At 41.1% G+C, this 133,705-nt stretch overlaps 2 protein-coding genes across 11 annotated transcripts in view; both read left to right on the plus strand.

Moving 5' to 3' along the window:
- Positions 1-8,057: 8,057 nt before the first annotated feature.
- Positions 8,058-86,173, plus strand: fat1a (FAT atypical cadherin 1a). 9 transcript variants are annotated; one of them, XR_316730.3, is made up of 31 exons: positions 9,928-10,094; positions 11,558-14,848; positions 27,761-28,075; positions 41,067-41,128; positions 46,249-46,578; positions 47,444-47,660; positions 48,878-48,946; positions 49,525-49,664; positions 57,021-57,296; positions 57,495-57,705; positions 58,173-62,246; positions 62,840-63,036; positions 63,158-63,311; positions 64,683-64,916; positions 69,379-69,765; positions 70,646-70,860; positions 72,228-72,365; positions 72,564-72,707; positions 73,954-74,151; positions 74,758-75,348; positions 77,003-77,225; positions 77,315-77,446; positions 77,541-77,698; positions 78,398-78,866; positions 79,415-79,568; positions 79,752-79,862; positions 80,011-80,654; positions 81,381-81,518; positions 81,838-81,900; positions 83,395-83,430; positions 84,589-84,603. XR_316730.3 is itself a non-coding variant. In XM_005936761.3 (30 exons), exons 2-30 carry the CDS (start codon positions 11,587-11,589, stop codon positions 85,260-85,262), a joined length of 13,953 nt encoding a protein of 4,650 aa, XP_005936823.1. In that variant the 5' UTR covers positions 8,058-8,490; positions 11,558-11,586; the 3' UTR covers positions 85,263-86,173. The 9 variants fall into 9 exon arrangements, 7 of the variants coding, with proteins under 7 accessions (XP_005936823.1, XP_005936821.1, XP_005936822.1 ...); XR_316731.3 differs by lacking the exon at positions 84,589-84,603 and adding an exon at positions 82,921-82,980 and having other exon boundaries at positions 83,395-83,420; XM_005936761.3 differs by lacking the exons at positions 9,928-10,094; positions 81,838-81,900 and adding an exon at positions 8,058-8,490 and having other exon boundaries at positions 84,589-86,173.
- A 14,778-nt stretch (positions 86,174-100,951) lies between these two features.
- The window catches only part of mtnr1aa (melatonin receptor 1A a), a 40,010-nt gene continuing 7,256 nt past the window's right edge, over positions 100,952-133,705 (plus strand). Inside the window, exon 1 of one of the 2 annotated variants that reach the window (XM_005936766.2) lies at positions 100,952-101,501. In XM_005936766.2, the coding sequence (XP_005936828.1) occupies positions 101,318-101,501 (184 nt within the window). In that variant the 5' untranslated portion in view covers positions 100,952-101,317. Of the gene's footprint in view, positions 101,502-116,064; positions 116,876-133,705 lie in introns of those variants that run through there. The other variant, XM_042226462.1, reaches the window with a different exon arrangement.

Raw genomic sequence — 133,705 nt, forward strand, 5'->3', positions numbered from 1 at the left:
CACACACACACACACACACACACACAGAGGAACATATTGCCTTATTATAATAGCAGCACAGCTAGGGCTAACTCTCCGTACATATCCTAAGGGCAGAATATTTGCCACAGAAGCACTTTACAATTTTCCTCCTGTGAGTCAGTGAGGACAGGCAGAACTGATGTCAATCTCACACTGTCAGTTTCAAGCACATAATACACCGTGAGCATACATCTTTCATGTCCCCTGAATGTTTGTAATTCTGGGGAGCAGGAGAAGCGAGCATGAAATAGCATTTTGCCTCTGTGGAAATCAAAAACCAACCACAAGTTAATGTAAAAATAACTGAATAACTGTGATGGTTCGCTTAACCCTGCCCCACTTAGCTACTGCTGCCACACCTGTCTAATCCCCGATCTCGCATGCAGAATGATAACGGGAACAGATTTGCCCATGAAACATTTATCAAAAATGGCTGGTTGATTTCAGGCCAGCAGCGGGGAGAATTATTCTTTTTGGCGGGCAGATTCATGATGATTTGCTCTCTAACTCGTTCACTTCCTATCTGCATAAGCAGTGTTAAGCAGTAAGCTGAGTATCACCAGTAAGTCAAGTGAGGCGGCGGTCCCTCGTTTAGTGATGGCCACGAGCTGGAGGGCCCTTCTCTGAGTCTCTCCTTAACTCACTAACCGTACTTGGTCACTCACCAGGTGACTCCTTCAGCGCTGCTGTCTCATTAAAGTCTTGTTCAGCAGGCGTATATGCTCAATCCCAATTAGTTTCCAGCTAATCTACTTACAGCACGTCACCACATGTGCCACTGACTCACTGGCCTTCGTTGGGGAGAAAAACAGCTTTTAAAGTCTGATGAGACAAAGAGACTTGAAAGACATTCAAAGCTCTTCTTTGGATGCAGGCTGCCGTTTTTGTTCTGTTCTCTGTCAAAGATGATCCCACACTGCTTCAATAATCTTGAGGTTCAAGCTCTGGGGAGGCCAATCCACAACTGATTGTGTGTTTTTTCTATCCAAGTATGCTTTTACTCCATTGGCAGTGTGTTTGGAATTATTAATGAAGTTGTTGCCACACAGATACTTCCCAAATGGTTTTACACAGTGGATCAAAGTCTGACAGTACTGACAGTACTCTATATTTATGATTTGATTAATTCTGAAAAGATCCCCAACATCACACATGACAGACCCTCCACAGTGTTTTACAGATGGCTGTACAGACTCACTGTTGTACCTCTCTCTTGATTTAATCCGGACTTACTAATGACACTTTGGAACAAAAACTTTCAAATTTGGATTCATCACTCCACCGGACCTGTTGCTGCTGATTTTCAGTCCAGTTCTTGTGTAATTATGCATACCTCAGCCTTTTCCCCAGTTTCCCTTGCTTAAGAATAGTTTTTTGACAGCCAACCTTCCACTGAGACCATTTCTGATGAGGCTTGAACTGCCAGTTGATCAGGTCCAGTGTCAAGTCTGTGCTCTACAGGAGTCTTCATATTTCTTAACGACATGACTTTCAGATACTGTTTGCCACAGATCGTTTTTTAGGCCTGTCCCATTTCCTCAATGTTCTGGCTCTTCGACTCCACCCTCCCATTTCTGATGAGACTTCAGCTGATGGGCTAGATGCCTCGCTCAGGTCCTGTGTCTGGTCTTTGTGGATTATTGTCTTGTTTCTTAAAGAAAGCATGGAGAACTGTTGCTCAAGGCTGGTTGAATTTAATTACACTAAAGTCTGACTCTTTGGAAGGAAAATACAAATAAATGATAAGTGGATAAATACTATTGCATTATATTATATATAGGACAAACACTGGCTACTCCAATGTACCCTAGGAAGGTGATAATTGTTTGCTAGCTAGCTGTCTACTTTTTTTTTTCATTATAATTGTAGCTGTGTTTAACAAATGCTAACACTTGCTAAGGTAACAATAGATCTTGGGTGCCGACATCACCTTCCAAAATCCCAGCAGGAGCCCGAAAGGCTTCATTCCAAACCGCATGCCACATTCCGGGCATATTTTAGGTGGATGTACCATTCCTAAAATGTCTTTCCCAACTGAATAGTTTGAAAGTGTAAAAGTGACCCACAGTTTTGGGTTATATGCAACAAGGAACTGGTGATTCACAGATTTTAGCAACAAAACCTGTAATTACATGTTTAATTTGTACCCGCTGCGAAAAAGGATACGGTCTGAACATGGTGGGTTGCCTGTTTGCCACAGATGTGATTACTCAAAATAGTGTCTGCAGGCATAGACCAGGCACAGATTTTTGGCTCTGACTGTGCCAAGGCATACACACATTATTCCAGCACTTAGTCACACAAATGTTCTCTGTTTGGTACACAAGATGGGAGAAACAAGAACGGGAGAAACTTTGGTCGTTATATTGTTAAATATGGTCCTTTTATTTGCTCCCGGTAGTGATTTGACATCCCCCAAAACGTGGGATTATAAAGCAGCATGAGGACCTTAGAGCATTTCCTAAGCTGTGTAAATCTGAGACACGATATGGCTCTTATTAGATAAGCAAATGTGTATGTAAATACATAATACATGACTGCTGGTGTCTTGTGGTGCCTAAATGAGTGTAAGCAGTAAGCACTTAATGGTTTTGTTTTATTTGCAATTTTCTGTTTTATGAACACCAGCTTGTTCAAGAGAAAATGGGGGCTGAGTGACAGTAAAAGGCAGCATCATCCTCAGGGGTTCAAAGCACTCCCAATCCTCTGTATCACTGTCTGAAAGCCCTTAGCTACAAATGAACACATAACATTTGGTGTCTGTTGTTTTGAGTGGCTTGTTGACGTGTGAAACTGTCCTTGTGAAGCCGAATATTTCTGACTTGGGCATCTGCTTCTTGCTGATACATACAAACTCCCAACTTTTACAGCAATGAGAAATTATCTGGTCTCCCAGGGCAGGAGATGAGTAATGTGTGTTAACATAAAGCGGAGCCCCGCATCGTTTTAATGTGCAACAGCAACACGAAGACGGAGGTTTCTCTACCAATACGAGCCTCCATTACAAGGCCTTACTAATCCATCCATGCAAATCCATGTCCAAAATGCGCCTTTTGTGTATAATCCCGACACAATTTCTGTGGGATTAGGATTTAGCAAGGAAAGGGGGGCAAAAAAACTGACTGGTGGAATGCAGTACATCAAAAATATCAGTGAGTTGTGTTCAGTTTGTTTATCCCTCGCTGCTTTTACATGTTACACCACATCAAAGACCTGGCGCCTTGGAGGAGGACATCTGCTTCAGACGTATTTCGACCAACTTCTGTTTGTTACTGTGCGGCTTGTCTGTGTGATAAATAACGTGTGCGCCGCAGAACCCGAGTGGTGTCCTGCGTTTACAGATTATTTTACTGACTGTATCGCAAGAGTTTACCCTACTTCAGCCCCCGCTCCACCAATTCACCGCCTTGTTTAGTACCCTTCAAAGATTTTATCTTCAAAGCCATCTGTACTATAGTCGGTCAAAAAGCACACCCAAACTCGGCCTCTCTGGAGGAGAGGAGGTGAGGGGTTTTCAGTAAAAAAAAAAAAAAGATGTTTCTGTGCATCTAAATGCAGCTTTGTCTTCAATTCGTCACCAAACAGTTGATTGTTTTTTGTGATAGACTTAAAGTGACCATTTGATATGGCATTTGCACTTTTTCTTAGTTTTCTGTTATGAATAGCTTTCTTTAAAATCTGCTGTTACTGCAGCCGATTAGCTTAGCTTAGCTTAGCTTAGCATAAAGGTATGACTGTCTCTCAGCATCCAAATATATAGCCCCTTTAGTGAAAATTAGGTTTTTCTACTTTCCTGTGGTTTTCAAGCTGATGTTACTGATATTTACAGCTGGAGTTTGGAAGCAGACTGATAGTATGACAAAAATGTAAGAAAATATGTTTGAAAGCACTTTTATTCATTCTCTTGTGGTGAGTTGGTTAAGAATGTAAAGACTCCTAACCACCTGTAAAACCACAACAGCATTTTTGTTTTTTATACAAAAACCTAGAGCCTATTACTTAAGAAAGATGTAAAGATTCTTGCAAGCTAATTGATGTGTTTTCAGAAAGCCAGACTAGCTGTTAACATCTTTCTGAGGGGTATAATACAAACAGATTAATGGATTTGCTTTTTTGAGTATAAAGTTAGGATTAGCTTTTCATCCAGGCTAAATCATCACAGTGATTCATGCCAAATTTATAACCTAGGTCGGAGCAGGTTATGTTCAGAGTTTCCGTTTGAAGGTGGAATCACCACATTTTCACTAATTTCACGTATTATGCTTGTTTTACTGCATGGTACACTAAATCCTAAGATTAATTGTTTTCTGCAGTATTGTTCGCTTGTTTTATTCGCAAAAGTGTTGCATTTTACTCTAAAAGTTTTTGGTTGTTTATGGATTTTTTAACATTTTATTATCCTTTTCTCAAATTGTCTCCAGTTGGAGTTGGTGGCACTCGTAGGGATCATTTTGTGTGGAAAAAGAGTTGTGTGATGCTTTTTGTGAGTCTGCACAGAGGCTGAAACAGAAACCCCAGCAAAGCAGAAAAAATTTGATAACTACCAGCATGAAAAGTGTTACCTCTGACTTACCTCAGACAGTTTTCTCAAGCCAGCTAACGCAGTGAAAGCCCAGTTGTGCTCAATTTCATTCATAATATACTCCTCAGGTCTTTATGCTAAGCTACGCATGATGCTCATGGAAGATTTTCACTGTACATTTCTTCAATTACAAATAAAGATATATTATAACAAACTAACATTATTAAGATGTTTAGAATTGTTCTTCATTAAAATAACACATTGTTTTGATATGAAATACAGTTATTTTAAAACTCAGTCTGAATCATAGGAGTGGTTCATTGTGTTCTGTGAGGATTTATAGCAAATCAGTCACATCAGACAGAAGGCAAGACCATCCCAACCCAACCCAACCATCAGCATCGCTCTGGCTTTCAGCTATGTTCTCAGTGCAGATGTGGCAGATAGCCTGTTTACAATACACCTGGAATATGATCCACCTGGTGACAACTCAAGGAATGACCATCTTCTTTGGATTATGACCCAGTGGATAACAAAAAGCTGCAAAGTGCAACACAGTCTGAAGTTTATAAGCAGGAAAAGCCAGCCTGTTGATTTCCCCAAGGACACGGTACAGCTCTTCCTGGTAGCCATGCATGAGGAAAGAGGCACACTAATCTATTTCACACTTTCCATTTTATTTTTCACTTGCATGTTCTCCTGAAGCAACAACGCCAATAAATAATGCAGTAATGTTAACTCCCCAAACAGGTTGCCCCAGAAATAGCGCAGTGTATTCTTGTGTCATTTTAGGTTATTAAGGAAGCTTCTACAACCAGTGGGCTTTGCTGAGATAATCTCCTGCTTTGCTTGAGGCAGCAGAAGACTTTATTTTCAGACCAAAGCCGTTTGTCTCTCGCTTCAGGGGAAATGTCAATTGTTTATTATTACTATTTCCCCTCATATCTCATGTAGTACTTTTTAAACTCCTTACATCACCATGTAACACAGCAAAGCTTAATAGGGGAGTTACTGCTCTTTGTGCATTAATAATGCAGTCTCTTGTTGCACAGAGGGTCATCTTAAGTACACCGGCACCAGCTGTGGGAGGGTCAATGCCTTTACTGGAGAACACTCTGGCAGGATTGATATTGAATTATTCTAATCTGTTTTACAGTTAAGCTGCGCCTCAGGATCCAGATTCTACACCGATTGGGTGGCAAGAGAAACAGATACCTGGGTGCTCTATTGCTGCAGGCGCACTACAAATCATCTGTATCTCTTCCTGATCTCGATCCAGTTTCAAGTTGCAGGGAACCACAGCTTAGGACATTAGTCACAGGAAAAGAAGAAGTAACTCGCTCAGCAAGCTACAGTGCGCCTGCTCCTAGCTGCTCTCTGAGACACGGGGAGAATCTGCGGCAGATTAGTGTGGTTTTAAAAGGAAATGGAGCCTGCAGTGTGCTACTCTGGAGAAAATATGTGGAATTTGGTGAAATCTGTCATAGTGAGGCATTGAGACAGAAGACTGTGCCTTTCATGCCGGTAGGGCACAGGATGCAGAGGCGCGAGTCACTCATCAAGCTTTCATACTGTATGCAGAGTGGCAAAGAAAGAAAGAACAAAAGTGCAGCGTCATTCCTGAAATGCTTTGTGTACTTTAAAGCTAGTACTGTTTTTGGTGTATTTAAACAGATTAGCTTTATTAGGCCGTGTCATTTTTAAGTACTTAAAACTTGATACGTTCACTTTTTATATTTGTGTCATATTAAAATTCTGAAAGTTGTTATAAGCCTGAATTGGAACATAAATTGGATAAAAACGAGATGGATGAATGGATGCAAACATTCTAGGACACACTATTTATGACACAGGTTAGGATACTATACTATCTAATACAACATAAATTAGTCATAAATCATAATAATGTCCTATCGTTTGCATGAACAGGAAAATTAGCTAAAGAGGATAAAACCTTTATATAAAGAAACTGGTTCCTCAAGTGGTCTTGAGAGGAAGTGTGGAGTTTGGGATTTCAGCAGCCCATTCCTGCATGTGTCAAACATATAGTTAGCTAAGAATAAACAGCATACCTCTGCTATACAGAGCTTTCAGCTACAGAGATAACAACCCTTTAAAAAGAACTTCAATCTATAATCTGCTCAGTTTTAAAAGTTAATCCCTTACATTAGCCTACTCATGTGCTTACTTGTGTGGGCTGCGCATAATTTTGTGTGGCTGTTTTTTCAAACACTCGTATGTTTACATTTGCATTTGTCTCATTTTTTACTTCCCAAGGCTCCTAATACCTGAACAATCGGATCAACTTCCTTGAAGCACAGGTGCGCGTGTCCTCTGCTGCATACTATCTGTACCGTCCAGTTACCCATAACGCCTCACTCTGCTTATGTTTGCAAAGATGTTTGTGTGTCTGGAGAGGCACAATCCCCTCCCTGCATGCCTACTGACTTCCAGTTTATCTAAAAGTCTCTATGTGTTTGTTATTTTGTTAGGGTTAAGGGTTAGAGATCTCCACCAGTGCTAACACTGCATCTATAAGGTCTATAAGGCACGAATACCTGCCCCCAAGCAAGCCGGACTGCAAACAGTTTTGTGAGATCAAAGCAGAGGAACCAGGCCTGGACATCACCTGACCTGAATTCAATTAAAGCTTTACAGGCAGATGAGAGGGGAGGCTAAAAGAGCTGGGGCTGTTTCACAACATTGTTTCAGACAAAACCGATGGAGAGAGAGAGGAAAGACAAGCAGAAGGAAGTCAGATGACACTTGCTCTTTGGGGAAAAATCTCAATCTTTTTTCCTCCATTCTCTCTCTTTCTCTCTGTACACTGGCAGACACACACTAGGCCCATAGGTCTCATTCGTTTACTCAGCCTGTGGGCATATGCGACTTTAATGAGCCGGTGCTGAATGGACATTAGGCAGAGATTCTCATGCTGGACCGCTCTCTGCTCGGGCATTTTTTTTTTTGGCAGCCACTTCACAGCATGGTGTCGAGTTCAGTTGTTAACCACATGTTCAGAGACATTTGCCTCGTTTTAAACGCGTGTTCGCGAAGGTCACGAGAACACAATTAATAAACAGGACGAGCTGAGGAAGTGGACGCTCACACTGTGGACAGAATAAACACCGCAACGCTCCGCTGTGCATGCACTGAATAGGAGAGGAGTCCGTGACGTCAGAGCTGAAGGTGGCAAGGTCAGGTCCTGGGTGCCCTCGCGGAGAGCTGATGTCCTTACTGGAAAAACTCTCCAACAAATTCAGAGTGCATTTGTCGCAGAGGAAATGCTTCAAATGCTATGTTTGTTTGTTTTTTATTGTCAGGAACTGTGCTCGATCAGGAAATCTGCAGCAGACAATTTGAATTAAATCATTACGCTAAGTTGGATTTATGTGCGTAACAAATAACTGGATAAGCACAGAGCCCAAAACAAACAAACTGAGAATCACACAGACATCACTTTCACCGTCAGCTGTTGTTGGTGTGTGATCCCCCCACCCCACTCTCGTCTAGCTCGTACCGCTACTTTTCCGAAGGGGAGAGCAGCAGGCAAGAAAATCGCCAGTCATTTCTCTTCTCGTGCGCTCTTCTATAAGATTGCGATTTTTCCCGATATCACCTGAAGGCATCAGCAGCATGCCGGCACCTGAACCGTTGTGGAGTGGAGCAGCGAGGCAAACCATAGCCCATAGCTTTTTTCTTTTCTTTTCTCCTGCAATAAGCCACCATGTGTGATGCCTCCGAGCATATCGGAGCTGAAGGCAATAAAACTGTGAGAATAAGCTGAAGAGAAGAAAAGTAGCGGATTGCCATCAGCAGAAGCTCCCTCCCGCCTCATCTGAGAGATCCTCGCAAACGAGATTTAGAAAGAAAAAAAGGAAAAAAACAAACAGATTTATGTGAAGGGAAGTTTGGGAACGACAACCAGCGCTGGTTAAGCTGGTCTGGTGAGTAGTCTCGAATCGTATTTCAAGAGCATGGCACATGGTTTGATTTGATTTTTTTTTTCTTTCAAGCGACTCTTGAAACTTTGGACTGAACTCAAAGCACTTTTCTTTTAGTAAGCGCTTAAAAAGTGAGTATTTTGTCTGACTTGTGCCAAAAAAAGAACCAAACGCGCAATTACGCACGCTCACAATCGCGCGCATTGGGTAGTAGTAGTAAGTAGGTTGCATGTTGACAAGTTGTCAAGCTCCATGCAGCACAGGCTTTTTTTTTTCCTGCAGGCGCACCAGCTGGAGCTCTGCAGTCCGGGCAAGAGCAGTGAGACAGCGCCATCAATCGCATGGCAGCCACACTCCTCTGTGCGTAAAGTGCAGCTTTGGTCTGAGAGGAGCAACGTGTGTGATGATGAGAGGGGTGGTGGCGGCGGGGGTGGGGGTGATAGGATCAGCGCCTTCGTAGCCAGTGTACCAACACTATCAGTCACCCTGCTCTAATGCCCAAACACAGACCCCGGGATGCACTGCTGGCCACTTTATTTCCAGCCGTACCCGGGATATTAAAAAAACAATAACACTAGTGAGAGTAATGAGAAGATCATCTCAAGAACTGATGTTTAAAATGCAATAACATACGCGAGGATTATTATTATTATTTATTTATTTATATTTTTTGCATTTGCACGTTTTATTAGCTCATTTGTCCTGGGAATACCTGAACTGAGATTTCATTACCAAAATAAGGTTTGTCCACATTCTTACGCTGACAGCTGGATTATGATATAAAGGCTAAGTCAGATTCTACAGCAGAAAGTGAATATGAAACATTTGTTTGTTAATCATTAGCCAGAAGGCCATGCACAAAATAACCTGTAACCTAATAAGGCTTGGTCCTTTATAAGGATGTCTCCCACCTCAAAAAAAGAAAAAAAAAGGGGGGTGGGGGGCATTAATTTGTCTTGCTGTAAATAAAAGGAGAATACAGTAACGAGGGGGGGTGGGATCCATTAGGACTCACACCTCATGAGCCCAGTAGCCTTAATGCTTCCAAACAGCAATTTGGGATAAATTATATAATTATACTGGGATTTGATTTTCTACTCGTGTAGCCACAATCAGAACACCGTGGAAAGTGAACGTTTGGGGGTTGGAAAGTTTTGAATAATTTTAGCTGAAAGGAATAAGAATACTACAAAAAAAGGGGGGGCAGGTTACCTTGGGGCTGAAGTGGTAGCTGCTGAATGAAAATTAAAGCGATTCCGCGGAAAGGACCAGGGTTCAGCCTTTCTGGAAATATTTCATATGAGAATACAAGGCGAACCGCATTAAATCAAATCAAATCAAAAGGGTCGCGGGTTCAGAGCGGAAAAGGTCCTATCCTGCTGCCAGCCCGGTAAGTAGATCCGGACGTGCGCAGCGCGGAGAGATACCAGGCAAGTGGAGTGTGGGAGAGAAAGGAAAGGAAAGCAGTGAGGGAAAAGAGAGAGCTTGCCTGCTGGTGGCAGATGGGGTAACGGAGAGGAGAAAAGTCCACGTAATACCATGCCGAGATTTGGACTACATAAACTACATGCAAAACCCCCAAATCTCCGAATTTAATATTAAAAGAGGTACGTAAGTTGTTGTGTTTTTACTCAGTGGGCTTTTTTTGATGGTCAGCGATGTTTAAGCGTCTGCATCTCTGTAACGTGGAAAAAAAAGTTAGGTCTGCTATTGTGAGGTGCGAAAGAAAAGCAACCGCTGGCTACTTTGGGTGATTCTTTGGAGAACTTTTCGATACAGAGTGAATGTCGAACGTCGTTTTTGATGACGTACGCACACACTTTGTGCTGTTTTGTGTTGGGAATACGTATCTTTTTTCCTACTAACCCCCCAGCAAATCTCTGCTAAGTGCAGTCTGCCATCGTTTCGAAGTGAATGGCTGTAGTTGGGGGATGGGGTTAGACGTGAAATAGTCTCGAGGCACCTAACTCATTTTTTTGAAACATTTGAACTTTTTTTTTTTCAAAATGAAAAACGGCTCTCTGCCGAGAGCATTCAGAGAAACGGAATTTAAACAAATGGATACTCTTCTGTATCGTAAAGAAAACGGGAAAAAAAAGAGCCAGAATTTTAAGTTTTAGTTACAGTTTCTTTTTTTCTGCAGCAGTTGTCTGCAAGCAGATGGTTCTTTTGTGCCTGCGGGTTATAGTTTTAGATTAAAGGTGATTGGGGCTCAAACCCTGTCATTTATTAACCCCGCATAAAACATTAATAATTAAACTAGTGGGGCTGTTTTGTCACGCCAAAAGTAAATATATATATATATATATTTGTTTTTTTACAACGTGCGCACACATAGCAGCGTCTTGCTTTTTATTTGTCTTTGTGGACTCCCACACGGAGCCGGGGACGTTGTAAAGCAGTTGTAAACGAATGAACCCGTAATTTGAAAGCACTTTCTCAGTCATCTGGCCTTCGAGTTTAATTCTGATTGTACTTCGACGAGATTATACAGAGATTATTTTATTTACCACACACCTTTGCCATCATCATCTTTTTTTGCTGCATTTCTGCACGAGTGAAAGTCCAGCATCATTTTGTAGTTACGAGATTGTTCGTAGTGCTCGTGTAGTAATATGTTAATGAGTATAATCAGATTTCTATATGTCTAATGTACAACCCAAAAATGTAAATTATAGCACTGCAGTTTTCAAAGAAGCCCGAGCTTTTTTTCTTTTTTCTTTAGCTCATTATGAGGAGGTTTTGTGACATTTGCGTGTTCAGAATGGCACCCATGGCAGGCATCTGGCATTGTCACCTGACTGACTGATCTGCTTCATCTTATTTCCACATGAAACCTGTTTAGTCTTTGTCACACTTATCATCACTTGTCATGATATTTAAAGGAGTCTGGGGGGGAAAATTGTGCGATAAATAATGTGGTTTTCAGCATTATAGCAGTTTTCCAGCCTACTTAGATGAAGACTGATTGTTGAAAATAAAAATTTCCCCTTAAATGTTATTGTAGGATCCCAATGAAATGTTTCTGCATGATTATAGGTCTAAAATCCTTTTTTTCTCTCCCTCTCAGGGTGGTTCGGTGAAGATCACGGTACGATAATGGGGAAGCACTGGGTTCCACTGCTTGTGCTGCTCCAGCAGCTCCTCTGTGGCTGTGCAGGGAACCAAAGGATGGCGAGGGCCACCTCCATGCAGTTCACGCATTCTCTTTACAATGCCACCATATATGAGAACTCTGCTGCTAAGACTTACTTAGAAAGTCACACCAAAATGGGAATCTTTATCACAGACCCAGAGTGGGACATACGGTACAAAATCATCTCTGGAGACAATGAGAACCTATTCAAAGCAGAGGACTATCTGCTGGGAGATTTCAGTTTTTTGCGAATAAGGACCAAAGGAGGCAGCACTGCCATTCTGAACCGGGAGGTTAAAGACCACTACGTGCTGACTATTAAAGCTTCTGAGAGAAACACCAATTTGGAGTGTCGCACTCGAGTGAAGGTACAGGTACTGGACACCAACGACCTCAGGCCTCTCTTCTCACCCACGTCCTATAGCATTGCTCTGCCAGAGAACACGGCAATCCGCACAAGCGTGGCCAAAGTCACGGCAACTGATGCAGACATCGGTACAAATGGAGAATACTACTATAGTTTCCGGGAATGGACAGACATGTTTGCAGTACATCCAACCAGCGGTGTGGTGACACTGACGGGCAAACTAGATTACTCTGAGACGAAGCTGTACGAGTTGGAGATCCTTGCCGTGGACAGAGGGATGAAGCTGTACGGGAGCAGTGGTTTCAGTAGCATGGCCAGACTTACAGTCAGGGTGGAGCAGGCCAATGAGCACGCACCTGTAATTACTGCAGTAACCTTGGCCCCCTCTGATGCAGACCATGACCCCACTTATGCCATTGTGACAGTGGAGGACAAAGATCAAGGACCAAATGGAGAAATAGCATCACTGAGCATTGTGGCTGGTGACCCTCTTCAACAGTTCAAGGCTGCAAGAACCAACCCCGGGAGCAGGGAGTATAAAATAAAAGCAGTCAAAGATGTCGACTGGGATAGCCAACCTTTTGGATACAACCTCACTTTACAGGCAAAGGACAAAGGCAGCCCCCCTCAATTTTCATCAGCTAAATTGGTACATGTCACTTCTCCACAGTTCAAAGTGGGCCCTGCTGTATTTGAAAAGGCCATTTACAGAGTCAATCTGAGTGAATTCGCCCCCCTTCACACACCTGTCACTATGGTAACAGCTGTGCCAAAGTATCCACAACTAAAATATGCTTTTAGGCACAAATCTGACAAGAACAGATTCACCATCAATCCAGATACTGGCTTAATCAGCACCGCAGGGCCAATCAATGCTGATATTTCCTCACAATTTCAGTTGGATGTGATTACAAGTGACAAAAAAGCAACAACCAAAGTGATTGTTGATGTGATTGATGTAAATAACAATGCACCTGAATTCCAGCAGACATCTTACAAGGCCAGTGTTGATGAGAATGTACCCATAGGGACTAGTGTGGTGACTGTTAAAGCCACTGATCTAGACAAAGGGGAGAATGGCTATGTGACCTACAGCATTACCAATGTGAATCCTCAGCCGTTTGTCATTGACTACTTCTCTGGTGTCATCAGTACCTCGGAGGTCCTAGATTATGAGCTCATGCCCAGGATTTACAATCTTAAAGTCAGAGCATCAGACTGGGGATCCCCATTCCGGAGAGAGGTGGAAGCATCAGTCATTATAACGTTAAACAACCTGAATGACAATAAGCCTTTGTTTGAAAATGTGGACTGTGAAGTGACTGTGCCGAGAGATCACGGCGTGGGAGAGCAGATAACAACAGCATCTGCCATTGATGCTGATGAACTGCAGCTAGTACGGTACAATATTAAAGCTGGGAATGATCTTGACCTGTTTGAGCTGAACCCAAACTCTGGCATGCTTTCACTGAAGCACTCGCTGAGCGAGGGAGAGGCAGCTAAGGTCTCGTTTCATAGTTTACAAATCGTTGCATCTGATGGCGAACATGAGACTCAGCCAATGATTATGAACATAACTGTCATCACGGCGCGCAAGCCCGTCCAGTTAAAGTGCGTGGAAACCGGAGTTGCTACTATGCTGGCTGAAAAGCTGCTTCAGGGCAGCAAAATCCACACGCAGAATGAGCCGGATGACAACTTCATGGACTTTCACTCAGTCAACCGGTACACTCCTCAGTTCTCAGAGTCTTTTCCAAGTGTTATTGAAGTCAAAGAAGATCTCCCTGTCGGGGCCCGGATTGTCCATTTAAATGCCACAGACTCAGATAGTGGCTTTAATGGGAAGCTAGTGTATGTTATTTCAGGAGGAGATGCAGAAAGCCACTTCATAGTAGATATGGAAACTGGTTGGCTTTTGGTTTACTCTCCTCTTGACCGGGAAACAGCAGATCACTACACCCTCAACATTACAGTTTATGATCTCGGGATACCACAGAAATCCTCATCGCGTCTCTTGGATGTTAAAATCTTAGACACCAATGACAATAGCCCCCAGTTTTTGCAAGAATCTTATTCTGTTGAAATAACTGAGAGTACACCTGTTGGGACTGAAATCATCCAGGTGGATTCAACAGATAAGGATCGAGGTGACAATGGAATCGTCAAGTACTCAATTTTGGGAGGCACAGATCATTTTGCAATCAATGAAAATACCGGTGTGGTGACAGTGACAAAGCCACTGGATCGCGAGCTCCATCCATTTTATGTCTTGAAGATTGCGGCACGTGACCAGGCAGGAAATGAGCCTCAGCTGGTGTCCACAGTTCCCCTCAAAATCACCTTGGAAGATGTGAATGATAATCCACCCAAATTCTTCCCTCCTAATTACCGTGTAAAAGTGAGGGAGGACCTTCCAATCGGTACAGTAATCATGTGGCTGGAGGCTCATGACCCCGATATTGGGCCTTCCAGTCAGGTACGATACAGCCTTATTGATAATGGAGACGGGAATTTCGAAGTAGACAAACTCAGCGGTGCGCTGCGAATTGTTCAGAATCTAGATTATGAGACAAAACAGGTGTATAATCTTACTGCAAAAGCTAAAGACAAAGGGAAGCCCATATCTTTGTCATCAACCTGCTTTATCGAGGTGGACGTGGTGGACGTGAATGAGAATCTTTACAGGCCTATGTTCCGATCGTTTGTGGAAAAGGGATTTATAAAAGAGGATGCGGTCATTGGGACTTCAGTGATGAGTGTAACAGCTGAAGATGAAGACAGAGGCCGAGATGGAGAGATTCGATACTCCATCCGAGATGGGTCTGGCCTGGGGGTATTCTCCATTGATGAGGAAACTGGTGAGTCTCTTTATTCGCTAGATCTATGTGAAGCTTGTGTTGAAAGACCTGCATAAGGAAAGTATTATGCAGCTACAGTTTATTCAGTCATGTTCCACTGTGTGGAATAATGAGCTAAGGGAGTCTTCTAAGAGACGGGTGAAGTTCCCTTTTTCAGTCATTTTTCTTCTTTTGGAGATTTTATGGCAGGAACAGATGGACTAGCTCTCTCTTAGACCTGTGTGGACATTCAGAAGTAGGTGCTGGTGTACAAGGAACACACATGGATTCATAATAAAATGGGTTGCATTTGGAAAACGGTCAAATCTGTTTGACCCAAATCTAAAATGTTAAGCATATATATTTTCAGTATAGTACCAATGGCACGGATTTGCTTGTGGATTTCCTATCATGCTGCAGAAAATATGTTAATACACTCTCAGCCGCCCAGAATGAGTCCAACAGCTGACTCAAATTAGCACAAAATAAGCAGTCTGGGATTCTTGGAGTTCCTACCCCAAACATAGCAATCACCTGGGTTGGATGTTTGTGCCTGGCTTCTCTGCATTCCTTTTAAAAGTTAGTAACAACATTTTTGACTTGCTTAATGTGACTTAAATCCCCATTTGAAATTACATTTCTCTCTGCACTTTACATATTTAATGACTAAATGAGGCAGTGAAACGAATTGCATAATGCAGCGATTTTTCTTGGCACATGTAACCTCAAAAGTTTATAGGTTTCTTAAGAAAGCTGGAAACGTGATCTATCAGTCTGCTGCTGACTTTTACTGTTGAGAAAGAGGTTTATATTTTTAGGTTAATGTTTAGTAAGAATTAGATATATGTGAAGTATTCAGTGAGCTGACAGGAAGTCTCCACAGTGAACCTGTTGGGAAAAACCTTCTTCTGCCTCGTAAATTTAGCATGAGAAGATGAGCCGTTATGAAGGATGCAACCTTCAGGGCAGTTTGTCAGCTGCTGTGTTTGCGATTGTTTCTGAGGTAGTGGTTGGATGTCTCATTTTAATAAGATTTTTGCTTTATGAAGACAGATGCTGGGATATTTAAAGCTTGAACTAGTGACTGAGCACTTTCATGGATGCATGAAGGAGTTTTCATTGAGTTACTTTCTGTTTTGGTACTTCTATATTAAATGAATCTGGATGCATAGCATGGATTTTAAATGGGTTAATGCCTTACCAGCGTTTCACCAGAGTGTACGGTCTGTGAGAATATTTAACAAATATAGCAAGAAAAGTCATTCATGAGCATGCATACATTCTCTAATACCAATTACTTGGACATTTGTTTAGTGATTTCATGCTGTAAGAAAAAACATTGCACAATGATCAGGCCATCAGTCATTAGTACATCCAAATTACTCCTCTCCTATTGTAATAATGGTCATATAAAGGCAGTTTTGTGGGAATTTTGCAGGATCGTTTAAATGATTTGAACTTTTTTTAGGTGTAAAATGTCATCACTTTATCATTATTCAGTTCGACATATGCATTGAATTTCATCACATTTATTGTATGAATTTTCTGAATATAGCAAAAAAAGTTTTTGTGAAGTTAAGGTAACATCAACTTTTAACCACCAGCTTTTAATCATTTCAGTACATTGAATTTAAATCTAAAACTGTGCGTCCATGAGTTGAGTCATGTTCAGAAACTTCAGAGATCACAGTGACCATGACCTTTAACTGCTGGCATCTAATCTGTTCATTGCTGAGTCCAAGGCAGTTTTTGTGCCAAATCTGAAAGAAATCCCTCCATCCATCCCACCAATAAGGCCCTACACCTTAGTACTGTGATACTACTAATATTACTGTTGATGGCGCCGCATGCAGACCTGTGACTGGCGTCTACGTCTGCCTTTAAAATCCCATGTAGGGCACAGATTCTGGGAGCCTGGTTTGATCTTCTACTTAATCCCTGAGGCCTATATTAAGTGATTATCAGGAGGTGCAATGATAGGATTGTCCTGGGCTGGGTCCTGTTATTATGGATTACATCTGAGGTCAGTAGACAACTAAATAGAGCCAAGGTGGTAATGCCGCTCCTATGATTTCACTAGATGAAGGGTGTGGTGTGCTAAAGCTACCATATGCGTTTAAAATATTGTGCCTCCAAAAGGAAAATATAAGCACGGGTGCGTCCCCACTATATACTCTTCTGCAGCTGCATGTTGTGAATTTTAACCAGGCTGTTTTAAAATCGTTTAAAATTAGAAAACAAGTGAAAAAGTGGTGTGGGGAAAACTGCCAGGAGCCGCACACCTCTAGTTTTGAAATTTGTTTTTCTCAGTGGGAAGTAGTGAAGGCAGAAGTGTTTTTGCGTTTTACTTGATGCTTGTGTTGCTGAACTTGGGCATGTGTTTGTTAAGAGTACATCAATCACAGTCTTGATCTGCATTGCATTGTTTTGCTCGTTCCATCACCACATGTGTAAAACCCAATGATTTTTTCTTATAGTAACATCCACAGGAAGACTGTTATGTGGGTCACATAGTGTTGCTGTGTAAAGCATAGCACTCTGTAGTGGTTGAGCTAGTCGACAGTGAGTGACTCTTGAAGAGTAGGAGTATCAAACAAACCCAAACAAAGGATGTATTGAGACTTTGAGAGTGACATTCATAAACCATCCAAGGAACAAACAAATTATTTGTTTCAGGCACAGATAAAGTAAAAAAAAAAAAGCTGTCTATTGTTGCTGTTTATTGAACACCATCTTGTCCTCATTTACATCAACTCAAAGTAGGAGGAAACCTCCCATGCAAGCCACGTCGTCTTCTTCTATTATGGTTGCTTTCCGTTGGACTGAGGGAGTCCATGGCAACTGTTTGTCCAGACATTCTCTGTGTTATTAAAAGCTCTGTGGTCACTGGATGAGTGCCATCTTAATTTAAACATACCCTCATGAAGGCTCATTCCTGGGTCTTTTCCCATTCTGCACAACAAATCCATTGCTCATCAGTTTAACTGGAAACTTGGCTGATAGTGACGTGATTTTTAACTAGAAAGGACTAAGAGCAAAATAACTCAGCTTTAGGGCTGTGGGATATGACCAAAATCTCATATACATATAGACATTTATCGTCCTGACAACGGTATCACAAAAATTTTACATTTTCTGTAAATTCTGTGAATCTCGGGCAGCTTGACTTGCGTGAAGTATTTTCAGCTGTTGGAGTTTTCTTGAAAAAGGTGGCTAGCTACTGTTTTACATGTTGTGGCTCCAGAGGCCAGCTGGTATTACAATTTTGTGGCAAATGGCTCATGCAGTGACTTAGTTTTTTATGTATTTTACAGGTTTGTCTTTAAAAAGGCTTTGCAGTTAGTACTCTAAAAAGACTGAAAGCAATTTGAAGAGAGGCTGCCACTCCTGAGCTTTAATTCCTCAGCTGATAATATGGCTGTGGAGAAATCCACTGGGGAAGTGCGTGTGTGTCATAGGAATTTGTTAGGATTATACCTCTTCAAATTTCACACTCATCACAAATTGATGAGTTTCCAAATAAGCCTGTGCCTTTTATAGAGCAAACCTAGATGGCACTTCTGTCCTTAAGAAAGGCTAACAATCATTATAATCTTCATACAAGCAGCTGTAGAAACAGTTACATACTGTTGAGGTGAAAAGACATATAAATTCATATGAGGTCAACTTCCAGTCCTAGTTCAAACAGACTAGCAATAAAGCTATGCTTATCTTGATGAACCTGTGCAAGTCTCCACTCCTCCAAGCACACCTGACTCAACCTGACACACCTAGGCAAGGGTTTTTTTTTTTATTGCCAGTGAGTAATCGTCTTAATTTTCCTCTGTCTGCAACAATCGAAGAAGAAGGCAGTTTCAGAAAAGACAGAGGTAAATGAGTAATGAGCAATCTTCACAGGAGTCCTTTTCCAGCACCTTTAATGAACCACTGTGTAACTGAGTCTCATGCTGTGGGATTCAGTATTTATTGGTGAAAGTCTTTATGATGGTTTGAATTTAAGAGTTTGGAAGAAGTGACTAGCACAACTTTGGAATCTGCAGTCACTTCTGTGAGCGCTAAGTCGACATCTGTGACATTTGTGCTATTTTGAAAACTCAGGGTTATGGTAGGCGTTTTGACTTCTGATGACTTAGGCCCTGGAGGGTAAAGGTTACCAAACAGGGTGAATAAAGTAGCCTGAGACAATTGAATTGAGTTAGTCTAATACGGAGAAAATTGTAACCTTTCAGAATAGATCTACTGATTCTGGCATTGGGAGCGACAGGCTACCTGTGGAAAACAGGGGGTTTTAAAAACACCCCTGCATTTTCATAACTTTGCCATTGCCCGGCTTAATGATGACTGCTAGCTTAATTAATGTTTACATTTACTGAACTCTTACTCAGAGCCGGCTCCAGACTGATTGACAGAATGCCGAAGAAGTTGTTCTTGTGCCTGCTTTTTGTTAAAACGGAGGCAATGACTTTAGTTCAGCAAAGTTTTCTGTTTTTTAATAGCTTATGCAGCAGGGAGGGATTATGTACCAGGTCAAGTCTAAATAATTGAAAAGGAACATGCTTGCAACAGTCTAAGACGGCTATAGTTAAAGCTATACTAAGAACCCTATATAATAATCACTATTTATCTCCTGTAGATAGCCAGTGTCTTTAGTGGTAGTATGTATTTTGGGCCATGTATTTTGGGAATATAGATGGAAGATGGAAGTGAACATTTTGATAGGGTAATATATAGTTAATAATAACAAAAATTAAAATATTTTACTCCTTTCATTTAAAGTGGACTCTGTCACTGTATGCAGGCATGTAAGAGCTAAACTTTCTTTAAGCATAACGCCTTTTTTTGTGCATTGTCAATGTGTTAGTAAACCAAACCATAACCCAAAAGGAACTGTGATTGAAGAGTGTGTCTTTGGTGGCTTTGATGAAGATCTAGACAGGCCTTACCTTGAAAATCTACTCCAAGGAAGATGTGTCTCTGCTTGAAGTTAAATTGTGCAATGTACAAGTTAACCGAAGCAGTGTGTTGAGTCTACATGAGGCGCAGATGCTGATTGTATAATGTATGCATTGCCCTTTCTTGTTGGATAAAATATGCATTGCCCTTTCACTTGAAGCTGTTTGCAGCCTGTACTGTGAAAGGGTTCTTTGTGAAGGCAAATGAAACAGTTTGATGCATAATGACAAAGTCCTGTTCCATTAGCACAAAAAGTTGCCAGCGCTTCACTTCTTTTTCCATCATGATAAAATAAACAGGTCCTTAACCAGAATAAAAAGATCTACTCTTGTACGTGTTTATGCTCAGGATTTTGGCTTCTAGTTTAGTTTTAAAAGTGCAAACTGTTACCCTCTCACACCTTTAAAAAAAACAAACTTTTTAAAGCCTATATGTTTGAGATAAAAGTTAGACTGCTAAGTGGCACATGATCCCAAATAGTCTTTGCTTGAGTGCTGTTACTCTGGAGATGGGACCAAGAATGTGGAGCGGGACAAAGTTGATTGTAGGTTACTAAATGAAAAACACACTTTCCCTCGTTAAAAGTATGTTGTTCTCTCAGTCCATTAAATCTTTTTAAAGAAACCTTGAGCTGCCTTGCGCACAGGACATGCTTCATTGTGTGTTTATTCATGTCACGCTAAGACTCGTGAATTAGATCTTTACTTTAGACCTTTTGATGTATTTTAGTTTTCACATTTTGAGGCTTTGTCTTTAAATAGTGGCCCCCAGGGTACACTTGGAAGTCCAGCACAACACCAGTATTGCATTTGTTCAATTTAATAAAAAGTAATGGATTTCCTTGTATGGGTATAGCTACTTTAAAGTCACAGATGCTGAACACAACCACTGTTCCAAAGATCAGTGTAAAGCATAAAGGACTACGAAAACGAGCGATATTTTGAAGCCGTTTGCATCCTCCCTGCAGACACATGTGAACATTTTCAGCATCAGGCTTGCTGTGCTAAATTATTCAAATGCTCTTAGACTTTTTTAAGTTTTAGTAACTGTTTTAGGCCTTTATAGCCAATTTGATTCTACCTGACAAGACCGACCATTAGGGCTGCACGATTAATTGTTAGAAAATCGCGATCTCGATTCATACTTATGTGCGATCTCATTTCCAAATGACAACGATTTTTAAAAAAAAAGGGAAAAAAAGATGACGATTGTACCGCATTTTGATCCGGGACGTGATCTGCATGAAAACAAGCTCTCACTCTTCCTGCTCAACAAATGACAAGGGCGGAGCCTTATACCACGTGATACAGAAGCTGTGCCGTGTGATGCTAAAATTATCAGGGAAAAAACAACGGAGAGCACGTCAGGGATGACGAGAAAGTGACAGGAGAAAATCCGTCCCGGTCAACCACCCAAACATCAATAACGGGAACCTTATACAGCGCTTCCCTATACCCGTCGAACTCCCGCAGGCACAAAGAAATTACGGAGGCTATCACTTATCACCTGACCAAAGATATGGCTCCCATCAACACTGTGCAAAACGAGGGATTTAGGAAAATGATCAACACCCTAGACAAACGCTACACAGTGCTGTCCCGCAAATATTTTTCTATTATTACACTACCTGCTCTATACATGCAGTGTCAAACAGTGGAGACAGAATTTCAAGCAGTACAACATTTTGCGGCAACAACAAAATGTGAGACATTTGTTGTTTTTATGTTTATTTATTGTTTTTATGTTCAGTCTCAACTGTTACGAAGTTGATGTGCAGTTAATAAGCGCAATAAATATTTATACTGGAAAAGAAAATCGTGAGAGAATCGTGATCTCAATTCTAAGCAAGAAAATCGTGATTCTCATTTTATGCAAAATCGTGCAGCCCTACCGACCATTGATATACTTGAGTTTAGGGAATTGGGGCTTACAACAGGACTTTAACGTTCTCAATAAAGTTTGTAAGGTCATTTTTTGGTCTGACAATTTATTTGACTATTACATATAATTATAGTGCTGACTATCATTTTTGTATTGATTGCCAGCACAGAAATGAGAAGAAATATATAACTGTAGGAGCTGCAGGCGTGAATCATCAGTCATTCTTTGAGGTGTAGTTACCAACACACAGATGCAGCCTTGCGAAGGGCGGCTGTTAAAAGGTATATGGATAGGAGGATGTGCTCATGTTTCACTCTAACAGCTATCCAAATAGGGCAGGGAGCCTTGTAGGAAAGGAAATAAAGGCTTGGTTCATGCAGTATTAGTACATTGTCTCTCTCAGATTTCCCATTATCACTGCAGAGTTATTCCAAGCTAAAGATCCAGACATTTAGAACGAAATGCAAGGAGACAGTGGCATAACTTTGTTGTTGTTAAAACCATAAGAAGGCACTGATTTTTCTTTTTAGGTTAGGTTATGTAAAATGAAAATATGGTCTCTTGGGAAACTAGTTGCTGTGATAGCATATACAATGATAATCTGGGTAGAAATAGATAAATACACCTCCACAGATGTAGATGTAGAGCCTCGTGATGTATAGAAATGAATGGAGATGGTGTCATTGTTATCAGAGGAACAGGCAGATAGCTAGTAGGTATAGTAGCTGATCCTAAATAATACTGTGATATTGAATCAAGGAATATTGCTCTGAGGTCTTTTTGAAAGGCCTTTGAAATAACAATGTTCCCACTAACAATGAAAGCTTTATATCATCTGCTACATCCCAAAAGCTATCTCAGCTGGAATTAATAGACATTTTTTTAAATGGGAAGAGAAAAATCAATTCAGGTACATATTGCAGATATATAACAAAAGTATCAAAAGATTTTCCCCATCTTAAACATACAACTGAATGATTTTCATGTTTTCTTGATGATTTTTCTTTAGAAAATGTTTTCTTTTTTTCTATTTTTATGTCTAAAGAAGTTCTGAAGTCATACCATCTCCTATATAAAACCATATCCGTCTAACAAACTTCTCCTTAAGCCAGCTGTGGGCAGGAATTTTTCGATTTCTACAAGTAATTGCGCCTTCAGTGATGCATGAAGTAAAATGAATCAGTTCCTCAATAGGTTGTATTAGTTTGTCTGGTATGTTGAATGAGATAAAAAGCATATATGTTTTTTATGTGATGATGTGACACCCTGATAAGCTGTGAGACCTTTCGCAATTATGATGACTGAGAAAATCTTTGTGAGTCATGTCTGCTTATAACAATGTTATGTAAATGTATTTTATGTATTTTATGTGTGCAATTATTGGAAAGATTAGCATGTCAAAGTTTTAACCACAGTCGCTTATTTCTTATTGAATTTAACTATAAACTGCAAGAAAAGTTAGTATTATTATAGTATACACGATAAAATTGTGATAAAATAGTTTAAATGGCCTGTAAATGGCCTGCATTTGTATAGCGCTTTTCTAGTCCATAGGACCCCAAAGCGCTTTACACTACATTCAGTCATTCACCCATTCACACACACATTCACACACTGGCGATAGCAAGCTACATTGTAGCCACAGCTGCCCTGGGGCGCACTGACAGAGGCGAGGCTGCCGGACACAGGCGCCACCGGGCCCTCTGACCACCACCAGTTTAGTAGGTAATAGGTTACATCTTACTATGCAGTAATAATAGAATAGGTAGTTTTAGTAAACCACAACTATGAACTATAAGTCAAACTAAACTCTGACTTACAGAACTTTGACGTTTTTCATATTTCAGGCATTTTTAGCATTAAGGCTTAGCATCCTTAAAACAGATCTTGACTACAGATGTCTGGGAACTTTGGGATGATCTGATATCAAGAGAAAGCTTAGTTTGGGACTCTTTTATTACTCTAGACCCAACAAGGAGGTAGTGGAATTTGAAGCATTTTGCCAGGACTGTGGAAAGAGAAGGGATGGTGGGGGTAGGGGGCACTGTGAAAGTTTATGTAAGCTTGGGAGCTCAAGGCCTGAGAAGGCTGAGGAATGTGGGGTAGAGGTGAGACAAATTAATGTATCTAGTTCAAAGCAAACCCCGACTTTTCAGCTGCAGAATAAACGAGGAAGTGGTTCCTATTTGCTGTTCACAACAAACATTTCAGGTCGTTGATGGTCAAATGCAAACTACAAGAGTCAGGTCAAACATGTGCGAAGAAATCAGCAGTTTCCAACAGCTTTTCCAAAGCAGATTACTCCCCTCTTCATTCAGTGGCTAACTCTGTCTTTTCAGAGAATTCTTATTGAATAGATTCATCGGGTATCTGCACAGGATGTTGATTTAGCAGTGATTTCGATACACAAAATACCCGCTGGTCTCGATAGCTGAAAGTATTTTGGCTGTCTCAACACTCGACCACACTGCCACTGTGCTCAGATAGCTTTGAAGAACAAAGCCAGAGGGAAAAGAAAAGAGCAAGGGGAAAAAAAGCGGAAAGCAAATCTGGCAGAGGCTGTTGCACAGTCTGTTTTCTTTCTTGTGGCCCAAGGGCAGGTTTTACTTCTGCCTTACTGGGTATGTCAGGTATATGGAATGGGTGTGGCGACTAAATTCTTCAGATTCATTTTTCATGTGCTTTGTTTGAAGCTTTTCACCCAAGGCCATAGCAGAGAACTTTCTTTATCTGCTGTTTCAGAAATTAAAGGTCAAGCCTAGTCAGTTTTCTTTTTAAATAAATACGAAGAAAAACTGTTTACTGTTGCAGTAACTGTAAAAGTGTGGCCTCTAACCCTTGCAGGATCCTCTTTAAAGTTTGTTTATCTTCTAAATATGATGTTAGATTGTGTTTGCTGGTAACTACAAGGTGAAGATCTGGGAGCAAAATGTATGACCCGGGTGAAAGTGGAATTGCTCTGTTACTTTTTTGTCTGCCACTTGTATAGATAGGCAATCACCCATGGGCATCTCTTTGGCTCAAGTACAAAAGATGGCTCATACTTTCCCAATTGTCTGTTCTTTTCTCTGCTGCTTTGTCTTTTGATGTGCATGTGCATGTGCAAACATGACTACCTTTCCTCTGCCACACCTCCTCTCCTCACACCAACCTCTTTTTCATTTTACTCTTTAACATTTGCTTTGTAATGTTTTCCTTTCTATTACTGTCCTTAGCAGATGTCTAAAGCATGCATCCCACTATGCTTTGGCGTTTCTGCTCAGGATGCCTCACATAAGTGTTCGCATTTCTTATTTATGGCAAACATTTGCAATTTCCTGCATGTTTTCTTCAAGTAGCGGTGCATTGACATTTCTGAGCTTTAGTGCTCTTATAAATTAGTCATTCATGGTATTTTAATAAATTATGTACTAATTTATTATAATCATTTTACATCTGTTTTTAGGGTATTGTTTAATTTTTCAAAAAGTTTCCCTCCTCTGTGTTGTCAGCTTTAAGTCATTATATATGCTACAATGGGCTCATCTACTTTGCATTCTAGATTTGCTGCCCAAAGTTGTCTTTGCCTGGATTCTCAGCTTTGGGAGCTACCTATTTTCCCTTGCCTGAATACCCCTTCTTATTACAAGCCTTAAGCTGAGAGAGCTGTAATGATGACTAATGACAAGAGAGGATCCCAGAAGGAAAAGGCAGGGAAGCTAAAGTAAAGCGGGGCGTGAGAATAAATTAGCTGTACACCCCCAAACTCCCCGCCTATGGTAAATTTGAGAGTTTTTGTGACAAGTCATTTTGGGTATTATCTCTATTTGGAGGTATCTTATATTACCCAAGGTAAGAAATATGTCTGCTCTCAGTAACACTTACTTCACCAGCACATTGTGTGTGAAGAAAGGCAACAGCAGCACAGAGAGAGCCTATTTAAACTACTTCATAGCGCTGGATGATGTTTACTTTAAGTTATAATGTGTACATTGAAGGCTTTCAGTAGAAAGCAACATTAGTGTGGTGTTAGTGAGATGTGGGAGGGGATTAATGATCAAGGCTCTGGCCTCAACATCTTGATGGGCAACCGGCAACGACCAAACCGTTTCAACCTTTGAAATTTGCATTTATGATTATATGGAGGCTCCTTATCGGGACCACCAGGAAGTGTAGTCCAAAATGAGTAACCAACCTGATAATGATACAGCCATGATTCACTTTTATTAGCTTCATATAACTGAATCAGAGAAGAACGATAAATTCTCATTGACGTTATCAAGGTTATTGCAAATAATACAGAGACTTAAATAGCTGCTGGTATAAAGGTTTCCATTGTTTGAAAAACATTCTGGTATTCTTTTGCCCTTCAAATATGGTGCTTGTTGATAATAATGGGAGTTCACATGTGCAAGATATCCAGATAATTTACTGTTGCAACATTATTGGCAGGCAGTGATTCATTCCCTGTGCTCTTTGTTTTGGATTTACGGTTCTTAAGAATGTTTGATGTTGATGAAGGAACAGAAAGGTGAAAAAATATCACAATGTAGCCTCAGGATGCATTTACATTCAGGCACTGACCTGATTTGTGTGACTAACCAAAGTGTCTGCTATTAAATGGAATTCACAATGTTTGGAGTAAAGTGATTTGTTTGATTATAAGCGAGTAATCTAAAAAGATGCATTATGCTCACAAAGAACTGCATTACAAAAACCTAATGGTGAAAACTAATGGAAAATAAATTGAAAGCAAAAGCAGTAAGAAAATGGAAAAATTAGTTACACAATCATTATTTGTAAATGCGGTCATGTTGCACTCGAGAGTCCGGTCATATGTTGGTGTATTAAGCAGGTGTTGTCAAAGATGCATTTAGATCCAGTCTCTGAGGCCACTTTCGGAGGTGCTATTGGCCACGCATGGCCGCATTCTTCCAGGGGCATTATGTGTCCTGGGTCACACTTAGGACCACCTACTCACCTCCCTACCCTGATGTGCCCACCGCTGGCAAAAAAAAGTTGGATACCATTCATTGTATTAATTGCACAAGTCATTTTAAAGCACTTTTAAATGACTGTAGACTACCTGTGTGTTTTATTTTGTTCAGGTCGTGAGAATTATATGAACAGATTGAGTCGGTGTAGATTTAAATTTGAGGTTATTGTGGAAAACAGGTCAGTTCTGTTAGTCTGCTCAGCTATGTGGGCCTCTGGCATATGGGGTTGGCAAACAGAAATAATGTGGGCTACGTGTTTAATTGCGTATAATCCTAGGAAGTCAGATCTCACAAGGAGTTGACATATTTACAGCTAACTACTTGAGATAACCCAGGACATATGTTAATGCCAGGTGGAAACAGGGTCCATAATCTGTATTTCTTTTCACCAGTAAACTAACACTTAGTCACAAGCACATGTCCTCTCCCCCAAACTGAGACACCTGCCCATACTGAAAGGCTCACACAATAACTTATCCTTTGTTACGGTACATACTGAGAACTTGTGAAGTCAGATGGGGATGAAAAGCTCTGAAGTATATTCACTCATTTAAATGTTGCTGCTAGCATTTTCAGCAAGAACTTTCACACTGCCACTCTGTTTCAGGCATGTTAACATATTAAAACACATGAGGATTTATTGAGTCAAGCAGTTCATTGTTCAAAACATAAGAGCTGCACTGTTTATGAAACCAGTGTCACGAAACTAGCTACATAGCATATACACTGTTAGCGTTTTCACAGTGCAGAATCTGTCGATCTGCCATTCTTCAATTAACAGTTGTAAACATGGATAACTCATACGTGTCTCAAAGCTCTTTTGTGTTTGCTCAGCTGAAGGTTACAGCCTCCACATGGCAATGAAATGTAAACAGGAGAGCGCTGACTGTTGTAAATATGCCATCCTGACATGTGTCAGGGAGAGTCCTTTCAATCAGCCCTTACATTTGGCTGTTCAGGGGCAGCTGGTGTTTACGCTCCTGTTCTGTTCATCACCCCAAATCGCTTTCAGAGATCACTGAAAGCACCGACAGTAATGTGAGATTCAGGGTCATGTGTTGCATATAAAAATGTTCTGCAACATAATGAAGACTTACCAGTTTACGTCTTTTTATTTTTGCAGGTATTATCCGAACGCAGGAACTGCTGGATCGTGAGACAACATCGCACTACTGGTTAACAGTCTACGCGATGGATCGCGGTGTGGTGCCCCTCTCTGCTTTTGTGGAGGTCTACATTGAGGTGCAGGATGTCAACGACAACGCACCTCAAACCTCTGAGCCTGTCTACTACCCCTCTGTTATGGAGAACTCCGCTAAAGATGTGTCAATCATCCAGATCAACGCAGTCGATCCGGACGCCAAAGCCAGCGATAAACTCACCTACAAGATCACCAGCGGGAATCCCCAGGGTTTCTTTGCTATTAACACCAAGACAGGTAAGATTGCTTTTGCTGGGATAGAAATTCGAGCCACTACAGATTGCATTATTAGAGCAGGAGATCCCTGCTGTTGAGTCACGAGCTTATATTGTGTTTCAGAACAAATTATAACCCTGAATTACAGCTGCTAGCAGACTACTACAAGCGCATCAGCTCATAGGGTAAAAAATTTAGACAGCACCACTGTCTTACCTGGATTACAGTGAGATGATTTTCCTGTAAACGGTGGAGACCCTGAGTGATAAGTGATGAACAGGAAATAGCCTAAAACGCCACGTGCATTTTCCTCATCTAAACACGTCTGCTTTAAAGGCCAACTATAAATGTAGCAAACACAAAGTATTAACTTATCCTTTGATTTTGAGACATACTGTGGTGTACTGCCGACAAGGTGGCAAGCTTCTGTGAGGTGTCCTGTTTCCTTTCTTGTGAAAAGGAAGAGCAGTGTGAACACACTCACCCAGAACAGGAGTGGGTTGAGCCTACTGGGGTTTTTCCACTCTAACACTCTAAAGTGTGTACTCATATGGCACTCTGGAAATGGTGTGATGATTAATATTTCATTGGGCTCTTTTAAAGTTGCCCGAGCAGGCTATGTTTAGTTGAATAGCACAAAATATACTTGTAATAGGTGCAAAGTGAAGCTCATGTACAGACAGGGCTCTTCTCTAAATCTGCATTTTTATGGATATTAATCAGACTCTGAATTCAAACACTCAGAAAGTGCGATCTAGGTTTGTGTTAATATGTTGATGCTACCTTTAAAAAATGTCAAATTAATCAGCTGACATCAGTGTAAAGTTTTAGTAATGAGATGGTTACTTCTGGATGTCTTGGAGAAAATGCTTTTTCTTTCTTGCTTAGTCTGCACACAAGTGTGCTATTGATCATTGCATGCTAATGATCATTAGACTGAAAGAGGAACGGATAGGGCAGCAGTTGCTCCAGTTTGTCCTCACTGACGTGTGTGGTCTTGTTTCCCAAGGTAGCCACATCAACAAACTGGAGGTATTTTTGTTGGAAGTGGCAATGTGAGTTTTCTGACCAAATAAGGATTCATCATGTAGCGTGCCTCCCAAACAAGCCTCACAGCAATATGCCGGGCACTCCCCGCTGCACAGGAAGAGAATGAAAAAATAAATGATGCAACAAAAGGATAACTTACGAACATATGGTCAGTGTTTTGTCTGCATGCATGACAGAAATCAGCTTACACCCGCTGATAAAAAGTCTGGGACGGTGAAATAGAAGTGCTGGGAGGCTGAATATTTATCTTGCAACAAAGTCTAACACTGTTTTATAGTAGATTTTAGGCAGTAGAGAATTTTTTTTTTAAATCTGTTATGCCTTTGATATATTTTAACAAGGCAGCATGTTTTATTTATTTATTTCTTCCTCACTGAAGATGACCTTTTACTTTCCCCGAAATAATTTCTTGATTCAAGCTTCGATATATTTTGGTTTCTGGATTTGTATAAATGCTCATGGTAAAACTTGCAGTGCATCACTTATTTAGCAGTTGAAAAAAGTCTTCTTAGCCCACATATCTGAACTAAATATTTCCTGCTCCGAGGATTACAGCGTGTTTATGAAGCTTATGGCCAAGTCCACTGTGGACACAACGTTTTTTACAGTATAATTTGCAGTATCATTTTGTGGTTCGTTCTTGTGACTGTCAGAAGAGTTCCTGAAGAAGAAAAAAATGGTTACACTGAAGCAAAAGGATGAGACCCGTTCATGCATATCAAAGCATGTTAAAACTTTTATCAGTGGGACACCAGAGCTCTGTGCGTCAGGTTCAACACAGAGTGGTTTGGACACGGAAAACCTTGAATCACTGCTCTGTGTCTCTGATTTACTTGGTCCTCTCTGTATTTGAAGATGGCAGCACTCAGTGGAAGTGGCGCGGTAGGTGGGCAGTGAGAACATGAGAAAACAGGGAGCCCAGTATAGCTGAGTACTAGAGAGGAAAGCCGTTTTCCCACATGAATCGGATTTTTGTGACATTGTTCAGAGTTGCTTGTTCTCACATGTAGAAACAGGAGGCTGTCTGCATCAGGCGTGCTCTTGCTACTAGAAATCCTCCGTGGTTTAGGCTGAGGTGGCACCCGGTCAGAGTCTGCAAGAGGCAGGACACGTGATGCACACTCAGTTGCCATGAATTCTCCCGAGAATTACCTGCACTATTTATACATTTATACATTATCCAGACATTGCACTAGGGAGCTTGTGATGTGAGGTCCTTTCTTTGTCCGGTTTAACTGATTTGGACATTTGCATTCTCACTTGCAACTGCTCCAAGTAATGTCAGAAAAGCTCAGAGCTGCAGTGCATGTGTGAAAATGACTTGACTCATATAGAGTGCAATTTTAAGTGAAAGACTAGAATAACCGGGCATTCTTTGTAGAAAACCTGGAGCTGTTTTATTTATTTATGCCTGTGGTATTAAACAAAGATCCAAAATAGCCTGATATCGCTCTATATTATCAACTCAGTATGACATTCTAACCGCATATTACAGGTTTTTGAAAATGTTTAAATTTATGCATGCACGTCTCTGTAATTACATGTTCTAAACTTGCATTGGAAGCATAGGCCCTGTCTTGGCACATCTACAAAGCTCTACAAAGGGGAGGGAGAAAGGAAAAGACGTTAAGGCCTGTGTTTTTTGTGTGGGTTTCCAAACTTCATAGGCATGTGTTCCAAGCTAACTATCTAGCCTTCTATCATGGGCTAGGCCTTACGCTGCTTCCAAGCAGCCCTGTCGGATTCAAGCAAATATGATGGCCTCACTTGACGCCTTGTATGGCGTTGGTTGTCCTTTTTTCACACAGACCCACACTGGCTCAGCAAAGCTCAGGATGAAAGGCTTAGGTCTACTTTATTTCTGCCAAGTAAACAAGTCCTGCTGTTTTGGACAATCCCTGACTTTAGTTTGTCATTAAAGTGCAAGGCCAGCTCTTCTCTATAGCAGACAGTATTGCAGTCCCAACATCTGAAAGCTAAGAACTTAACCGCCTGACACAGGCTCACTTTTGAAAGGATTGAAAAAGAGAGAAAGCAGAAACGAGGCAGATCTGCATGGGGAGAAAATTGTGTCAGTCAGCTGGTTGTGAATTATGTCTTCTGTCTATGTCTAAATCAGTATGAGATCAGTGAATTTAAATAATGCTGTGCGGGTCTAAAATATTGAAAAGACGAACCAGCGCTCAGTTGTGTGGTGGCACAGATCTCATCCCTCCCACGGACATGACCACAGTTGTTCCAGGCTCTCCAGGCTTTATTTGGCAGCTAAGAAGAATTGAATTTCCAGGATGAAGACTGTGGGCTTGGAGTGCGCAGATCGCAGCAGAACGTGAGACACATACGTGTGCGCACACATGTTGTTTGTGTAGAATTCCACTTGGTTGTATTACACAGTCAAGCTGTTTATTACGTGGTTGTACATCTAGCATCGTGATAGTTTGTCTACGTATACTGCACTTGAGACAGCCAGCCCACTTGCTGTCTACTTTTATTTTCTCTGCTCAAAGGATTTGTCAGTACTGTGAGCTAGTTCATCAGAGGTTGTTGACACGAGTTGCCCACCTATTCTGTGGGAGAGTAAGCAGCGTTCATTACCTGGTGAATCACTCTCTCTCTTCTCTGAAATGCTGCTGCTGTGCTCTGACTTAGTGGACTTTGAACGAGGGTCTTATGCCAGAACATGCATTTGTTAGAAAAGGGCAGCCAAGCAGAACTTGTAGTCAGAACACACACTGCATGCTCATAAACACACACACAGGAAGATTTACATGTCTAAGCAGAGGAAAGAGTGCCGGAGTAAAGATTGCTATGATAGCCATCTTATCTTGCTGAATGCTCATTACTCCACTTCCTGTTGTACCCATGCAGCCTTTCTTTGTGTAGCCTTGGTACTTTCTAACACTTCCTTAATTGCCCTAGTGTTGTCATCGACATTTTAGAGTAGATTATTATCGGTGTGTGCTAACCGATAGAAAGGCTGCTATCTTGATATTTCTGGTTAATGTTGTAATTTCGATTAGTTAACACAAAGATTTTCTGACTGGGAGCCGAAAAATAAATGCGATTAAGAGGTGAGGGGTGTGTGGGACATAGGAGTTTTAGCCTCAAACTAAGTGTGTGAGTGCAGACGGGTGGGAAGAGAGTCCCGGAGAGCAGGACTCTCACATGCCTTTGGGAGGCCTGCTTGGTAGGCACAGGGAGTGTGACAGAGAGCTGAAGCCAGCAGCCAGAGATCACGCGCTGCAAAAAGCTGACCGCATGAAAGAGCGCGCTGGAGAAAAAGGCAGCTTGCAGGCAGCCCTTAAAAATCCTTCCACGGGGTGACCGACAGAAGCTTTGTGAGTTTTACTGCTCTTGTTGACCAAAGACTGCCTTTGAGTCATCAGCTACACTAAACAAGTTGAAACCTTTAAAGAAAGTACACTGGTGTAAAGAAATGAACGAGATTTATGACACATGAAAAACAGAGAGCTTTGTAGTGAAAATGAAGGGAAAAACTTTTAACCTTATGATTTTGTTTTTATAATCATTTGAAGTCAAAAAATTAATATATATGAGATTTATGGTCATCACGCTTAAACTTCAATCTATGATAATGGCATCTTATGCCTTGATTATACTCCGTTGCGGACACGGACAGCTGGAGACCCGCTGGCCAAGTAGCGATTCCTGTTGTAATTCTTTGAAGTCCGCTTGAAGTCTGCTGCCTGGGGCACATGCATAGTTGGTGCATTGTAATGTAAATTCTCCATGGACAAGTCTGCACAGTCACAAAAAACAGGCAGGCACATGAATGTACACATGAACCCCTGCACTCACCGTCTGATGATGAAATGCACATCACTTGGACCTGAGTGGACTCGTGGATGCAGAAAGTAGAATTGAGGCTTAACAAAATTTGCCACCAGACGGTGGAAGCAACAGCTGACTGACAGCTAATATAATATGGCTACCTATGCATGACTGTTTTTACCCTTCATCCCAGTTGTTAAACCCCAATGAAGAGCGATACGCCCAGGTGAATTCTCATTATTGAAATTGTATTGAACAGTTCCAGCCCTTTTCTTCTTCTGAAGCTAGAAGCTCATTGCTAACAACTGAAAGATATACTATAGGTGATGCTTTGGCAAGCTTGGATGCCATGGACCCAGGGGATGAACTTAAAGGTCAGGGAAACAGTCGCTGAGATTTGCTGCTGTGTATCACTCACTTTTTGTGCCACTCATGTCAACTTTCAATAACGCCTGGGATGAGAAGAGAAAACACACATGATGTTATCTATTGTACTTTTTATATTTTACATTTATATTTATTATTTATCTTGCACCAAGGGAGTGGCACTCCAATTTCGTTGTGCTCTGTACAATGACAATAAAGGCTATTCTATTCTATTCTATTCTATTCTATTCTATTCTATTCTATTCTATTCTATGGTTTACCAAAGGCCCAACCACTATCAGGGGAAGTGAGATAGGAAATGGTTACTTCCAACAACTTCCTGATTATTTCCTGCGATTTGAGGTCAAACAATTGTCACTGCTTTCAAAGGACAATATGAGAAACAAATCGTGAAAAAGGAGATTTTCCACCTAAAGTGTTTTGGTGAGCTAAGATTTAGATATTTAAAATAAATCCAATCTGGAACCTTTGTGGTATATCTCTGTTCTCACTGTGAAAGTCATTGTCTTTTTTTTTTTGCAAATAGTATCAAATGCCATAACCTTGGATTTTCAGAGAAAACAGATTTGAAAATGAAATTGGAAGAAAATTGACTTTGTATGGAAATTTTTGTGAAAGTAGAGCAGAAATGGATGGATGAAAACACCCGAAGAGAACTGCGATTGACTCGGTGCAAAGTGAATAAACAAACTAATGAATGCCAGATGAGCAACCCCATGACCTAAATGCAAGAAAAAAAAAACATGTCGCTGTACAATGAAGCACACTAACTATGACAACCACCCGTGTCATTAACACAGATCAGGTGATAGCTTTGATTTAATCTTTGAGTGATTTGGGTTTGCAGAAGGCAGCTGAGTAGATAAAATGCTATTCCTGACATTACAGTCGCACAGTCAGCTTAATGTGCAGTGTTTTGGTTTGTTGAGTTTGCTTCATTTATATCACATATTTCTTAAGTTAACTGTATAGATGTGGAAGTAAACTTGTAAAAAGCTTAGACATGTGTTACCTCGGGAAGCTCCTGTCCTGTCATAAGGTGATGTGATATAGGACTGCTTTACTTTCTCCCTACATGCCTTCACTATCTCAGCTGTGATGTTAAACTGTAACAGCATCATCTTCACTGTTGGTGTGTTATCAGTGTTTTTGTTCAGAAAAACTGAACCTGGGCAGGCTGAATCTGGCTATACTTTATATTCGAACATGTTCTGCTGAACACAGTGTGCGTGTGTCTGTTGTTTGGTCGTAAATGTGAATAAAATGGTCGAGCTGTTAAGTCCTGTACTGCTAGCATCACCTTTATCCTGCTGCCGTCCTCTTTCCTCCTGTGACCTGTGTTTTCTATGCCGAAAACAGTCTTAAGAATCTTTTCATGACAGTCACCTCAGATGCTTCCTTTACTTAAAAGCATTCCTCCAAAGGCAGGGAAAAAATATTTGCCGGTGAGGTTTACCTCAGCCAGTTTGCTTTACAGGTTAAGTAATTGTGATTGGTGGCTACCGGCCCGAGCGGTTACCTGTATGTGTTCTGCCTTGCAGATCTAATTCTTATTAGCCTGAACATTGATTATGTCTATACATTTCACAATTGACCTGTCTTAGTTTCTCTGTTGCATCCTTGACAAAAAATTGGAAACCTTAACCGCCAAATTTTACACAATATGTTTTCAGATTAGAACTACGCCCTGCTGCTAAAAGGTGCTGAGAAATCGCAATCCACACCCTCTTAATCAATTTGACTAAATTAAACAAAGCTCTTATGTTTGTGTCAGTGTGCTTTCATCAGCTTACGTGGCTTCTCTTGGTTGTATTTGTTAAATTCTGTCTGGTGAGGAGATTTGTTGAACTATAGCTGCTTTTAAGGAGCATGCCTCGAGAAGAGAATTTTCAAGATATCTTATTCGGCAGCATTTTCCAGACTTTTCTATTAAAAGTGAACAAGGAGTTCCTGTTTTGATGTAACCTTCCTTTATAAACTCACAGTCTGGTTTTGGTTTTTAGTATCAGTGTACCAGAGTTTTCTGTCATGGGCTGCATGGCAGACCGTGGGGATGAGGAAAATAGGACCTAAAATGCAGGACTCTTCACTGCAAACAGTGTGTTTATTTACAGTGCGAAAACAGACAATAAATCCACATGCTCTCCCTTCACTCCCATGTCGTGTCTTCTCTGAAAAGTCCGTGTCTTTGTGCTCTCGGCTCCCGTGTCTCAGCACTCCCCGTGCTGGCTGCTGTCTGGCGCTCCACACGTCTCCTGGGGAAACAACAGAAGCAGCCGTCAGGACACTTCACAACTGCGGGCATACACACACTAACTTAACTGAGCTGAAGACTAACGTGGAGTCTCACGCAATGATGCCACACCATTAAGTAGCTCCCTCCGCCGACGCTGATCTGCTGCAGGTGTGTGGCATCCTCCTCGGGCGTGGCCCGTCATCCACAGGCCTGACGGTGCCTGTAGCCTCCTGGTTACAGCCACAACCACGCACACACATACACACACACACACACCTCCCTATACATAGACACGTGGAACAAAACCCCAGACAGCGAAACAGTGCACACCCATACACCAAATAATAATAATTATGATAGTAATAATAATAACAACAACAACAGTCCACACTGCTCACGGACCCCGAGTCCTCCAGAGCTGGGTCTGTGACATTTACACTGTTTTTCTTTTTTAATAGTACTGATTGCCACATGAGTAGTGGAAACAGATGTGAAGTTTTAGGCTTAAATGACACACACTTAAATCTTAATGAAGTTGAGAATATTGATACGCTTGTCTGGGTTCTTACATAGAGTTTGTAGATAACCAATAATGCAGTCTCTGTTTGTTATTTTCTTCACAAGAGAAAAATTGTAAGCATTCAATTGAGGAAGCAGGCAGCTCGCAAGTTTTTTTTTCCATCTCTTCATATCCAGATATGAAAATTTTTTTTTTTTTTGGGGGGGGTGGGGGGGGTGGTAGGGGTAACAGATCAATCTTCTTAACAACTTCTCAACAACAACTTCTGGAGTGTATTTCTGTCACGCAAGAGAAACTAGTGCAACCCTAAATGAAAGAAAAACACGGTACACACACACCAACAGTGAGCTAAAATGAAATAAGTGAGCATAAATTAGGCAAAAAGCACACAATGTTTTGTTTTTAAAATTAGTTTTTTTCCCCTTTGCTTTGTTGGAAAGATGAGGGTCTCGTTAGGGAGGCAGCCACTGTGATGGTAAGGGAAACGCTAATGTGCTACATGCCTTATGTGCACAAACGAAATTAGTAATGGCAGCAGGGGCGTGCATGCCTCATTGGCACACTGTCAGTCAGACATCGACAAACAAAAGGAGACCAAAATCATAACAACAAAAAGTTTATTAATAGAACTTCTAGGCGTTTGTGACATGGCGGTGTCATATTACGCTCTTACCCTTTTTTATCCTTGGCTAGCTCTTTTTTTTCTCTTCTTTCGGCCAGAGCTCAGCGTCAGTTCATCAGCGATACTAAATGTCTCCAGCCACTGCAGACACCCAGCACATTCCTGATTGTCTGGAGTCACGGCTAAATGGATGTCACATAAATATGTGTGTCACTCTCAAGACTGCTAATCTCAACAGCAATTAACCACCCTAACAATGCCCTGGACTCCTTTACTCCCTTCAGGCCACCATTTTGGAGCAGTGGTTGTAGAGCTCAAGGCCATGGTTGAGAGTGCCACTGCTGCCTTTCTGTTGTTTTTCTACCCCTCTCAAAACAGCATGGCTATAATTACTGTCGGCCCAGCTCAGCCCACGCCTGAGGATGGCTTTTCTGTGTGTAAGTGTGTATGAGAGTGTGTGTGTGTTGTGACAAAGGCTGCGGGTTGAACGTGCAGACGTCGTTAGTCAGCTCTGGCTTACTAACTAATCATTTTACAGTTCTTTAACATTTAAGTAGTGACAGAGTGGAGGTTTGTGGAGGTGAGGCCTGCATACAGGGACCACTCCTGGCAAACAGGTTGAGATTTACTGAACATTCAAAGTTTTTAGGGGGAAAAAGTTAGAATTATTTTCTGCAAGTGATATCAGCAGCAGAGTATTAGAGTGGGCGGCAAGTCCCTCGGTCAGAGATCTGCCGGCACGCTGGCAGCATGTCAGACATAAATGGAACAGAAGCAAACAAAAGCTTTTTAAACCACAACACAACTTGCATCAAACAGCTTTTCTCGTCCGCACCAGATGCTACATATTTTTCACATTTAATGTTTGATTCCGCTCTCAGACCTCAGAAAGAGCGCTGGTTTCACGCTCCATCAAAATTCTAAAATACTTAGACCTTAAACATTTGAGAAAGACCTGAAGTTTTTGGCTTAACCCAAAGCTTCGAGTCTGTCCACTTCATCGATTTACCAGATTTGTCTGGTATTGTGACACGGGAAAGTGGTTTCTAAACTGGTCCAGTGAACCGTGGAAGGATGAACAATTAGCCATTTAGCTTCCCGGGCGGGGCTAGCATTGTTGTTGAGCTGTTTTCAAGCTGTGTGCTAGAACTAAGGAGGAGTAATACAATAGAAGAAGACAAAGTAAAAGAAACAATGCTGACTGTATGCACCAACGGCACTGTAGTTTGGTTTTTGTGCTTTGCTTTGCTCTTAAACCCTGCTTCGCCAGCTCCTCTGCATGGCTACACATTATCGACTTAAAGTTAGATATAGCTAGTCCACTGTGATCGATCAGGAAAACCAAACACCCTCACACACAGAAATCTGTTACATTTAAGACCAAGTATTGACAGCTCAGGAAACTCGAGATGAGCTTGTAGTTTAAACACTTTCATTAAGATGCATTGCCCTGAAACCGCCTTTGTATTGGAGAGCTGAATTCACTGATTACTCCATTAGCATTAAAAGTAAAGCATCTGCTTTGAGAGCAAATAGTTTCTTTAAAGTCATTTTACTGAAGAAAAAAATGTAAAAGCATCTTTTCAATGTGACAGTTTTCTGATTTGCCTTTTGTTGACACTAAATTGAATGACTTTGAATTTGTGGCTCACACTGAGGTCTGAAAAACACGAGCATTTAATCAATTAACTGAAAAAAAGATTGAATGTTAATAAAAATAATCATTAGGTAAAATCCTACGCACCAGAAAATCTTTGAAAAAGGGCACGAGGTCATACTAAATGATTAAGGGGATTTGTTTACTGTGTGAAAAGGCTTTTTCAATGCAACCTGCTACTGAATGTGTCACCCTGCAGTTTCAGCTTAGTTCAGAAAAGATTGACATTACAGATCATATAAGTTCTTTGTTTTATGTTGAGGTCGACAGAGTCTTTACCACGTGAACCATTTTAGCTCATTTTTTAAACAAAACTTCCATCCCCTCTTATTTTTTCAAAGCAGATTTGGCAGTGCTGCCGGAAAAAAAAGGAAGGGATTATAATAGAACAAAAATATGCACCATTTTTGAAAATGCGCTCGTACAAAAAAGGAAACCAGCAACGGTGCTAAATTTGTGTCATTAAGTTATCATCTCGTGTGCCCGCTGCTGCTGAGTCAATGTTTGTGAGACGGTAGCTCTGGACGGTCTCTACAAAGCAGGACAGAAACTCGGAGCGAGATTGGGATGAAGGCCAGGTCCTTGTTCTTTTCATTGTATTTGGTTTTGCTTTGTTTGTTGCGGCACCGACACATACGTTTACATCACAGGCTGGATTTTTTTGATACCTTGCTCTGGTTCGATCAGGCAGCTGATTTGCAGAGAAATTATAACTTACACATCCAGACGTAATGTGGTTAATGATGCCATCTGTATTCAGCGGTACAATACATACTTAGAGAGAATAGTTACCTAACTCAAGCACGCAGGGGAGCTTAAAAACATTACCATCCATCATCTCCGGCCTCGCCGAAGCACATGAATAATTAGTCAGCGTGGCCTGCTTTGATGATAATAATCTTACAGCATGCAAACCCATCTAACCCATGCTGATTCTGTGCTCTTTTGCAGAAGTCATGCAAGAGTAATCCCAGCAGCTCATATAAATTTACCAAACTTAATTTGTTTTGTCAGTGCTAGTGATGTCATATCTTACACTGGTGAGCAGAGGGGGGGGGGTTAAGAGAGGTGTTAATTTAGAGCCCTCATTCATATGTGCATGTTCAAGATTTTGCTTTAAAGTAAAATCTAAATTGGTTGCCCATTAATATGTATCCACATGAGGTAAGCAGAGCAAAATATGGGTTGCAGCTTGAGGAAAGGTGTTATTGCACTTACTTTTTTTCCCTGACCAGATATCAGTAGACGTATATCTCTACAGCTCACTGTGAAGATTAAATAAAGCCTAAGAAGAAGAGGATAAAAAGAGGGAGCAGGAGCAGCACTCACTTATATCCACGAATCGCAGAGCTAGGGAGGGCTATTTCAGGAGCTGTAAGTTGTGGCCTGCTATTCTTGTTGCAGGCATATGTGCCATTGATGGGTTTGGGTTTCGGAAATCCTTTGCTTTATGCTAATCAGGCGCAGTGTGGCAAGCAGGCAGCTATGGTGCGGTCGAAGTTGGCATGTCTACTCTATACTCAGTGTCCTTACAAAGTTGCAATTACATTGGGAGTGAGAACAGAATGCTGCCTATAATGTAGCAATACCCTTCCCCCCTTCTTCCTCTTCTCTTTGCTTCTCTTGTTTGTGAATTTGATTGAAAATTGGATTCGTCAGGAACTCAAGATTCCAGCTTGTTTTATTTTTACTTTTGTCAAAGCTCGGCGTAACAAGGTTTCCCTCGTGTGATTGATGTCACACATCATCAATCGTCCTACTTAAACTGAGTGATAGTGCTCGACAAAACTGTTGAAAGGCTTTAAATAGCAGTAGGATCTCACTTTTGCCTCTCGTATAAAAGTGCTCAGACCTGCGGGTGATGTCTTACTGGCTGTCTATTATTCAGCTTGTGGAAAAACTAAAAGTAGGGTGTCAAGCCTGTGCTGCTGTTGGGGTACTATTTTCAGGTCAATGTGATATTTCCCATACACAAGACAGTATACTGGGCTGTCTGGCAACAGGATAGGCCAGGAACAAGGAAGACCACAGGGAAAGCACTTATCCAGACGCAGTCTTTACTCACGGGTGACTGATGACATATCACCAGGGTTCAGAGTATGTCACCCAACAACGAGTGGCAGGATTGTTTTTTTCTTTGGTCAGTCAAACGTTTGCTTTGCTGAGAACTTTGGCGTGTTTATAATTTAAAAAGGAGACATTGAGACCAATCTGGCTGATTAGCATGCGGCACATTTTGGACACGGCTCTCCTCATGGTTATTGGTTAAGAATTGATATATATATATATATATATATATATAACTAAACACTTGCAATAACAGTAGTGATAATGATATTATCCTGACAGAATTTGAAGGGTTTTTTTTTGTCTTTTTCTGACAAATGAATTAAACTCAATATGTTATCATAACTCCAAACAATATGAAGTTACACTCAGATCACAATGAAAAGTCCGCCAGATCAACTGGTTAACTTTACTTACTTTACTTCTGCTGTCATCATTAAGTTCCAGTGTTGAGCGCCAACCAAATAATTGCAGGTGTTCGATTATTTATGTGCACACTGCCATGCTGCTTTTTAAATGTCACAGTTGTGGTCTTATCTTATCTATGGCATAATCTTTAATTTTGTATTTAAAAAAAGTGGCAAAATCTGAGCAATGCTTGTTTTCCCTTAATTTTATCGTTATGTCGTTTATGTATTTTTATGTATAATTAATGCTGTTTTTGCCGATTGTCTTTTCCAGGTTTGGTTACAACAACTTCCAGGAAACTCGACAGAGAGCAGCAGGACGAGCACATCCTCGAGGTGAGCACTGCATTTCAGCTCATTTTCAATTCTAAAGAAACCGTCTTTAATTCATGTGAAAATGAATGAGCAGCATGATAATTAGAAACCTTTAAGGTCAACGTGCTCCAGTTTAAAGAAAAAAAAAATCACACTAGAGAGCTGGGCATTTTCCCTTCTCTGTGGTTTGGCATTTGCAGTCAACTTTGGCTGCCTGCCACATGTTGCCAACAAAAACGATCTTCTTGGATATGCAAGAGAGCTCTTTCAGAATAATTTCTCCTTGTAGTGATTTCCGGACGGGGTAGGAGGGAGAGGTAGGAGGCGTGTGGGAGATCCTGGTGACTGTTGCTTTGTTCCTTCCCACTGTTCCATCTCGTGGATGGAGCGAGCTGGAACAGGAAGCTGCTGTCAGACCAACAGGCCGACGTCTAAACTTGCGGGTTTTAATTGAGCGCGGCTCCATGCGCTCCCTCCCTCGCGCTCTCTCACCACAGAGCCGAGGCTGATAATAGCTCTTTTAATTGTGTTTCCGGTGGTGGCGGGGAGCAGATCTGACGCCTTTTAATTATTGTTAGAAGTTACACAATTCAGTGAGCTCTGGGTGACATTTAATGTGCTGGTGTATCTGGTGCCTAAGCAGTGTCGTATTTCATACTCCGATTGTACACTACACTGCACTAATTGCATTACATGACTGAGAGTAAATGATAGGGATAAAAGTGGGGGAATAAGGGAGGACTGTATTCCTTTAGGGAGCTGGCGAGTGAACTGAATGTAAGAGAAAAAAAATGCTTTGTACTATATTTGTTGAATGTGGGTGGACTATATGTTATCAAGGTCGAAAACACACAACTCCTGCAGCCATCGTTTTCCGGTAAAAGCTAAATTGCTGCTTCCAACATTTGGGTTTTGGAATTAGGAAGTTCGAGAACCTGTCTGGTGCAAAAAACAAACAAACCCAGAGCCGTGTAACTATAGCAACTTAAGAAGTTTGTGCATGTTGGTTGCAGGTTATTATGAATTCAGCAGGAAGCTCTTTATTGGTGCAGCAGCACAAACCCTTAAACCCTACAATTTGGCATCCGGGCGCAAGCAGAGCAAATCAAATTGAAGTCCTAACTAGTGAAGTTTTTTTGTGCTAGCCTGTTGTAGGAGAAGAAACCAAACATGTGGGACCATGTGGAACATGTGGAGCAATTAGGGTGGGGGCTGTGTCAGCATTGTTTGCTCCAAATGCCAAGAAGAGTTGGAGGGAGCACAGGGGGCCTTCAGCTTTTATGATGAGATGGATGGGGGTTGGTTGTTGTCGTGTGCCTGTGTGTGAAAGAGAGACAGAGAGAGAGAGAGAACTAAAAGCAGAAAGGCAGTGGGGGAATTTGAGAAAAGGCAAAGCTGCTCTTGATAGATCTGAGTGTGGGCTCTAGCGGCAGGATCACAGGCCTTCATCCTAGGAAGGAGGGGGTGGGTAAATAGCAAAAGTGGGACATGCCAGGACATGCCGAGGATTTAGGCCTGGGACTGTAGAGAGCACATTATAATGTAAAAGCAGAGGTGAATGGACTGCTTGCATCAGTTGTTTGTGGCATGTTTAACAAAGTTGTCAAACATGCCACAAACAACTGATGCAAAAAAACTTGTCCTGATTAATCTGTAAATGTATTAAATGTCAATGAAAGAACAAAAACAAAATTCACATCATATATTTTCAAAATACATTATTTATAAATAACCAGCTATTGTGGTGTTAAAATAGGTAATTTAAAGCTTAAATCCATCTTAAAGCAACAATGTGTAACATTAGTTGAGCAGTGGCAGTCACTGGGGTTCCATCTTCAAGGTGGCAAACTTACTAATACAGGACACGTCAGTGGCTCATCTCAGCCAATTAGAACCGTAATCGTTTACATATGATCGCTTCACTTTTTGCCATTTACTCTCTTCAGGAAATTGAATCCAGGCCACAAACTGTCAAAATGGACTGACTTGGTCTATGATAAAAGTCACTAAGCTGTTTTCACATATGAGCTCCAGAAACCGTCGGGAGAATCAGCTCCAGACATTTTCTTAAGTTATGTTTTCTCAGATGTAGCACACAGCAGGAGATGGTTTTGTTCATTCCCATTCTCACTAATGGAACCATTTGGTTTTGGTGATGGTGGTGCCTGAGCAAAGAGTGCACAAAGCAGGTCAGATGACAGCCACTCACCAGCTGTGGATAGCTGGTACCTGCTTTATTCTCAAATCAGAGATCACACAAAATCCGAGAACACACAGCCTTGGGGGAAGAATAGGCAGATATGTAAAAAACTGTTTAATGTCAGATGTCTCCTCTCCTTTTTTGGCTCCATCTAAGCTAGAGCAGAGTTCTTTTCTATCCACCAACACAACTTGGAAAAGGAATAGCTGACCCGGTTGTAATAACCTTTAACTTAGCAGCCCGGCTCGCTTGCCCCTCGTGTGCTTTCTTGCACAGTGCTTACTCATGACTTTCTGCAAGATGGAGCTTGTTACACCAGATTCGTGCTGCAGCAGCTTGTGCCCCCTATAGCTGTAATCTGCTGAAGTCTGCTCTGAGTGTCTTTGGCAATTAGGTTTTCTCAGAAGATTGTATCACCCAAGTTACAAACTGTCAGAAGAGGCGTTAATGGGGTCGGGAGTGAGAATTTAAGGAAATGCTGATCTTTCTGCGATTTAAAGGATTTATTTAAATACTTCTAAGATGAAGACAATATACATCTTGTTTTCTACTTACTTTATTTTTATTTATGTAGCGCCAAAACGATGTGACCCTACTACAATACATAAAGAACCCCAAGAATCAAACAACCCTTTATGAGCGAGCATTTGGCAACAGTGGGGAGGAAGAACTTGCTTTTAACAGGAAGAAAGCTCCAGTAGCACCAGTCTCAGGGAGGGCAGATATCTGCTGCGATCGGTTGGGGGTGACGGGAGGAAGACAGGACAAAAGACACAGTAAAAGAGTGAGATTTAGAGAGAAGAGAGAACTTTAACTCATTGTGTACCGGTACATTGTCTTCTATGAATGCTTCAGTTTTTCAAGTTGCAGCTTCACAGCAGTGCTGGATTTGTGCTGTGAACAGACTGCCCCCGGTCTAACGTCTCAGTCTTTTGTCTGCTCGCCTAATTATCAGACAAAGGCTTTTCATGTAAATTTCCCAAAGAGATGCACATTGTGATGGATAGCTGGGTAGCTATAGCTATAGGGTAGCACTTCATTTGACTATTTGAAATGGCACTTAACATAAACAAAGCGCCTTGTTTATGTTTATCCATCACACTCTGGTATTCACGCTCTGTTATCTTGTCATCCACTTTCATAAATTCTGCTCATTTCAGTAGCACGGACAGCTGCAGACAGTGAGGGGAAAACAAAAACACATTTCTTTAGTAATTGAGTCTATGGTACCAAATGGTATGTCTCTGACCCTGGACTCCTGACTGCTCTTAGTAAAGTACTTAGCAGATGGTTTTAAATGACTGTGACATTTGTTCTGCCCTTCTACAGCGTTTTGCAGCTTGAAGACAGAAATGGTCATTTCTCCTCCAGTGCTCAGATGCAAAGCTCTCAAGCCCATTTTCTGGGACTTTCTAAAAATTGTGCTTGTTTAGGTCAGCCTGTTGCTGTTTGTTTTCGATTAAGCTCCTCAGACTGTGCGCATTAACGTCCAAAGTCATACTGATGTGTTAAGTCACGGCATAAGTGACAAAGCCTTAGTGTGCCACCAGTAACACTTGATGCAGGGACTTAAATTAGAGCCATTTTAATGATGTAGTTGTTCAACACTGACTTTTATACTGAATGCTTCTGGGGTTTAATAAAACCTCCTGCCTTTAGTTGAGAGCATTTAGACTTAATGTTTATTAGCAGTTCAGAATCTTTGTGTGCATACTTGACACACAGCAGCAGAGTCGGTGCGGCGGGTGCTACCAGACTGAATAGGTGCAGCTAATTAAAAATAATTTTTATCTCACAAGCCAATCTTACCATGATTACAAGGACACATATGAATTTTTTTATTTTATTTTTTTTAAGAAATCATGTTTATCTAAACCTAGTAACTCCACACAATAATTTCATTGCATCAAAAATGTTTCTCTGAAGTAATTTACGACCGGAGTGTTGGACTAACCCATCTCCAGCAATAGAAGAATGCCAAACAACTTGTTCCTGCTGGATAATTGGTTTCCTTTTTAGAATAGACTTTCTGACACCGAATCACAGGGGGGATTGGTTTTAAAAGAATAGTTTGGTTTCTTTGAAATGTGGTTGTATGGGGGTATGTATTGGTAGTCAGCAGATGGTTGTCACTACACCCACCCTAGTTTGGAGAAACAGACAGGAGTCCATGCACTCAGGCTGTACTGCTGTAGGCGAGGTTAGCAGAAACATATTTTAGCCACTTAGCCACAAATCAGTATGCATTTATCTTGTTTTTCACATTACTACTTTGCTGTCAACTGTCCTTTCCAGCTGGAAACTAAAGCGGCTGTAATCAGAGCCACCAGACTCAGCAGAACATGCGTATTTGTGATGCGCTGTGGTATGACTGAGGTATTTCAATACGCCACTTTGGGTCTAAAATAACCTTTTAAAGCACCGAAATCACAGAAAAACTCAAACATAACGGCTCAAAACAGGAGCAGACCAGCAACTGATTGTTTTGATTGTATTTGATCATAATAATATTTATTTTCTAGTGGTGAAAATTTGAAAACTATTTTTTAGGTCACTGCTGTTTGCTTCTCTAAACTGCAGGCTACTTTAGACGATTCACTGACTATAAGTACCTCATAAAAGTCCACCTCAAAGAAACCAAAGTATCCCTTTAGTTCTGCTTGCCAGTTCACTCACTAAAAAGGAAGTGGAAGAAAAGGATAATAAAGTGAAAAAGCATGCCTCTTTCTTTTTTCTTTGTTAATTATTTGGGGCTGCAGTATGATTGTTTTGTAACAGAGTGTCTTAATCTTTACAAATTCCCAGGATACTTACTGTTCTGTTATGGATGCTGATATAATTCACTGCCTTCAGTTTGGGCTGTTGTGACTTGAAGAGATAAGCTCTGTTGAGGGTGATTTAAAGTTCACCTCATCAAATTATACTTTTTCTTTCCTTTCAGGTAACCATCACCGACCACGGCGTTCCTCCAAAATCCACCACTGTTCGCATCATTGTGCAGGTCCTCGACGAGAATGACAACAGGCCGTTGTTCCTGGAGAAAATCTACAAGATCCAACTCCCTGAGCGGGAGAGGCCTGAGAATGAGAGAGCCATGAAGAGGTACCCGGTGTATCGGGTGATTGCGTCAGACCGTGATGACGGACCTAATGCTGAGATCTCATACAGCATCGAGGATGGAGATGAACATGGAAAATTCTTCATCGAGCCCAAGACGGGCCTGGTGTCGTCCAAGAAGTTCTCCTCTGCAGGAGAATACGACATACTTACAGTGAGTATCTATAATCACAGGCTACCTCTCCGTCCTCAGCTTCAGAGTCTCTCAGCGAGCACTGCGCTTTTACAACAGATGCTTGTTTGTTGCTTTATTGTTGTGCTCTCCTCATCCCCTCAAGTTTTATTTGTCTCCACGGTTCTTTAGTTGTTGTTTTGCGTCTTTGTGTTTAAAGCTGCAGTGTAGTATCTGTAAGAGACACTGAATGCTAATTGGTGCACACACTGCTGGATTTAACTCTTCTTAAAGAAAAAATAATTTATATATGCAATTTTTGGGAACTTGTTCCATACACTAGCAATAACAGTGAGAAGATATTCTTAGGATTTATGTTTTCTTTTCTTTTTTTTTGCTGTGATTCAACAGCTGTGTTTGTAAAGATCCAAATTCTTCAGCCACTGATGTGACATCGAACTATGGCTGTTGACAGTTTTATCAGTGTCAGAGCATTATGACAGTTGTTTTGTTGAAGAGTATCTTAAGATTTGGTTGAAAAAAAGTGTTATGTGTGTGAAAATGAATGCTGCCTGTCAATCTTCCGCCTGCAAGGTAAACAAAAAAACCCAAAACAGGATCTTCATGAACACTGTTAGCTGTAAACATTTCATTTGGTAGTGATACTAATTTTCTAATATGCAGACTCAGGTCTCCAAAAGTTGCTCACTGTAGCTTTATAGTACAAAACACAGAATCACCAAAGAAGTCCAGACACAAGGCGTTGCTTATCCTGATGCAGACATCTCAGTGAACTTTGAAGGGTTTCAGGGAGATGAACTCCTCTGGAGCTACACAGAAAGTAATTTGGAGAAAAACCATCACATAACAGTTTGTAACACAGACTTCGATTGTCTGCCTGTCTTAGATTAAAGCTGTCGACAATGGACGACCTCAGAAATCCTCCACTTGTCGTCTGCACATTGAGTGGATTCCCAAACCACAACTGCCAGCCGACGTAGCTTCCCTGGCTTTTGAGGAGTCCCCCTTCACCTTTTCTGTCATGGAAAGCGATCCTGTGGCACACATGGTGGGCGTCGTGGCCACTGAATCCTCCGATGTTCCCGTGTGGTTTGAAATCACAGGTAGGGTCTCCTTTACATTCATATTTCATGTTGAGTGCATGCATGCTGTATAAATGCTCAATTACTGCTTTATAGATAGAGAAACACTTTAGTACTAACACAGTGTATGTGTGTAGTGTGGCTGAGCGGATGATTAGAAACAGTAACTTTAAATAGAGATATTTTATAGTGCATTAAGGCTTTAAGTTGTTTCTTATATAAGATTGCATTTGATAACTCATTTGAGCAGCCAGCATTAATCCTTTCGTAGCGATGTTAGCTGTCTTACACACCCAAAATGCAAATAAATAAACTTTTTAAAAATCTTTCTCTATATTTTTCTCCATATTAAAGACACTTTTCCATTAAATGTACACCATATAAAGATGCAAACATCAGGTACATTATGACAGAGAATTCCGGTGTAAATGGTCAGTCATAATAGAGAATAATGCCCGATGTCCTCTTTGATTGCTACTTTGTCTTAGCAACGTAGCAGTGACTGACATTTTGGCTTTCAGCACAAGTTCTGTCTGCCCACTTTTTAACATATGGAAAATGATGTTAGTAGGCATGCAGAAATGAGCAAAACAAGCACATAAATCCCCCCGTTTGGACTGTAAATAATCTCAAACAAACAAGCAAAAAGAAAGGTGAATACAAATGTTTCAGCTGAAGATTAGAGACCTTATGTAAGCTCCGTGGCAGCTGTGGTTTCTTAATCAGCCTAAATATGCCTAAAAGGTGTTAGAGCCTGTATTTCTTTAAAGCAGTTTACTCGCCAGTGTGAAAACTTGAGGCCATTTTTCTCCGTTTTATTGCTCGTGCAGTTACAGCTCCCTGTCTTTGTAAAGCTGTTGGTTGAAATAACCGAATTGCATCATGAATCAGTCGGCCATAATCGATAAATATTGATACTCCTCCTAGCTTTTTTTGTGTGAGGCGGCTGACATGTAGTATATTTCCTTACAGTTTTAATTAGCAGCTGTGTTTTGAAGTGTTAAAACATGATTCATCTTTGTTTGCTTTTGTTTTTTGTATTGTAGGCACTGTGTGCATGAGAAGATTTAAAAAGGCTGTGTTTGGAAATGCCTGCCTCTTCTCCCTTCCTCCCAGCCTGTCTTTCCTCTAATCAATGTCTGACTGACACATCTCTTTTTCTTCTCTTCTTTCTCCGTGCTCTTTCACTGCTTTCCCTTTTTTCTCTGGAATGTTCTGTTTGGTTGGATATTTGCAAGACGGCATAGAGGATACTGAGATGTTTTACATCCTTCAGATGGCTTGTGACCACAACTGTACAGCAGAAGGTATCTGCTGAGATCTCCTAATAGGCTGTGCTATATTAAGAGATCATCCTGCATTGTCTGTTGGTGCTGCCCGTTGGCTGTGGTTGACTTGTGTTGTGTTATGGGACTGATGTTGTGCCACATTTTTCCACTAAAACCTGTGACCTGATTAAAAGTCTCACAGGGGTTAGGAAACCCTCCTCCTCATTCTGTGTGTGAATTAGAGCTTCAATTTGTAGCAAGGTTCACCATTACAGTTCAGAAGTCTTTTTATAAATGTCTGTCGTGTTGTTATCCAATCATCACTTTGCCTTTTTGTACCCATACTTTCAGTGTTTTGGTTAATTGCATGAAATGGCTATTATGTGGGGAATGTTTAGATAGAACAGGAAATCTGCATCGATAGCTAATGACATCAGCGTAAGCGTATCTGTTCATTATCTTCGACTCCGGCAGAGCAGAAAATTGATGTTTATGTGTCCATCTCTGTGCCCCCATCTAGTGTTTGTATAACCTTGCTACATGCACAGAACTAAGCAGTGATATGTCTCTAATCTTCAGTCTTTCCATGTTTGTGCAAAAAACATGTTCTTCCACAGGTGGTAATTATGACAGCCGCTTTGACGTGGGCAAGGCCAGCGGAACCTTGATTGTAGCGCGGCCCCTGGACGCAGAGCAGAAATCAAATTACAACCTGACAGTGGAAGCCACGGATGGAACACGAACTGTCAGCACCCAGGTAATTGAAACACTAATGAAGCGGTTGGAGGCTGATGAGGCAGTTGTCATGATTCTGTTTTCCTCATGGGAAATTGCACGAGTAAAGAGGAGGGTAATGAGTGAAGCGGGCGCTAAACTGTCTTGTTTGTTGGGATATGTTGATGTCCTCTCATTGCATTCAGCTGAGCAGGAAAAATGGCGTTTTGTATGTGTGAACCTCATTATATACCTAAATGACTTGAGACACAAAACCAATGAGACGATATGGGATGTGTTGTGGCGAAGCTGTGATGTTTTTCCGTTATATGGCGCTGCCTGTGTTTATGCATGAGGATTTTTTACTTTTTTGTTTATCAGATATGAAGACAGATGTTTCAACAACAGCAAGAACAAACATTTTAGTAAAGTGGGCTTTAGTCACTTAGCAAGAGTTGAATAAAGGGGATCGATACCCTTCTGGTAACTGCTTACTTAGGGTTTTATGTGGGAATATTATATTTGCTCAGTGAATTTTTAATTTTCTTTTGTTGGCAACTAGTAACTCTGTGACTCCCTTTAATACAGAGGTGAGTGTAGGTGAACTTTTAACCTTTTGAGGAGCAGCCAGATGTTTTTGTTGCTTCTTTGCTGCTGAAAAGCTTCTGCTAACCATATCCTGGTTGTAAATTTGTATTTCCTGGGGGTTATCTTTTTGGGTTATATATATATATATATATATATATATATATATCCCAAAAAGACAAAAAAAAACTTGAGAAAGAAAGTTTTTGTAATCCACTTTAAAGTCGTCATAGGGGTAGGCGGCATTCCTCTTCTTCCTCTGTTCTCCCCCTTCACAGTTGCGCACTGAGCACCAAGAATCTTCCATTGTCTCATTCCTGATGCGGAGCTGCTGTGATGATGGTGCTGTCTAGCCAAAGTCTTTTTTTTTGTCTTTATTTTTTTTCAAGTGTGCATTCTTGAGCCCGCTCAACTCCTCCCCTCTGCTGTGTCTCTCCCTGAACCTGTGGACCTTCTCTTTCTTTTTTCCGAGAGGAACAAATTGCCTCGGCCTTTTCTGAATGGAATGAATAACTAAATATGCAACAGATACAGTATGCTGCTCCCTGGCTGATACCAAAGCTGAGCTGCCATGATAAAAGCTTTTGAGCATGCAAGTTGTCTTTGTGCAGACGGTCATGCCTTGTCCATGAGATTTTGAACATTTTTACATGGTAGTTTGGGTCATGTGTGATGGCAGCATTCACGATATTTTGTCCTTTGTCCTCAAAGGGGAGCATCAGAGGACTGTAGCTGGAAAAGAATCTATTTGTTGTCACTCTGTATGAATAAAGCCTTTCATCATCTGGCTACTGTGCTCCACTGAGCCTTGGATGAAGCGCTTCTTTCACTGGCATTTTGCAGCTCATCCACGGAAGCAGCACGTCCTTTAGTTTAGTGCAAAACCTTAAAAAACACTCACAAAGTTGCTGTTTTCTGCATCCGCCTGCAAAGCACTTTCTTAAAAGCCCTGGCAACAGACACTTATTTAAAAGCCTCTCAGTGATATTGTATGCAGTGACATTTTAAGTCAATTAATCACATTCAAAGGTTAACCTATTCAAAAGGTCTAATTCTCAGTGTAGCCTGATTTTCAGCAGGACCTTCTGTACTTGCAGCCCTTTTACAAGTGTAGGGGATGAATTCATTTATGCTTTATATAGAAAACCCCAAAACCTCAGTTTTTGTATATAATTGTACGAATTCCAAGCATCTAGACTTTTGCTAATGCCATGACATTTTTTAAAAGCATATTGCATAAAAGTATATCAGAAAAATATTGTATTCATCAGCAGTGTTTTTAAGTCGTGCAGTAAAAACTGAACTCTTGGAATGGAAGTCCAGTATATAGTCTCATTTTAATGTGCCGTCCTTCACAAAATCTGAAAAATTTCATGTGCAGCTCGCAGAATATTGAGTGATGATGACTTTGAAGGATGCTCAGCTGTATGATTTATTCCATATTAGCCATCAGTTTCTTTATTTGAAACAGGTTAAAGGAGCATCACTTGTATATCAGAACACACATTTTCTCATTGGTTTTAAATGTGTTTATTTATGTAAATGCTATTGAAGCTGTGACTTCTTTGCTCCCTTGCAGATGAGTGTTGTGTATGATATTGTATACCCAGCTGGCCACTGTAGGTCAGCTGTTTTCTGTTGAGGGATAGGATTTACAGAATTTGTGCGCTCCATAAACCACATTTGTAGGTGGGTCAGCTGCTTTAGATATGCTGACAGGCAAACGGTGACTGAAAGAGGTATACAGACTGTCTGTAAAGAATATTGTTACCAGAGTTTGGCTATATACTAAAAATAGTTGGATCCATATATGTTTCCAGACTGATGCTTTTTAAAAAAAATGTGTATAGAGACATATTAAGTTACAGTGATATTATGAATATGAGAGTAAAGTGGAGACTCTCTTTTTTAATTTGAGAGATTGAACAAAAGTACTGCATTAACTGCCATTTTTTTGCACAGTTTATCAGGGATTTGTGTTTTTAGAAATGTAATTTCAAAGATGTGGGCTACTCGATTATGTAGGGTCAGAATTTGACCCTATGAATTTGGAAGCTGTTGCAGTAAAACATCAACATGTGGTTAAAGGAGCACTGCTTGAGCTGCAGAATCCAAGCAAATTTATCTTAGAGAGAGCAGAAACATTACAAATTGCTAAATCATCAGAATACGGTGGTAGAGTGGAGTTGGCTAAATCAAAAGATCCTGGACATTCATAAAGACAACAGTGGTGGATGATCGTAGGATACTTTTGCATGATAAAGAAAAATTCATTCACACTTCCACCAACAGCAGAACACACTCCATATGGTAGCTATGTTTTTATTTGAGTCCACGATAACGAGGTAGTGTAAGCTTAAGAATAGGCAGCAGCTGTACTTTCTGCCCATTCATTTATTTTTTCAAATGCAGCAAAGTGGTTTACTGGTTTAACCTGATCTCAATCTCATCAAACCAGATTTACTTGCTGAAAACTGAACTAAAGCAGGAATAGCAAAGAACAAACAATTCATTTGATATCTTAAAAAGCAGGGAAAATATCGAAAATTGAACCAACAGTCCAAAAATATAGATCACAGTGAAAACGAGCAATTATTTTTACTGAATGTTTCTCACACAAAAAGAAGAACAAAAAAAACCCCAAATCATTATAAACAAGACTTGTGTTTGCCTCCGTGTTTTTTTTTGTTTTGTTTTTTAATATTATTGCTATTAAAAAGAACCGCAGGTCCTTGGGATAGGATCAAGTTTTGACATGAGTTAATGAATGAATGCCGGTTGACTGTCCCGTATTATTGGGAATGTTGTAAAGGCCCTGAAGATTTGGAACACTGTGTGATCTGAGTGTTTTGGCTACCACCTTGTTTTGTCATGGCATTCACGCCATTTGCTCTGGCGTCAGGGGATAGTTCTCTTTCACTGTCAGCTCTACTCTTACTGGGAAGTGAATGGTTTTTGTAGCTGTTTTATATAATCGTGTTTGATTTTTAAAATAATGTGTCAGGCTACAGTGAAATGTATTAATTTACGCCTGAAGGCAGGTTTGCTTGCTTTTGATGGCGGCCTAGTAATGTAAATCCCCCGGCTAATCATCCCGATTGTACAATGTTGGGATTAAACAGTAATGAATTTGCTCACCTCTGTGCTCGCAACAGTGAAATCAGTCCAAGAAGACAGGATTTCAGCAGGAAAACGTGCAAATGAGTTGTTAATTGTTGAGTATGACAGTGTTTTCTTTGGGGATAATATGTTGCTTATTTCCAAAACAACTCCCACAGAATTTCACTGCAAATTAGATCTGCTCACATAAACATACACACACACACACACACACACACACACACACACACACACACACACACACACACACACACACACACAGCACCTTATGAAACCTCAAAAGTCGGACTTACCGGTATATATTCCTCAAATCAAAGTCATGTGGAAGCTGTGCTGCCAGACGTGCTGGCCTATTTTCTTTCTCCTAGGAATGTTTTTTTCCTTTTCTTTTTGTTCTCCATCTTTTTCTAGCCCCCTTTTGTCTTTCTTTCTGTTTTTCTCAGGTTTTTTTTTCCAGAAATCTTTATCTTTCTTGGCTATGCCTTCAGAGATGATGATAATTCTGTTTGGGTAGAATAAAGTGCAAACAGGAGTGCTGGACCTGTGTGGATAGTGGCCTCTGTTAATCCTGTTTTGGGAACATGTTTGAGTACTCGGTGCCAGCGGCCCCCCTTTGCCCAGAACCTGCCACCTGGCAGGGGGGCTTCCTCTCCTACGCATGGCACAGGAGGACAATGAGCACAATGAAAAGCTCCCCCGTGTCCTGTTCTGAATACCTCACAAAAAAGGTGTTTTGTAATTCAGGAGGCACTGTTTTAAATACGCTTTTGTTCTTGTACATCTTTTTTTTTTTTCAAATTAAAATGACATGCTGAAAATTGAAAATGATTTTTAATCCAGCCCACTGGGGACTCCAGTGGTAATATCAGTATGAGGGCCTCTGGTTTGTGGGAGGTCTTTGGAAAACAGTGGGCCAGTCTGTCGTTCTTTCCGTATGACCGTTGTAGATCTATGAAGGCGTCGCTGAAGTATCAGCTGATGTAGACGAGGGGTGCCGCATTCCAGCTCGGGCACCTCATAGCCAGGAGCTGCGCCAACAAGGCAGCCTCGGCATGCAGCCCAGTCCCCCCCACCCACCCACCCCATCTCCAGCTATATGGCATCCTCCTTTGGCCGTGCAGAAGTACCTCAAGCTGTTCTGCTCACAATCTGTTCCTGGTCTCCCGTTTCTTCTGTTATCTCAGTCCACATTACAAAGACTCTCTTTATGTCTCACTCGACTGTTGAGTTTATTTACTCATGCTTTTTTTTCTCATAGATTTTTTTTTACCTTAAGTATCAAAGCTCATTATTGTATCACAAACTTTTTTCACTCATTTTTTTTCAGTCACATCTTTTATTTGTATTTTTCCCCCCTTCCGCAACCTGGTTTCTAAATTTGACCATTTCCCTTAGCCGCCTTTAGATTTTCACTGTCACTTATCTTCTTTACCATCATCTTACTGTCACAGCACTTTTTCCTCTTTAGTATCTCCATCTATCACGCCTGTGTCTCAATCCCAATCGTGTTCCTTCTCAGCTTTCCCAGGGGAAGCCATATACAAAGACTACAGAGTTCCCTTGTACACCAGCGTTTCTGCTGCGGTCAGGCTGTATCGTGCTACGTTTGTGATGTTTGGGGGCAAAGTCCCTTTGAAGTGCTGTGGCGCTTTCTTGCAAAGGGAGAAGGAGAGGGAAGTTTGTGCGCATATAGGGGTGTGAATAGCTTTTTGTGGGCATTTTAAATGGTATAGATTTGTACACTGTGTATAGATGCAGATACCACTGACCAGATTCCATCCTTTCTCCTTCTCGACGGCGCTATCAGTTCTCGCCACCTTACTCACTCTTCACAAGGCGTGTTATCTGACGCTGGCCAGATTGAGACACATTGGGCAGCCTCTTTGTGTGCATGTACGTGTGGAAGTGTGCAACTTAGGAGCCTCTCCTGGTGTGTGTGCGTGAGTACGTGCAAGCGTTTGCGTCAGAGTATGTAAAAGGTGGATTAGAAGGCATCTGCAATCTTATTCTATATGATGTCTGTGTTTACATGAGAACACATGTTTACAGTGAGATAGTTTGTCATGTTGCTGAGCATGCAACATGCACCACAGGCCTAGATTGATACGTTTTTTTGAGATTTGATGTCGCATTAAAAAGGATTTTTATTTATTTTTTACCTTCTTTTTTATTAACAGTGTGATATGGATTGCCTATGACACATGACTTGTGGCAAGATTACTGCACTAACAAACAGCAAGCAGCCCAATGCTCCCCCTGCAAGATGACATCTGTGAGCCTCAGCAGCATTGCCAGCATCACAGCACAGAGCAGATTGTAAATGTTATCAGTCCTGTCAGGTTGAGTCTATATTTGTCTCTGATATAGGCTCACAGTGCTTAGCAAACAGTATTATGACAACAGACAACAGCGGGCAGTTGTTTTGACCAGAGATCTGACAAACCCCAGTCAGTTGTGAGCCGTTACCTGGTCAGAGCTTTTGTGATTTAAGCCCCCTTCAGTCTTCCTGCACCAAACAGGTCAGCATCGACTGCTTTCCTTACGGGACATCACCCCCTGGTGTCTGGTATGCAGGTGTCTAATCTGGGCTGATCCCTTTGTTCACCATGTTTGGCAACGGTAGAAGTCCCTCGCTGGTCTGGGAAACAGAGATCGCATTCCAGCAGCTCTCCATAATCCTCTGTCGGAAGTCCAGTAGACGAGTGGCTGGTGTTGATAAAACACGCTCCCAGTGGAATTTTACAGTTTGGGATGTTAGATTCTTTGTTGTTTGTGCGTGTGTTGGGGGAAAAGCACAGTAAACTACACTTTGTACATTATCCAAAGAAAGAAGCGTGCATGTGCAAAAATTAGTTTCATAAAGCGTAGCCTTTGAAAATATTAGGAGGGGTAGCAATATTAGCACAAAAGTAACACTCAGCATATCCTCAAAGTTATATTTGTTTCAGGCTTTCTAATACAGAAGCATAGTGGGATCACTAGACTTACTTCAGCACTCCCCGATCATTTGATTTCTCACACATGCACTCTCTCTTTCATGAACTGCTCATGTGTGTAGCTCAGAATTCATTTAGATTCATTGCGGTTATTCAGCATTGATTGACTGTTAGCAGTATCAAGTGGCCATTCAGATAAATTATTGCTTTTGCCATCGCATGGATCGATCGAGTCTGTGTCAACACACTACTGCTTATTTTTGCAGAGATCAGGAAAGTGATTTGAAAATAATATAGTGTATATGTGTGAATGTGTGCAGACCAAAGTGAGAGAAATGGTTAAAATAAAGATAAAAGTGTTACTTGCATATCTTTGGACCATAGTACTGAGCAGTGTTGAAGCATGCACCAGAGCTGTGATATCTAATTATTTACCAGAAGCTTTATTGTTTGGAAATCATTATTTGGTTCTAGACAATCAAATACATTTACAAGCACACAATCGTTTCACCACTGATCAGTTGGTTATTGAAATATAATTTTGAATATGTAAACTTATCCCTGACCCTTGTCATTTGGTTGCTTTAGAAATATCCTCTTGGTGCTTTTTATTGAGTAATGGCTCACAGTACTTTTTGACAAAACCTAAAAAGCCTTACATAACAGCCACTAAAATATTTTTGCATGTATCCTTTGTGATATGAATTAAGTCAAGTGTATAAATGTAACTTTGCATGCAATTTATTTTTCTCCTGTAGGTGCTTATCCGTGTCATTGACACCAACAACCACCGGCCGGAGTTTTCTGAGAATGTTTATGTCGTGAATGTCCCTGAAGACAAACCAGCGGGGAGTGAGGTCCTGCAGATCAGTGCTGTGGACAGGGACGAGAAGAACAAACTGACCTTTACTCTCCTGAGCAGCACTGATCCGTTCAGCCTGAGGAAGTTCCGACTAGACCCAGGAACCGGCACCCTGTATACCACCGAGCGACTGGATCATGAGACCATGCATCGTCACATCCTGACTGTCATGGTATGAATTGGTAGAAACAGACTGAACTTTGTTGAATTCCGAGAAGTTCTAGCATATTGTTTAACAGAGTTCATGTTCAAATTGATTTCACTGTTTTAAAGTTAAACATTCAAGAAATTAGTGTAAGGTTGAACACTAATCGCTGCTCTTTCTCCTCCCCTGTGTGTCCTTCTCTTTCATAAAAAATGACCTTTATAGGTTCGAGATCAGGACATTCCTGTTAAGAGGAACCTTGTGCGCGTTATTGTCAATGTGGACGACACCAATGACAATGCACCCTGGTTCATAGGCACACCATACTCCGGTCGAGTGTTTGAATCTGCTGCCGTAGGCACGGCGGTGCTCCAGGTTACAGCTCTTGACAAAGACAAGGGCTCTAATGCAGAGGTTGTCTACCACATTGAATCAGGTGAATGCACGCTAAGTTACAATGCTACTCTTTTTAACCCCCATTTTTTCCCCCTCATAGCAAAAATCTTTCATTGCAAAACATTGCAAATGAAATCATCTAATAAAAATGTATGAGTCATCAGTACAGCTGCCCTCTGGATATGAATGAAATACTCTGAGAATATTGAATATTTTGTTTAGGGGATCTTCAAATATGTGGGAGATGGGCACATCCCACTGAGAATCTCTCCTACAATAATCTGTTATGTGAAAACAAGAGACATGCTTCAGTTAGACTTTGAGTTTGTATATGTGCATATTTGAAGTAGCTGAGATGGGAATATGATGCATTGTTGCTCCTTCTGTTTTCAGCCAGTTTTATGACTTAGATTGATAAACTGCTAGTACAATCCAGTGCTCATTAAACACATCTTTCCAGTACAACATACAGAAAAATCTATTCTTCTTTTGTCTTTTCTCTCACAGGAAATGTTGCCAACTCATTTGCTATTGACCCTGTCCTCGGGACAATTACAGTAGCCAAAGAGCTTGATCGCAACAGCAAGACAACATTTGAACTCACTGTTAAGGCATCAGATAACGGAGTACCTCCGCTGTCAAATACAACCACCGTACACGTTCTGGTAACGGTTTCTGACAATGCAGTCCCCAGATTTACCGGAGAGGCGTTTTCTGCAGAAGTGAGCGAATCAGCCCTTCCTGGAAGTTTCGTGACCTCGGTCACAGCCGTCAGCCAGTCGTCTGTTTTCTATCAAATAAAAGGGGGCAACATCAACAATGCGTTTGATATAAATCCAAACTCGGGAGTGGTTGTAACACAAAAATCTTTAGATTATGAAACCATCGCTGAATACAAGCTTATCATACAGGGCACCAACATGGCTGGACTTGCCAGCAACACAACACTTACGATTCATCTAAAGGATGAAAACGACAACGCTCCAGTCTTTGACCAGAGGGAATTTCAGGGTGTAATCAGCGAGTCGGCCCTCATCAATAGTGTTGTACTGACCCGTGAAAACACACCTTTTGTCATTCATGCCACTGATGCCGATTCTGACCAGAATGCTATGCTCATCTATCAAATTGTTGAACCATTTGCACATAACTATTTCGCCATTGACTCGAGCACTGGAGCCATCCGAATTACATCACCTTTGGATTACGAACAGAGGAGTGTTTTCCGCTTCACAGTCCAGGTCCATGATCTAGGAATGCCACGGCTGTTTGCAGAGACCACAGCCAATGTGACCATTGAAGTAATTGATGTTAATGATTGCGCACCAGTTTTAAGCCAAGAGCAGTATGAGGCAACTGTTGTAGTGCCAACATACAAAGGGGTAGAAGTCATTCAAGTCAGTGCTACAGATGCAGACTCTGGGCCTAACTCCAAACTTCTCTTCTCCATCTCTGAGGGAAATATTGGTGATAAATTTAAAATGGATCCCATCACTGGAATAATCTCCATTCAGAATGTCACACAGCTTCGGAGCAGATATGAGTTAAAGGTCAGGGTTTCTGATGGTAGATTTGCCAGTGTTGCTGTAGTGAAGATCAGTGTACAGGAAAACAAGGAGAGCAAGCTGAAGTTCACCCGGGAATCTTACAAAGCCTACATCCGAGAAAATTCCTCTGAGAAGAAGACTCTAGCGGTCATTGCTGCTGTTGGGAATCAGGTGAATGAGCCTTTGTTCTATAAAATATTAAACCCTGACAGCAGATTTGAAATCAGCCGCACATCTGGAGTCGTTTCAACCACCGGAATCCCATTTGATCGTGAAGTACAGGACACATTTGATGTAGTTGTTGAGGTCACAAGAGAAGACAAATCTGAAGATAAGGCTCATGTTTTAGTAACTGTGACTGTGGAGGACGAAAATGACAACGCACCTATGTTCGTGAATCTTCCCTATCACGCCCTGGTTCAGATGGATGCAGAGGAAGGCCAGGTCATTCGGCAGGTGACGGCAGTGGATAAAGACTTCGGCCCGAATGCAAACATCCAGTATCAGCTGAAGGAGCAGCATGATCACTTTCAAATTAGCCCATCTGGTGAAATCTCACTTAAAAAGAAATTTGAGAAAGAAGCCCTTAACACAAACTTTGTTATTGTTGTTATGGCAAAGGACAGTGGACAACCAGCTCTGTCAGCAGAAATAGAAGTGCCAGTAAGAGTTGTGAACAAAGCAATGCCTGTGTTTGAGAAACCGTTTTACAGCATTGAAGTCCCTGAGAACATTCAGTTGCGCTCCCCTGTGCTTCACGTACAGGCCAACGATTCTGAAGGCCCTCGTATTGTGTACACCATCTCTGAGGGAGATCCTTTCAAACAGTTCTCAATTGATTTCAACACAGGCGTCATTCATGTGATTCAGCCTTTGGACTTTGAGATGCATCCTGCCTATAAATTAAATGTAAGAGCCACAGACTCTCTAACTGGAGCACACTCCGAGGTCTTTGTTGATATCATTCTGGAAGATGTCAATGACAACGCTCCTGTGTTCCTGTCAAAGACCTACTATGCCAATATTTCGGAGGCCTCTGTTATCGGCACATCTGTTTTGCAAGTTGATGCCAAAGATTCCGATACTGGTAATAACCAAGAAGTATTTTTTCAGTTGGTTGAGGAACGGGGGAAGAGTTCTGATTATTTTACCATTGACCGCAACACAGGAATCATTTCTACAGCTCAAGTTCTCGATCATGAAGAGATCCAGCAACACAAGCTGAGAGTGCGTGTGGTTGATGGAGGAGTTCCAGCACTTTCTAGTGACATCATCGTGACAATAGATGTTACTGATCTGAACGACAACGCTCCAGTTTTTACCGAGCATACTTACAGAACTACCATCAGCGAACTGGCGCCACGTGGGCACTTTGTCAGTCAAGTCCAAGCATCTGATCCTGACAGCTCAGACACAAATAAGTTGGAGTTTTCGATAATATCTGGAAATGAAGATCAGAACTTTGCCATTAACAAACACACCGGTGACATCACCATTTCCAACCACCGCAGGCCACATATGCAACCTCTTTACAATCTTAACGTATCGGTGTCGGATGGTGTATTCAGAAGCTCAGCCCTAGTCACCGTAAAAGTTATTGGTGCCAACTTCCACAGCCCCACCTTTTCTCAGGTGGACTATTTGGCAGAGCTTGTTGAGAATTCCCCTGTTGGTACCTTGGTAGCAGAGGCAAAGGCAACCGATGACGATGAAGGCATTTATGGGCAAATAACATATCAGATTATCAATGACTTTGCAAAGGACAAGTTTTCTATTAATGAAAATGGAGAGATTTTCACTTTGGAGAGCCTCGATCGTGAAAATACAGAAGAGAAGGTTATTCCTATTTCTCTCATGGCTAGAGATGGTGGTGCAAAAGTAGGCTTCAGTGTTGTCAATGTAATTCTTACTGATGCCAATGATAATGCCCCACAATTCAGGGCAGGTGAGTACAAAGCCACCATTGCATCAGACGTCCCAAGAGGAACCTCTGTGGTTAAAGTTGCTGCTTCAGACACGGATGAAGGAAGCAATGCTGACATCGAATATTCAATTGAGGCAGATGCTGAAAATGTTGAGGAAAACTTTGAAATCCACCCAACCTCTGGGATCATTGTAACCAAAGAAAGCCTCATTGGCCTTGAAAATGATATGTATGCGTTTTTTGTGAGGGCAAAGGATACCGGAAACCCACCCAAATATTCTGTTGTACAGGTTTACATCAGGATTGTTGCACCAGAGACGCCAATTCCCAAATTTGCCGAACCACATTATCGTTACACAATATCTGAAGACCTTCCTATTGGCACAGAGATAGATGTGATTCAGGCTGTGAGTGAGCAACCAGTTCTTTACAGCCTAGTAAAGGGCAACAATCCTGAGAGCAATGAAGGTGAAATGTTTGTTGTAGATCGAGATAGTGGAGCGCTGAAGCTTCAGAAGAACCTCGATCATGAGACAACCAAATGGTACCAGCTCACTCTGGTTGCCCAAACCAACTATGAAAATTATGAGATAGTTGCATCTGTAAATGTAAACATCCAGGTGAAGGATGTGAATGATAACACACCAGTCTTTGAGGCAAACCCTTATGAGGCTGTCGTTGTGGAAAACCTTCCAAGTGGGACCCAGGTTATCCAGGTCAAAGCCATCGACCAAGACTCTGGAACCAACGGCCGGATCATTTACAGCCTTGACCCCAAACAGAACTCGCCCGAGATCCCTGAGCTGTTTGCAGTCAATAGTGAGACTGGATGGGTCACCACCTTAAAAGAGCTTGACCGTGAAAAGACTGACAAATACAAAATTTCCATCTTAGCAACGGACCAAGGGGAGAAAGTCCAACTAATTACTGGAACCACAGTGGAGGTAACAGTTGGTGATGTGAATGACAACCCACCCCGCTTCACTGCGGAGATCTACAAAGGCACAGTCAGCGAAGACGACCCTCCTCCGAGTGGAGTGATCGCTATCCTCAGCACCACAGATGATGATTCTGAAGACATTAATAAACAAGTCGACTTCTTCATCACAGGTGGGCATTTATTATTTTGTGAAACTGATAATTAGTAAGCCAGGAGTTTACTCTCTACTCTTTTGTGTAGCAGTTTTTCATAAACAGAGCTTAGGGGGGGATTATGGATTCACGCCACTTAATATCATGATAATATCTCATCTTTGAGACATTACACAGTCCCGTTATCTGTTAGGAGTTATTGCTAATCTGCTCAAGCTCTAAACAAATATTTAGGTCATTATACTACAGAAATGTATAATTATCTGAATAGTGTTTTGAAATAGACTGGGCAAAAGTACTTCCTGTGGTGCTAATTAGAAACTGTGAATATGTATGTGAAGTCAAGAGGAATCAGAAACCAGCATGATAATTAGCCGATGTATATTTTCCTCTCCTTAGTTTGCAGATTGCTTGCCTACCAATAATAATATTTGGTGTAAAAATTGGAAATTATTCTGTGAAAGAGCAGAGAATATTCCGATTATGATTGCAGGAATAATTAACTGAGGACAAATCACGTAGCCTTGTTTCTTTTTAACAAGTTAGGTTGCTTTCTGCTTCTTGGTTGCTGTTCATGCTAAAGTGGAATATTTGTCTTTAACCCCAAACAGGAGGAGACCCACTAGGCCAATTTGCCATTGAACATATTCAGAATGAATGGAAGGTCTCTGTCAGGAAGCCCCTGGACCGTGAAGAAAAGGACAATTACCTCCTTAACATTACTGCCAGTGATGGCATCTTCACTGCCAAAGCTGTTGTAGAGGTCAAGGTGCTGGATGCCAATGACAACAGCCCAGTATGCGAAAAGGTAAAGTCCTCTTTGCTCTGGTTCTGCTCTTAATTTCAGTTTGCTGTCTTGTGAGTTTTCTTGGTTTTCACTTTGATTTCTTCCCCTCTTCCGTTTTCCTCCTCCTGTACCTGCCTTCCAGTCTGTGTACAGTGAAAGCGTCCCAGAGGACTCCCCTGCAGGCAGGCTTATTTTGCAGGTTTCTGCCACAGACGCTGACATCCGCTCAAACGCCCAAATCTCTTATGAGCTCCAGGGAGTTGGATCGGAATTGTTCATCATTGACTTTGTCACAGGTGTGTATCTGTGGGGTAAAAGACATTTGCTTAAATACTGCTCTGTGGGAAAAAAAGAGAGCGTTGATCGTGCGGTGTTCTAAACTTAGTGGAAAAGCATGTGCTCTGTTTATATTTTATGTGAGTAATTTGTCTCTTCTTTCTTTATGAGTCCATCTGTGTCCGCAGTCATTGAGTTAGATTGCTTTCCAGCTGTGTTGAATGCATTTATGATTATTATGGGAACAGTATGCAGGACACTCATGCTAAAGCCACTCATGAAACACGCTTAGCCCTCTGCTTGGAACAACACGATCTGAAAGACAGCTCAGCGTGACAGCAGTTTTATGTTTTACATGAGAGTTGTCGGGGAAAAAAGTTATTGTTTGTGTGTCTGCGTGTGCGAGTTTCAGTGGATGCAAATTACTGTATTGTCAGCGTTGGAAGAAGCAAGATGGTTTTCTTGTGCCCTGTTGTTATTTACTTATTCAAGAGCCAAGAACATTTCCCTGCAGGGCAACTGATAGACCCACAGTGGCACTAAAGTACACAGTTGCAATACTTAAGATTGAATTTATGGCCACTATACTTCTTTCCTGCAAATAATTTCTTCTGGGAGACCCTCTAAATCAGAGATTCACTCTGACTGCTGTGTTGAAAAAAGAAACCACAAAAGAGGAAAAAAGAAAAACCACAGTGCAGGTTAACCAAAGAAGTATGCAATCAAAACCACTTGGTTTGAACAGCTATACAGCACATCTGCTGTTTCACAGAATCCTTGAGTATTCTGCCTTAATATGCGGAGGCTGACACCAGAGCAGACAATAAGGCAACAATGTCATCCCGCTGTCTTTTGGCAGCCCTCAATTTCGAGTTTTCCAGCAGCAGGGCTACTGTTATGCAGCGGGAGTGTGATTTATTTATTTTTTTTCAGTGCAGACAAGTAGGATTATTGCTGATGAGACCCGCCAAGAGGCTCTGGAGTTTTCCAGAGCAGTTGTGGTAATGTTGGCTGCTTGGTATCCCAAGACATTTCCAGGCTGCTTTTAGCTGCCAACTCTGATGTTTTCCTTCATCACCCCGCTCCCTTCGCTATCCTCTTCGTCCTCTCTTGCTTCAATTACTTATTTATTCTCCTCTCTACGCGCTTGAAAGCCTTCAGTTGTTCGGATGGTTTTCACTTGGTTAGTAAACAGTAGACAAGAGGGTTACATTTCTTTAAAATGCCTCAGGTTTGTCCACTCATACATAAACTTAGCATTTTGATTGATTTTTTTCTCTTTTTTTCTTGTACACATTTGACTTTTATGTTGTTTTGACACCGACTCTTCCCCAAGAGCCCGTGTCTGCACTTTTGCATTTCTTCTCAAAACCTTCCTGTCTTACCTTCAGGGGAGCTGAAGACCTCGCAGCCCCTGGACCGAGAAGAGAAAGACGAGTACAGGTTTAAAGTGCGTGTGGTGGACGGAGGAGGGCGATACTGTGAATCTGACATTCATATTATTGTGGAAGACGTCAATGACAACCCACCGCAGTTCTCAACTGACCCCTACACCATCACCGTCTTTGAAAACACAGAGACGGGCACTTTTGTGGCAAAGCTGTCAGCGAACGATTTGGATACTGGTGAGTTTTATTCTCTGGCACATTCTAGGTAGAGGGCAGCTGTTATTTACAGTGAGGTGGAAAATCATAAGAACGATCTTGCGCAACTGTAAAATTGATGCAAGTCTTTATTGATACAGATGTGCAGCAATAAAGCACTAATTACCCATAGACAAATTTCATTTGAACACAGCAACTATCAGACACTGCTGCTGTAAGTGCCGAACTTTATTGCACATATGAAAGCCATAATTTGACAGATTTAACACTGAAACAGCAGGTCCTTAAGTTTAGACCGTGATTAGTTTGTCATTACACCACTTTGCTGGACCAAAGGATGACGTATAAAAACCCAGCAACTCATGAAGCTAATTTTAGCATCCTGTATTGGTTGATATTTTAAAACTAAAACCCCTGAAAAGGCTGTTTGATATGAAAAAAGTCCCAAGCCAAAAAAATTCACCATTTTCATTTCTACTGATCTATGAAGAAGACGCGGGTCATCACTTCCTGTCGCTTCACACTTGGAGAGATTAAAAAAAATAATAATAAAAAAAAAAGAAAAGAGAAGCAGCCTTTAAACTCCGAGTTGCTGAGTATCAGTCTTTTCACACTCCTTGCCTCACACACGTTCATGCAAGACTTCAGATCCTTCTATTCTTTCTCATACAGAATTAAGGGAAGAAGACATTATATTGAGAATGCGTTAAAAAAAAGCTTCATAACAAATCTCTCTGATTAAACCAGCCTATTGGACCAGAACTAATAAAATGTGTTTTAGGCAAACATTTAAGCTTCCAAAAATGCAATAATCTCAGGAAGCTGGTAAAATGTGCTTAAAATGCAATTAATGGCAACATATTGCATTGCTCACGATCACAATAAAAAAGCATATGCACATGTGATACGGGACTGTGCTTCTGAAATACCCTTTAATGGGTTGGAATAAGCAGTGCTGACTTGCTATGAACAGGTTATTATCTCACCATTGTGGAACAGCATTGCACTAAATGGCAAGAGGGAGGGATAACAAATGTGAATTTTCATGAATGATCAACCCCTCAAATTAAAAGCTCTATTACACTCTAATGAAATTCTTCTCTCTTCAAGTCGAATTCTCAAAAGAGATGATTGCAATTTTCCATTCGCCTGGTGCAAAGCCACGGGGCCACATATTTATCTCAGGCGTCTCCTCCTTTCAGCAAACATTGCCAATCACTAAGAGGCTCACACTCGGGTAGGCCGGAGAGCTTGAAGCGTGCAGTTTAAGTCTTTTTTTCTTTCTCAGGAAACTAGTGGACCTTCCGTTCCAGATTGCACCTTGGGTTTAATGAAGCAGAACACTCTAGCTTGAAAAACCATTTCAGCCTGTTAGCTGACAATCGACACGGTCTCTTTTTGTTTCCCTCCCCTTTTTTTGGTGGGGGGCCGGAGTGACAGCTTGACAGAATGAAAAGGATGCTAAAACTGACTCCCTCAAGGAGAAATGTTAAATGAAAGAAAAGAGAGGGGAAAAAAGCTGCCATTAAGACATTTTTCCCTGGAGGCTTTGCTGGCAAAAAATTTACTTTGCATTTGATACATCTGGGCTAAGGGTACTTGAAGGAAGGGTGGAGGAAAGAACAGTGCTCCCTGCAGTTTAGCCGGGAGCAATAATTATTTAGACATACACTGCATGAGCACAGAGAGGCATTTGATCAGTATTTCTCCTGCATATGGGTGTTTCACACATTTCTTTCCTCTCTGTGTGTCGGCCTAGTATATTTGATTTAGTTGCAAGCTTGAAGCACAGCTGGCAAATCCCAACCAGACACACAGGGTGTACAAAAAAAATAGGCTTCATAGCTGACCCAATTCACTCCAGCTTCAGTCAACTGTCTTTGTGGCCGACGCTTAAAATGCAAAGCCTAATGTAACCCTCTTCCCACGAGGAAAGAGTTGCTTTATCTTTTTATATTTTTCACTGAGTGGACTCATTCTTGGCATTTGCTGCTATGTGCCATGGCCTTCGTGATCGCTGTGCGATGTTTGATATTTACCCACATTGCCAAGCCACTATTCGACCCACTGTTACAATCTCTGAGAGGCCGCACTTATCAGTGTGGGATGATTATGAAGCAGACAAAGATTAAGACCCAGACTGATGCCCTTGATCTGTGATAAACTTTGGAATTTCTTCTCTGATTTTGCTTTGTCCTTTTATCACTCTACCTTGGTCAGAGTGTGTCTCTCTCTTTGCTCTCTGCATTGCCCCGTCAGTTGTTTCAGTGTGGGGGCATTTAATTATATTCTGCTTTGCCCACCTTGTTGCTGTGTAAGATTCAGACACGTTCTTCAAGTTTGTTACTAAAATCATTTAGAAAAATAAGAAAATTCCAGGGCAAAGCTAAGGAAACACACAAACACACACAAAGCAGCTCAAGTTGAGTCAGATGATTTGTATTTATTAAGCACATTTAAAAACAAGAGTTGACCCAAAGTGCTTTCTAGTCAAGACAGATGAATTTAACAGTCCCGTTGTATGTGAATACAAATAGATGAATACAAGATTTTAAAAAAGATAAATAAAACATGGCACATAAATGAATAAAAGCACATTAAAATGAAGCAAATAGACAAAATTAAGTGCAAATCACACTAAATGGTTGTCTTTCTGACTATATTAGTTCTGAATGTCTGGACCTGTTCAGCATGTGACAGCTGTGACGCTGAAAAATGGCAGGATTGCTCAGCAACCTTGATTTTATATAGGAATATAGCCAGAACACAGCTAGATGAGAACCAGAACTGAAATCCTTGTTGTAAAAGAAAATAAGTCGTGGTCATCAGCACAGAGCACAGATTGTAACATGTTGGCACATGTTTGCGTTTCTAAATTAGACACAAATTATTTGCAAGCCTTCACTAGCTTATCTGAGAGTGACTGCATTTGTTTGGAGACAGGTTGCTTACCTGTAAGATCAAATGTGGTCACCTGGAGCTGACCTCCTTCCAACTGGTTGCTGAACATGAAAAAAATCAGTGTAATCACCAGGCAAACACGGATTTCTTTCCGAGTTGCACAGAAGTCTATTTCGCTCTGACCCGACTGAGCCGTAAAACAGATTTATGTGGGTAAAAGTCAGCATTAATGATAACACAAGAAGCAAAATAAAGTCTGAAAATAGAAAGGTAGTGCATGTAATATAAGAAAGTTCACCCGTGATTTAATATACAAATTATATATTTGGTTTGGTTTGGCTTTGGTCAGTGAGCTATATCCAAGCTGCTGTGCAACACATAAACATGCACATCTGTTTAACTGGCCTCAGTAAACAAAACACAGAAAGCACAAACTTCTTGGTCTCTCTGTAAAACAGAGCGGTCATAATACTTCTTAGATATTTACTTTCAAATGCTTGAAATAGCACCAACAGCTCAAACCCCAATCGCGAGCTCCAGCTTTCTGACTCGAGTTAGCAACAATGAGGCCTGTTGCACAGCAGTCAGCCACAGCTGCCTGTTAGCACACCTGTGAACCTGCATGTGCTAACCATTTGAAAACAGGTTAGCAGTATAAAGAGCAAACTCCAACCGTACAGTTATTATGAAGGCTTAGTGACCACACCAGCTTTTTGCTCTGGGCTATAAACATGTTTGTTGGCTCACTTTTGGAGCCAGACTCATGAGACCATTCAAGGAACGTTTCAGTTTTTACCATTGAAGTGTTGCCTCTCTTTTCACCCTGCTTGTTGCTACTTGTTCACGAGGCCACTAATTAATAAGTTCCACTTCTGGTTTCATATGAAACATTTCTGCTGTGTGACCCACATAAACCCACGATCATAAACATCAGCGGATACAACAAGATAGCCAATAATAATTTAACACAGTTCACTTAACCACTGTAAAGCAATTGTCCTAAAGATGATCAGAGCAGATGAAGGTGATGAGAAATTATATAAGCAGGGTTCCCCTTGGCACTCGCTCCAGCATGGTAATGAGATCTACAGAGGATGGGGGCACTTACCTGATAAATGGGAATATAATAGCATATTCAAAATGGGGGCCACCTGCAGTAAAGCATTACGATTATTATTGTGATCCGTCTCTGTCTTGTTTCTGGGACCGTCTTGCTTGTGGGAGGACATGAGTTATGACTACTGCATGGATTAGAGATTCAGAGCTCCTGTTTATCAGAGGCTGTGTGAAAGATGGATGTTTTAGAAGGGCATAAGAACGTGACATTTAACTATTCAACAATCAATACGTCTATGTAGAAATCAATATGCTTGTTTATGTCCTCCATTTAAGAGTGTTTCTCTTTATGTGACCATCAGTTTTATGGTGCGTAGCATTTGGCTCATCAGCTCAGATGTGTGGAAGTGAAAGCAGCATGAGCTCAAAGGAGTTGTAACTGAGAAGTGTTGTATGATGACTAATAGGAGTGATTGCCATTGTAATGCAATTTTTAAAAAAAGCATCATCTTTTTTGTCACCCCAGGCCTGAATAGCGACATCCTCTACTCACTGGTTGAGTCAGCTGATGGATTTTTCTCAGTTGACGAGTCCACTGGTGTAATAACCCTGGAGCGTCCCTTGGACCGCGAAGTGCAGTCAGTATATGAGCTGAAGGCCCGTGCCAGTGACCAGGGCTCGCCGCGTCTGTCCTCGCTCTGCCAGGTGGTGATCTCCGTCCTGGACATCAACGACAATCCGCCGGTGTTTGAGCACCGTGAATACACAGCCACTATGTCTGAGGATGTGGCCGTGGGTACTCAGGCGCTCAGAGTGCACGCAGCCAGCCGAGACGCCGACGCCAACGGCGAGATCACTTACAGCATCATCAGCGGGAACGAGCATGGCATGTTCAGCGTGGACCCAAAGACTGGTATGTGGTAGTTTTTTTTTATATTTGTTTTTTGAATTCCTGCACCGCCGTTGTAGGCTTGAAAATGAAATCATCTTTGTTGCAACGTGACAGATGTTGTTGCATTTAACCCTTTAATTCAGTCCCAAACCCCTGGGCTGGTCCATGAGTCGTTTGGTACCGGGCTTCCAGAGTTGAGGCTCGGCTGTGAAATTTATGGTTTTTGGGGTTTTTATTGTTTTTAGCGTTAACTTGGTTTCCCTGGGTCTTTCCTGTGTGTTGTGAATAAATCTTCTGTTTACTGGTTTTATTTTGTTGTATTTATCCGTGACACCTTAAAGGCCGGTCCGTGAAAATATTGTTGGACATAAACCGGTCTGTGGTGCAAGAAAGGTTGGGGACCGCTGCTTTAATTGTCCTGGGATTGCAAGTTAAATAGATTTTGCATTTTCTTCCTAACCTTTGTAAATAATTTTGCTGTGGATTTAATATACAAAAAAACCCTTGGTTTGTTTCAAAATGGGCTGTGATTGGCTAGTTTCATTATTACAGTGAAACACCAAAGTAAGAAAATCCCTGGTTATGTTTTAACTCAGTGTAGCTGAACAGGATTTAGTTTTTGAATGCCAACTCAGTGCCAGTGATGGATGATGTTTTGACTTAAGGTGTATTTAAGCTGAAAATGTTTGCATGTGAAAGTATAAACCCACTTTAAAAAATGACAACATGCAACAAAAAAAAGAACTTACCTGCTAGATCCTCTCTACGTGTGCAATATTAAACATTAAAACACTGTGGTTGCTGCGAGACAAATATGTGTTTTGTAATATTTAGATGATAAACAAAAATACATTTCGGAGTCTTTTTAACAGCTAGATACATTTCTGGTTTTGTGCCTCAGGTGACGTCTTCGTGATTGAGCCGCTGGACTATGAGGCCTCTCATGAATACTACATTACAATAGAGGCTACAGATGGCGGTTCGCCACCGCTCAGCGACATGGCTACTGTGAACATCAACCTGACAGATGTCAACGACAACAGACCCGTCTTTAGCCAGGACGTCTATACGGCCGTCATCAGCGAGGACGCCGAGCTGGGAAAGACTGTGATGGCGGTAAGAGCGCACGCACTGTCTTTGGTATACAGCAGGTGCTCGTTGTGGGGAAACAACTGTAAAGGTACACACAGGGTGAGAGACATTTTTCATCTCTCGCTCTGGACTTTCCTGTCATCTTGTTCACCTTCTCACTCTGTTGCTCATTTTCTCCCTCGCAGCCTTTCTCTTCTCTGCCCATTACTCACTGAATACTATCATATATCTGCACCTGTGGCAAATCACCATCTGGTGGAACGGCTAAATTAGGACCAATGCTCTTCATGCTCACTGCATCCCTGTTCTCGTGCACTATCTGACACACATGCTCGGCAAGTTTAATTAAAAGCATTTGACTCATTAAGCCCCTATCCTAGATAAGCCATTTTCTGCCTTTTGCAAGTTAAATTCTCACTCCCATCGATTTCTGTCTACCTCTGCTGCTCACCCGTTCTTTCTCCCCTCATAAAAGATCTCTGCTTGTGGCCATTTATCTGTGTGTAATGTACCTGAATATAAATTATCCATCAGAGAATTTTAATGCCTGCCATTGTCTCATTCTTGTAAATCTTTACTGTCTGCTGATTTCCCCGGAGATGTGACGCTTGGTCGGTTTTAAGACTTAAGCATGTGTTGATCTTTTTGTGTGTGCGAGTGTAGCAGTGGTGTGAATGGAAGATGTGTAAGTTTGTATGCCCTAGTGTTACATCAGTGGAGACTACAGCTAGCTTCTGTTTTTTAGATTACACAGCACTCTCCCATTAAATATGCTAAAACATGAATGAAAATCACAGCAACTAATCGAATCATTTCAGTGATTTGCTTGAAAGCCCCTTATTTTAAATGTAAACAATGTAAACTCTTTAACAATAAATAAACTAATATAATGTTTACCAAACAGGTTAGCACACCGGTTAATTGTTCATTAGGAGTATCTAATCTTTAGATTTTATTCAAATATTGATAAAACCTGATCATTGGACACCTTTTTTCTACATGTAGACTTGGCCTTTCTGAACTCCCAGGCCAGCGATTGAAACAACTGCAATTGAGTGCAGAGGACACCGCTGATTGACATTTGACCCTGTAGTACATACATTCGAGTTTTATCTGATTATTCTCATCTGATTATTGCTGATCATTCTTTGAAAATGAGTTTTATTTCACCTCTTTCTGCCACTTTCAACCACTTCAAGACACTGTAGTGTTTGAGCACAGAAAGAAATGCAGATATAATTATCATGTTTTTTTAATGCAGCGGGTAATTGTTTAAAGCTGATTGAGAAACAAGGTTTTCAGAGGTCATGTTAGAATAACATGGACAAGCAGCCTCTTTTCAAGGGCTGTTGATTGATCGATTGTGGTGTTCATGTTTGATTGATTCAAAGGTGATGGCTGAGGATTTTGACGGACCTTCATACAACCACGTGCGGTACTCCATTGTGGCCGGTAACCAAGGCAGCCCATTCACCATTGATCCGGTCAGAGGGGAGCTTAAAGTTGCTCGCCAGCTGGACAGAGAGAAAGTAAGAGAAACCGCAGATACAATGCTGACTGTTCATACACAGTTTAATCCACCTAGGAACTAATTGCAGTCTATGCAGAATCCAATCAAAAGTCATGTCAGGTCTAATAAGGAAGCTTGTTTACCGATTTCTGCTTTATTGCATGCAAAAGCAGCTTCGTCTGTCTATGGTAATTCTCCCTCTCTTTCTTTCTCTCAGACATCGGGGTATACTCTAACAGTGGTAGCCTCAGACAACGGGGCACCCCCTCTTTCCAGCAGCGCCATGATCAACATTGACATCTCCGACATCAACGATAACCCTCCCCTTTTCTCCCAGGCCAACTACAGCCTCATCATCCAGGTGAGAGGGGGAAAGGGGTCAATGCGGATAACTGATTAGAGTTGGAAAGGAAGAAAAAGAGGAGGAGGAGGCATGGTGGGAGGGGAAGAGGGGTGCAGTGGACACAGAGAGAGGGATTAACAGGGAGTAATAATAGAAGACTGCACGACTAGAATGTCAAGAAGCAAGTTGGAGGATGGAGCAAGAACAGAGGTGAGGAGGGGGATAAAGAGGAGGGTGAGGGAATTGAAAGACACAGGCTGCATTTTAAGTATAAACTGGCAGATGGGGATGGAAGAAAGGGAGGAGTGATGGACAGTGGGAATATGGAAGATACTAAGCTAATAAAGCACGACTGACTGAACTGAGGGAGGTGCCTGTAATTCAGTTTTTGAGATTAAAAAGGAGAAGATTCAAAAGGCAGGGGAAAAGAAGACTCATTTCCAGTTTTTCTCTCTATTTAGAAGCCTAAAAAAGATAAATTTGGGAGATATCATGAAGAGGCAAAATATATATTCCAAACAGATCAAGCACTTCAGGATAGAACATTGTTTTGCCTTCTGACTGTCTTTATTTTACTTACACCGGAGCCTTGATCAAAGTATGCTACAAAATCCCACAAAAACAGAACAAGAAAAAAAAACCTAGTGTGCAGATACTGTACGAACCACAAAAAGATCCGTAGTTTTTTGCCTATTTTTTTCCCTCAAGAAGAAAAAGTCTAGTTTTCACTCAGGGCTTGAAAGAGTCAACAGAAAGACAGATTTGAAGCTCATTCAAGGACAGAAAACAAGAATTCTGCCTATAAAACTGTCATCTTCCTTTTTATTGTTACTCATGAGAAGCCTACCCGCAAGTTTGTGGACAGGCTCATAGACCGGGACGATTGCCAGATAAATAAAAATAGAGCTAAGCGTCTACAGCCTCAAATCTTTAGTTAAGCCCAGCAGTACTTGGAGCTAAACGCTAGCATGTATAGTGTAATGTTTAAAATGTTTATCGCCACAGCTGCGAAAGTTAGCTGGTGGCTTTGGAGCTGAGGTTGGTGGGAACTGTTTGGCTGTAAACCAAAAGCATTTTTCAGATACAAGTTTTGACTTTGTGAAGGCGGTCAGAAGGATTTATGGACGCCGAGTCAGCTTCAGTGTTGCAGCACAGTTGCGTTTTCTGAGCAAATATCTAACACGTTTGAAGTTAAACATCACAGCTTCGCCATAACCACGTCTTCTCAGCGCAGTGTTAAACACACCTCTGCTGCTTCCCACAGGAGAACCGTCCAACAGGCACGAGTGTTCTTCAGCTCACTGTAACCGATCGGGACGCTTCTCACAACGGGCCACCTTTCACGTTTGCCATCGTCGCTGGGAACGACGGCGACGTTTTCCACATCAATCAGCAGGGAGCTCTAGTGGCCATGGGGGTGCTGAATAGAAAACATAAAGAAAACTACCTACTGCAAGCACAGGTGAGTCGAGGAGTCCAAGGAGAAACCGGAGTTGAGAGGTTGTATCGATTTAACCATCGAGCCACAACAATCTGATCTATCTGTCTTCTCTCTTTTTCCTCTCTGTACCTTTACTGTCACGCTCCCACATTTTGCCAACTACTCAGTGTTCCACCCTGCATCTCCTTCCTTTAAAGCTTTTAAATGTATTCTAAATTCAGCTTTTATAGGGTGGTGTAAGGTGCATAAGGCAGCAGCATCAGAGTGCATCTCACAGGAGAATAGATTTTTTTTGATTTAGCTCGATCACGTGTCCCGTCAGAGGAAGGAACAGAGAAGAAATGTGTGGGCAGAAAGGACATGAAATGTGTGATGTCTTGTTACACACAAGATGCACACTCAGATGTGAGTCATCGTTGTTTTTCTCTCACAGAGCTGATGACCATCTCTGTGAAAGTGTGAATGCTAAAATGTATGATGTTGATGGCTTTAAAATGGGTTACACCTACAGTATGGAGATGCAGTGAGATCAGGGATGTGAGCAGCACAAGAGCTTGATTGCCCTCTGCTGTTGGAATAAAGATTAAACTCGGATGCTCTCTCTGTTTTTTTCTTTCTCATACTCAGGTGTCAGACAGTGGCAAGCCACAGCTCTTGTCCACCACCTTCATCAGCGTGCGTATAATTGAAGAAAGCGTCTACCCTCCCGCCGTTCTTCCTCTTGACATTTTTGTGTCGACCGCCGGCGATGAATACCCCGGAGGAGTCCTGGGCAAGATTCACGCCACCGACCAAGACATCTACGACACTCTCACCTACAGCCTCGCTCCTTCATCCTCCTCGGATGAGAGCAGCGGCTTGTTTTCTGTGTCGCCCTCCGACGGCAAAATTATCGCCCTAGGTCCTCTCGATGTGGGGCACTACCCTCTTAACGTGACGGTGACTGACGGACGCTTCACCACGCCGGCTGACGTCACCGTGCATGTCAGACAAGCAGCTCGTCAGGCCTTGGATAACTCCATCGATGTCCGCTTTGCGAATATTGCGCCCGAGGAGTTTATTGGGGACTACTGGCGCAACTTCCAGCGAGCGTTGAGAAACATTGCCGGAGTTAGGAGGAGCGAGGTTCAGTTAGTCAGCCTGCAGCCTTCTGAGCAAGGAGATCTGGATGTTCTGTTGACTCTAGAGAGAGCTGGCAGTCCCTATCAATCTCAGGAGGTAAGACTAGGAAGTAGTCTAACATATTTGCACCGATAACAGTTAATCTGTCATATATGCCCTCGGCTCGATAGATTTTTTTTCCATTGCAGCCATGTTGACACAGAATGGGAGGTAAACACAGGTGATACCATTAATGAGGTACAAGTGACAGGTAACACCTGTGTTTACATACTGTTTCATGTCAAAATGGTTACTCTAAAAAGGCGCTACTACTTGAAACCGAATCCAAATGATATTAAAAAAAGGGACTTCTAGATCGACACATTAGATCTTGATGAATGCAATGCTCAAGTTTAAACACTGTGTAAGTTACTGGGATCAAAAGGGCTGATTGAGCTTTCAAGAATGTTGTGCTACTTTTGAAAGACTGACTCAAGAATCCAGAAATTCAGTATTTCGTCAGGTCAAGTCCGTTGTACTCGAAGCTTTTGGGTTCTTCTTTTACAGTGAGAATTAATGATCAAACACGCCTTTCTTTCAAACAGCTCCTTGAGAAGTTTGAACTAACTGTGACTTGTTTTAAAAATGACTAACATGTATCCAATTTTTTTGCTAATTAATGTTGCCAGTTAGGCAGTTGATAGTCACAAGTTCAGCCCCGGCCTTTAACCCTTTAAAGCCGGTTGGAGCGGGCACGCTCCGTTTTGCGTAACTATGTTTAAATCCTGGTAGCTCTGCAACCGCGTAAGCTAGCGCAATAATTTTTTTTTGCATATGAAACCAGAGGAGTTGTACTTACATCTTATGCCATCAGCTTGTCCTAGGTCACAGTTTCCTTCCACATATAGCTTTGCAAAAACTGCATAAAAAGCACTTGCAGCAACAAAAACATAATATTCCAGAAACACGCTTTGCCGATCTGATCAGCTGTTCATAACACTTCCTACGTTGGAATAGACGTCAGCGCGAACCATCGCATGTCCGCTATGACCTGCCCGAAACCAGAAGTGACGTCATTTTTGCGAAAATGTAGTTTTTTACCTTCAGGGCCTATACAAGCATATACTGGTGTTTTTAAAGGTTATGTTTGACTTTATGACTTTATGTGTCGTTTCTGAGATGCTTAGGACTCATATTGCACTGCTGGAAATAGTTTATTTTGATGCATATGCTGTTTTCTTTGCAAATTTGCACTATAAGATTTATTTTCGTTTTTCCTGCAGTATATAAAAATTGGTGTATTTAAAAAAAGAAAACTATGAAGACACTCAAAATAAATTTCCTGTGGTGGGAAACTATTTTGTGCAACTTTTTTGTATTTACAGTTTTGAGGGATAAGCCTCTTAAATTTCTCTAACTAGAAATATATGTTAAAAAAACAAAAACATTTTCAATTTTTTTGTAGTTTATTGCACTTTTTTGCAATTTGTGTAATTACTATGCACTTAATGCAGACATATTATTAAAATCTGGGCTATAATGGTTGTATTGATGTATATCAACTTGAAATGCTCCCAAAAATGGCACTACAGCATGTGAAAATATAATATAAGCTCTGGCGGACTTGGTTCTGTGGTAGGTCTTAAAGGGTTAAATGACTTCAGCTATTAATCACATATCAGAACTGATTAATTTTCCATTGACTAGTGAATAATTAGAGCACTCATTTAAACAGTTTATCGAGTGTTTTGTTTTTTCCAATTTTCCTCAGGTTGTCTTCCGGAAGCTGAACTCCTCTGCGGCTGTGATTGAGGAGATGACGGGCATCCGCATCGTGCGGGTGGCGCAGAAGCTGTGCGCGGGCCTGGACTGTCCATTACACTTCTGTGATGAGGTCATCTCCCTGGATAAAAACGCCATGTCCACTTACAGCACGGCCCGCCTCAGCTTCGTCACCCCACGATACCAGAGAACCGCGACCTGCCAGTGCGAAGGTTCCTGATTACACCTCATGCACCTACGTATTTGCTCATATATGGTTTGGTAGATTTCCTAATCTCACCTGTGCTATTTTGGCATTTAGGTGGCAGATGCCCCGTGTTGAACAACCTGTGTGAGAACAACCCCTGTCCTGAGGGTATGGAGTGTGTGGCAGATCCCAGAGACACTGAGTACAGTTGTGTGTGTCCTGAAGGCAAAAAAAGCAAATGCTCCGGTAAGACTATCTGTGATTTGGATATTCTGTCTAACATTTTCTGCATTTACACTGCTGTTATGTCTTACTTGTGCATTTGTTCATCCTGTGCCAGATGGCCACTCGCTCACATTCAGTGGAAATGGTTATGTGAAATACCATCTGATGGAGAATGAGAACAAGGAGCTGATGAAGCTATCCTTGCGACTCCGAACTTTCTCCAGCCACGCTACCGTCATGTATGCTAAAGGCACAGACTACAGCATCCTCGAGGTGTGTGCAAACCTATTTTCCAGCCCCATATTTCACTCACGGGTGTTTTTCCCCCTTCTGTCATTTTTAAAACTGAATGGAAAACCTTGCTAATCTTGAATAAGCCTTTGCATTTCTTAGCCCATCTTTGTATTACTGCTCAGCATTTCCATATCAGAAGGGTCTAAAAAACCCATGACTGACCCGACTTCTCTCGAGACCAGCCAGCCATGTGTACCAACCAAGTATGCTGAAGGGTTCAAGAAAGCCATTTTAAACCTTCTTTCACATGAGGGACTATGGGAATGTGGTGGTGGGTTGAAAAACACACACACAAGAGCTATTTTAGTAGTGGGAGGGAAACAGAAAGCAGTTTTCCACACATTCCTTTTTCGAGTCTGTCTGGTATAGCCGTCAACATGCCAGACTTCAGAGGAAGAACTGGGCTGGCTTAGACACAGATTTAGTTTAACAGGCTGCGAGCTGTTTTTTTTGTTTTTTTTTTCAGAGGCTTGAGCAGAAGTTTAATTGTTTTATAAAGCTGTTGTTTTTCTGTAAAGCTCTTCGAAAGCCAGTAAAGTAGAAGTGTCCTGTGTGAAAAACTGATTTAAAACAGTGACTCAGTGGCTTTTGAGTCTCAGTGTTGAGATGAATGACCTGGTGTGATATGTGCAGGATGTGTAGCATATTCTAAAGCTATATTTTCTGTCCATGAAACAGATCGTGAACGGCCGTCTGCAATACAAGTTTGACTGTGGCAGCGGCCCCGGGCTGGTGTCGGTCCACAGCGCTCAGGTTAGCGATGGCGAGTGGCACTCCGTTTCCCTGGAGGTGGACGGTAATTATGCTAAACTCGTGCTGGACCGGGTGCACGCTGCCTCGGGCACAGCCCCGGGCACTCTGCGGACCCTCAATCTTGACAACAGCATTTACTTTGGGGGTCACGTACGCCAGCACGCCTCCCCTCGCCACGGACGCAGCCTGCCTGTCACCAACGGGCTGCGTGGCTGCATGGAGGCCATCACCCTGAATGGCCAGGAGCTGCCTCTGAACACAAGGGCTCGTTGGGCCCACGCTGTGCTGGAGGACATCGTGGACGTGGCTCCAGGCTGCGCGCTCACACCTGCCGAGAGCTGTTCTAGCAACCCCTGCACTAATGGAGGGAGCTGCACCTCGCTGCCTAATGGAGGTAGGTGGAGTCCTGCTTGGCTCATTGCACTCACTTATTTTCCAGTCCTTGTGCATTTCCTTGAGTCTGGTTTTCATTGAGAAGTTTATCTGATTATGTATCGCTGCCTTTCAGACATATTAAATTCCATTTACCGGCATCCAAGGAATAGCACAGATTTTCAAATTAAGAGGCGAACTGTGATTTTAATCTGGAGCAGCTGTTAGGTCTGTTACCTGTCCTAATTCAGATGTTCTCTGCTTAATAAGGAAAAAATCTACTAAATACTAAAATCATGTTTTAGTGTAAACGCTTCATTCTGATGTACGCCTGTTGATGTGGATTCAACACTTCTGCATCTGTTTCACATTAAAAACCTGCCAGTGGTTCAGGGGCATAATTACAGTCTTGCCATTACTAGAAGGCTTTTGGTAAAACATCTGCAGGATGTTTTAAAATCACACCAGCCTATTTTAGAAAAAAGAAATAGATTTATGATGACAGAAAACGTCAGTTTGTTCACGCCGCTTGTTATTTTGCTCATTGACCTGTTTTTCTAAACTCTTCAGGCTACTTCTGCAAATGCCCCACTTCGTTCATGGGCACACACTGTGAGATCCCCATAAGTCCTTGTGCCTCCAACCCCTGCCTGTATGGTGGCACCTGTGTGACCCGAGGAGGTGAATTCTACTGCCAGTGTAGAGGGCAGTACTCAGGACCGAGGTACTGCACTGTTTTATGTTTAATCTTGATAATATGAACATTGTGCGCAACATACGGGATGATGTTACTGGCTTGCTTCACATCAGCTAATGCAATTTTAATATTAGTTGTTACTGTAGGATTTGTGCACATCTAATTTGGAATTTGAGGCTTCATGCTGGAGTAATCTTGTTGTGAATGCAGGTGCCAGTTGGGGCCGTACTGCAGAGACAACCCTTGTAAAAACAGCGGAAAGTGTATCGACAGCTTGGACGGTCCCGTATGTGAGTGTGAAGCAGGCTTCCAGGGAGACAGGTATGTCAGTGTGGAGCTCAAATAAGCAGTAACACCAGTTATTTGAATTCTCCTAGTAGGTAGATCTTATGTTTTGCAACAACTGTTAGAAAAAGCGTCTTTTTTGCCCACAAACAAACCTCAGTTGAAATTCATACATGTTGTCCAGGTGCCTGAGTGATGTTGATGAGTGCATCAAGAACCCGTGTGCCAACGGAGGACAGTGCCAGAATACGTACGGCTCATATAAGTGCAACTGCTCGCAGGGTTTCAGTGGAGCAGTGTGTGAACTCCAGGACGTTCACAGCAATAATTTGGTCTCCAACTCCTGGAACATCGGTTTGGAGGAGGTGATAGGCATTGTTGTCTTTGTGTCTAGTATCTTCATACTGGTCCTCCTCTTTATTATCATCCGCAAGAAGGCCTGCCGCAGAAGGTCAAAGAGCGAAGATGACGACAAACATCCTGGAGGTTCGAACGTGCCTCACTCCTTCCTCCAGAGACCTTACTTTGATGCCAAATTCAACAAAAACATCTACTCAGACATCCCTCCTCAGGTGCCCGTGCGGCCTATCTCCTACACTCCCAGTATTCCAAGCGACTCAAGAAATAACTTGGATAGGAATTCATTCGAGGGCTCCACCATACCAGAGCATCCCGAATTCAGCACCTTCAACCCAGATTCTGTGCACGGGCACCGCAAAACCGTGGCCGTGTGCAGCGTAGCGCCCAATCTCCCTCCTCCCCCTCCATCCAACTCTGTCTCAGACAGCGACTCCATCCAGAAGCCAAACTGGGATTATGATTATGATGGTAAGTTTGATTCCAGCTGTTTTTTCCCAGGAGTTGCACTGAGCTTCAAATGAGCATGATTAGTGTCTCATTATGCTTAAAACATGGGTTATTTAGCAAGTTTCGGATTCCTTAAGTCTCCAGAGTTGTTGAGTAGTAAAAGTAAACTAGACTTGGTCACTTAACGTCTAAATGGTGATATTTGACTTTGTATAAAGCTGCCGCACATGTTCCAGTCAGCACTGGCTATTTTCACTCCTGTGAATGCATCGCTGACTGTCTGTAGATGCATGTGAAACTGGACGTCTGTGGAAAAAAACCCGATATCTGGATTCTCATGAATTCATCAGCTTGTGTTAAATACACTAGCAGAGCATTCAGCACTGGTGCACTGCCAAGTAAACAATTTTTATCAAATATCTGTAAAACTATAAAAATCCTTCTGGCAAAAAGCATAAAGGCCAGTGTATATGAGCACAAAGTTATTTTGGAAATCCAAACTGCTTATTATAAAGTATAAAGTATAAATATTATAAAGTCATTAGTTTGATTCTTTTAAAACTGCACTTACTACATTCAGTGTAAAACTTGAGTGAGAAGGAAAAACTCTCTTTTCACAGTAAGAAACCTCCAGCAGGTCCAGACTCAAACACACAACAAGAACAACAAACGACAACAAAAATCTGCCAGGGGCATGTTCTATATTTAAAATGTGTGACTAAGATCATACTGTGCCTTCTGTTCCAGCTAAAGTTGTGGATTTGGATCCGTGCCTGACCAAGAAGCCTGTGGAGGACAGTGCCTGTCACCCCTACAACACCAGAGGCAGCATGTCTGAGGTCCAGTCCCTCAGCTCCTTCCAGTCTGAGTCTTGTGATGATAACGGTATGCTGCCATGTTTAATTTGCTCCTCTGTAGCATTTAGAAAAAAAAAGAAAAACTAACAAGACAGCGCAGTTTGAACGTTTCTGGCACATGAATCTATGAGATGCATTGTTTTGGTTTTCTGTTTGTTGCTTTTTGTTCCTTTTCTCTGATCAGCCTGCAGGATTTTGCAACATTTGCCTTTGTCTTGTTGATTTGAGCGCTAACACTTTTCTCTCTGCATGTACAGAATGGATGGCCCAGTAGTGGCTCTAAGGGTCATTTGTCCTGTTTCTTTTGTTTTTGTTTTTTCTCTTTCTTTTTTGCTGCGGGGCTTCAGCTCCCATATGGATCAAATCAGTCCACAGATCCAGAACAAGGTTTTAAATAGGGGTTCCGGCCTGTAAGTCCTCGATCACTACCGGTACAGACAGAAGTAATCACTGCAACTCGTGTTGTGCTATTCTCTGGGGATTATTCACACACACAAAAATAAATACAAATTTGACCTTGTTTCCTGTTCTTCTGGCCCCGAGTTCACCTGTGTTTAGCTTCAAAAGGAGTTTGATGACTTACTTAAACGGCAGTTATATTCTGTTTGTTCACACATCTGCGCTTTGTTTTATTTTATTTTTTATTTACAAGCATGCCTTTTTCTTCCTTTTGTCCCTCCTTTTTAGTTTCCTCATATTTTCCAAAAATAGCTCCAAACGGATGTTTCAAGCAAACATCAAGAAACATATCAAAAGGGTATACAAGCACATTTTATGTTCTCCCATTTCTTTCCCATGTCATACTTAATTACTTTTCATCATCGCTTAGATATCACGCCGGGCACTGTGCTGCTCATAAGTCATCAAACCCTTCATCCGCGCCTTCGAAAGTGACAGCAAATCCAAATTTGAATTAGAAACGGAGCGTGTGCAAAATAGGTAATTTCTGCTTTCCTGCTGAATGTGCGTGAGTGTTTTCCACACGCACACACATTCAGCTTTTCTCTTAGCTGGAAATGGGTTTCGATCTCTGGGGAATTTCACTGATTCTTCCATCTGTACTGTCAGTGGCACCCAGTAGCATCTCAGTTTGTTGTTGTTGTTGTGTGTTATCCTGCACAAACAAAACTAGACCCTCCTATCCTCTCCCCCACTACACACAAACACCACCGCTACCATCGCTCTATTCCCACCATTGTGCTGTGTCGAACCATTAACACCGCCCTCATTCCCCCAAACATTCAGCATCAATGCATAAAAAAGCAAACGAGGACGACGTTTGTGGGACGTGTTGCTTGTGTTGGCCTCTCTCCCACCCCTGTGCATTCCATATGTGTTTTTATTTGTCTTTGATAAATGATAAAGAGCATTTGTACTAATGCTAAGATCTCTTCCACCCACTCTCCCCCCTGTCCCCTGCCTCTCACAAGCCTCCATTGTGACAGTTATCCACCTTGTCAACTCTGCTGTTGACACGGTGGAAGGAGAAGGTACTCTTCCAGCTTCCATCTGCCGCTGGTTTTTGTCCTCTGTGTTGGGATGTGAAGTGTAGGCTGTTAGAGCTGCCATTATCTTCCACTGACAAAACCTCGCCGACTAGAACGTCTCCTTTTTTTTGTGATTCAGAAGCTAATTAAAAAGATATGCACAAATCAAATTAAACAAGCAGCTCAAGTGTTGCGTCCTCGATTCAGCGCTGAGCTCTTGTGCACCTCAAGAAGTCGGTCTAAGAAAATGGCAGAGCTGTTGTGCACTCACTGAACTGTCGCTGCCTCAGTCATTATTTGCCCTTCAGTGTTCGTTGTCCTCATTTCATTCATGTTCCAAGGCCGATGTTCTTTCCACGTAGATTTTAATGCGACTTGTTCTTTCTCTTTTTCTCCCCCTTCTCGCCTCATGTAAAGAGTCTTTTTTGGCTCATGATCTCAAGAACCCAAGAGGTGACTTGTGTTTTTTTTCTTCTTTGCTTGCCTGGTGTTGCCCTGATCCCATCCTCTGCAGTTTAACCACTAACCCTGAACCCTAATGAGGAGAGTTTAACCTCCTCTCTAACGTGGCTCTGGAGCTTTGTGGCCTGATAAGGTGTTATTGTTTGCATTGTAAGGTTATATATATGTTTCTACTCCTTCAACCCCCCTGAAAAAATCCTTTGCATGACATACATGAGTATATGTTATATGATCAAAAGTGTTGCTCAGTAACTAACTGGAAGTATTCACAGTTTTTTATGTTTGTCTGTCTGTGTTACTGTTGTGTGAGCTTTCTGAAAGCCATGGCATCTGTTTTAAAACAGGTTTATTTTTAGCTTTGAAATAAGAGGAAAATCACACGGTCGGACTTGAGACTCGGGGCTGTAATGTACACGTGGGTGAGCCGTAATAATTAGGATTATTTAAATCATATCTTTTAATTTAATTACAAGATTTAATAGAAACGCTCAGAAGCAGGGCTGACTCTTTGAGAATCGCTCCCATAGACAGGCGAAAAGATGGCTGTACCCTCGGTGATGTCATCCAGATTCAACTGAAAACAAATAATGGAGTCAGAACACCATCCTCCCGTACACTTCAGACAGCCTTCAGAGGGGATGCAGGTTTTTAGGCACTTCCACATTGGCTTCATTTTTATGTTCAGCTCTGTATTTTGCTGCTTTGTCAGCTATACACCCATGACACAGTGATAATGCCCTCCTGGCCACTTGGAGTTAGTTCATTGCCCTCAGTGATCTTTGATTAGATAAATGTATGCACGCATCCCTGAGATCAGGATGACTCACCAGCAACAGTTTAAAGTTGTAAAGGAAGAAAAAGAAATCACATTATAATCTTATAACAAAAGATAACTAAACAAAAACACAGGGAGACAGACTATTTTTGTTGTGTATTTTATTGTGTCTGTTAACTTGTGAATCATGTCTGCTGTGTGTGTCTGATCACAGAGCGTTGTGCAGTTTGTTTAAGCTCATTGTGGTGCGTGACTTTGACCTGTGTTCCTCCTGCATGGTGTGGGTTTTTAACATTAACCTGAGAGCATCTGTGCAGCTTTTGCGAGAGAGCAGTGATATAATGTGTGTGCTGTGGTCTCTCCTCCTCAAACAGGATATCACTGGGACACATCTGATTGGATGCCAAGTGTTCAACTTCCTGGAATCCAGGAGTTTCCACAGTATGAGGTTGTGGAGTCACCCGCCCCTCTGTACAGCGACCCGAGTGCCATCGACACCGACTATTATCCCGGCGGCTTTGACATTGAGAGCGATTTCCCTCCGCCGCCAGAGGACTTCCCTGTAAACGACGACCTCCCGCCGCCACCATTGCCAGAGTACAGCGACCGCTGCGACACCCTGCGGCCCCTCGGCAGAGACTTGGACCCGCCTATGACCGGTCCGGGCAGCTCAGGCGCCATCCGCCAGCGCCCAGCCCTGCCCGAGCTTTACAGCCTTAACCAGTACCTGCCGCAGCACTCCTTCCCAAGTGACGGCGGCGATACCGAGGGCCTGGGCACCACTTCAGCCTCCGCCACCCCAGCCTCCACCTTGGGTAACAGCGGTTACAGAGGAGGCTACCCTTTAGGTTGCAGTCGGGACTTTGACTCCTCTGCTCTGGACAACATGTCCATGTCTCTGTACACGTCCACAGCCTCTTGCTCGGACATGTCGGCGTGCTGCGAGGAGTCCGAGGTGATGATAAGCGACTACGAGAGCGGTGACGAGGGCCACTTTGAGCGGCTGTCCATCCCGGCGCTGGACTCCCAGCAGCACACTGAAGTCTGACACTGGATCCAAACAAAAGTGCCTAAACCCACAGCTACACCTTATGTTCGCCCCTGACCACCACAGACACTAAACACGCACAGAATCTGGACCCACACACACACAGACACACACTGACACATAAACACAGGGGTTTGTTGAGACCGGCTGAGAAGGCCGTTCAGCTGAGAAGATCTGAAGAAGTTATAGGAAACTCTCTGTAGCCGCTTTGCATCTGCTCAGCCCAGCCCAGCCCCCCCCCCCCCCCCCCCCCCCCTCGCTTTAAGTAGCTGCCATCATACACAGGAAGTGGATTGTGCAAAGGATCGACATCTCAACGTGCAACAGGAAAAACATCACGACAAAAAAAAGAGAAAGTAAATGTCTTTGTTTCTATAAACAAAACCAAGCAAGATGTTTTTATACAAGTCTTCATTTTCAGTGTAAATTTAAATGTACAGTTTTGATTTCAAAGTTTACTAGGTTTTGTAGATATTCTATGCTTTTATTTTCAACAAAAAAAGTTAAATGGTGTGACATTATCAGCCTTACTGTGCGTACATTCATTAAGAAAAAAAAGAAGTGTTTAAAAAGAGAGATAAAGAGAAGAGCGTGACTTTTCTGAACACAGTGTACTCGTAAAGTTTGTTGTCTCTTGCTCATTTCAAAAAGGGTCTTCAATGAACGACTGCATATTCTTGTGTTGTTTATTTTTTATTTGTTTGTTTGTACATTTTGACTTTGGAACCTCTTTATTTTTCCACCAAGAAAATGGGACCCAATATATTTATAGTGCAGAGTTATCCATGGACACGTGACTTTTTCAGGTGTCTGTGTGTGTCTGAGCAATGCTATGGTCTTGTTAAGGTTTTTATTGAATACTGCCACAAGCTCACGCTTTCCTACTGGCAATAAATTATTCCTAAAAAATACTCTGATGTCTGCGTCTGCCTTATTTTCTCAGCGTGTTTACAAGGTAACTACGATGCATCACTCTGTTACAGTACTGGGGATATAAATGTATTTGGAAAGGGGAACTCTTACAAACCGCTCTACACTTTATATCTTAGTTGTTTGGATGGATGATTTCAAACAAAACTTAAACGATCACTCAGCAGAAAAATTAATCTGAAACAGTTCTGGTCATCAATCATTCAAATCAATTTTTTTGCAACTTTTTTTTGGCAAACACGATTACATTTGTGTGCCGCGCACACTTGATGATTTTCTTGGTCTCGTGAGAGCTAGTACAGCTAGCGGAGCGTTTACCCCGGTGATGCTGGGTTGGATTAGTGATGGACAGAAATTTTAAATGGGTAATATATAAATAGAGATATATATGTGTATATACAGACACAAGGAGAAGATAAGAAGTACAAAAATACAAGTTACAGATGTCTTAAGAAACTATCCAAATTATAGCTACAAATGGGCCTGAATGATAGATATAAATAGGCTGAACATGGTACAAACTGAATGAACCTTAGATATTAGGATGGATTGTTCCTCCTTCATCCAATAAATATCTCCTTGAGTATTTGTTAAACTCTTCACAGACTAATGATGAATTAAACTGATCTTATAATCACAGGCAGCCCAACACTAAAACCTAAAAGCTGGCTTTAGGCCTTCTTAAACTCTTGACTGCGTTGCGTCACCTCCCTCCTCCTGTCTCCCAGCAGCTGTTTGTATCAATAAACCCCAGCTGCCTCGCATGAGGCTGATAAAATAACATGACCCTGATACCTCCAGCGCTGGCCGGTCACTGCAGGCAGCCTGTGCTTTGTGAGGGCTTTTTTCCCCACTGTTTGGCTTTCTCTGCAAAGTGCTGACCTGGTCACAACTTCACACAGGATTGACTGTGCTCCCTCCTGGGCCCTGTGGTGGAAGAATGACCTTTTAACCTTCGGTGAGGACAGCAGAGCGACGCCACATTGGCTGTAATGGGCTGACTCCTGTCAAGACACATCCTTTTCTCTGCCATCGCTTTATGAATCACATCGTGCCACCAGAATCAGACTGTTTGTATGAGAGCAATGTGACACTGCGCAGCCCCTGCCTGATTGTAGAAAAACTTCACTTTTTGCTTTATTCTCAGGACCACAGCAAACACCACACTTATACTGAGATTCATTATACAGTCTAAAAACAAAACTAATCAAAGTGCACCCTCTATCAGCTGTAAGGCTTTACAAGACATAAGAAAAGATAATGGAGGACAATAGAAATCAGTATAACACAGAAATATTTAAAGTATATTAAAACTGTGCTTCAAAAGAGTACTTGAGCAAATGTGCTAATTTACACACCACCAGTTGAGCTACACATGCCCTCATCCAAAGGCATGAAGGTCAAATTAATACACAACCCTGGATTTAAAGTATAAATGGGTTCTTATTGTAATTTTGTGAGGTCAATTTAAAACATCACTAGTTATTTTAATGTCTTGTGTGATATTTAAATGAATATAAATATAAATGTATTTATATATGAAGTGATTATTAAATGAAACCCCTTTATAGCAATTTCACTTACAACAATGACTGAAACATTTTTTGTAATGGATATATTAAAAATGCAGTTGGAATTATTTACAAATAATTGCATTCTGTTTTTGCACAGCATCCTAACTTTTAAAGAGGTGTGCATCCCAAATCCTAGCAGTCGCTCATGTGCTCCTTAATCTCATGCTCCACAAATCCAATTAACTGTAGAAAAAGCACCAGGTGTTTTTCTTGTGTTGAATAAATTAACACCTCCTTACCTATTAATGCATTATTCATTAGTGAAGAATCGGGTGAGCAGTTCTTTGAGAAAGGTGGATTTCGAGGTTTGTGGGTTTCCACTTGTGCGCAACTTTGAGCATGTAGTATCAGCTGACAACCACAAGATGGCAGCATATGGTAATTGATGAAAGCTACAGGAAGCAAAGAAGATGGTTTGTACGCCAAAAAGCAGTGAAGCAGTCCACAGGCAGAGCTCAGTCGTTCCTTCTTGCTGGATGAAGGAACACAAACCAGCCAAACTGGCATCAGCTGGTATGAAAACTTTCACCCTGCGTGATTTCCCCTTCACAGCTCAGTTTGCCATTGATAACTCTCCACCATCCTTGAAGGACAGGTTTAGACTTTTACAAGTCTGATGAGCGCACTTGTGCATGAGAGTACTGTACGTATTCATTGTGCAGAACTAGACTAAAAATGCTCTTCAAACGTCAGTCGAGGCCTCTTGAGACATAAAGATGTTGGAATAGTTACATTAAGTTGTGATTTTATCCAAAATGAAGAAAAAACATCATATAATTATAAATAAAGTGACAAAAGCAGTTCATTTACAGCAGTGCCATTTTCACTCGGTCCACAGAAGTATTTAACCTTGTGCTGTGTTCTTGATTAGCTTTGTAATAAGCTGGACCTGGCATTTTTAGGATTATACATCATTATAATCCTGTTCCATATGTCATGACATTCAAAATGTAGGGCGAATTAAACAGTTTAAAATAGTGTAATCAAAGTTTGTGAAAGCAAGAGCAGATTTCCATCAATCACAAGTCAAATTACAGTTCAGTTTTTGTACAGGAAGCGATTGTGGAAGAAAGGGATTGACATTTACTCGTGTGGTGTGTAAACATGTCGCACAGTCCTGAAACTCTGGGGGGAAAAAACAGCCCCCAAGTGGGCCTGAAAATCTGCCCAGTCATTCGTGAGAAATGAAATCAAAGTCTGAGACCGTGTCCTTTTCTCAGACACAAAATTGCCTGATCTACTCAGAGACTCGGTCCCTATCATTCTACTGTTGGGTTCTAATTGCCAATATTTCTTATTGAACCATTCATCGGCTAGACAGAAACGTGAATGAGCTGTAAATGTGTCTGACAGTGTTCCTACGACCCGAATCCTTGCTGTTAGTTTAGGAGGTGCACTCAGCTTTGCTTTCATTAAAAAGATTTGTATGAATTACTGCTGTTTTATCCCCCACCCCACTGTACTAAAAACGACACCCTATATGAGAGTGAGATGCATTCTAGTGAAAAAATTAAAAAATCCAGTTAAAACCACTGTGCAGTCACTGGAGAGCAACCAGGAAACTGGATTTAGAGCTTTGTTATGGTGCTGAGAAAATACCACTACCACTCAGCTATGTAAACGCTTTAGAAGCATGTTATATGGCGGTCTTATCACAACCAGTTCACAAGTAAACAAGTCTTGACTCACTTCTGTTTTTTGCCAGGAAAATAAGAAGTAGATGCAGGAAATACAGTATATGAGGCAAAAACAGAGTTTGCACAACTATGACAAACCACTCTTATTCTTCAACACAGCCTTAACTCTCCTAGTCAAGCTTTCTTCTCATTTCTTTAAGTAGGCTTTCTCCAGGAAGAACTTTCAAAGCTCTTCTTTCGATGTTGGCTGCCTTTTCCTTTATTCTCTGCCAAGATGATGATTGTTAATCAGACACTTTCCGAATGGTAATGCATGACGGATCGAATGCATCAATGCCATTTGTTGGATTACGGGAAATGTAGGATTTAGCTGTGCTAAAACCTGACCCATACAGAAAAGTAACAAACATGATGATGATGGGAGCCTCTCTCATCAGCTTCCATTCTGTTCCTTATTTTTTTCTTTACTTTATAGAAGTGCAACACTTAATCACCCTGACCTCGAGTTTATTACAGAACATTAAAAAGTTCCACAAAAACAGCCCCCATAAATTTTTCAATAACAATGCTAATCACAAAAACAACATAATGACTAACCCATAAAACTTCGCTCCAGGGGGCTGATTAATTAAATAAACAACAGACAACAAAAACGCTAATTGTCTGGCTTCATTCCTGTTAAATACTCAGTCACTGTATTGTTATGTGTAAGTGCACAATCGCACTCTGTGAGAAAGCTTGCGTGTGAATGTGCGTGAGAGGGAGAGAGAGAGAGACAAACACACACACACACTCGCAGAGACCACTGACCCCAATAATCCTCTTTCTCCCAGCATACACATCTCTTTCCTGGGTGGAGCTCCGCAGTTGTCATGGCAACCGGCTGAGAGGAGGAGGAGGAGGGGGGAACAAGAGCAGATAAAAGCAAACACTCTTGTTTCTCTGTGGGATGTAGTGATGACCAGTGAAGCGGCAAAGACATGCCGGGCCTGTGTCGAGACCGCACTCATTACATTACTTATGTCTCCTCTCCTTCATTTTGCTGACAGCTCTCTCAAATGAGTGACTCGGGCAGCAGTGTGTGTGTTTGTGTGTGTGTGTCTGTGCACGCCTGTCTGTACAGAGGGGGGGTCCTCTTGGCACCCTCCTGTCCTCATCACGGGTGCATCTGCCCTATCCCTCCCCCACACGTGGTACTTCTCTCCCACTCTCATCTTTCTCCTTTCACCCTTCCCCATCTCTCCCAACCAACTCACGACAGCTCTCTCGAACCTGTTTCTCTGTTTTGGGACGATGAGACCACGCCACTGATCACCCTCCCGTTCCCTCGCTGTTTTTTTACTCCCTTTTAAAAACTTCTTTAATTGTGCTGTTAAAGTTAAAAAGATCCCCAGACATTGCATTTTAAGAACATTGCAATAATTCCTTTTTTTTCTTGCTTCAGTTCATTTGATCATTTAAAACTCAAAGGTGCTCCTTTGGCACCGAATACAACCAGTGCCTCTGAGTCATCTTCATACCCCTGATGATCTCTGAAGACTAATCAAATGTTCAAACAGTAGGTACACACGATAGAACGATCCCACTGACTCGTCTTAAAGGCCATTTTAATAAAAGTAAATGTGTTTCCTAAAACAAATTCCCTGCCAAAACAAAACACAGTTCCCCTGCAGATATGTCCTCCTCCCTTCTAAATGCCTGCTCATTATTTGCCTTGGGTGGGCTTGCTCCTCAGCCACTAATATTACTTATTTGTACACCACTTCACTTATACATTAGATAAAAGTCTCCTTTCTCTGGATAATTACTGGTTCGCAGCGGGAGACAGTGATTCAGGGGCTCGAACAAAATAGAAGGAGATAAACACAAAAGCGCTTAGCAGCTGATTTGTAGGAAGAAACTAATTTATAGGCATGAATTATTTCTTTAGAATCTCTATAAGTAGAAATGATCATGTTTGGCATCACCTTTTGTGATCTCTACATTTGTTTTCTTCTGAAAACGATATATCTTTAGTTTTTACTACTGACTCATTCCTGTTAATACTAATTTGAGTACCTGTAGTATGATTGACAGTATATGTCGCTTCACTCCAGTAGAAAGGCAGAACAAGGCTGTTTGTATAGTAACGCTAGGGGTTGAATCTTTGGACCTATTTTATACAGAAGCTACATAAATACCTTTATTCTACCAAAACTCTAGATCAGTGTGCACATACTCCACTATGCCACCCCACACACAACATGCTGTGATGCTGTGTCATTATACCAACTCTGCACCCTGGACAGGCAAACCTGTCACACAATAAAGAAAGACTCACACAGGTGCCAGTTGCAGATGTGCGGGGATTCTGTGCCAGATGTGTCTGCCTGAAATAACCACATGGTTTCATTCTTTTAAACTTTGGGTGTACTCTATGTGATACCCCTGAATTTAGATCAGAGGACTGAAGCTGCTGTGGGATCAATGTAAAATTTTGTTTTTATTGTAAGTTACTTTGATTTTAACATACAGTTTAGTTAGGACTACAGCAAGTTGACACAAACACTCCTGGGATGGGAAAAGACCCTGGTTAGTACTAACCATCACATGTCACAAAGCTCCAGTCTCTAAATGTGCAGGTTGCTGAGTTCCACCCTTTACCCAGATTATGACACCAATGCACATTATAAAGGTTTTTAGATCTCTACAGAGATGCTTATTTGGGTTCAAGTCTTGACTTGCATACACAGAGTGGACCTGAAGCCACTCCTTTGTTGTCTCAGCTCTGTGCTTAGGATTGTTATCCTGTTGGAAGATGACCCTTCGCTGCAGTCCGATGTCCACAGTGCTCTGGAGCAGGTTATCATCAAGGACTGTAGATTCATCTTTCCTTTGACCTTGACTAGTTTCCTAGATCCTGCTGCTGAAAAACACCCTCACAGCATGATGCTGCCACCACCATGCTTCACTGTAGGGATGGTATTGGCATTCAAGCCAAAGAGTTCAATCTTTTTTTTGTTTCCTATGGTCTGAAACTCTTTCAGGTGCCTTTTGGCAAAGTCCATTTGGGCTGTCATGCACCTTTTACTGAGGAATGGCTCGAGCTTGGCCACTCTACCATACAGGCCTGATTGGTGGAGTGCTTCAAAAATGGTTGTCCTTCTAGAAGTGAAGTGAAGCTCAGTCAGAGTGACCATCAGGTTCTTGGACACATCCTTGACTATGGCCCTTCTACTCCGACTGCTCAGATTGGCCGGGTGGCCAACTCTAAGAAGAGTCCTGGTGGTTCCAAACTTGGATGATGGAGGCCATTATGTTCACTCAAACCTTCAATGTAATAGACATTTTTTTCTGTACAATTTCCCAGATCGCTTCCTCAATACAATCAAGTCTTTGGGGTCTACAGACAATTCCTTGGACTTCATGGCTTGGTTTGTGCTCTGACATGCTGACTGAATTTACCACAGGTGGACTCCAATCAAGTTCTAGAAACATCTGACAGATGATCACAGGATGTACCGGAGCCCAGTCTCGAGTGTCTCAGTAAAGGCTGTAAAATCATGTTATATTTTTGTTTTTTATGTCTAATAAATTTGCAAGAGTTTCAAGCACATATTTTTAAATTGTTTTTATGGGCCACTGTGTGTAGAATTTTGAGATAAAAAAATGAATTGAATCCATTTGATTAAATGCTGTAAGATGATAAACGGGGAACAAGTTAAACAGTGAGAATACTTTGTGGATGCACTGTATTTTTACCTGCTCCCTTATTTCCCAAGGTAAATAAATCGCTGCAGTGGATGGCTCAGCATGGTTGCCATAGATTTTATGCCAGCTGCCATTCCTGAAACAAACCTCCCATTTTCACTGGCCTTGGTGCCAGCCTGTTCAGAGAGGTCATTCTGTTATGTTAGTAAAACAAATACTTTGTGAGATTATAAGTAAAATATCTAGAAATTTAACAAGTCAAAGTGTGAAATTACTTTTAGTGTGCTAAGCTAGGTTAATAATAATAATAATAATAATAATAATAATAATAATAATAATGGATTGGATTTATATAGCGCTATTAAAAGGCACACAAAGCGCTTTACAATGCCGCTATTCATTCACTCTCGCATTCACACACTGGTGGATTAGGTTAGCCAGTTTCTTTATTTAAATTCTAAATTGAAAGAGCAATTGGTTCCTGCTAAGGGTGGGTTATAGCAGACTTAGGTTGTGTGATGTCCTACATAACCAAAAATATGCCTCCTATTTCTTCTTCTTCTTCTTCATAGAAAAAAAAGTGTATTAGTATCATATTCTGCAGTCAGTGCATGAGGTAGATGGCAGTGTGCCTGAAAGACCCACCCAAAACCCAGAAACTTGTGCTGTTTCAACAAAAAAGTCCAAAAAACGAGGCTTTATCTTCTTTTGAAAAGGGATTAATGTATGCACAATCACAGCAGTGTCCTTGTGGATTTGTCCTTAGAGAAAAAAGTTTGGAGAAGATAAAAAAATAATTGTGTAAAGCCGAGATTGCTGTAAGCCTGCTCAATAAGATCATCACATAAAATAAGAGGGTGGTTGAGGACTCCCAAAACTCCTGACTTGCATTGAGTGGAAATGAGTCTAACTTTAGAGACTAACAGATCAGACTTAACCCTCTGGGCTTGTTGATACCCTTTCAGCTTGTTCGTGGCCAAAAGTGGCCACCAAAAGATTAGGTCTGCAATTTTTCATTATTTTTATGTTTTTTTTTTGCCATTTTTTCTGCATAAAGCTTTTAACTAACTTCAGTTATTTTCATAAATATAAAATAGTTATTACTTTTTACATTTTAACCCTTTAAACACCAGTTTGTTTGTCCATTGCACTAGCTGGAAGACAACCTCAAAATCTCGCAATTTTATATAATTGCATTGCTACTGAAATTTCTTGTATTATTAATAGTAGAGTCTGGGGCATGTAATTGATTCACATCAACATTGATTATAAAGCATTGTTATTTTTGTGCAGAGAGAGCAAAAACATAAAAACTCCCTCTCAGCTTGTTCGTGTCCAAAAATGGCCACCCGTTGTTTACGTTTACGAAATACTATCAAATATTAAATATGCTATATTAAGAAAATATTCCACTTTTTTTGACTTGATTTAGATTAGCATCAGTGCTGTTCATGAAAATCAAAATTTCATTCAAATTCAGAATTTTAACCCTTTAAATACCAGTTAGATCACATAATCCTAGGAACTCATAAATGGAAAAAATCATAAAACCTCAATTTTTTTCCAAATAAAACATGCCATCTGATTTATTTTCTAACCATGGTGGAGGTTAGATGTATAGCAATAATTAAAAGTATCAATGAGATTTATGCATCTGTGTTCTTTTTTGCAGTAACAGAAAAACAAAAAAACTCCCTCTCAGCTTGTTCGTGGCCAAAAATGGCCACCCTCTCTTTATGTTTACAAAATACTATAAAATTAATATATATTAAAACATTTTTCTACTTTCATTGACTTGATTTTTTTAAATTAGCACTGCTCCTAGTCATGAAAACCAAAATATAATTCAAATTCAGATATCAAAACTCTTGAATACCAGTCAGATTATGTATTATTATAGTAAAAATAGTAATAAAGTATAGTAATAGTAATAAAGTTCACATTTTTAGCATATGAATGATGAAACCTAATATTTCTTTTTATCATCATTGCAGGTCAGTAACTGTAACAATGGTTTATTTATTCTTTTATTTTTACTTTTTTTTTTGGGGGGGGGGGGCTGGCTTTTGCACCTTCTTCTCATTTCGTTGGTGGGGTGTGGGTCACACTCTGGTTCAGACTACTGTATCTTGAGATCAATGGCAGAAGTGGCTGAGAATAAGGGACATGGGTGTCTTGCAGTTGTTGAAGTCACCAGCATGTGTCCCAGCTCTCCCAGGATCACTCTTCATCTGTAGGTTGTAGAGGACTCCCCCACTTCAGTGAGGTTGTTCCGGCCGGACAAAGACATCGTTTCCCAAGACATCCAGGAGATTGGAGAAAAGAGCCAGCAGCCATCAGTTAGTTTTCCTTCTACAACTCGAGGTGCCAACATCCTCTCTAAGTTATCCCAGCAATATTTGTGCCTATTGTAGTCCAGGATTGCTTCTTGCTTTCACGCATCCTTTATTCCCCATCACTGACTGCTGGTTCCTTGTGTGTTGCTGTCAAAAGAAGCACATTCCTCCATTGCTTTGGCATGTGGGATATCGCCGTGGTAGTTTTGGTGAAGCCAAAGACAGACAACAAAATCTTCCTCTGTTGCAACTGGAGGAGCTGGGGAGGAAGCTCTGGGTTGTTTCCCCTGTGCCAGTTTTCATCTGAGGAGTTCCTCTGCCAAGGTGACCAAAGGAAAGACGTTGTCCTCAGAGCTCCTCCGTCAGTTGGAGTCCGAACCCCATGCCCTTCTTTACTTCCTGAGAACTTCCAGTGTTGTCATCCAACATGCTATGTATTGCTTTATTCTGGTTTAGGCTCACATCTCCACTTCATCTATAATCCTCCAATCCTCACACTTTCGCCTCCCGTGCAGGTTTGTAAGGGTGCACAGCAGCTAAAAGATCTCCGTTGTTATAAAAAAGTCAAAAGTAGATCTCAGGCTGCTAATGCAGGGAACTGCATACAGGGTGACCCCTGGTATGATACCAGTGGGTACTGGATCGTAGAGCAGTCTCTCTTCAGTGGTGGGACCCACATGGTTTTCCTTTCATGAGGGATCCAATCAGTCGCCGGCTCCTCGGTCTCAGAAAATGCTCCTATGTTCTTTTCCATCAGCTGCTCGGCCTCCACCTCCATGCCCCCCCCAACCCCAATCCTCCCCCAAAGAAGAGGATTCAGGCCCTGGCTAGTACTCATCATCAGTGGTGATGCAGTCAGCCTCTTTGGAGATTGTCTCCTCATCTTCTGGAGAGGAAGTTTCTTCATTTTGGGCAGATGTCTTTTCTTCAAGGGCAGAGGACTGCTTGCTGTCTTTGCTCTCTGACCAGACCATATAGACAGTGCTTGAAGCAGTGATGACCTTCTTGTCATAAAGCCAGAATAAATGATCTGGAAGCTGTTAGGCTGACTTACAGCAGTAGCTCTGTCTGCACCTGCATAAACTCCAGGACACGTTTACAAACAGTGTTTGTTGTTGTTTGTGCTGCAGCTGCAGGTTTGAACTCTGCAAAATGTCCTGTGAGTGGGTTTTTTGTTTTTGTTTCTAGAGTTAATATTTTGGGCATGGTATCTTTTTATGAAAAATACAAGAGTAAAAGTGCTTTTAACATGTGCTTCAAAGCTACGTTTGACTGGGAACCTCAAAGCTCAATAACCTGCATCCACAGAAATTCACTGCAGCCCATGTAATGTTTGATGCATCATTATTTATTCCAGTCCATCTTGCAAATACATGTTTGTGCTGCAATGCCATGCACAAACACAAACTATTAGATCCTTAAGATCAAAAATGGGTAAATGATGTAATTTGGTAAAAAACATTAAAAGCTACAATTTGCATGTGTTGAGTTTAGAATGAAAGCAATTTTACCTAAATCGCATGATATAGTACTGTCAATAACAAGGAATCAAAAAGGTGGTTATAATGGGTTTCAATTGGCCAAAAATGGCCACGATAGAGTCAAGAGGAACAATTTGGTGTATAGTGAATATTATTGATATTATTAAGGAGCTGATGTTGAAAATTAAAAAATCTGAAAAAAATACACACCTTAAGGAAGTTTCATTCCATTTGCATTAACAGAACGAAAATGGTTGAAAAAAGAAAAGTGAAGTGGCCACAAATGGCCAGGATAGAGCAAATCAAAAAAAAAACTTTGGTAACTTTCAACAAAACAGAGCAATACTTTCTCCAGCTATGAAGCAGTCAGTTCAAAGTAAGAGCTTTCATGCTGTTTTCACTTGTTCTACTAATGCATTTGAAGCTTCTTTTATCATCAGCAAAGTGACACACAAAGAGCCAGTCCTTCATCTCCCCCCACCTCCCCGTTCCCCTTTTCCCCTTTACTGTTTCTTACTGTATGCTTCTTTATCTCACTAACTGCTCTAATTATTCAAAATCACTCTTTTCTTCCTCCCTTCGCTCCGTTCTGATGTACAACAGGGATTTCTGTAATGTTGCTCGGCATGAAGAATAAGCTGACCTAAAATGTAATATTGAGACAAATGGGGAGAGATAATGAATGGGTTCTGAATGAACACCAATCACAAATAATTGATAATAATGAGTTGTTTGTATTTTAGAATGAGACATGAGGATGGAGGATAAAGGAAGAGTGCAAAAGCCAGTGCAGTATTATGATGGGGCATAATCTTGTCGAGTCGTGGTATATTTATGATGGGTGGATAGTGAAGAATAACTTTGGCCTTGTCAACATAAAAGCAAACCTGAGGCCACAATGAACCGACTGACTTAAAATGATGTAAAGATGGGGATTAAAAAAAACATGCATTGAGCTGACTGTTTCGTGATGACAGCAGGATGCACACATGCTTTTGTAAAGCCAAATAGGTCAGAGCTTTGTAGAATCTCAACAGGCCCACTTTGCAAATACTTTAGAGTGGGATTTTTTTTCCTTTTGAAAATCCAAAAACTATAATCCCTCAACTATAAAAGCTATGGTCAAGTTTTCTTTGTGTCTCCTGTGCTTCTCCGTGTCACCCTGTTTGCCCGTGTGTGAGCTTCTCTATGGTAGCTTCCTGTTTTATTTTGGTAATAACGTCATCTATGCTTCTCTTTTTGCTTTGTGTCCTTTTACCTCCATGATCAACTGCCCCACCTTGTTTTCAGGTACTTTTCTGTGTATTTCCAGTCCTCCCTTTTCCCATGATGTTGGTCAGCCTGTCCCTCAACATCACTGTGGTGGGAGCACACAGCTGCTGTGTGTCTTTATTATTGCTTTGTTGGGATTCCTGTTTTTAAAAAAATTATTGTTTTTGTTAATAAAGTTACCTTTTGTTGATCACTATGACCGTACCAGACGACAGATGAATTCAGACACTTTGCTGTGGTAGTCCGGATTGAGTACAAGTTCAGGTTGTTTGCTTCATTTATCCTGCAGATGTCTAAAACTGATCGAAATCTACAAACTCAAGGGAGAGAGATACAGTCTAGACAAAAGTAGGGAAAAAACAGTTGTTCAGCAGCACAGTGAATCAATTTATTGTGAAATGGAAGGCCCATTCCAAAAAGCGGCTTAAGTGAAAACTTTTATTTTGTTAACTCTGACAAGAGAGGGAACTCAGAAAGAGAGTTAACTTAAAGTCTGAGACAGTTACCCGGGTAACCTAACCTATTTCATTGTCAGGTTTTCTTCACCAAACCCTGAGTTTCCCTCTGATTCCATCAGTCAGCTGCTCATTCGCAGTTGATATCAAAGCACAAGCAGGACCACTAATTCGCACAAATAGGTCTTTAAAAAACAGGAAATCCTGGTTATTAGCATGTTCTCAGTTGCCAATATAAGGATGGAGACAGTGAGAAGTGGGCTTTTTATCAGTTTAGATAAAAACCTAAATGCTACATTGTTCTAAATCTGTGACTCTGTGGGCATTAGGGTAGCTGTCAGGTTGTCAGACAGTTCCTCTCCACTCAAACATTCATTATGCATTACTGAACTACTGTACTCTCCATGCTGTAGTCAGTCACGGTTGGTAAAGCCATATTAAATGCAGTTTGATGTAAAGTTTGGAATCCAGGCTGCAGATGTCACGGATGCATCTGGACCGCATTTTTGTGCTAAAATATGTTCCCGTGTTAATTACAGTTAATATTCAAAGGCAAAATCTGGAAGGATTCCAGCATCTGTTAAAGAAACTTCAGGGTGGGTAAATGATGACTGACTCGTCCAAACTGACATGCTTTTATATTAATCGGTCCCCTTGGATTAAAATGGAGGCTGTCCTCTTCATTTATCAGCTGCCGGAGTGAATCAGGGAATGGCATCACGAGTTGGTTTCTCTACTCATGCACTTAACTCAGGATGAGCATGCTCAGAGTTGACTGAACCAACTGTGATCAGATTTTCTGGGACTAAAAACTTAATGTTTTCCACCCCAGATTTAACTCAAACTCAGAGTTTAGTATTAAACTGTGAGTTTGCTTGACTTTCTTTCTGGAACACGGCCCAGGACTCTTTATAGAGTTGGCCATCTGGTTAAACCAGGCGACCATCTCGGCAGAGTTCCATTAATCAGGCCTTTGAAAGACACACGACAGCCTGCATTTAAAGTGTCCAGGCGAAATATGAGAGCAGGAGAAAAAAAACTGTGAGGATGAAGAGTATGAAGAGTAAAATTTAACAGGGGGGTCTTGTGGTGCTATCGATTAATCTGCTGTTATTTTCTTAATTAGGCAGTCAAATCAATAGAGAAAACGTCAGAAACAAAATCTCAGATGTCTTACTTTGCTTAATTGACTTTGACTCTAAAACAGGGGTGGGCAACTCCAGGCCCCGAGGGCCGGTCTACTGCAGGTTTTAGATCTCACCTTGGGTCAACACACCTGAATCACATGATTAGTTTGTTATTACCAGGCCACTGGAGAACTTCAGGACATGTTGAGGAGCTAATTTAGCCATTTAAATCAGCTGTGTTGGTTCAAGGACACATCTAAAACCTGCAGGGACACCGGCCCCCGAGGCCCGGAGTTGCCCACCCCTGCGCTAAAACCTGATATATTCAACTTAAATTACAATTTTATATTTTAATAAGTTTTATAAAGCTGTGTCTTTCTACTTGAAATGTCCCCCAAAACATTAATAGATTATCCGAAAAGTTGCAGATTTGTTCTGTGGCTCCTGATGAACCCTTTCTCTCTGCTGTATGTCATACTGAAAAATCATCAATGAGCAACAAGACTATGAATGTGCGTGTTTTTTTTTTAACACATCCCTTAAATATCCTCAAAATCAAAAACAAATATTTTTATTTATGTTTACTATTATTATTACTACTCTGACAACCCTTTTTTAATGAGATGGCTCATGAAAAGGTACTAGGGCGTGCTTGCGTGTTTGGAACGGGGTTGACCCACTTATTTTCAACATCATTAACAAACAATAGCATAATTGCTACTCTTTGTATAGAAAGCCGGCACTCTCTCAAACTATAGATGAGCCTGGACGCCAGGGGCAATCAGTATGTATGATCTAACATAATACAAACAGAGAGAGGAATTACTGCCTGCAGTGTCTGTGTTATACTATTTTATATTAATTCACTGAATTACAATCGTGTGTAAGTATTTACAGATTTTACAAAAATAAGAAGCATTATGGGAAATCTACATTTTGGATACATTAAACACTTTAAATCCAGTGCACTTGAGCATTCACGGAAAAAGTAGTGATTTTTCTGAAAGAGATCCTGGTAATATGAATGATTCTTCAAAAATAATCATGAATGGCTTCCCGAGATAAAACCAGCGAGCGACCGCAAAGGCATGAATGAACTCGCTCGATAACTAGGACGCTTCCTTAGCCGTGGAGTTGCTCTTTCACTGCTCGACCACGGAGCGACAGCATTTCTCCCTCGAAATAAAAGCGCCCTATGCGAACTGTTTGGTCACATGCTGCGATGGTTTGAAGTGGCGGCTTCATGTCACACATGCGTACCGACAAAGTGAATGGCACACGGGCGCAGAAGTGACACCGAGGCGACCAAAGAGAGGGGGAGGCTGCCAGAGCTGATCCGCGGTAGTTGGGCAGAGCTCACTTTGGCGGAGAGGAGAAAGAAGAAGAGCAAGAAGAAGGAGCAGCAGCAGCGCGTGGAGGGGATGAAGATGAACCCCGCGGGAGGTTATAGGATCCCACCACCACCAGCAGCAGCAACGACTCCGAGACCCGGGCTCTAGGAGTGCAGGGTGAATTTGGCTCAGTTGAGAAAGTTCGGCGACTGTAGCTGTACAATGGTTATGAATGGGTCTTACCTGAACAGCTCCTTACCAGACCCCGCTGACACCGTCCTGAACCGCCCGCCGTGGGTTGCCACAACTTTGGGGTGTTTCCTCATCTTCACTACGGTCGTTGACATCCTGGGCAACCTCCTGGTCATCTTCTCCGTTTATCGGAACAAAAAGCTCAGGAACGCAGGTGAGCCCGGGGAAAGTATGCGCGCGAGGCGCCAGAGCGGCGCGCGCCTGATTACTCAGCTAGGTTTGGGGAGAAAATAAAATAAAGCGAAACAAAAACTCTGGTTGACTCTAATTTGCAAAGTGACAACGATAACAGTTTTAGCTGAAAATACGTGCTTATTAATTACAGCTCGTTTCCAAGTGTGTTATTGTTTTGTTTATAGCCACTAAATTATTTTAAGTGACAGAAACGTGTCGTTCTGTTTTGCGATTTTAACGGTTGTCATTTTCTTTTTTGGTTTTGTTTGTTTTACCAGCGAGCTGATAATTAGAAATCCGAGCAAGCGTAAAGATGCTTGCGCTCGCGACAAGCTTGTCGCACAGTAGGCTAAAGACACAATCCATGTTTTTCTTCTTTACCCCCACTTGTATTACTGACATCAGTATTTTTGCTTTGATATTTATTCATTACAGAGGCCAGTTGTACCAAATAGTCACACACATCAACTCGCCATAGCCTACTTTTGGAGCTGATATGATTTATGATTTATGATTTACTGTCAAGTACGCGTCAGCTAAGCAGCCTCTGAGGACAGCGAAGCGGAGAGAAACATTATAGCGATTATTGACAGTGTGAAGCGACGGGGAATGCCCAGCACCCAGAACTGCTCGCACTAATGCTTCCCAGGCTTCTCCTTTATCGCCGTTATTCCAGCCATATTTAACTCAGTTTAATAAACGATACTATCAGCCAAAATGTTATGATATTACCAGACCGATGATGGAACTTTTGTCATATATGCGTGGGCTTTTTATATACACGATCGACCAGTAATACAATTATGATTTCGGCTGAGGATTAAATTGTGCGCCCCCGAGTTTGAAGGAGATTGACACAGCGGTGTTTGCCTTGCTCAGCGGAGGTGGTAAAACGCTCATAATTTAATAGTCGGAGGACAGAGCGCTGCTGAGAAAACCCAAGAGGCTCCTGTCATGCTCAGGTCTGCGCGCATTAGCTGGCAGCTACGCGTACCAAGGTTGTCATCATTTGGAGGCTGTAGTTGGGTGATTTGCTAAACACACCCCTGACATTACAATTCCGCGTACTGCAGAAATGTTAGGGTCAGAATAGATTTCCATCATGTGGATCGAGACCGCCGGGAAGACCCTATGGGATGTACAAGGATATACAGGCTCTCCTTACTTTGAGAAAGCGCGCAGAACCCTCTGCTACAGCTGGATTAGAGCTGCTCACAACACAGTCGTTCTGAGGTGGATTTAGTCTCTCAGGCTGAAAATACATCTGTGCGATTTTGTAAGCCTCTCTGCTGCATGATATGTGGGACAAAGTGCGAGACAAGAGAGGAGATAAATTTAGGAAACAGCATCTTTTGAAGTTGCTCCATTAATTACAGCTAATTGCATGTAAGGAGGTCATAATGAACTTGCAGGAATTCGACCAAGCATGCGGCTGATTTATGTCGCTTCAAAGCTTTAATGTTGCACACCAGCTTGAATGATCCATATGTTTCAGCTATGTTTTCCGTTTTCCATCCGTCGTCCCTCCTCTAAGAAAAGTCTGACACGTGAATCTCCAGAGGAAGTTAGAGGAAGGATCATCAGCTTAATTGCGCTTCGCAAATCCTTCCCATGAATGCAAACAAGGCCTCTGGAAGCTAGTGACGTGGTTCCCCAAAGTTCATGCCTCCGAAGCCCCTTTGCTACTTTTCCATTCAACTTTCAAAGACGTGCATGACTAACTTAAGCTGCTTTCAATTTTATGTTCAAAGCCCATTGGCAAATTGTGTGCAAATTGGCAGACATATTGATTCAGACAAAAGCTTTTGCAGTCATACTTTAATCAGCATTTTTGTTATCGGACCTTATCTGTGGGAATTTGAATCAGAAATGATTGTATGACCACATATTCTACTGACCATCCCCTCTTAGGAAAGTGCTTTAATATCCATCTCTCTCTCTCTCTCTCTCTCTCTATCTATCTATCTATATATATATATATATATAGATAGATAGATAGATAGATAGATAGATAGATAGATAGATAGATAGATAAGTGGGAATTATTTTTTCTATGGCACAAACTAAATGTTGTTAGAAACTGCGCATCAGGGGGATAAATTGAATAACAAGTAATGAAATATACTCAGTGGAGAACCTGGCAGGCAATGCTGTCACATATTGCAGGCAGCAGCAGGACTGCTGCCTCTGCATGGCCAAACCCTCCGTCAGCGCATGAAATGGCCAGAGCGTGAGAGAACGTGAAGCCAGCAACACATGGTGAGCGCTTTGAGCTGCGTGGCTGGATGCAGAATCAATGCTGTGAGCTCTACTCAATGCCAATAAATCATCTTAACTGTACCTGTTTTCCAGTAGATGAAGGAAATTCTGAACAGGAAAATAAATAATGGCAACAAGGAAGGGTCTCAAATGACATTTTTGGCAGATTCTCACAAAAGTGGAACATTAGCTCATGGAATATAATCTGTGATGGTTTTTATGTTGCTTTTTCTTTATAAGAACAAAAACAAAAACTTGACGCTGTGCCATGCAGTTCCTTTCCTTCCTAAATAATGTGGCACAAGACTCAGGACTTCTCCTCAGTTTTTGAAGACGAGCCATGTACATTTTTTATTTTTACAAAAGACAATGAGCTCGTTTGGCATTCTGTGAAAACGGGTTCATACCCAAAGTTTTAAGCATAATGGAACAGTGGAAATAGAGCAGACCTCGTTGCCTCAGAGCGGCATCATGTGTTTTTAGTAAGCAGCTTCTTGAGTTTGTGAATGGAAATAAAAGATAAGTGTAGGGTTAGTTCTCAAAGGTGTCATTTATGTCCCAGTGTTTTCATACTGATCTCAAGACATAACAACAAGTTCAGCAAAACAGCCAAGTTAAGACGGTGATTTACTACTGTACCGTTCACAGTCTGAAGTGAGAAGTGTACAGATATCTTGGTGTGCTGGGATGTGCTGCTGCATAATAAACCAAAGAGCTCCACATTGGAGCAGGGCTGTCTGTGTTGGAGTGTGACGTAGTGTTTATCCTTTTTCAGCGTTGCGTGACTTGGCTGCGTGCCCGCAGAATGTTATTTCTGATCGTTTATTACCCCTTGAGTATCTGTTACAGTGTTATTGGTCTCAGTGTAATGAATATTTCCAGGAATTATGCAGAATTAGGGGTATTTGCAATTTCCTCAAATGAAAATGAATGTTTTAGGTTTCTAAATATCCGTGGGCTTTGTCGGGAGATTCTAAATTGGCTCATCACTGTGGAGCTTAATAAAGAGATCATCCCCTTCTGTAGATGGTATACAGTAGATGTTGATTTCGCAGCTTCCTGTTTTGCTTTCATCAGAGCTAAAGCCATTTGAAACACTTGTTTTATGAGAAGCTGAAGTCTTTTATGCCTAGCTTTACTGGGGCTGCACAAATCTCTGTACGATTACACTGAGGAATAACAACTGTCTTCTGTTTAACTTGATATTTAAGAAGAAAGTTAATGAAATCATTTGCACATTCCTTTTGTATATTGTTGGTCCGAAAAGTCCAAAAAGTTGTTTCATATTTAATATCTCTTTTTCTGATACACAGTAAGGATGTCAGATAACCTGGCATCATTTTCGACAGTATCTCTCGTAAAAACCACGTAAACAATCTATAAAAAGTTTGAAAATTCTTATCTCAAACTGAAAAATTGGTCTATGCCTTCAAGGGTGATTAGACTACTGCAACACTCTATTTGTTGGATTGTCCACCTCATCAGTGGGACAACTTCGGCTTTGAAGATATTCCACTTGAACATACTTTCTTAGTACTGAAGTCAGTTTGGCTCACACTGGCTCCCCCCCCCCAGCACATCTCTGACTTGCTCTGTGTCTATAATCCAACTAGACTTCTCAGGTCATCAGGTGCAGCTCTTTTAACAGTTCTCAGAATTAAATCTAAGTGTGCTGAGGGGGCTTTCACTCACTATGGTCCTGTTCCTTGGAACAAACTGCCTGCTGACTTAAGGTTAGTTACATCCGTGCATACATTTATAAACAGGCTCAAAAGGTTTCTGTTCACACAGGTGTACACTCAACAGCTGATTATGTATGTGTGTGTGTGTGTGTGTGTGTTAACTTATATTTAAATTCTTTGTAAAGTTTTAATTTCCTATCTTAAGATTTTCTTTCCATAAAGTTCAGACATCCTCAGCATGACTCATCTTCTCATTTCATGCTGTGCTTTGGAACCATCTGCACCACCTCCTGCTTGAATAGCTGTGGTTATTATTTACTGTACATTCTGTAGCTACTAGAGGTGGGAATCACCAAACATGCCACGATACGATATTATCACAATACTTAACGCACGATACGATATTATTGCAATTTTTTAAAATAATTTGCGATATTCAGATTCTGTACATAAAGGTGAACTTTATCAATATTCATTTTATCTAATATCAAAGTCTCACACTCAGTCTTTCTCTCATTTCAGTCAGTTTAATTGTTGACAAACTGAACGGTTTGTATTACAGTCTAGTCCAACTTAACTGAATGCAACCATCTGGTACAATTATAGCTATTCTGAACTATGCAATTTATGAAAACTATGCAGCCCCTTCAGCAACTGAAGAATTTGAAAGTAAATTAAAACAAAATATAATTTTACATTAAATAAAAAAGTTTTAAACTTAATTAAAATAAAACATGTCTTAAATTAAAATAAGTAAACTGTCATGTTTATTGCTGCCAAAAAAACACATTTGGACAGTGAAGGAATGTCAGGATTCTTGCTCAGAAAAAGGATCAACATGCTCTGAAGTCAGAGCACAAAAACCTTTTTTGTAACAAAATATCGATTTCTGCTGTCCCTGTATCGATACATTATTAGCAAACAAAATATCACGATACTACACAGTATCGATTTTTCCCCCACCCCTAGTAGCTAGCTACACATTCTCTGCATGACCAAACACAGCCAGGCTAAAAAAAACCTTGATGTGTAAAAATCTAGATGTTGAGTTCAAAAAACTGAAAAGACGTGCCTGCAAAGAGTCCAGGCATTGTACAGCCACACTGCATAATGCATCCACTCCCAGCAGCAGTAGACTATCGATATCGGTTGCTTGTATCATGTGTTCCCACCTCTGATGACAAGGCTGCCTCTTTGCAAACCCTGCTCAGCCCTCTTTTGGCTTACACAGTTTCAGTTTCACCCACAGTCACTGAGGGACAGGATCTAGGAAAACGTTCAACTGTGGCTAGGAAGTTAAGCCGTTCATATGCTGCTGGGTCCACACATTGTTTTGCTCCCTACTAACTCATCATCTAATGTTTTATCATAGAAACTGTAGGTTCAAATAGGAAACATTTTCAAGCAAAAAACTGTGAACTCCTTGTTTCAGTAATAAAAGTTTTTAGTTCATATTACTAAAAGACTAAAGATTATCTCACCAGAAAGTTGGTTTATGAAAGCTTTTAATGTGAAGTAGTTGCCTTAGGATATTGTGCTTGTAATAGCATTAGTGTAACGTATTACTGCTCTGTAAGAACACTAAACAGGGTGGCTGATCATCAAGATAAAATTAAAAAGCATTGCTGCTGGATAGATGGAAAAACAAACTAAACCACACAAGCAGTAAACCACCACATCGCTTCTTGTTTAGTGACTACTTACCTACAGGGTAGTGATTACTTACCTGAACAGTAAGGTAAACACAATTATTGAACATTCAGTATGCTTACCATTAAAAGTGTCTGATTTTTGTGAAAATGTACTTTAAATCCCAAACATGTATGGAGGGAATCTCAGAAGTTTCACTTTTATCTGTCAGAGATTTCATGGTCTTTGAAGAGCAAAGCGGATGTCAAGTGGGCTTCTTAGTTTTAGTTATTAAAAGAGCCATAATAACTTGAAAGATCAGAGACTACGTGTGCTCCCAAGTCCTTGACATAAGAGGTATTTTATATCTTTTGCCAAGATGTAATCAGATTATATCTTATGAAAATAAACATGTTAGTCATTCACATCCTCCATGCTGCTCATATTAAATTAAACATTTGTCGTGAATTTAATACCTTCTCGCATGTTCATCCCACAGATCGTTATTTGAAGAAAACCATGAACTAATGCAAATACTGCCTGTTTAGTTAAGGCCCATATTTGGCTGATAATTGGCTGATGGTGTAGAAGCCAGAGCTGCTTGCTGGGTTTGTTAGTTTCTGTGGTGATGGCTGATAAGCATCGGCACGGCACGCTACGGCGGAAAGTTTCAGCAGGTAAAAAACGCAGATAAACCAGAGACACGTAACAGAGGGCAGGCTGTGACTTTGCAGTTAATTTATAGTTTTCCCAAGCTGAATAAGTGAACATTGAGTGGGAGAGGATAAAGATCTGCTCCTTTTACTCACCAGGCACTTAACTTACAGGTATAGATTAGTTAATGTCCCTCCTGTCGGCCAAGACACGGAAATAAAGGAGTGCCTGCCAGCGCGCCCTGGGGCTGCTTTACACTTGATGACTTCAGAACTGACTGCTCCTTTTAATCCTCCCGCGTGTCCTGAAACATGTAAAATACTTTATATGTTTTTCACTAATTAAGCAGATCTACTTTGTACAGATTTCCCACCAGAGAGCTTTTGCGCCTCTCATAAGGATTTAAACTCAAACATTAGATCACACGCAGATCTAATTAGGCAGCAGATATGTGCATGGGCTCTGGTTCCAGTGCTGGGATTGTGGGGATGATGCTATCATTGTTTGTGTTGCCAACCTTGTCTGGCTTGTTTGCTGCAGCTTTTTGTTGTTAGTGAGTGAGAGAGGAGTTCAACAGTGCATGATGGTAGAGTTAATGATGAGGAGTAAGGGCTGGTGCGAGGCTTTTGCACAAACTGGACGTGCGGTGAAAGAGAAGGAGGTAGATGTTAGTTTGCTGCTGGTGTGGGTTGGTTAATGCTCTCGTAACATTATTAGCAACAATCATGGGAAAATTGCTCTGTGACTCCTTTTTTTCTGTTTCAGTGTGACTGGATTATTTCAGTCTTAGTAGGTGCCACATTGTCCTGCTGGGCTTAAGCCTCCTTCCAGGCTCTGAGAAAGAAAACTTGACCCAGCAAGAACTCATATGACTTAGTCTGCTTTTTACGGGGGCCAGCATCTGCATGATTTAATCATTTTCTAATATGTGCTGGATTGCCTGACTGCACAAGCCCTGCCAGGAGAAATCCATTCGGAACATACAAGAAATGCATTTGCTGCGTGATCAGGACGTCAGCTTTTGTCCCCCTGCCCCCTTATTTTTCTTTAAGAAAGCTGTGGGGTTTTTTTTTCTCTCTTTACTGGTTTACATTCTGCACAGCATTTCACATTCTCCTCACCAGGTTTTTGTGCCTGAGTCTCATCTGAGTCTCCCATCACTGTCTTTGTACTCCACCGCCACCTCCTCCTCCTCCCATGCGTACTCACCCTCAAACACGCACAGTACACTCATTTTTTTTCTTTTCACTTAAATTTCACCTTCCAGGCTTCATATTCCATGACACCCTGTCTGTTTGCATCACTTTGATCCAACACCCCCACCGTTCTCTAAGGACGCTATGTTGTCAGACCCCATACCTGTAGAGGAATTCTGCCAATAGCACTTTGCATCAAGCCAGTCAGGCAACAAGACGGTTATCACACAAACCCTGCAGATACCAGATTATGTAATGGCCAATGTTGTTATTGACGCGGTCGAATTTAAAAAAAAAATGGGCGTCCGGTGTGTGATCTCCTCTGTCGCACTCTGTATGCATATACTCACAGGGGAAAGCACGTTTTAGCTTCAAAAGCAACAAATAATGAGTCTATAAATACATATAGAAGAGAGCTTATTCTCAGTCATCCACTCCACCCACCATTCACTGTTCCAGCTCTCCCTCTCTCCCTCTTTCCATGCTTCCCTGTGCTATTTTTAATCATTTACAATATTATACAGTGAAAAACGTCTCTCTGCTTGATAGAAGCCCAGCATGACACACATGGGAAGCTCGGGGCAGTGAGAAAGAAGTTAAATCTAATGCTCATCCAACGGGAACTCTGCATAACACATGCCATACTGTAGAGTGCCTACAGTAGAGCCTTAACTGTTTGATTACACACACACATTTGAGGTCCAGCAGGTTAGAAATGCAAGCTGGTATCAGGAAGGGTGCCAGTTTGAATCCCAGCTGAGAGAATCAGCAGAGGCGGAACAGGGAAACGAGAGGCACTCTTATCTGTGCTCAAGGTGCCCTTGAATGAAGCACTTGGTCGAACGTTACTAGTCAGTGGACAACAGTGGAGGACTGTGGTTGAACTCAGCAGCTTCCAGCTGTGAATGCGTCAGACTGTATGACCATTAAAATAGAAAAAAAAGGAAATCTGCAAGCTCAGCTTTTCTCGCATAAAATGTTTTAAAAAAAAAGGACAAATGCAGAAACTGACCCCATTATCAACGCCACGCTCTCGTCTCGCTCCCTTTTATCATTAAGGGCGCAGTTTACCCACTGGAGTAACAAGCAAAACAGCTCAATCAAAAAGCCTCATCAGTCTCTGTGAGCCAACAGAGTGATTCACTTGAATGACATGTTATGATGATTATTATGGCAGACACATGAATGCCATTTGATGCAGCCCTGTGAACACTGTCCCATTCAGATGTAGCAGAACAGTGTCTCGGTCCAGCAGCCTGGTTTATCACTCAGATGATAGCATCTTCTTGCATGCACACTGCAGATAAAGAGTTCAACAGTGCACACACACCTACACACACACACACACATAAACATACAACACACACACACACACACACACACACACACACACACACACACACACCTACACATATAATTTTAGTAACATCAAAACAAAGAAGTGACAGAATTAGTTCTAAAAATAATCCTGAGGTTAGCGGGTAGATGCTGTCAGATTAAATTAGTAACACCGTTCAAACAAAGCCTCGTCTAAAATAGAAAAAAACCCCAAAAAACAGGTTTGATATTTTCACTTAATTTTAAGGTAGAAGTGCCACCATTTACAGAGCACGTAGAAACTGGCGGAAAGTGTGTGCTACTTGGAAGACAGTTCAAGAAGATTTTCTTGTAAGCCACACAGAAACAGAGTCGCTTTTATGACCGCTGGAATCTGTGTTTTCTAAGACATTCATGAAGACGGCCGTTTGTTCTTTTTTATTCTGAAGCAGAGGAGATTCATCCTGACTGTTCTCACAAGCACTCTGAGAACATTTGCTTTTGCCTGACAGACACAAACATAGTGCAAGTATTAATGTTTCCAAGAAAGGGACTCTTTCGCAATCCTAAAAAACAAAACAAAGAATGAGATGTGACTGATATAGATGTAGGTCACTGTAAAGTCCCTTGAAGCTCACAGCCCATCAGATACTGGATGCTATGAACTTACAGGAATCTCATAAATGAAGTTATTAAAGCTGTAGCAATGCACCAGTGTATCGATGGCCCTGCTCATGTGTCATATTAGTTTTTGACAACATAAATATTTAGAGATACCGGCATAAAGAGCTTAATGATTGTAATCACTGCGCTTTTCAACATGAGTATTGGTATTTAGACTGAGAAACCATAATTTTTGACTACCTGCTGATCATTATCTTAATAATGGGTCAAATGACTGTGTGTAAAAAGTGAAAAACTAGCCACAGAGATTCATAACCCAAATCAGCAGATCACCCCAGCTGTACTGAGCAGCTGAAACCACTTTGTTCTGTTTTAAACCAGTTTGTTTGGTTTAGTTCACTCTTGTTTTTTTGTTTTTTTTACACATTAACATACATAGAGCTAGAAGACTTTGAAAATGCCAAGTTCTTTCACATTTGGATTTCTTTGCTGCAGTTTGTCATGACCTGTCAGCCATCATGTAGCGCATGGTCAAACAGCTCCATAGGTTTTTGCACAGTGACATAATCTTTGTACTTTTGCTTCTGTACACCACCACAGTGGATTTGAAATCAAACAGTCAAGATGTGATTGGGTTTCTGACTTTCAGTTTTAAATGAAGTGGTTTAACAAAAGTTGTGCATCAACTCTTCAGCAATTACAGCCATTTTATACATCGTTGCCCATTTTCAGAGGCTCAGGAGGAATTAGGCAACTGAATGACAAGCCTTTAATTGCAGAGTGAGTCCTGTTACCTTGTTATTTCATGACAAATGAAGCTTATAAAAGGCTGGGAGTTGATTCTGAGTGGTGAAGCTTGTCACCGTAACTCTCAATATAAGGTCCGGAAAACACGAAGGAAGGAAAAATTGAAGGAAAACCAACATTAACCTACCAGAGACACAGCAAAAATAATTAGGAATGGCCAAACAACAATCTGGTCCAGTCTTTAAAAAATAAATACACTGACCAGGTCAGCAACACCAAAACGCATGAAAGACCATAGAAGTGGTCTCTGCTCAGATTCAGCCAAATGCTGCAAAACCGATCAGACAGTGCAAAAGGATAATGACCCAAAGCAAACTGCAAAAGCAACCCATGAGTTTTTTAAGGCAAAGAAAAGAGATATTCTGCAATGAGGAAGTCAGTCACCTGATTTTAACTCAACAGATCATGCTTTTCAGTTTCTGAACAATAAACTGAAGGCAGAAAGACTCAAAAACAAGCAGGAAATTGGCTGCAAGTAACGGCCTTGCAAAAATATCTCAAGGCAGGAAACAATATTTGGTAGTTAAATATATGTCCTCTTCCAAAGTCTTATGGACCTAACTATATATGAGCATAAGCTAAGACTGTCTGTTCATATATCCATTAAGGTTACCAGAAACACATGCTCTGTTAGCTCAATGATCCACTTATTTAATACTTGAGGTTGCGTAATCATATTTTGCTATCCAAATACCACTGCTGTCATTGTCTGAGTAAGCATCCACTCAAGGGATTTAATTAATTATATTCACCAATGAATATTACTGTTTTTAGATCTCTAGCACTATAATGGATCTTTGTAATGAAACCAGAGTTGAACTTAGTTTCTCTTTTCTCTTTATATAACTGACACGAGGACTTGAATCCATCTCAGTGACACCTATACCTTGTTTTGCCTACAGAATTACGAGTGATTTTGGAATGGCCCTGTTCCCATAATTAAAGCAGTGCAGAGGTGGACGCTAATTCTCAAGAGACAGATTATGACACATTCTTTGTGGCCCGTCACGTTCACAGAGTAATTAGTTGAGTCGTCCGCTTCCCTCTAATGAGCAGGAGCTTAGTGTGTGAGATTTCTTGGTCACAGTATGCTTTCCTTTAATGACCCATAAACATGCTCTCTGTGATTATTATCTAAATTAGTGTATTTTGTCACACATTCACACATTGCTTGGGTTCATTCCAGCGTACTTTGGGCGTTGTCCAAAAGCAATAGGGAATTACGCAGTAGGAAGTTGGATGTTCACACTGCTAGTGCACGCTGACCCAATCTAAGCCTCACTTTCTCTGGGAATATGAGAATGAACTCATATGGCCTGTTGAGGTATGAAGAAATGATCTAATACATTTTATGGAAAAACGTTGCGCAGCAATGAAATTGAGAATGCAAATAGATGTGTGCGATATAATAGCGGGTTATGTTTATTAAGGGGGCATTTGCTGGCTTTGCAGTCAACATAATATCTTATGAGTTGTAATTTCATGTAGAAGCAATTCAGTGCCAGATTAGAAAGTTTACTTTTGCTGTGGAAGCTGTTCACCAATTATGGCTGAATGAGACGGGGAAGGTAGAACGGAGAGGCAAAAATGGCACGTAGGAAGTTTATTACAGATTTGATTTTCTCTGTTTGTGTGTAGGTGTTAATAACAAATGACATTCGGACAGTTATAGAGATTAACCTGTGGTCCTCCCATTATCCTGTGCAGCCAGGATCACCCTGTTTATCTGGACTAAGTGCTAATGAGGGGATGGTGTTTTTGCAGCTACTATAGTCGTGCACAGCGAGAGCATGTTAATGATGAGGTCAGTAAGGTTGTGATTTGAGAATTTGGTTCCATTTAGAGCTAGTGCCAAGTTGCCTTGTTCATGAGAATCGTTTAGCATTGAGTGTTATCGGCTCCTCTGTCAAGGCCTGTGTGAAATGAGGGATTTTGGTTCACTTGTGGGGGAGACTTCAAAACAGGAGAAGCATAAACACGGTCCCAAAGATAAGTGTGTTGGAAAACAATGTCTCACTTAAGCATGCAGCAGGCAAAAAGCAATATCCAATCCAAAATCCTATTTCCGGACACCCAGTGAATTGAGATTCAAAAATCACTTGTCTGTTAGGTTGTTAGTTTCTTGACTTTATACCAGCGGTCCCCAACCCCCAGGCCACGGACCGGTCCGTGAGTCGTTTGGAACCCGGCCCTAAGAGTTGAGGCTCAGGTGTGAAATTTATGGTTTTCAGGGTTTTTATTCGTTAACTTTGTCTTTTCCTGTGTTGTATTTGTGTTTTTTTTAAACAAATATTCACGCATAACCATAGTGACCAGAGAGCATTAAGTGGCAGACAGGAGGATGTTACTCTCAATGTTGTTGCTGCATTTCAGGAGGACGCTGCTAATAAAGCTACACGTTTATTATTATATTTACAAAATACCACAGTTTTTGTCTCTGTCGTATCATTTTATTTTGTTGTATTTATCCGCGACACCTTAAAGGCCGGTCCGTGAAAGTATTACCTGATTTAAACCGGTTGAGTACCCCTGCTTTATACAGCAGCCAGTTGATTTGAGTTTTTGTTTGTTTGTTTTTTTGCCACGTGTCACTGGAAGGCAGCCTAGCAACAGACCAGACCCAAAAACCAAAGATGATAAAATTTATCTTACTATTTATCTGACTATGACTCTGTTAAGTCATAGTGGACTTGCAAGAACTAGCATCTTTTTTTCACATTACTCAGGAGTAGTTTGTCTCTTGATTATTGTGAGAAATATAAGGTATATATTGGAAGGTAGAGAGCTTGTAAGACAGAGAAAACCCTAACAATTAAGACGACGCCCTATGAGCAATCACTTGTTGACAGTGGGAAGGAAAAACTCTCTTTTAAGAAAGCTCCAGGCTCAGGGAGTGGCAGCCATCTCTTAATACTGGACTAAAGAAACACTGTGGAACTATAGTCTTGTATCACTGTAGCTGGCATAACAGATTCATTCTTTTTAATTGATTGTAGATTAGTCTTATGCACCACACGTGTACTTTGCAGTATTTTCATTAACTATTCAGCACTGAGACAGAGAGCAGAGAAAGAGATACTCTCACACTGAGCTGAAATTAAGAGTTCACAAACTTATAGTAAACAACAAAATTTGCAATCCTTTGTATTTGTTAAGCAACTTTGTTTTGTTGTCTTTATATGGCAGCAAATCACAATATGAGTCATCACTTTGTTCCAGTTACTGGAGACCGAAAAATAATTCATACAGTGATACCACACAGAAGGGAAGCAGAGGTAGATTCTTGTCTTACTAAAAGCAGATTCATTATTTGAACTGTGGAACATAAAAATAAGTAATGATTCTTTTTGTTTTATAAGAAGTATATATATATATATACGATATAAAACATCCAATTTAATTAGAGTTTTGTCTCAGCTCAGCTCTCTCGTGTCGAACTAAGTGCATGTGGACGACTTAACAATAGGCCATGAAATTATTCCTGATTTTAGGGTCATTTAGGAAATGTTAAAAAAAAAAAACCTGGACTACATTTGATGGAAGAGAGATTTTTGCCATGTAGATTTTGGCACATACTTTTCTTCTCTGATGGGAAAGTTACACAAACTTGAGATGCGTAGTTGGTAAACATCCGTAAAGGGAGGGTGATAATGTTGCCAGAGATGATGAGCTGCTTTTCTGCTGAGGCTGAAAAAATATGTGGAGAGTTGTCCATCAAATTGTTGTAAAAGCATAATATGAGACTCAGTTATCCTCGTCTTATCTTATCAGCTTTCACGTGCAGGAGTCAGTTATCCTGTGCTTAGTGTCGACCCTAAATGAGTAACTGATCATTCATTTATTATCTTTGTTGATTAATTCCATGTATACGTTTGCTGATGTGGTTCAAACCGTAGTCATGAAAGTTGAGGTGAACATTAGGAATTAAACATCTGTGTCTATGCATAGATTTCTCACTTGCTGAGGTCTGATCTGCATGTGTTCATTATTGAGGGGCTGAAATGTTGTGTAGTCAACACACATATTGTCCAGGCTGCCGAGGCGAGCCGTGTGGTGTTGGAGGAAAGGAGGACCCAAAATGCAGGCGATGACTGATGATTCGAGTGATGTTTATTTACAGGGTGGTGTAGTGGCAAGCAGGCAGTGAGGGATGACAGGGAATTAAAGAAACCTAAACTGGGAAAAACGAAATAACAAACCTGAGAACATACAAACCAGGGAGCGAGGCAGAGAGACACAGACAAACCAGCAACAGGCAGGAGAACACACAGGGCTTAAATACACACAGCAGTAATCAGGGGATGAGAGACAGGAGGGCAACACACCTGGGAGAAGTCAGAGCTGACGGGACAGGGGAAACGTAAACTGAACACACTCACATGAGACGGGGACCTTCAGAATAAAACAGGAAACTCAGACACAGAGAACCAGACAAGACACTGAACTAAACAGACAGATTCACAAGCAGACAATGTGACGCCATAGACACACAGAGGGAACACGGAAGTGGGACCAGGGCAGGCACAGAACAGAAACCTAACAAATGGCAAATCATAATGGAATACATAATCAGAATAAACAAAAGCATAAAGAAACACAAAACACTGAGTCGGCAGACTCAGGACCGTGACACATATATGTACTGCATACATATATATACATGCATTTTTTAAATAAATATTTTAGCCACTTAGGGATGATACACAGTGTTTCAAGCTGATGTAAGAGTGATGTTTACTCTTTTTCAGCTCTCTATAACTGTAAGCTGAATGACGCTACAACAAGGAGGCTCAAGGGAACTGCAGAATCATGTGATGACTCTTTGTGGATTTCTCTTTCCACTCAAATGCTTTTACATTACACATTATCTTAACAGTTGTTACTATGAAAAGACAGTGAATGGTGCAGCTGTTAACACTGTAAAAACCAAATAACATTTTAAAGCTATTTTCTCTCATCATATAGACTAAATAATTATTTCCATTGAGAGATTATATTATTTATTTGCTTATTTATAGTCAAAAGCACTAGGGCCATTTTTCCAAATATTTTAAAGGAATGATGTGTTCTGGTGGTACTAATTGTGTTTTGGTTCTTCTTTCTATCACCAGCTTGTTGTGGCTGAATAATTGTGTGTGTGTGAAACACACAGACTGGATGAGAGAGGGTTTAGATGACAAGCATGGGTGAGTGATTGATGTTTGTCTCCCAGCTGCTCTGTGTGTTTAAACACAATGCTTATTTTTCTTATGTATTTACTGTTGGTTCGCAAAGCATCCTTCCACACACAGATACAGTTTCTGTGTGCATATGCTCCTGAGATTGTATACACACATAGACCCACACACAGACATTGCTAAGTATGATGGGAAAGGTTGAACAGGACAAAAGGTTGTGGGACACTTGAATATGGAAAATAATAATGACTTAAAAAAAAAAGACAGTGGCTTTTGATACTGGGATTAGTGAGAAGATGACCCTTTGGCTGCTCTATATATGTCTTAACTTTTACATTAAGTAAGTATTAGTAAGGCTATTAAAAGTTATTAACCATAGCAATAACATAGTTAATCTTTCCAAAGCCTTGAACTTCATGGTATGCAAGTCTGAAAACAAGGTCAAAAGATGGGGTTCATAAAATGCAGGAGGAATGGCATAAGGAGATTACGTTACGCAGTTTCAGGTCAATTGGGGTCAGATGGAATGATGGAAATAACTGCCGCACAAACTAATCATATATAATACAGCTCAACAGATTCTGAAGCTCTGGTCTGACCTCGATTTTCCATGGGAACAGGCATGATATATCAAAATATACAAAAGATTTTTTTTGCTGTAGGACAGTTACATAACTCATTACGCTACCATTCCATCACCTAAAGCTGTCATGCAGTCTTGTTTATTGCATATTTTTCTGATGGGAGGCATAACATAAGACAAGGAGTACATACTTTGGATTTTCACTTTTCCCAGTTTTAACTTCTTGCCTTTTATCCAGTGCTGCGTTTAGTTTCAGCAATGGGTTAACAGAAAGCAGTCAGTGTAATCTTTGAATCTCTGAGGCTTTAAATGCTATGTTTTTGGTGCTGCAAACAGGGCTTGTTAGAGCTTTTTGCTGAAAAGAGCTGCTAGAAAAGTGGACAGATAAAACAGCAATGCATCCTGACAAAACCAAAATAATGAGCTAAGAAGCTAAACTAACTGCAGACTTGTAGTGTTTCTCAGTTTGGACTCTGGTGCCATTAGTGCACTGCCATGTACTACATCATGTTTGCTATATAAGCATAAAGCCTTAATTTTAATAGGGTATCACTGCCTCAGTTCAAACACAGTAAGCTGTATACTTATCTGAAGTTTGACCTTGACATTTACAGCTTGTTGAGCATCTGAACAAACATCTTTTTATAACTCCCACAAGCACCAAACAAGCCAGTGTGAGCACTTTCATGCAGTCAAAATACCAAATGTAAGAGCTGAAGTTTTAACACGAGTGATCGTTTTCTGTGCGCTCACGACTGCAAATGACTTGCTTTACTGATATTGATCAGGGAAGCTGAACATGAAAGTCATCAGACACGTCAGTGCTGTTTGGTTGCATCAAGGTTGTGGAAACAGCCTTTAAAGTAATGGTTTAAAAAAACCCCACTAGATTCATGGTTTCTAATAGGCTACCAAGAGACGAGATCCTGAAATCGTTCAGCAGCAGCAGCTGTGAGAAAGGGGAGCAAACAGCACATACACGCGGAGACAAACACACACAAACACAGCCCAGCATCAGCTGTTCAGGATGATAAGCTCTGAACTTCCACCATGTACAGTATGACAATGCCTTCACAACAACTGTAAAATGCATTTAATAGGGAGCTAAAATAACTTCATCCCCAGGCATAAATATTCACCACAGACTCGTACTGTACTTTATTAATCACACAGGAAAAAACGATTATAGTGGTTAGAATTAATACAATTATAATATAAAAAATATAAAGTGATTAACTGCAACTGCAGGTCATGCTTCCTACTTTGTATGCAGCTTTCCCAAATTTTACAGTGTTCATACAAATGTGTGTCCTTGGATGTAAGTTTAGGTTTCTTTCCTTAATTGTTTCCTTGAAATATAAACTACAACTGAAAAATACTCCCTTTGTTTAAAACTCCTGGTTTATGTATGGCACTTGACAGTGCACCTATTCAGTTATAAATCTTTTCAGTATTTGTGATTTTGTTTACAGCTTATTTAGAATTTTTATATCCCTGTGAAGCTTTAAAACAATAACTATGCAGATTTACCTGAAGTTGTGCATGACCCCAATAACCTTGAAGCCTGATGAGTGTGCTCATTTCATAATGAGTGGCAGTAACTCCTCATTAAATACTTGCTTTCTAGGGACCTAAATGACATAAATGGGATCAATCCAATCTTCTGACAGGATCAAGCTGCTCGAATATTGCAAATGGGAATCCAAGGCACCTTGTAATTGCTTGTGTGCATGTGTATGTGGGTGTGTGTGAATAGGTAAGAATTTTCAAAGGAGATTTTGTGCAGACTTCTGACACTTATGTTTTTCAGTTCTTATGGTTGCACTATATAGTTTTTGGAGTATACGCTGCTTCACAAAGTGGCATGTTTGCAGATACTTATGAGACAGGAGTTCAAAGGCATAGGCAAAGGGTGAAGTCGTCTTAACTGATGTTAGCCATTTCTTAAAGCTTTTTTTCCTGCTTGTAGGGTTAAATGAACTCCACTATGTATATGAGAGCCTGTTCAGTCATTTCTCCAAAACTGACTATAAAATTATGTCAAGTAGCCCTCAAAAGGGACTGAATAGTACTAAACTCTTAAAAGGATGTTACCCCTGCCTCAAAACAAGAAAGCCCAACTTATAACCACTCTAATAATAATGATTATATGTGCCATATTCCAAACTAAAAATAATAACATCCTAACTTTTCTTACAAGTAAGATGATTTTTTCTAGGCTTGTACTAATGTACAAAATATGAATTGGTTAAATAAAGCTTCCCAATTGATTTTGACAGGACACTGTCATTGCTACATTAGAGGAGTGCCAGGGTTGCACTTCACAGAACCAGTAAACACAGCTAACATCCATCTTCAGCCCAGTTTCCCCACATAACAAGAAAGATGCTTGCCATGAAAGTGTTTTACTTCCTCAGAGGGAGAATATACACTTGTTTGTTTACTCATAGTAATTTATATCATCTGCATAATGTTTAGTAGACAAATTAATATCACGTGGTAAGCTGTCACATGTCTGGAAAACCTCTATTTAAGAATTCTCTTCTATAAAAAGCAATTAGCTTGTTATGAGCAAATAGCAATTAGCTTGCTATTAGCATGCTATACAAATAGCAGTTAGCTTGCTATTGTTAGGATTTTTGCAAAAGCCTGAAGTCACGTCAAGACCAAAGCAAGATCTACCACACAGACAGATTGATTGTGAAGCAAAATTTGCTTAAAATTTCCTTTATATTTTCTGGTAAGACTCCGGCTTCATGCTAAAATCCAAAGATTGGTGTGAATATGAGTATGAATGATTGCCTCTAGGTGCCCTGTAATAGATTGCCTATCTGTCCAGGTTCTTTCCCACTTTTCACCTCTTGCACCTAGAATAGACTCCAGCCTGTTATTGACTAAAATATTAGTGTAACTGCATTAACTTTAGTGTCACACAGTAATATAACACGTCATACTAAATAAAGTAATCACACTAAAGTACCAACTTTGTTGTCACTTACAAAAGCTCGATCTTCATGGGCGGACAGAAAAATGTGCACTTGCACTACAATCAATAGTGGAGCAGTCTTTAACTTTTGAGCAGTTAGGGTATGAACATTATTTTAATTTTAATTAAGCTAAACTGCAAACTGCACCCAGGTGCGCTGGTAACAGATCATCGACACAATGCAAACATTAGCAAAGACAACATTCTAACACAAAGCAAGCAGCAAAGGACACAGAATGATCTTCAAAAGGCAACAAAAGCAGTGATGAGCAGTCGGCTTGTAGCCAAAATTTCTACCCCCACCTGTTTCTGCTTCTCTATGGGGTGGTTTTCAACTTTCTACTTTCCAGCTTTTTGTTTGCACTTAACACAAAGCTAAAATAAACCTTGTGTATGTGTCTATTAAGAATTTGTATTAGTTTGTGGTACTGTACCCTTGTGTTGACATTGTCAGCTAGTATTGTATTTGATAGCATACGTCAGGATGTGTTGTACAGAGAAAGATAATGCATTACTCGTTTTCAGTATTTATGTTTATTCGGAATTATGTTGGTGAATCTATGCAGAGCTTTGGATAAGTTGCCAGCATCTGTACCTGTGCTGGCTGCATGGATGGTGACACGTGGTCACATTCATAGCCACATGCTCAGAGAAGCACACACACCTGCGTATTTGCATTTTAACATCAATGCATACATTGCTTTATAGCTATTCTCTGCTTCAACATTCTCCATTCACAGTGCCCTTGAAATGAGATGTCAGGTCCCATGAGGATAACAACTGAATCAAATGTAACATACAATAAGAACGTTAGGCTTCAGTTCTTTATTTTAGCTATCAAAACAGGCTCCATCTAATAGTCTAAAGCCCTGAGGCTCTTTTCATCACCTCTTGACTCGGAAGAGTTTTGGAGGAGAGTCGAATGTTTCAGCACCCTCCATGTGACCATCTGCAGACAGTACTTCTGTTCATCTATACAGTAGCCTTCTGTCTGCAGAGCTGGATGTGTACACTCCTTGCATAAGTGACAGGACTTCTGTTCTCCTTTTTTTTTAAACAAATGTTCACTTTGAGGAAATAGAGCTTTATCTGGAAAGTGATGGATAGATTACATTCTGTTTCTGCTCCCAGTTGAGTTGCAGGTGATGAGCATATGAAAGACTGCAGATTTTTTTTTTTTTTTTTTTTAGGAGAGATGGGCACTTAACTGGTTTTTGGATTTCGCTGTGAGTGAGTGAGTGTCTGAGAGATTCAGGGTCAGTTAAGCAGTGGTCACTGTTGCACTGTGTTCAAATCTTTTCCATGTGTCCTGGTTGAACTTTATGTCTGTTTCCCTCTATCTGGGCCAACCCATCAGCCCCCTGCCGTGCTGTACACTGGTTTGCCTTTCAGACAGCTACTCTATTAGACTGAAATCACCTGTGAAATACTGAGGTATGACTGAGGGGGCGTTAAAAGGTTTTATGTGGGTGGGATAAGTGAGAACAGTTTGAAAAATCCCTTTTCCGCCAGATAATTTGTCTGCATTGTGTGTTCACAAAGTGTTCTTTGTTCATCTGAATGGAAAGAAAACAGATTCATACAGAACAGCTAGTCTTTATTTTGATGATTGTAATGCTGTGTGCATGTTGGTATATGTGTATCTACACTGAACAAAAATATAAACGCAACACTTTTGTTTTTGGTCCCATTCCCCATGGGATGGACGTAGAGACCTAAAATTCATTCCAGATACACAATATAACCATCCCTCCCAAACAGTCGGTCACAAATCAGTCCAAATGTGTGGTAGTGGGCACATCTGCTATATTGAGATAATCCATCCCACCTCACAGGTGTGCCACATCAGGATGCTGATCTGACATCATGAGTAGTGCACAGGTGTACCTCAGACTGCCCACAACAAAAGGCCACCCTGGAATGTGCAGTTTTGTCTCACAGCAACACAATGCCACAAGCAATGAGGGAGCGTGCAATTGGCATGCTGACAGCAGGAATGTCAACCAGATCTGTCGCCCGTGCATTGAATGTTCATTTCTCAACCATAAGCCATCTCCACAGGCGTTTCAGAGAATATGGCAGCACATCCAACCGGCCTCACAACCGCAGACCTCGTGTAACCACACCAGCCCAGGACCTCCACATCCAGCAGGTTCACCTCCAAGATCGTCTGAGACCAGCCACCCAGACAGCTGCTGGAACAATTGATTTGCACAACCAAACAATTTCTGCACAAACTGTCAGAAACCGTCTCAGGGACGCTCAACTGCATGCCCGTCGTCCTCATCGGGGTCTTGACCTGACTCCAGCTCGTCGCCGTAACAGACTTGTGTGGGCAAATGCTCACATTCGATGGCGTCTGGCACGTTGGAGAGGTGTGCGCTTCACGGATGAATCATGGTTCACATTGTTCAGGGCAGATGGCAGCTGAGAATGTCCCAGTTCTTGCATGGCCAGCATACTCACCGGACATGTCACCCATTGAGCATGTTCGGGATGTGCTTGACCGGCGTATACGACAGCGTGTACCAGTTCCCACGAATATCCAACAACCTCGCACAGCCATTGAAGTGGAGTGGACCAACATTCCACAGGCCACAATTGACAATCTGATAGACTCCATGCGACGATGTGTTGCACTGCATGAGGCAAATGGTGGTCACACCAGATACTGACCGGTTCTGGGTCCCCAGACCCCCAATAGCGCAAAAAACTGCACATTCCAGGGTGGCCTTTTGTTGTGGGCAGTCTGAGGTACACCTGTGCACTACTCATGATGTCAGATCAGCATCCTGATGTGGCACACCTGTGAGGTGGGATGGATTATCTCAATATAGCAGATGTGCCCACTACCACACATTTGGACTGATTTGTGACCACTGTTTGGGAGGGATGGTTATATTGTGTATCTGGAATGAATTTTAGGTCTCTACGTCCATCCCATGGGGAATGGGAGCAGTAACAAAGGTGTTGCGATTTATATTTTTGTTGAGTGTATGTTAAAGGTCTGTTGTGCAAAAAGTGTTTTTTTTTTAAACCTTGACTGTAATATTTTATTTTTCATTTTTAGAAATGGTGCTCTGTGGTGCTCGGTGGCTGCATGCACTTTTACAAAGTCAGCAAACAGCTTTATCTTCATCAGGGTAATTTCCAGCCGTAGCTCTGAATCCAAAAGGACTCCTTGCATTACCTTTCAGATGGATTGATGATGATGATTTTCCTTTTAGTGAACACTCTTCTTTTTGGATTTGTAATGATAACAGTCGCCTACCTGACTGTTTGAATGGTAGATTTCATTTAGAAATTGTCCAACCAGTTTAACGAGTTCTTAGAATCTTCCAACTGAGCGCCTTAAATTGCTCAACTGGCAGTTTGCAAAGGTATGTGCATATATGAATGTGCATCAATATCACTGTCTTCTGCAAGACTATATAATGTAAATCGATGATTGCATCCTGGGTTAAGGCTGTGCGATATGATATCCAAAAGATATCACGATATTTCAAGGAAATCTGTGATAATCATATTTAGTGTGTTATGGAAAAAAACAACACTGAGCATTTTGTTGTTGCAAAATTGAAGCTCACAGGTGGCATCATTTAAACAAAATGAAGGGTATGTCACGTACTTCTTTTGCAGTCATCTAAGTTCATTGATGACCATCTACCGTTGCAGAGCGTTCTCACTCCCGAGGCGTAACATGTCGACGTTTTGTCACGTCCCGCGGCGTTCCTGAGGAACGCGAAAGGAGACCTTCGGCGTTCTTATGGTAGCGGCGGGCTTATGGCTGGAATCCAGTGCAATGACGCTCCCGCGGTAATAGACGTTCCAGCCCTGTATTCCAGCCCTAAACCTAACCTTATCCCTAGCCCTGACCATAACCTTATTCCTGACCTTAACCAGGACTTTAATGATGTTAAATAGCGTGTTTCTAAGCGATTTGAAGAAAAAGAGCGAACATGTGTAGGTTCAGTCCAGACGGTTCTCATATTTCCTCTTTTTCCGAGGTCGTCATTTAGGAACGTGGTGGGTAGCCGAAAACGTAATATGGTGACGATTTGTCACCTAGCGTAAAATGTTACGCTTTGGGAGTGAGAACGGGTTGACCGAGTTCAAAGTGCGAGCTATTGCCACAAGTTGCCAGTAATATAGTGACATAGTACTAACACTATACTAAATACAGTGATACAGCATAAGACAAATGTAAGCTCAAACGCAGTATTTTCCCTGGAAATTTTAAATAAATTTATAACATGATTGCTTTACACTTTAACCTTATTACTAATTAAACCTTGTAACTCTTTGGGACATTCACAATAGTGTCACAAAATGAAGTATCTTGTACCTGGGTTGAGTTTCTTATAACCAGTTACTCACATTTCTGCTTTTCCACTGACTGCATCAGTGATTTCCATCCACTGTTTGCTCTTCCTGTCGTGTGGAACCAACTAGCGAATGCTCTAGCGATGTTCGGGTGAGTCAGTCTTTCACTTTTGGAGTGTTTTCTAGTGTGAAAAAAACAGGTTTCTTAAATAATTTGCAAAGTGTTGCACTTGGTGGAGGCGTGATCTCTTGTAGCCTAACTACTTCCACATTATTTATTTAGCTCCTTTTATAGGTTTTAAGTCATCATCAGAGGCGATTTAGCACCATTGTGTGTGGTAGGAAACATAAATAAAGAAAGTACTGTATCATTGATACTGAAAGACATTTTTTATCATGCAAAAAGTGTTATTGGTGTTGTTGTGGACAGCATAGTATGGCTCAGTTCTCGTCTGCATTTTTGTAGCCTGCAGAAATCTCTATGCACTGGACAAGAGTTTTGGTAGCATTCTAGTTTCTGTTTGTAGTCCATTTGTAATCCACGCTTTATTAACCAGTCATTTATTGTCAGGGTTCAAACAGTATCTTAAGCCATCAAAATAGAACAGTGTTCATAGAACAGTGTTCATTTTGATGGGTTACAGTGAGGCAACCACCAGGCCACCATGATGGCTTCCTAGAGCATCTTAACCCATCAAAAAGAAATGTGCTGTTAAACCTCAGCTGTTAATATTGTTCAGTCCAACTGCCAATTCCTGTTGTGGACAGCATAATTTTGCTCAATTCTTGCTCTTCGACTTTTAGAGTTTGTTCTGGACTCTTTATTTATGAAATTTTATATTCAATTTTCGTACAGTGTCAGTTAGTCTTGAGTTCTCTATTGCATTAGTGTTCTTAGTTGTTATTTTATCTTTGTTTCCCGTCGTGTCCAGTTTATCTGTCTTTTCTCGGTATCCTGCCATTAGTTTCCCTGTGTTTGTTTACCTCCTTCCTCCCCAGTCATGTCCCATGTCTGTCTGGTCTGTCTGTGTTCTGTCTCCATGAGTATGTTTGTTGTCCTGTCCTGTTGTTTTCTCCCTTCCTGTTTCCATGTTCATCTCCTTGAGTTTCATCCCTTTGTTTCCCCAGACTGTCAAGTCTCCATGTCTGTTTAGCCCCAGTCCCAATGCCAAGTTCACGTGTGAGCCTCGGTGTGTGCGTGTGTGTGTTATTTGCTGTTTTATTTTGATAGTCTTGTGTTTTATGTGTGTAATATACATTTCTGCTTGCCCATTCACATTAGTTATGATTTAGTTCAGCTGTGTGCCCATGTGTTTCCACTTCTCTTAATCAACCTCTTGTGTACATATTGTCTGCATCTCCCTCTGTTCGGTGTTGCATTTTTTACTTCATTGTGTGTATGACTTCTGTCTATCCAGCTAATGGTCAATCAGTAGTCGGTCAGCTAGTTCCTTCTATGCTCTGTTTTGAAGTTTGTTTTCGTTGCATTTTGTGCCAGCAACAAAGCTAAATAGTTTTGAGTTTAATTTCTGTCTATTGAGTCCTGCATTCCAGGTCCACTTCTTGCCTGTCACTCGCCCCTCACTACATGACACTACCTGAATTTATAAGAAATGTAGCAATCGAGATGTCACCGAGCTTAAATTTGTATTACTGCAAGTTCAAAGAGATTTTAGTCACACTGGAAGTGTCTGAAAAATGATCTTCTGTAGGCTACTCTAATATTGCCCTACTTTGTTTTCTTTTTGGAATTGTGGGATGAAAAGTCAACCAAATGCAGATATAATGTTGTAGCTAAAGGTCTTGCTCACTAGGGAGCAGCTGGACTACTGTAAATCTTAGCAGCACCAGAAGCTACAAGAGCTGTGGCCACATGGTCCACCCAACCTACAACTCCTAGGGGGTTTTCCAAGTACAGTATCTTGTTCATAGTGACCTGATATTCATCAAGATCATAGTTGTGGAATAATAAATACTAGCACATCTGTGACTAAAGATGACAGCATGTTGGTTCACACAGATACAAGTGTTGCAAATTTAGTTCATTTTCATGCCCAGTCTGGCAAACAGGTTAATTTTTTTATATTCTGGATTTGCCACTAGTTCATGACACATGAAGACTATGTAATCAGATTGACAACATGACATTGGACAACTTGTCTTGGAGGCTTTATCTGGAAGACGTGACTGGACCTGTCAGGCTGTGTCAGGCCACCAGCTGTGGGGCCCTGGCTGACATCCAGTGTGACACCACCCGTGGTGTTTTGTCATCTCTGCTCCCTGAACAGGGAAAGTAAGTGTGGCAGACAGGTATTTTCACAACACATGAGCCTCAAAATTGTAGTGGTCGCTGTGGGAAAGAGGTCCAGCAATTTGAGATTGAGACTGCTTAGTTAGATGTTTGAGGTTTTGAGTTGATTGGGCAGTTCTCCCTAGATCTGAGATGTTGCTAAAGTGTCACTTAAGCCACATCGCACCACTGAGACCCACTGGACATCCTAATTGTGCCACGGGAGAAAGGGAACTCATCGATCATTCCTTAAAAAAACGCAAAAGACAAAAAACATTGACATGTATTATGTGTTGCTGTCGAGAGAGGCTGTTTTAAATTTTTCCTGGACAAAGGACATTGTCTACTTACTCGAGAATATCGCTGAGGAATTTCCTACCCTGTGGGAAAGCTAAGATAAACATTCTCGAATGCCGTGAGTCAGGAAATAACCTTGAATTAAAAACAGTCTGATAAAACCAAGGAAAAATGTGTTGCCATGGTCATTGAGGAAATTTTTGAACTTGCACTGCCTGTGTGTCAGTGTTAACTGCAGTGATTAACACTTTTATTCTGACATTTAAAAATAATCCTCAGGCTACTGCTTTGTAAAAACAGCGCTGGTGCTGGATGCAAAACAGAAATCAGGTTGGCAGTGCATCACGCTGCTTTCCACTCTGCTCTTTCTGTTTGGTACTCCTTTAGCAGAGAGGGCACTTGAGGTCACTTTGCAAATCCCTTCTTTCCTTTGCCACACCAGGGTAGGAATAAACCTCTTCTACCTAAAAACCTTGTCAAAAGGGCTTCTTTTTTCCTACTTTTCTCACAGCAGCTGAAAGCAAATACTTTATCACAGCAAAGGAGAAGACAACTGATACACTACTGACTGTTTTGTCTTATATATTTTATTATTAATGCGCTTTGCTTTTTTGTGTTTCTGAACCAATCCTAGAGTCTTGAAATAGCATTGTAAAAGATGCGAGGGGATTAAAACGGCTGCGAGTCTCATCATTCACGGCTGTCAGCGGCTTCATTCATAAATACAATATTCACAAATGCAATAGTGACCCTGGGACATAATTACTCTGCTACTTTAGAGGAGTGCCTCCATCGCTTCTCTGTTTCTACAGTTTTTTTTTCAACATCTTTTTCTCTTGCGTTATTTTTAATGCAATTCAAGTAATTTTCCAACATCAAAGTTGTTGTTGTTTTTGTGTGCATTTTGTCACATTTCTGCGAGCAAAACCAGGAGCTGCCACTCTAAATCTGCCAGGACAGAGTACCATGATAATCCATTTCTTTTTTTACCCTGTCATAGTGACAGATGCAAGAAGTTTTAAGCTAACACACACACTAGAACACATGGGATCCTTTCTTTCATCTAGGTATCATCTTTATATAAGAGCTAGCAATCCAGTATTGGGATTGGCTATTTCACTACAGGTTACAGAATGCCTTCTCGTTAATTTGCATTGTACCATATTCCATAGTTGTGCTAAAAGTAAGTAAAGTGTTTGGCATACTTTGAATTGAAGAACATGCAAACTCCACAGACAAGCTGTGAGCCAACAGTGCCACCACCCCACCACTGTGTCACCTTACTTCAACACCCTCACGTGTATTTATTGTACGAATACGTTCTTCACACAGTATTACCTAAAGTAGACTAAAGGATGACGGCACAATTTTTTTCGTTGACCTCTCATTTATATTCTTATAAATGTCGATTGTTTTTGTCAGCTGCATTTCTTTAAAAAATGGCAACCAGCCAATCTAACATCACCCGGACTTCACTTCAGGTTTTTTAATCATCAAGAGATCAGAGAAGCGCTCGAATGCATTGTTCTTCTTTTTTACTGAACTTAATTGCTAGTAACAAAAGAAGGCATTTTTAACAATACAAAGCAAAAAGGGGCAAAAAAGGAGAAAAGAGCAAACAAAGAGAGGACAGAAACTAAGATGCCAGATGAACTAACAAACCTGTTGTTACAGATGTTTGCAAAATACATCAAACTACGTCTTTATCCAGGTAGATCATAGCAGGTGTCCATCCTATTATAAACAGAGGCAGTTTAAGATATGGGATGGCAGTCATGTCCATCTTTTCGACATGTTTAACTTTTGTAACCACTGAGCTATTGTAGGAGAGTTAGGTTTCACCCCGTTAATGGTAATCAGTTTTTCTTGCAATCATAAATAAAACATGTAAAATATAGCACATATATATGGTAAAGTTTGCACTTTTATAATGTTTGCAGTTCCAGGACATGTGGCTATGGTCCCTAACCACACTGCATTTTCTTCAGCAATTGTTATTACCCATATTTTTAACAATGCTTGTCCTTGGAGGAGCCCTGGAGAACCTCATTTTTACTTTCCAGTCAAATTATTTTCATGGCTGGCTCCCAACCCCCCTGTAACAGCCAGAACAAACATCCTAGTGTTGCGATGTCCAAGTGTCATCATCTATAGTTGTAACGCGCTCTAATTTCCCACTGACCTGTAACATGTAAGGTGTTTTCTTGATGTCATTAACAATTTGTAAATATGAGATAATTGATTTGCTTTATTGTTACAAGTCGGGATGCATGTATCATATGAGTCTCAATATGAGTTGGATTCCTTTGGATACTGTCCCTGCCTGTGTGTGTTTTAATGCAGTGTCTGATTTGTAGATATCTAGACAAGCCTTTTTTTTTTTCATTTAACATTTTTTGAATAACTCTGAGCTAACCACCTGTAACAGCCTGTTGTAATCTACACCGTGCTGCAGTCCACATTTTGAGATAACCACAGTCCTTATCTCATACCATTTTGCCTGCTGTGTTAGTTATATTGTTGCACAAATGGATAAGTGTAACTGGAGCCTTTTTCATTCTTAAAAATCTCAATGTGGCAAGATGTATTTATGTAACACTACAAATAAGCTTTTGTATCGTTGTGGAGATTCTGTGGTCACCGAGTGTGAAGTGAAGAGTTTATTACCCCCTTTGCCACTGTTTCATAATTGCTTTTTATTTCTACTACAGAAGTATTAAGTTTGTCTGCTGGGAGATGCACATTATTAAGAACTAAGTGAGGCTGCACTAAACCGGACTCAGTTTTCAGCCAAATAAAAATACATCATACACTGTGCTGCCCGTGTTCTCAGGAACTGCCATTCCTGTTTTTGCACTTTTGTGAGATTGAAATCTTTTGTGTGTTTGTTGGTCAGGAAAAACAACTTTGTTATACAAATAAAAAAGCTTTGTGTGAAAATACAGTCATTTATAATTGAAATTCAAAGTGCAAGATGTGTTTAGATACGCATTTATATGTTGTTTACATAAAATATATTTCTATACTAACATGATACATTAACAAATAACTTATGATTCTCAGCTCATTTATTCTGACCTCAGTCACAAAATGCCTGGTTTGGTTGTGCAGTTTGGACAGAGTGACACATAATTTACAGCTTGCATATTCAGACCGACTCCCCCTGCTGCTGACCTTCAGCACATACACATTATTTTATAAGGAGGCTCTTATGGGAGTAAAGTCGCTGCACTCTATAGCAAAATCTGTAACTGGGACATGGCTTGTAGTGACCATGGCTGTAGTATCTATGACAAAGAAGCACATAACTATCTATGGCAGTAGTGCATGACATGTTTAAAGTGGAACCTCACCTCCAAATTAAAATTACACATTTTTCTTCTTACGCGGAGTCCTGATTTTGTAGCTCTAAAGCTATTTCTCCATCGAGATTGTTTTAGTGAGTTTTTTATGACAGCTATGTAGCTAACATTACAGCTCAGCTGAAGGTCCTTTAATGCTTAGAAATGAAATACTTACTACACAGAGTTACTCAAAACAAGGTTTGTGGATTTTTTTTATTTTTATATTAACTTGATCGTGATTTCTGAATATATGAATGACATTGCTCGTGATTTTCTCGAAAAACTTCTGGATCTGGAAAAAGGCAGACATCACTGCGACTGATGTCTTCAATGCTGAGCAGCTCCTACCTAAACAATTTAGATAAATAAGACTTCAGGCCAGAGAAAAAAAATCTGGAGAGAAATGTCACTTTAATTAACAAAATGCAGTCTTCTCCCATCATGTTACCATAGGGCTAAAGGTAATTCTTCTTTTGGTCTGTTATTAATTGCTGTCTTTGTTGAATACTAAAATGTTTTTCTTTTAGTTGAAGATAAAAATGGGCAAATTAACAAACTCCAAACAGAGAGAAAAAGAGCTGCTGTTTTTTGTATTATTATTATTAAGACAGCCAGATTTATTGCTTTTTTCATTTGCATAACCCTTTTTAGCTTTCTAGCATAATGGTAAAAGGGTATTCTAATGATCAGTAAGCCTTTTTATATAACAAACATGCCTTAGGTAACACAGTGCTCTATTGGAACAAAGTAGTTTTGATGCTGAAAACAGGGGCCCGCACTCTGAATAACACCCCAATAAAAAAATGTGTATAAAATGTAAATAAAAACACAATTTTCTTAAACAGATATTTAATTGAAAATAAATTGTAGAAAACATCTAGTGTTTAAACTGGGATTTTTACTGTTTCATTAAGACTATTTGCATTTTGAATTAGTTGGCAGCAACAAATCTCAAAAACATTGCAACAGGCTGGTAAAGTAACTGCTACTACAAATAAACAGCTGGAGGAACATTTCACAGCTAATTAGGTTCACTGGCAACAGGTCAGTCACTTGACTGGCTATAAAAACAGCCTCTTGGAGAGGCAAAGTTTCTCAGAAGTAAAGTTTTGAAAACAAAAAAACCCTACAAATTGTGAAAAAGTTTTAGGACATTTTCCCACAGCGTACAGTTATGAAACTTTGAATTTCTCATCATCTACATACATCTGGACAGTCTGGAGAAATCTCTGTGTGCAACCTACAAGGCCACAAATCAATAGTGAACGACTGTGATGTTCAGGGCCTCAAGCAGCACTGCATTACAAACAGACATCACTGCATGAGCTCAGGAACACTTCCAGAAATCGATGTCTGTGAACACAGTTCGCTGAGCCATCCTCAAATGCTGGTTAAAGCTCTTTTATGAACATGATCCAGAAACCCAACCATTTCTTCTGGGCCAAAGCTCATTTAAGAAAGACTGAGGCAAAGACTAAGGCCAGCAGAAGAAGTCTGAAATTACATGACGTGAAATTACAATAACATGGCTTCATAGCAGATGAGTCCAGGTGCTGAACTGGCCTGCCTGCAGTCCAGAACTTTCACAAACTGAAAACATTTAGCCCAGTTTAAACAACTGATATTTTTTTCGATGTTCTATTCTATAAAACTTTTAATTAGAATTTTACAAAGCGTCTACAAGCACCCAAATATGAAGCCTTATGTTGTGCTGTTCGCTAGCAGACGGTACACAGAGTCAACTCACTCAAGAGAAGCGATGCTTATGAAAAAGTCCAGTTGATTAAAAGTTGATGAGTTCTTGGCTTAGACTTAATTCAGTGCTAATGCCCAATTATGGGCAATAACCGTGTAATTGGTCTTCCCTCTGACTTGGCCAGAGTTTATGTTGGTGTCTGCCAGCGAGTTCATCATTGTGTGCTAGGACCCACTGTAATGATCTAGTAGCTGATTAGGGTAAACAATCACATGCTGATTAGTACATGGTTATAATGAGTCTAAGGTTTTAGGCCTGTTTGAATTAATAACGTTAACTAGGATGGATAATTTGAGCTGATAGGAGGGTACATCTTTCATATCACTGCAATGGCTTCAGGAGAAAAAAGTGACCGCCCTTGTATGACCCAGTAGAATCCAGCTCTTCAATCCCTTTGGAAAATATGTAGAAAGACCTCGGTATAGCTGCTCAGAGACACTTTGCATTCAGCCTGTCTGAACTAAACTAACTGCTCAGAAAAACTGGATAAAATCCAAATTCAGATGTTTCAGGGTAAGGGAGTCATTACTACGAAAATTAGCATTGACTTAGATTATTGAAAAAGTAATTTAGATGGTATGCCATGTCTGGGGATCAGTTCAAAAATCACCATATTCGCTTCTGAGATTATGCTGCGACACCGTAACATGTGGGAAAAGTCAAGCTGACATTAAATGAACTGTGTATCTTCTCAGTTTAGCAGACTGTGCCAAAATTCATTGCAAGCTACATTGGCAAAAAAAAAAAAAATGCTCAGATGGGCTTCACTTCTGCCTAAGTCCTAATAGAAACTGGTTTAAAGTGTGGGATTGCAGAAATGGAAAAGGGACACTGCACCAGGCCATATCTCTCCTCGAGCCAAATGAAAACTCAGAGTGATGCGTCAATCACAGGACTAGTCACAGTGACAGAGTCAGTGAGTGAGAGAGTCCAACAGCCAAAAGAGCCACCTGCCTGTAAGCATTTCACCTTGTCAAGGTCAAGGCTGTTAATACTGAGTGACTTGACTTTAAAACCCTGTAACAGGGTTGTTACAGTAAAGAGTAGCTGTAGAAGAGAGGGGGAGGCCACTAAAGTTGACGGTTAGCACGTTGTCTTGACACTTTCTCTGAACGTGGAAACATGTTTTCATTTGGTAGTACACACAGTTTTACTAACTGCACCCTTTTCCACACACACACACGCACACACACACACACACACACACACACACACACACACACACACACACACACACACACACACACACACACACACACA

This window comes from Haplochromis burtoni, unplaced genomic scaffold, assembly GCF_018398535.1.
Source record: "Haplochromis burtoni strain Fernald_Lab_line unplaced genomic scaffold, NCSU_Asbu1 Contig_213, whole genome shotgun sequence".
Taxonomy (NCBI): Eukaryota; Metazoa; Chordata; class Actinopteri; order Cichliformes; family Cichlidae; genus Haplochromis; species Haplochromis burtoni.

Coding starts and splice junctions, on each gene's coding strand:
- fat1a (XM_005936759.3), top strand. CDS start 10,055: ATGCAAAACCCCCAAATCTCCGAATTTAATATTAAAAGAG. Junction 46,579..47,443: donor GAGAATACGACATACTTACA/GTGAGTATCTAT, acceptor TGCCTGTCTTAG/ATTAAAGCTGTCGACAATGG. Junction 57,297..57,494: donor GTCACATCCTGACTGTCATG/GTATGAATTGGT, acceptor TGACCTTTATAG/GTTCGAGATCAGGACATTCC.